Below are 124,993 nucleotides of genomic sequence, written 5' to 3' on the forward strand. Positions count from 1 at the left end.
GTGATGAATCATAACCTTGAGGTACTAGTACTACCTAAAGAGATAAGGCATAATTTACTTTGTGATAATAGCCTCCATTGGTTTTATCACTAGTGCTGATTTAGATTAATTTGAGTGGATTTTTGATCTACTGATGTAGATTATTATGAGCGGATAACTGAAATTCCAACAAGTGGTAGTTCAACTTCTACACAGGGCAATCTTTCTCACTGAACTGCCCACAATCAGTGTTTTGTGACAAATACACACAGTGACAGATTAAATAGAGGTAAGTTCTTACAGAGGAATTTGCCAAAGAAGTTCTTAAAATATCTTACCACAAAAAGGGAAGGAAATGCAGACTTTGCTACAGGTGTTTGGAGTTGTAGTTCAGTACCTTTAGGCAGGGGCCTGGAAGCACGGGGTCAGGCCAGGACAGCAGCTCACGGGAACGCGGGGTTAGGACGGCGAATGGCTTTTCCCTGTTCTGAAGGCTGCCCCTGCCCGCTCTGAGGGTTCCTCCTGTCCTGCTCTTAGGGTTGTTCCTGTCCGGTCTGAGGGCTGCCCTTGCCCGCTGTGAGGGTTCCTCCTGTCCTCCCTGAGGGCTCCTCCTGTCCCGTCTGAGGGCTGCCCTTGCCCGCTCTGAGGGCTGCCCCAGCCCGCTGTGAGGGCTCCCTCCTCCTGTCCTCTTTGAGGGCTGTTCCTGTCCCCCGCTCTGAGGGCTGCTCCTGTTCGCCCTGAGGCCTCCTCCTGTCCCGTCTGAGGGCTGCTCCTGTCTTTTCTGAGGGCTGTTCCTGTCCCCCTCTCTGAGGGCGGCTCCTGTCACTTTCTGAAGGCTATTTCTCTCCGCTCTGAGGGCTCCTCCTTCCCCGCTCTAAGGGCTCCCCCTGTCCGGCCAGAGGGCTGCTCTTGTCCCGCTCTGAGGGTTGTTTTTCCCCGCTCTGAGGGCTGCTCCTGTCCCGCTCCCCGAGCCCCTCAGCGCCCGCCCCGCCCCGCCGCCAGGGGGCGCAGCGGCGGCGGGAGCGCGCCCAGCAGCGGGCGGCGGCCAATGGGCGGCGAGGGCGGGTCGGGGGGGCGTGGCTCCGCGCCGCCTCCGCCGCGCTATAAAGCGCGGTAGCGGGGGCTCGGTGCAGCGGGCGCGCAGCCGGTCAGGGGATTGCTCGCTGCCGCGATGGGGAACACTGTGGCCAGGGAGGATTTCGAGTGGGTCTACACGGACCAGCCGCACGCCGACCGCCGCAAGGAGATCCTGGGTGAGGGAGCCGCCGGCTGCGTGGCGGAGCGGGGGGGACGCGCACGGGCACCCCACAAGATGGCCGCCCTTGTCGGGGGGCGCCGCGGGCCCCCGGAGCCTCCCGGCGGGGCGGCCGGAGCCGGGCCGGGCTGCGGACGTGGGGGCGGGAGCCGGGAGCCGCCGCCTTGGCGGCGCTGGCGGGGGAGGGGAAGGGAAGGAGCGGGGAAAGGAGCGGGGAGGGGCGGCCGCCCGCCTGCGGGGGCCGAGCCCGAGGCGCGGGGCGGCGGCGGCGGGCCGGGCTGCCATCCCGGGCGGCGGAATAGCAGCCCCGGTTCCCCGGCGGCCCCGGGCCGCTCCCTGCCCGCGGGACGGTGGTGCCGGGGCCGCTGTGCGCAGAGGTCACCGCGGCAGCCGCGTCTCGGCCGGGGCTGGCGGATAGCGGCGGCGCTGACATCGGGGCTGGGGCTGAGCCTTCGAGAGCCCTTGTGAACTACCGGGGGGGTTGTGGGCTCAGAGGCGTTTCCTTCCTGAGGAGGCTGATGCGGTGCTGCTGCTTGCCATGTACGCGTGTAGTTGCTGAGCAACGCAAAAGTGCTAAAATGACTTGATTGCAAATGATTCATTATAGCAGTAAGTATCACAAGTGGAAAGGTCACGCGTTTTCATTACCTTTGCAGACAATTCCTAATTGGGACAAAGGCAGGAAAAAACGGTAATTAATTGGGATAGTTGGCTGTGAGGAGAGCTTTGAAATAACTTTCTTCATTGAATTTTTTCCCATCTAGCTAAACATCCGGAGATCAAAGCATTGATGAAGCCAGACTACAACCTGATCTGGGTGGTTGTGCTGATGGTTCTGGCGCAGCTGACTGCATTCTACCTGGTTAAAGACTTGGATTGGAAATGGGTTGTCTTCTGGGCTTACGTTTTTGGAAGCTGCATTAGTCACTCCATGACTCTGGCTATCCACGAGATCTCCCACAACAGTGCCTTTGGCAACTGCAAAGCCATGTGGAATCGATGGTTTGGAATATTTGCCAACCTTCCTCTGGGTCTCCCCTACTCCATCTCCTTCAAGAGGTACCACATGGATCACCATCGGTACCTGGGCGGTGACGGCATCGATGTGGACATTCCCACCAACTTCGAGGGCTGGTTTTTCTGCACCCGGTTTAGGAAGTTCATATGGATTGTTCTTCAGCCCTTTTTCTATGCCATTAGACCTCTCTGCATCAATCCTAAGCCCATTAGTCGACTTGAAATAATCAATTTATTGGCTCAACTCGCCTTTGATGTGGTAATATATTATTTATGGGGAGTCAAATCCATTTTTTACATGCTTGCTGGTTCAGTACTTGGTCTTGGGTTGCACCCAATTTCAGGACACTTCATTGCTGAACATTACATGTTTCTAAAAGGACATGAGACCTACTCCTACTATGGGCCACTTAATTTGCTCACTTTTAATGTTGGCTATCACAATGAACATCATGACTTCCCCAATATTCCTGGCAAGAGCCTTCCACTGGTAAGTTAACTTCTAAGGTTATTACTTTTTCTTAAATTAAGGTAGAACATTAACAGAAGAATGGAAGTTGGGAGATTAAAACCAAAAAGAAACCCCACAATATAAGTTGAGTGATAAAGGAGGTGATTATTAAGCATTTTAGTGATAGCCTGAACAAGCTTCCAGTTTGCTGCTGCTCAGTCCTCTTCCATAAAAGGAGAGGGGAGGGAATGCATGTCTTATGCTTTGCACTAACTTTAGCTTTCTGTAATTACAGCCTGTCTTCTGAACTCTTGTTTGTAAGTATGCAAGAAACTAGTTAACAGGTTGTAGTTAACTCTGGAGGTTTGTTATCTCTGCCATTGAAATGTTAAGGACAGTACTGTAATGTGTGCTTATCCTTCAGTCTCCTCTTTCAGGGACACCCTCTGGTGCAGGAACAGAGAGGGTTTGAGGTCCTGTTAATGTTTACTGTACTATTGACAAATGTTTAATAACTTCTCTAGTCTGCAGCACTTCAGTTTCCTCTGGCAAGAGCCTTTGACCCCTAAGTAAGGATCAGCTGTACGTTGGCAGTGTAGGACAGGCAGAATGAAGAGTTTGAAGCCAGGACTTAGACCTGTCATGCCTGCATGAGTAGCAGAGGTGAAGTTCTCCTGCTTGAACCTTTGCTTCTTACAGTCAGAAGCTTCCTTCTCACTGTATCGTGTTTCCCAATTGAAGAATGGGGTCACAGGCTTCAGGGTTACACCTGAATCTTCAGTTTTTCATCAGACACTAAATTTGCAGTTTGACAGCAGCTGTGGTGTTGGTCTTACAGCTTTGGTATTGCATTTGGCAATAGTGAGACCTTGTAAGATCATCCCTCTGGTGAAGTCCAAACTTGATTGGTATTTCTGTTGTCAGTGGTGGAACTGCAGCTGAAATAACTACACCAGCACTTTTAGCAGGGCAGGTAGATCATGCAGTTGGTTTGCTGAGGCTTTGTGTGGTCTTGTGTAATTTTTTTTAAAGCTAGATGATTGCTGTTATTAATAGATTTTGATATTTCAAATGCAGTGAAAGTTGCTTTAACTCACCTTTGATATGTGGGTCTGTGCTGTGAACCAGCATTTCACTTCTTGGGTAGGTACTTTAGCTATAAGAAGGCTATGAATTTTTCCAGGTTTTTAATTCTGGGGGTAGACACCCAGTTCTGCTGCAGGACTCATAATCCACAGCTCTGATAAGAAAACAAAGCCTTCTTTTGGAACAGTGCAGTTAATTTGATTGGATTGGGCTGCTGTGCTGTGTGCTAAAAATCCCTGAGTACTGAACACTTGATTCCTCAGCACTGGTGAGCTGAGAGTTATTACTGTTGAGTAAAAGAACATTGCCTAGGTGCACTATTTTATAGGTGTGATGGGTCTAACAAGCTTTGCCTTCAAACCAGACATGTAAATATCTCGGGTTTGTTTGCTGCTTACACAGATTGATGTTATTTTTTGGACTAAAGCTATGGAATTTTGTAAAGAATCCTTTTTGTTCTGGTCATGTTTTTAAGGCTTTAAGTGGCTGGCCCTAAATAGCAGTGTGGGCACCTAACTGAACCTGCTGCTCTCAGTTTAAACAGTGCCCTAGTTAACATGTGGAACTGAGAACAGTCTTTGGAAGTAGTTTCTATTCATTCTTTGAAGTCTGTCTTCAGAAGCAAAGTATTCCTCAGAAATAAAATGCCTTTTTTCTTCTGAGTACCGGGATTTGATGCTACAAGTAAAAATAGCTGTGCTAAACAGCTCTTCCTAGAACATAAAACATCCTTTTACTGTTAGTTGTATATCTGTGAGTCAGCACTGAGCTGAGTCACACACTTTCAATAGCAACCAAACCACTTGCTTGGTGAGCTCCATCACCCTGTAGGAAGCATGGTGAAGGAACTTTGGAAAGTTAGCTGAGTTTGTTCTGGCAGCTCCAAAAACTTCACAGCAGATTTACTTAATAACTAGGGAACTGCTTTTTCCTTCAAGGAATGTTTGCATTGTGACACGAGTGGCCTTTCCTGTAGGATCTAACTTCTGGAATGGAACTTCCTGTGCTGTTACACATTACCAGGTTACACACTGAGGGCTGTAAAGTTGTCACAAGTGCTGTTAACATAACCAGTAAATAAACCTCATATCTCTCCTTCAGGTGAAGAAAATAGCAGCTGAATACTATGACAACCTGCCCCAGTATAACTCTTGGATAAGAGTCCTGTATGACTTCGTGATGGATGACACAATCAGCCCATACTCACGCATGAAAAGGCAATTAAAGGGTGAAGTGAAGCAAGATTAAACTTCTGGCAACCAAAAAACTCTGAAATGTCTGCTTGCTTTAAAGTGGCTGGTATAAAGGTTTCCTGCTAAAGCTGTTCACCTGTGTCCTGAATTAAGATGTACAGCAACATAGCAATGCATCCTTAAGGATTTTGTAGCAGACTCCAACCAGCTATAACATTCCTCACAGTCCTCAGATTTGTTGGTTTAATGTGTCTCTGTTTGCCTAAGGATCAGTGTTATATGCATTAATGCAAAATCACTTTGTTACAGAATTTACTTTGGTAGGTGTTAAATTTATATAAAGTGTCTGACTCATAACAGTTTAAAAGTTCTCAATGTATTATACTGCCCTCAACATGCTATTTAGATGGTAGTTTTAAAATGCTGTACTTACCTGTTAATTCTAAACGAACATGATTTGTTAACTTAAACATTCTGTTGAAAATGTTTCCAAACTGATGGTTGGAAGAACTAAATTTGCACAAATTGTTCAGTCTGCTTTTGTTTAAATATGTCATTTAAAGCAATGCTTTAAAGTTCAATCTTTTCTACTGAGAGTACCTTAAAGGAGCAATCTATCAGAATGAAACTGCTATCTTTGAGATGGCTTCTGTGACTTCTTTGTGAAAAACAAAAAAAGGTGGGGAATTCACAGGTATTGCCAACTCCAAGGGTCCCCCCTACTGCCTGAGCTGCTTCTGTTGGCATGTAGAGTGAGCAGGTAGCATTTAGGCAACTTAATAAACCTGATCTGGGGTTTCATGTTGGAAAAAGTCTTGTTTAGAGAGTTTGGGGGTTTTCTGATCTTTGAAGAAAAATTATTACCATGTTACTATGGCTTCAAATATAAATATTTACACTTACTTGGAAATTTGGCTTTTATGGAAAAATGAATGGATGGAAACAGACACTATTTTGGCAAGCAAGTCTAGCTACAGCCCCTGACAATACTGCCTATTAGCACATTAGTCATTTGTGTACACAGAAAGGTTGTTAAATAATCTTGTTTGTTTTTTTCCCCCTAAACCTACAGTACCCTCCATAAATACTTGTCTTTCTTATATATTAAAATGTGGTCAGAGGTGGTGTTATCAAACTTCCTGCCTAGGAAATTTTTCATTGGGAACAGAGGGACATGCTGCACAGTGAAGAACCTTTCCATACCTCAGCACAGCAGATTTGCCTTCTTGGCTTTAAGCAGTCAAACCTGGCTACAAATTACCCTTAAATCTCAAATGGTGGCTCTGTGTATGTTCTTCATGAATCTGAAAGAAGGAATCTGAGGAAGGTGGAAGTTGTAGCTGCTGTAACTCAATTTTAGATGCCTTCAGCTCCTGTATTTTGGGGTGGTTTTTTGGGTGTTTGTCTGTTTTGAAAAGGTGAGTGCCTGAAAAGATTGTACTGGTACCTCTTAACTCCACTGTGGTGCTGTTTCAAATGTGTGTTTTGTTTAAGTGTGGGCCCTTATCTGTGGCTAAACAATAGAAGTGGTGTGAAAGTCTGCCAGCCACCCACAGAGTGATTTCATTATGCCCACAACCTGTGAGGTAGCCAGTGCGTTGCTCAGGGTGGAGTGCAATGTCAAATTAGAATTTGTCCAGTATTTTTACATGTAATTAAAAAGAAAAGGTTAAAGTAATACTGGGTGAATTTTTGATTGGTCCTCTTATGCTGAAGGACTTAAGCTTTAGAGAAATTTGGTATTTCTAAAGCAGATTTGAGACCTTTCTATGGAATGGTGATATAGATGAGCTGTAAAGAATAAATGCCTTTCCTCCCTATGCAGAGGAGAACTGACTTGGGTTGAAATACTTGTGAAGGCTTAAGAAGCTGCAAACCAGTTTCTTTTTAAGCCATTTAATATCACTCTGTTTTTTAAATTATCTTTGGTGTTGATGATTTATTCATGGCTGGATGAAGGATGGAAAGTGCCTACAAAGTTTTATGGCTAAGAGCTAAAGTTAAGAAATTCAGTTATCCTACATGAATATTTAAGATAAGCTGAGTTCAGAGTAAAGATTTTATAGGTAGTTGTCTTAGTTACCTACTAATGGAATTCCTGCTTTTTAAAAGGGCTGAAGTTGCCATCTTTCTTGTTTAAAATTGCAATTTTTGTTTTAAGGTGTTCTGACTATGATTTTCTGTTCTAACTCAAATTATAAATACATTATTGTCACTTTAGGAGGTACTGAATGGTGCAGAATTGAGGGAGATACTGTGCTTGCATAACCTTTCTGCTGCTGGGTGCCTACTGGAGAACAATTTAGTGTATTAGGTTAATATGGGCTAGTGAGATTGAATTTTGGCTCTAAACAATGCTCTGATTCTTGCAAGCATTGGGAGCTGCTCTTCTCAGGCACAGCATTCCTGTGTAATACATAAAATCCTTAGCAGCCACCTCAGTGGTAAGAACTGCCAAAGCAGAACATTTGAAAGGTAACCAGCATTGTTTCCTCCCTAAAAAGCAGAAGCATTTCTGAACCACTGGTAAAAGTAACTAGGAGCAGCTGGCCCTACTCGACTGGTTTGATGTATTCTAAATGAACAATGAATTTAAGTTCTGTGTCATGGTGTTTACTCCAAAGGCATGACACAGAAATATGAAACACTAACATTTAAAAAAACCAAATATGAACCATCTAGTTATTGGTTTAAGGACTTAAATAGTTTTCATTAATACAATTAAAACATACCTGGCAGAAAGCTGTTAGTGTAATTTTTGAAACATTTTATCTGAAAGTTGGCGGGAACTTAGACTAACTGGTGAAGAACAAATTAAACCTAAAGAGCATCAAGAATCCTGACAGTTGTTTTTTCTACATCTATTCTAGATGGAATGAGTTAACTTTGGTGTTTCTACATGTTTATTAGTGTTTGTTCCATTCAGTTTGGAAAACATCTCCTTTACGTGAAATCAGTCAGGAATTTTAACTGTCACCCAAGGATTTTAGTTGCAGTTAAATTGTGCAGAGGTCTGAAACTTCAGGGTTTTTAGAAAAACCTGCAGTGTTCGGAATAAATGTCCTTGCATGGTTTTTAATGCTCCCTGCCCCCAGTTATCTGGAGCTGCTGAAGTGGAGTCAGTAATGCACCCTGGAGTCTGATTGTGCTAGGCATTAGTTTTCCCACAGGACAGGGGTGGGTCTGCTCCTCTTTCAGAACAACCCTTGCCTCTGGCATTCCCCACTTGCTGTGGAACCTGTCTGTTCCCAACATGAACGTGCTGAGTGGCTGCATCTGTGTCTGCCTGCAGGGCAGGGCAGGGCTTCCTCCCTGGAACAGCTGAGAATTCCAGCTGTGTGCTCAGAACTCCACTAAGTGAGCAAAGGTCTCCAGGTGCTGAGACATGGATCTGGTCATGGCCACTGTCAGAGCTGAGGTCAGTGGCTCACCTCTGCCTCCCTGACATTTATTCTTCTGTCAGATGCAGTGGCATGCCACAGCAGAACCTAAAGATGTTTGTTCCTTATTTAATGATGAGGTTCAGCAGTGATAACATCAGTGCTACAGACTGCAGGCTGCCTTGCTGTTGGACTAAGAGGAGGAAAGTGACTTTGAAGCAGCAACCTTGTGTAAGTAGTTTGGCACAGCTTTTGGAAACTGTGCTCTTTAATTTGGAAGTCTCAAAAGACTTAGAGCAAAGCAAGTTCTGCTGTTTAGCTTGCTCATTGCAAGGCACAGGAGCCACTTCTGGGTCTGCCAGCATTGCTTCTGCAAGGTCCTAGGAAAGCAATCTGATAAATAGGTGTGTCTGAATCATGTGGGTCTGCCTGGCACAGCAACCTGCAACTCCATGCAATATCTTTTCTCTAGCAAATTTTCTATTTCACAATCAAACCTGCAGTGGGATACAAGACTTTAGTCAGAACAGAGATGTGGAAAAAGTTTTCTACTGAGCCAAGAATGAAGACAGCATTTTTCTTTTCTCTTTTTGACAGTGCTCTGCACTGCCTCTGCCCCCATCCATGCTTCTGTTAGCACCTACTGTGCTCTGGGACAAGCTCATTCTTGTGGTTTTGATATGTTGCTAGCCTCAGGAAAAGGGAGAGGAGAATGGCATGATGAACAATTTCTTGATCTTGTCACAACAGAAACAAGATGACTGGAGGCAAAACCTCGAGGCATGTCTGCTAGGAGGGGCGGTAGCTGCCTATGCAGAACAAAATATTTGTCTCTTATTGGGTGAAAAGGCTCCTTCCTTAAAGCAGTTCCCATTTTCTGTGTACAAAGGATCATTGTTGTTTTAGTGATACATACTATAGCAGAATTTCCCACAAGGAGCAGTGTGGGTGCAACACTCATGTGTGAGCAGGCAAATGGAATTCAGCTGCCTACCCTGCCTGCTCCTTGCTGCACATGGAGCCCAGCTGAGGTGAGCACACAGGATATGGACACTTGACCGACCTTGCTTTTTGTCCTTCCAGCTTAACTTCAGATTTTCTTGTGCATTCAAACCCTCCTGCACCCTTCTTCTTCTATCACCTGATCATGAGACACCTTGAATAATAAACCTGTTTTGTGCTGGCACTTTTGACAAGACTGTAGTGCTATTACTGCTCCTTGATGTTGTCATCTTATTGCAGGGGTTCCATGCTGCTGGCTCCTTATCACAAAAGTTTCACACCTTCCTGGTGTTTCTCATGGGCAGCTCCTCAGAGCACTGACTCTTTCTTTTCCACAAAGCAGCCACTGACTCCAATTCCCATCTCACCCAGCCACCCCACTCTTTTATAGCATCTTCTTCTCACTGGTTACAGCTGTGGCCTGGTAAAGTCAGGCCTGTTCCTAAACTTTGATAATTGGCCCAGCTGCAACTCCTTAGGGGTGAGATTACTTTCTACACTGTCTTTATTTTCTTATATTCTATCCCCCTACACCTTGGTAGCATTTCCTCCCTTCTCTTGCCCTACTTTGCTTTTTTGCTCCATACATACACAGGAATATCATCATAAAAGGAAAGGAAAATTCTCAGGTGGATATGCCAGGACTTGAGGACTCCACCCCTGCTTAAGGTCATCATCTGCAGCTATCCTCAAGTATGGTGGCAGGAATCTTCTCTGTATATCCATAAAGGAGAAATCACTTACTCTTGTTCCACTCAAATGAATTGGGTGTATCATTATTATTATTATACTGTTGTAGTATTATTAGCTAATACTGAGAGAACTGTGTTTGTGCAGCCTTGAGAAAATGAAGCTTAGAGAGAACTCAGCACCATGTTCCAGGGGTGGTTACAAAGATGGAGGGAGATTCCCTTTTTACAGGGGTGACATGGAAAACATGAGGAGTGAGGGCTGCTTCCAATTGGAAATGAGGAAAAATTATTCCACTGGTTGATTGTTATTGTGAAAAATCTCTCCAGGGCAGTGGTGGACTCCCCAATGGCAGACACTTGTAGGATTCAGCTGGACAGGGTGCTGGCCCATCATGTCTATACTGTGCTTTTTGCCAAGAAAGCTTGAACCAGATGATCATTGATCACTGAGGTTTCCTCCCAACCTGGTATTGATTGAAAATGATGATGCTTCATCTTGGATTTCTGGGAATCATAGCTGAAGCTTCAAGTCTGATTTACAATTAAAAGCTGAGGCACATCATCAGCATCTGCTTTATATCCAGGGACTTAATTTGTTAGTGTGATGGGTCAGGATTTGAGTCACTCAGGCACCAACTTCCCTGGGAGAGGGAGGGAATGTCATCCCATGTTGAGCAAAAATCCCAGTGCTAAGAACAAGCTGCCATGATCATCAGTATTTTTAAAATGCAAGTCTGTGGTGCTAAGTTACATCTGATAGCCTTCAAACATGTACCTTTGGGTAAAAAGGTGCAGCAAGATTTCTTGTTAGCTGGCAATTCTGAGAAGAATTTAAGATGTAAGGTCAGTCTTAAAGTTAGATCTGGTTATTCAGGGTATTTGTTTAAATGAATTCAAGTAGGAGACTAAGTGTTGCTTACAAAAACTATTTCACTGGGGTTTTTCCCTGAAGGCTTCTTGCAGGTTTCATAATCTGTCACTTATCCAAGTTAAGACAAACCACTGAAGCTTCCCAATTTTGAAAATTTATCTGTTTAAGCAAAATAATTAAGCACCAACTTGTTAAGTACCTCTTAACTCGAATGTTTCCTAGGTTGAATCATAGTATCATAGCACTTCTCCATTTCCAAACTTTACTCTCTCCTAGATGACCCTCCCAGCCTGCCATCTGTGGGCAGTTTATTTTGGTGAGGTGGAAGGAAGCTGTGAGCAGCTCAGAGTAGCTGGCACACTCATGTGTCACTGTCCTTGGAAAATGCATGATTAATGGTGTGATAACATCCAGTGCAGCACTTTCCCAGCCTACTTTCACAGCTTCTTTCAGTGTCCTTGTTCTGGAAAACAGCAATTTTCTGTGGTGGTTGAAAACAGCTCTTTGAGCAGTGTAAACAGCTGGAAGGGTTGGCCTGTGCCTCAGGGATTTCTGATTCAGGGCACCAAATAGATCAGAAGGGTGTTAGCTTTTTAACACTAAAAGCATTCATCTGGAAAATGTAAATGGTTGTAAGAAGGAAGCATGTATTGTATCTTTTATTCTGGAGACAGTTAAATTAAGGATGCGTTGGAGCAGTAGCTTGTGATGATCATTTTTTCAGGTATAAAAAGTATAAAAAGTTGAGAGAGATTTAGTACAGCTTCTTTCCAACTTGCCTCTTGAAAACAGGCACTGCAGAACTCTTCACCAGTGTAGAGTCTCTTTTGGGAATTGTCCAAATCTATCACCTGCACAGTGACTTCTGCAGCTCTTCATACATTATTTGATCCTAACAGTGCCAAGAGAAGAGGAAAAATACCTCAGACAATGGTAAAAAATTACACATTATTTAAAAGTGACTTTGTGTATTATTTAAGCAAGTGAAACAAACCAGCTCTATGAGTCACTAGCTGCATTTTAAAACATTTACAAACAAAAACCTAAAGAAGGCAAACCTCCACTAGCCTGGCTCACAAATGAGGCTGTCCAGGGAGAATTACACTGGTGTGTAATTCCCAGAGGCCTCAGGCAGGTTCTTACACTTCCTGTTGCCATGCTGGGTTAGATGGCAGCTCCACTGAGGAGGCAGTGCCCTCCTCACCACAGGAGCTGCTGAATTGACACTTTCCTCTCCCCTCTAGGTCTGCACCATGAACAGACAGCATCAGCCTTTGCTGTTCCTTAACCCTTTCACTGGTCACTCAAAATGAGAGCTCTGAGGAGCAGAATACTCCCACTGAAATGTCTGGCTTCAGAAAGTGATGTCTGCCCACAGCTTAAAGATTTTTTTAGTTTATCATGAGTCAACCAATTAATCCAAAACCAGATGTGTATGAGATAGAAGAGGTAGGTGCACTAGACCAGTAAGATGCAGCTTTTTTGCCTTTTTTAAAAATTTGCCAGTGTCATAGCAAAGTCTGTAGTTTTTGTCAGACTGAATTTGTCTAGCACATAGGAAGTAGCAGCTGGAAATGGGAGATAAGTGTCTTGTATTGCAAAAGATATTTCAAAATACCTAACTGACAAGTCTTCAGAATTGCCCTCTCCTATAATTGAAACTATAGGACTCTCAGATATGTGATATTTAAGCTGCCTTTGAGATGCAGAATAACATTTTTTGTTAACCAGAAGGAATATGTTCTAATACTTAACTGTCATTGCCATGTTAGAGGAGATGTTTTAAATATTTGTGGCTGTTTGTTTAGTGATTAGCAAAGGGAAAACAACAGCCAACATCATCTTTAAAGGTTCTGGGAGCCACAGATTACTTTTAATTTTATGAAAGGTCACTGACCACCAAAATACAATAAAAGTGAAAGGAATAGAAATAGTTTACTAACTTCTCTGGCTAGTGCTACATGTGAATACATTATTGTATTCTGGCTGCAGTACAGCACACTCTTGGCAAGACATGGAGACCTAGACATAAGCTCTGCAATAACAGCAATTCCTATATATTAACTTCAAAATTATAGTAATTAACATGACTGAACTGCTTTCCTTTCAGTCATTAAAAGGAAAAGGGCATAAGGAAACATTTGCAACAAACTTCCTTGACAAATCCAAATAATGAAAAGAGTGATAAGAAATAACTGAAATCATAAAGTGTGTTTTGTGTCCCATCTCAAATTTACATCTCTTGTACATCTGAGCATCTTTGTGTGTCATCATCACGGGGGAGGAAAAGTTGTGGCAGGATGTGGTGCACACTGAAGGCCTTGACTTTACACTGAAAGCTCAGCAGACATAAGAGCTTAGGGCCAGGTTAATAATCAATCTGGGAATGTCAGTGAAGTCCAAGGCACCACAGTAAAAAATAACCTTGATAACCTGGTGAGCCATCTACACACAGTGCACCATCTGCAGCTGAAAAGGGAGCCTTTAATTTTGACCTTAACACAAACATCAGGTTTGTTTAATGCAGAATGAGGCAGTGTCAGTTTGAAATCCACCTTAACCATTCCCAGCAGCCTCCAGCATCAGCAGAGTGTCCTTCCCAAGGGAGTAATGAGCTTTACATACTGGAATTTTACCTTACCTGTTTGGACACTGAAGACTTCACTTTCCTGAAAGCTTCTTCAAAGTGTTTACGAGAAATCTTGATTTCTGCTTAAAGAACAAAGCATGATAAATGACTGAAATTGCAGACAAGTGACAACCAAGTGACTGTTGCATGTATTTCAAGGCAGCATTCATGAAACCTAACTACCTGAATTCCCATAGCCTTTCTGGAATCTGGAAGTGAATCCCTCAAATTCTGCTACTTCTACTTCTGAGCCTTTTTTTTTTTTTTTTTTTTTTTTTACATAAATTCGATATTAAACTTCCCTGTTATTTAAGAAGTATCTAGAAAACATTTTGCTATCATTGCAATTCTACTCAATTTCTAAGTAATTGGCTTTATATCATTGCTTTATCTGGCATTACACTGAAGTGATGAAAGCTTTCACTGCTACAACTCCCTGTGTTTAAGTTTATGCAAATTGCCTTTTTGACCTTAATGCAGCTCTCCACAGTAATTATTCCTAATAATAACCTTTTGAACAGGTTTTCTTAGTATGTTAAAACATAAGCATACATCAAATAAGTCATAGGTTCCTCTGCTCTCACAGGGAAGTACCTTGTTTAATCTGGATTTAAAAATCCTAAGATGCCACTACATAAATAATTACCAGCTAGCACTGTGCACAGGTACCAGATATGTCAGAAATACAAACTGTAGTCTTGTTTGGTGCATTCTTTTAATCTCTTTCATTAGGATGATTATTGCTTTTATTTCCACCTCTGCCACATTAAATGGGATGTCCCAACATCAAAAAACTCTTAACATTAATCTGTTTTGAGTCCTAGTTAAACAAAAATATTCTGCTGATAAGAGTAAAAGACTAAAAAGCAAATGGAAGATACTAAATCAAACATGAAATATACCTTAGGTATTATGCCTAAGGTATTAAGGAGAAGAGCAAATAGCCTACAGTTGTTATTACCTGAAGGAAATGCTATTTGCAGTAAGAAAAACATTCAAATTGGGACTTTCCCAGAAGACAGATGACTTTTAGACTGAATCATTAAAACTCCATAAAACAATAAAGATAGGAGAATTTAATTTTGCTTTCACTTTTGTTTTTAGGCATGTAATTTTTAATCAAACTGTGACAAGGCTACAGGGAGAGAGAAAATCTCCTAGGTAGCTGATCTCTCACTGCAGGTTAAGTCAGACTGCTTCATGCTTATTATGTGATAAAAGCTTGTCCAAAGCTTGACCATGTAGAAAATGTAGCTGTGAATAATCTAGACCTTGGCTACTTGCTTTAACACACTTTGCCTTGATTTCTGATGACCAAACCATTTAGTCTGAATAAGCAGGTACAAATATTTTATTATTTAAAAGCATTTATATTGTTAAATTAAAATAATGAAGTATATCAACAAGTACAATCTTTTAAAAATAAGACAATGTACTTGCAACTCTAAATATGAAATTGGAGTTTTCCTGTTTACATAGCTGAGTGAGGAATACATGGTTCCTATCAAACAAGGACTAGGCCTTGCTTTTCAAATTCAATTGCAAAGATGCAAAACTTTCTTCTCACTTGCTAAACCACACTTGCTCTTAACTGCTCTAACAAAAAGTCTCATAGATTCTCTGCTTAGGATCAGCCCTACAGACTGCAGCTGATGTGGGACCACTGGCTGTCTCTTACAAAAATGTACAAAAAGGATCATGGTTTAGAAGGTCTGCATTTGTCACTGCAGCTGAAACAGGAGTAAGGCTCTCTCTCTCTGTTTCTCATATCCTGTACATTCTGTGTAACTAGATCTGTTTGAAATAAATACACAAGATTAAGCTCAACAGGTGACCTAAAATATCAATGGGAAGAAGTCACCAGGAGCACATGGTGTTGCAGAGTTTCTGAGGAGCCTGACATAAACTGCAGAACTGCTGCAGCAGAGTGGGTCCCACTCTGCAGTGCTGCTGAAACCACTTTTATGCACCATCCTCAGTGGTTTGGAGAAGGGAGGCAGAAGTGAAACTCCAAGTTTGCAAATGACAGTGAACCTTTCTGAGCATTCAGTGCTGGCCCAACGATGAGGAAATGCAGGGGTGCTGCATAAAAGCGAAAATCTGCCCAGTTGTTAGGAATTTCCCCTACAAACTTCTGTATCTGGCAATTCTCAGACCACAATGACTAACATGATCAGCAGATTAGCAGTAGAATTTCTGAATTCTCCTAAGAAATACCACCAAAAGGATATCTTTACATTTCACTTTCTAAAAGCACCTTCAAACCAACCACTGCCAAGTGTTAAAAAAACCACACCCCTGACTTTATTCCAGAGGGAAAACATCAGGTATGGCAAGAAGTTGCAACAGTTTCTCCAGAAGAGAGAGGAGCAGCCCTGATTGCAAAGGAGTGACTGAGGAGGACACTCAGCAAAGCAGAGCGTGGGAGGGGAGGCAGCTGAGCTTGTCCTGCCCAACTCTGAAGGAACAAAATCCCCAGTCTTTATCTTGAAGATAAAAATGAACAGGGTCTCAAATCAGAGACCACCTCACATGTTTTCATACCAATCAAGGTCAGTGCAAGCAAGCTGCTATAAGCATGCAAATCAAGCTGTACATGTATTATGGACTTGCTGGCTGCCTACACATTCACACACTCAGTGCTCAGGCTGCAATCCTAACTGTGAAGGCTGAATTCAAGGGATGGACAGTTTTGAATAAAGCCTGCTGTATTCTGAACAGCAGAATATTCACTTATAAAAATAATTATATTCAATTATAAAAATGATCAGGATGAACTCAGATATATCTACCTCAAATCAAGAGTCTTAGCCAGCTACAGCAAGCAAAATGGGTAACCAAGTCACACAACAGGGAAGGTTTTTATAGCTCAGGGATTTTTCCTCCTCTAGCTGAACATGGTTGTGGGCTCAGAACAGGGAATATAGACACTGTGCTCTGGTAATCTACTGTTGCTAAAATCCAGACAAGGTTGGATAGGTACTAGACCAAAAAGAATCATTCAAAGCCATTAAAATACCAGTGTTGCTCTTAGAAATTAGGGGCATACTGAAAGCCTACAGTATTTTCTGAGGACATAATCTGAAAAGTCACAATTCCATCTTAGCTTTGCATTTTGGCTTAAAGATAAAATAACAAACCAAATTACTGGGAGGAAATCTAAACAGGCATTTTATATAAAAGTTTCAATCTATAAGTTAAAAATCCCCACAAAAATACAACTTAAAGCAGCAGTGCAGACAGATAATGAAAGGGCAGAGATTGTACTTGAATCAATTCATAACTTCCTGTTAAAGTCTTGGCAAGAGGCACTGATGAGCCAAGCACCAAAGATCAAAAGTGGCACAGATTCTCCCAAGTCCATCAGAGCTGGGTGTACGTGTTCAGTTACACAACACAGCTGGGTGCCAAAGGTAGGAAATCAGGGAATGTGCAGTTTGCAACCCTCCTCCAAATACATCAGTGACACAGTCTCTGATAGTGACAGGGAAAATTGGCATAGGTGTATTTATTTAGCCTAGAAAATAATCAGGTTACATAACCATTTAACAGAAACTTTTCTTTAAGGCTGAAACCTTCAATTCTTTTAAAAAAATAATTGTGCTGACTTCTGGCATAACCATTTTTCCTGTACCTTCCCCTACCTCCCCTTATGTCACTCAATTTTTGTTTTGCTCAGAAGTCATTCAATACATGATGTACAGCTTTCACAGATTTATGCTTGTTTTCAACTACTTTAAATACTTGATATTCCATTTACTTTGCCACTGTTCAGTTAAGATTTTCTTTTTAAAGCTCTCTTACCTTTTTTGCTTTGAGTATTCTGCAGGGCCATTTCCTGTCTCAAGGCACAAATGGAAGCTTCACGCACCAGAGCTGAAAGGTCTGCCCCTCTAGGGATACAAACAACAGGTTATTTGGAGATGAATTTCTGATAAATTGCTGGTTTGCTGATGGCATATAGAAAGAAACTAAAAATTACATTAAAATTTGGTTGTGCTGTCCAAATTTCATCTTAAGAACACTGGGAAGAGGCCTGATGATTATGCAGTCTGCAACCTTTACCTTCAGATTTTAGCCACAAATTAAGATGAAATTAATGAGGAACAAGGGAAGAGGCTAAATCCCCATTCAGCATCTTTGAAAATGCAAAGGGTTGATTAATACTGTGCCACTTCTTGGGAACATAACTTCTTTTTTTAATAAATCTTATGAGAGATTCAAATGAAATCCCTCAGCATTACAAAGAGAATTGCTCAAAGCTGCATCAACAGTAAACATGCTCTTAATAGTATCCACAAAGCATGGTGAGATCAGTTTAAGTATTTCTTTCCAGTTTCCTGGAACTGGAACAGCAGCTTTCACATGTCTTTCAGCTGGTGAAAGTCATTGAATCAAAAAAAATTTCAAAATTAACTCCCCATGCTTCATTTGGGGGTACTAGGCATAAAGTATTTAAACATCAAAAATTAAACCCAACCAGATAAAACAAAAACCCCAAATAAAACAAAACCAAAGACATCAAAACCCACAACAAAAACCCACACACATAAAACCCCCAAACTCAAAATAAGGAAAAACCCAAGCGTCAAAAAACCCACAACCAACAACAAAATCTCAAACAAAAAACCCACAAAAAAAAACCAAAACAAACCCAAACCTCCACACACTGAACAAAAAACCTCTGGACTATAAACCAGTGAGTGAAAGGTGTAGAAAGAAAAATTACTCATCTTTCCCAATAATATTGTGGCAAGCAGCCTGTCATAAAGTTTATCTTTTGTGAGCTCCATAAAAACACTGAGTATTACTAAATTATTGAATAGCTTAAAGCTTTTTAAATTTTATGGACCATAACTGCAAATTATTCTGACAGGTATGGTCATCAAGCTTTCCCTAAAGCCACACCTTGCTATTCCCAAAGCTGGAATGGGAATAAAAGCAATCCTTTGTCAGACAGATTGCTCTCAACCCTGTGACAGAACAAGCTGGTTATGGCTGCTTCACCAATTTGCTTTCATCACCATTGTGTATGGGCCCACAACCTAAAGAGGGCTCTTTGTTCCTCAGATGATGCAAGAATCATAAAATAAAACCAAAGAAAACCAAAAGGCCTCCACTGTTCTGTATTTGCAATGGGAAGACTATTCCAGATGAAGATTTAGCATCCATATATTCCTACCAACTTCTTGGGAAGAAACACAAGGGAAAAGGTTTATAAAGTTAAAAAACCCTATTAATAATACCAGCAAAACACAGCTGATCATGCACCAAAGACTGCTGGCACTGCACATGAAGTGTGAAAGTCAAAAGTGGAAGATACTCACGTGTAACAATCACAGTGCTCACTGTAAGCAATTTCCTCCAGGCTCACATCCCTGCCCAGGGGAGGCCTGGTGCCATCCTAAAGGGGTTGAGGTAAAGAAAAAGAGAAGGTAAGAAAAGTTTTTTTCTTTTACATCTACCATCCCTGAAATGATGAAGTTTCTTTAATCAGGAATCATATAGGTATCTTTCAAAAAGAAAAGGTAAGAAAACTTCTTTTCTTTTACATCTACCATCCCTGAAGTGATGAAGTTCCTTTAATCAGGAATCATATAAGTATCTGACAAGATTCCTGCAATATCCACAAATATAAATATTTTTAACCTCAATCTGGCAAGAAGGAGAATCAGCCTTAAAACCATTTAATTAGGAAATGTTAAGCAATGGTGAATTTTAACTTGCCACCCACAGATTAGATTTTCTCTAAGGAAATTATGGCCAGCCTGCCCCAGGGCATTGTAACAACAACTGTATTCCATATGTGGGCTTATTTTTAATAATGGTTGGTTGCTTCAGCAGCTTGTTTAGCTGAACTTCCTCTGGTTTTACTGGGTGTTGAAATCAAACAGCTAAGCAATAGGCATGTCAGTTTAGTCTTATCACATTTAAGACTAAATTAATTGTCTATCTTTTATATTCTGGATATAGATTTTCAAACTTAGAAGTTTTCCATTTAGGTTTCACAGGAGTTTAGATATACTGTAGATTTTTGGACACTACTTTTCCATATTATTACTGCTTCCTCCACAAAGATTCCAGAAGTGGTTTCTTTTGTTATTATTTCTGCATTTCCAACAGCAAAAGTCTTAAATGATATTTCAATTTCAAATGGTATTTGAAACTAGCCAACAAAATTTCCAAACACTGTAAGATGTTGGAGATCCTCCTGTTATCCTTAGACAACAATAAAGGATCATCATGATAGTACAGAGATTCAAGATGTCTCTTTGATCAAACAATATCTGAGTTTTGACAGAAAATAACACTTTTAGGATAAAATGATATGTTTCTCATTTGACAGAAATGCACAAATTCACATAAATATTTTCTGACTCCTTCAGAGGAACTAATATTCTGCATACCTACAATACTTTCAAGAGAAAAAATAAAATGTGTATTTTATAAATACACAAAAATAAAATGTGTATTTAACCTGGCAAGTTAAAATACTTGAATACTTAACAGACAGTGGAACAGTCAAGGACTAGGCAGAGTAAGGAAACAATCTTGAATGAATCTTTAACAGTTAGAAAGGGAAAAAATCCAGAATAACACCACAACAAAAAGAAAAAGGAGCAGCCTGATTTGAAAACATCCTGAAAGGAGAGACTTTAACCTGGAAACAAGGTTACAACTTCATATGGGATACTTTAGTAATTCTTATGGGAAACTGCAAGCCAGAGAGATGCCTTCTCTGCTAAAAACAAATGTTTAACCTATTGTTTTGTGGAGCAAATACAATAAACATTTTTTGTGGCATTTTTTGCTCTCCCTGCTCTGGAGCCCAGCTCTGTGCAGCAGAGGAGCTTGATGCAGCTTCCAGGAATGTTTAAGTGCAGCAGTACCTGAAACATGTGGAGGCAGGCTTCTCTTGCATCATGTGCATAATTGGGAATGACTGATTTGTACAAGTTAACTGAAATAAAAGTCTTTCACAACCACATTTAGGCTGTCTTCCTGACAGCCTGTTCCTCCCCCCAAGTCCCTTTTCTGCCCCTCATGCTGCCTTTCCAAGCATCCATGTTTTCACTCAGCAAGGATTCAGTTTCCACATGCTGTGCATGTTTCCTAGGAGATTTCTGGGAATGCATGCCAGCATTCAGAAGCCACTCACATCTGCACCAAACATTTTGTTTTCTCTGGCCTTGAGCAAATATGTTCTCAAATTTTTCACACTTCCTCACCTAGAATGCATGGATGAAATCTGACAAAAATTAAAGCATTTCAATTAATTTAAAACATTTTCCCCTCTTCCTACTCCATGTTCTTCTTTCAGATAAATCTTTAAAGATGTGTAGGAGTTAACTCCTCATTCACCACAAGGATTTGTAATCAAAATAGCCAGACTAGTGTGAGTTAAGCATGCATGAAAGCATCTTGCATTCCAAAAAGGAAGATAAGCAACATGATAACCAGTGAGGGGATCCACAGAAACCAAGCTGACAAACACAGTGCAAGGTATTCCTGCTGTCAGGAAGGCCCACAAGCAGGTAAGTTCACATCAAAGCTGATGTCAGCAGAAGACAAAAATATTCTGGCAGTGGGATAATAACAGGGTTACCACATCCCACTGCCACTCCTCTTGGTGTTATCCCAACAGGAAGACAGGATTGTAGGCACAAAGATTCCCAGGAGAAGGGAGCAAAGACACCTTCCAGCGGCCTCGGCCAGGATTTATGGCAGTAAATGCAATTCTGAGTTTGATTCCTGGTGGGAAACTCAAACAGTTCTCCCCAACAGCCAGCTGGTCACTGACATGCAAGAGGAAGCCAGAGATGAAGTGAGGACTCAGTACAGCTCCTTGTGCTCAGAGTTGCCCATGAGTGATCCTGCCCTTGCCAGGGGGGTTCCTGTACCTTGGTGTGGCTGTGAGAGTGACAGAAATCACCTCTGTTTAATGCCAGCTCTGCTCCAGGGAAGGCAGCAAAGCACCAAGCTCTGCTACACTATTCCCCTACAGCCCTCATTACCTAATTATGTGAAAATAAATCTGGTAAAATAAAAATTGTGATTCCTTACAGTATTCAGAGATGTGACACTCAATTTCTCTCAATATCTCATGAAGGACATTAAGAACAGGGTTGTAAAAAGTATGAACTGAAGTATTTCTGTAAAACTTAGAAATAACAAACTTGTCTACAAATAGCAAATAGGGGAATACTCAATCTATTTTCATCCATGAAGCAAAGCACAGAACAAATGAAGGAAAGTCTAACATCCTGAATTTGTAATGAGAGGTCACCCTGTGAACATCCATTTTGGCATGAAAGAACAGGCTGGAACAAGTTCTCACTTTCTGAATTCTGAATCAACTATTGCCTGTACACCACAACTTTAAGGTTACACAAGTCCACAAGTCTGGTTAACCCTTATTACAAATACACTAAACAATTTTTGCCAGACTTCTCATAATGCTGTCTTTCCTCTAGAGCAAAGACTTTGTCTCCTTTGCAGCTCAAATCAAGATCTGACAGAACACCTGGTCTTAAAAATCAATGTTGATCTACTGAAAAAGTAGGAAATACCCAAGTAATTATTATGCTTTTTATGTTCTTTTTAAGGCCTTGATTCCTGCTGTGCCCTACCTGGAGAAACACTCCCAGAATTCTATAATCCAAGTGTCTGAAGTGGCAGATTGTGCTGTCCACCACAGGAAGGACCCATGAAGGCACAGATTGTACATTTTCACATTTACTTTAACACACAACCTCAATCATCACAAGCTCCTTTTCATCCTAAAGCAAATTAGGTGTCACAACTACTGTTGAGCAAGCATAGATGGAGCTTGTGAATCATTCTCCTGAATGTCTGGAACCCCCCAAAAAAAGCTTACAAAACACGTCCAGGCCCATTACTCACTCTGATAGGAATCTTCTAATTAAATCTGTTCAAGCTGTGACTATCAAGGCAGCAACTTCTGTGTTTAACAGGTTTGCTTTTCCCAAGATTCATCAGCCCCTTGCAGTCCCAGAGCAAATTTAACAGCAGATGGGCTCAGGGTTTATTTTTATGACCTCATGGAATAGCTGAAAGTGTTTCATGAGACAGGATCCTGCATTTTTTGTAACATTTAATTTGTCTTACAGCATTCCACCAAGCTTCAAAATGAAGGATATATTCCAAATACTCACTTTGGTGATGGTTTTTAGAATAGCAAGTCGATCTGCAGGTGGTGGCAAACCCACATAGAGTGTTTTATCCAGCCTACCAGGCCTCAGGATAGCTGGGTCAATGATATCTTAGGGAGAGGAAAAACAGAAAAGAATTAATCCAGAAATGAGTTGCACCCTTAGGAATATCTGCACATGACAAGGAATACATGCATGTTTGTCCCAAGACTCAAAGAAGGATTTGTGTCATGCACATGCATTTAAAGCTCTGAGCTTTATGAAAAAGTTTCATTTTTGTCAACAAGTCTCTAACAGCCAGTAAAATTAAGCCACAGCTGATCAATGATGGCTCATAAATACCAGTTTCATCTCTTCAGATAAGAGGACAACTCTATATTTGGCAATACAGAATTAGAACATTTTTGCTGAGGAATTCCACATTAATTATTAGCAGTTTCTTCTACTGGAAGGAACTCTACCCAAAGGGACAATGATAAGCCAAGCATAACAAGCACACACAATCACAATCATCCATATGCAAACCTAATTTTATTGGTCATTTGTATTTCTATTACATCATGGTTATCTGAATGGTGAAACAGCAAACCCAGGAAAATACCAAAAATAGCTGCAAAGTACACAATTAGTTACCCAGGGAGAGCTACAGACTCCAAATTTATTATGTGTGGAGAAATAAGAAAACAAAAATTATCAGAAATGTTTCTAGAAAACCATTCAAAGCTTAAGAGTAACAGAAATGTGCAGCTGCCTTTTAACACCACAGGCTGTGATACCAAATGTACACAAAGTCAGTCAGGATGTAAATACTGACTATTTGTATAACAAGAGATACAGACAGGGCATATAAAGCCTCAATTCCTGTCTGTGTTTCAGCACAAACTGCCTGCATGATGTTTCTCAATGCTTCTTGATGCCCCATTTCCCTATCTACCAAAACCCAATAATGGTATGAATCTGTTCCACTAAGGAATTCTGTGGAGTCACCATCCCTGGAGGTACTGAAAAGACCTGCAGATGTGACACTTGGGGACACTTGAGGTTTAGCGATGGGTTAACTCCACTATCTCCGAGGTCTTTTCCAACCTAAATGATTCTGTAACTCTCTGATATCCCTCATGCCACAGTAATGTGAGCAGCAAAGTCACACAAGCACTCACAGAAGATATAAAGAAATGTACATTTTTACTATGACAGCCTATTTGAAAGTATATAAATTATAGTTACTGCAAGAACCTCTCCCTAAAGTGACAGTTGATGATTGCATCTCAGTCTGAAGCTGGAAATTATCAAGGCCTCCCAATGAAGCTGCCAACAGCCTGCATTGGCTTTGCCCTCCTGACAGAACAGAGCTCACAGACAAATTACTGCATTCCTGTACATTAAAGGTGAAGGACTGCAAAAAGTGAAGCTGCTAATCTTTACTGTGCAGTGACAGACACCACCCAAGCCCCAAAACAGTAGCAGGGAAGTTAAACTATCACTTTTTTGCAAATGAAAAAAGTCTGTTTAACTCTGTCCACACTTGAACTGCCTGATCCTATCACAGTATGGTCTTGATCCACTTTTTAAAGATGGGCATGGTTTTGTTCAAGTTGCTCTCTCAGTTATGCTTAGAGGACAACTCTGTTATCTTTTTCTTGGAAAAAAGCTTTTCCCCCCCCAGGATACAGCAGTCATGGGCAGAAACACCTATGGAAGAAAAATCAGCTCATGTAGATGCTAATGTGATGAGAATGGTGAGGGAAAAAAAAAAGGAATTACTTGTATTAATTTAATCCAGACCTGATGAAACAAGAGTTAAACAGAATCCTTGCCATGGCAGGCACAGACAGAAACATCTTATTTATACATCTGTGCATTGTTCCAGATGACACTTTGTCTTGCTTTTGACACAAGTGCACTTTCCTGTTCCTGTGTTCCTTATCACATTATTATTAATAGGAGATGGCAAAGTTCACTCAAAGGATCTGTTACAAACACCAAAACAAATACTCTCAATAGGGCCTGCATTACACCACCAGGCACTTGCTGATCTCCCCATTCTAATGTTCCAAAAATAAACTATTAAATAATATTTTAAAATATTAAGCTTGCTATGGGAAACACAGTTTCCATTTTGCACACTGACAACATGGTACTTGCTATTTGTCCAACAATATGAAGAAGCTGCATTCACCTTTATGTATGGAAATTATCACACTGCCTACATTCAAAAAGTTACCACAACTGACAGAACCAGATAAGCTGCACTAATGGTGGTTTACAGCAACAAGACCACACCAAAGTCTCAAACACTCCTCATCTCCTTATGAATCAACTCATTTCATTCTTCTGGTTCAGATCTGGGCCTCAAGTTCTTGAAAACTCATCACATAACCCAGAAAATTAATATTTACTCAGTGGACAAACTCACTCATTAGATGCATTCATATCCATTTAAAAGAACTGAACAAGGTACCCCTTGAAGGAATTTCAAAGCATTCCACCCTGGTAAATCACAGCACTCCCTCCATATCTATTATCTTAAAACTAATCTAAACAGAAGAGAGTCAACTCATTTTAGATACATTTACCATTTTAATGAAATTAAGGCAGTTATTGCAGATACCTCTTTCCAAGCCTATTATTATTCCTCAAGCTGGAAGGAAAGTGAAGGATGGGAATGTGATGAAACACAGCACTCCTTTTCCAAGCAGTTGTCTCACAGACAGAATATATTTCTACTGGGAGAAATGTTAATAATTTCCTGTCTTTCTGAAGTGGTCATTAGAAGACAGTAGTATAATTTTCCAAATAATCTGACAAAATTGCATGAGAAGATATTTACGGTACATCCATTCCTTGCTCTGTTCTTAAGGGTTCAAACAGGCATTAACCTCTAGAGAATGAAGTCACATTTCAGTTTGCTGCACTGCTCTTCAAACTACTGCAAATTTTTGAAAGTATCTGCACATGAATTCCTACACAGGGACATTCCATTGCTCTGTAATAGAATCTTAGTCCCACATTTATTTCTAGTTGATTATTCACGTCTTATCTCAGCTGCAGAGCAGCCAAGCACATTTACAGAAGGTCAATGCATACAAGTAATGACAGCTGTTGTGTGAGTCCATCAAACTTCTCCCATGCTTCACTCCAGCTTTTAAAAATAGATCTGAAGTACACAAGACCTAGGCCCTCTCATTTGTGATGTTCTGAAATGCAGGCTCAGAAGCCCTGAAAGCTTTTCTGAGCTGCACTTAACAACTGAAGTTACTGTGAAAGGTACACAACACTCAAGGGCTGCTGAAATGCAGAAATATCATTTGTGTGAATTAGAACTATTATGAAAGAAATTGTTCCATGCTTCATGTATTAAGTGCTTTTCTTAGATCTTATCTTGCCTTTAATTCAGCAACATGTATAAACAGGTAAAAACATAAACAATGCCCAAGCCCAAACTGTAACTATTGTTAAAGACTGGTGATTATTTTTTTAATTGTGTTTCAAAACATGTGGTTCAGGTGAATAGCTCTAAAAAAATGAAAATAAACTTGCCAACAAAAATAGAACTCACTGAAACCAGGACTGTGCTCAAAGGTAAGAGCAGATGAGGAATTTTGCAAGAATTAATTGAAGCAAGCTAGAGAAAGAGGCCATGAATAACAGCAAGACATCATCACAATTTATGTCCAGTTTTAAATCACTCTCTTGTCTGTTTCCTCACATGACAAACAGCTCCCTAGATCCCAGGGGAAATGCTGCTGATGCCTTGGGCAGCATTTCTCTAGGGAGTTTATAATGTGCAAAGCCTGGGGAAGTAAGAGAAGAGCAGAAAGCAGCAGTCTCCCATCCTGAAATTCAAACTGGTAGCTAGAAAGTTGTAGGAAATTATAGATTTTTTTCAACAGTAGTGTTTGGCTGTTGTGTAGTATTTAGCCTTGAATTTGGGAAAGGAAGTAGGCTGGGAAAGGAACTAATTATTGTGACCCATAAAGGTACTAACAAGACAAGACATTTCTGCCTCTATTTTTTCACCACTCTCTAATAATACCAAATGCTTTAAAAGTTTAATCCTCTTCAGACAAAGTCTGACATTGATTCTGCATTTAGGTGGAAAGAGATCGACTTGGGAATATTGCATCCCTGCTAATTTAGGAGGAGTCAAGAAATATCTGCAGAGGACACTCAAAGTCATTGAGTAAATGCAAAAAACATTCAAATATCCTGCTTTTTAGGGCATATCAAAGGCTTTTTTCAGCACTGCCAGAATAAGAATTACCACTTGCAGATTGTAGATGATAAACAAAGGAACCAATCTATTGTGCCTCCCCTTTGCCAAAATGGGATTTAAAGCCTTGCAAGTGTTTAAAGGCTATATAAAAGAGAATTTGGGTAAAAACCACCACCATTTCACAGTAATACTTTGTCCCAGGTGCCAACACCTCACTGCAACAACTGTGCCAGGAATAAACCTTAATGCCAAAAGTGGTTGAGCCACTGCTGTCCTAACTACTCCTAAACAATAACAACAACAACAATAATAACAGCAATAACAACAATAACAACAGTAATAATAACTTATGAGAGAAGACTCTTCCTATTGCACAATGATTTCAGCAAACACAACAGTCATGAACAGTACCAGCAACCAACTCTCAAAGCTACCACACATGCCATCATTCCGAAAAAAAAAGCATTTTGAAAAGCCATTTTCTCTCCCAATAAATTATACCAATATGGATTAAAAACCATGAGATCTCACTTCACAGCACTGGCTCAGTGGAAGACTGCAGAAGTTCTGCTGGGACACATAATATTATTTAGCTTTACATTACACAACTCCCCTCCCCAGCAGCTCCTCTACTCACCACAACCAGGACAGAAAAATCTTTCTTACAAAGATTTAAAAACCTTTTCAGGCACCACAACTTTAATTGTTTGGGGGAATTAGCTCATTATACCAGCCAGTCTAAGCTATGCCTGTCCTACAGATCTCTGCTTGGGCTTTGCACTCTTAAGGTGACTAAGAGTGCTTTACTAGCACAGACTTCACTGCTCTCTACCTGCAGTGTGCTCCTTTCAACTACACAGACCAAACCAGCAAAACCTCATTTGGTGAGCACTGCCTCCTCCTATGGCCCATGAACACTGAATAAACTACAGGAGGGAAACATCAGTTTTTTCCAGGTTAACCACAACTTCAGTAGAAATTGTTCTGATGAAACTGTATTTCCTCATATTGACAATTGCAAATATCACAGCAAAAATTTATGGTCTAAACCTTCCCAAAATGTATATATGTATATATATATACATATATATATATATACACACACATATATATATATATATTTGTGTGTGTCTATATATATATATTTGTATATATATATTTATATATATTTTTGTGTGTCTCTCTCTATATATATTTATATAATTTATATATATATTTATATATATATGCACACACACATATATATACATATACACACACATATATATATCTGCATAGTCCTTCTGAAGCAAGACACCCACCCTATCCAAATGGCATCTTCCAGCTGAAGAAGAAATATTTTATTAATGTTGGCAAAACAACTCCTTGTATCTTTATCAAAATCACCAAATTGAAGGATATAAATTCATCTACTAATTCAATAAATAGAAATTAATTGTATTTGATAACCCTGCATTTGCATCTTCTTTACATTTGGCATTTTTACCTCAAATCCCCTTTTTTCACCAATGTCACTGACTAAAAATACACTGCTGATTTCATGCCTTACACATTTCCCAGCTGCCCTCAAATATGAGCCCAAACCTCATTATTTGGTAAAGTTTTGTAATTTTAACTATTCCTGTATGGTCAAACAGTAGATCTTCCACTGCAGCTGAAAAAGGTGATAGTGACTTTTTAAAACTGAAGGGGGAAAAAAATATCCTAAAACCATTCCAGAGGTATTTCCTAACTACATAAGGGTAAAAATGCACTTTGTATAAGGCTTATAGAGAGGGGAATTCACAACTGACAGGTGCTATTTCACATACGCATGAAAATCAGACCTGTAAGCAAGCACAGAATCAGTGTATATCTAAGCCAAGGAATTAGGGCAAACCTACCACACATAAATATTTATATTTTGAAATTACCATCTGAGCAATATTTACCCTAAGCTGGCCCTGGTGAAGCTGCTGGAGTGCTTGCACAGAGGAATCCTTGGCTCAGAAAAATGACAAAGAGGAGCCCAAAGAAGGACTGGCCCCCTGCCCAAGCAGCTGAGGAGGCAGTGCAGGAAGTACAGCTGGATGTGCCCTCACTTCCACAGGGCTGGAATTCCCAGCCCCAGCTCTCATTAGCAGCCAGAGCTAATGACAAGTCAGTAATTAGACATGAAGCCCTTGTGAAACACTTCCAAACAGGGCTGCTTGATACAAATACTTGAAATAGCACAGCTAATTTAGGGAGAGATCTCTTTGCTAAGGCAACTTGGTGGCACTCCCACCAGCACTCCTGGTACATCCAACTGCATCTATACACAGCATAACCTTATTTTCTATTCTGCTCTGACACTTTAAATCAAAGAAATTGTACAAGCAGGTAGAGATTTAAGCCCCTACTGCTCATACTTCACCACGAAGAAGGCTTGAAAGTCTCTCATGGTGCAAAGAATTTGAGACATAAGAAGATCTTCCTCCAAATCTTTGAAGCTTTTGAACTTTGGAAAAAAAAAAAAACCCACCTAGCAGTTGCTTATTCTAAATGATTTCAGACCAAATTTTCCTTATAGAACAAAAGCAATATCAAGTATTTTAACTTTCCCACCTTCCAAATTATATCCAAAATAGCCATGCTACTATTTTTCCTGTTAAGCCATTTCTCAGCAAAACTACATCTTGTCCTTACTTAATACATGCAGGTAAGAAATAACTGTGTGTCACTTTAAGTAGGAATTTGCCAAATACCTGTTCTAGGTGCAGAGGTTCTTTCCAGAATTGTGGTACCCACACCAGTATGGTTTTACCAAGACAGATTTGTAACCATGTATTTCATTCCACTGGCAATATTCAGGAAAATAATCATAACCAAGGAAGTGCAACACCTTTGTGCTTGTTTCTTTCTACACTGACAACAAATTCCTTTATCTACAACCTACAGCTTCTACATGGAATTCAGATTCAGGAAAGACAGGTTTCTTGCTATGTATAAAACACAAAGCTTCTCCATAATACAAAGCAAACCCAGAAACAGAGACAGAAATTTGCCTGTAAAACACATGATGTTTGTAAAGCAGACATCAGTGTTTAGCCTATTAACTGAGAAGATGCTGCTGGAATTGCAAGAGCTGCCAAAAACTGAAGAGCCAGAGAGGGAGCAAACACAATTGTTAATATCCAAGCTGGACATGAAGCAAAAGAAGAGTAACTGCTCCAAACAGAGTCTAGTGTGGAACACACAGCCCAGGAAGCAAAAGATAAGCAAATGGAAAAATGACTTAACATGAGACAGATGTCTAAAGGCAAAAAAAAAAAAAAAAAAAAAAGATATATAGCAGAAAACTATAAAGCTGCTTTAGATAGAAAATCAATTTAAGCAGTAAAAAAAGAATATTTTAGGTCTCTTTTCTGCTTCTACATTGCAAGGAGATAAACCACAGCAGTCAAGGGTCTTTCAAAGCTTTTTAACAGCAGTGATACCAGGTGCTAAGTGAGACACATTTTAAAGAGATTGTTTTATCTCACAATACCACATGAACATGATTAACTGATCAGAAAAGCTTTGGATTTGAGCAGACACTGTAATTTTAAGTACAGAACCGGCTTAGTTGCAGAATTCAAATATTTAGGAACACATGACTTTGTTAAAGGAGACCCAAGGATGCCTGATTCCTTGTTTGTAACCTCTGGCTGCTCACCTGGCCTGTTTGTGGCAGCCATAATGAAAACCTGCTGTCGCTGCTGCAGCCCGTCCATCTCGGTGAGGAGCTGGTTCACCACCCGCACGCTGGCTCCTGACTTTGGGAGGGGAAATTGGACAACAAATCAAAGAAACACAAACAGTGGGAATGTCAACATTTCAAGAAACAAAAGATCTACTAAGTCCCTGCACTGAAATATCATACTCAAAGAAAAAATTTCTTTTCCACACTTTCAATGGAGTTGCATTGTGGATTCCTTCTCTCATACTCTCAGTACATCTCCATCCCAAATTCATGCTAGCTACACACTTCCCATGTATTTTAACACGTGGCAAACCTTTTCTTTCCCATCAAAACTAAAGAATTCACTTAAAGGAGTACATATAAATATTTGTACTAGTCATACTGATATCTACCTCAACAAGAAGACACAAAATTTCTCAATATTCAGTTTTTTGAGGGAAGGAGTTCTTAAATATCGAAACCTCTGAAACAACATTTTAAGCAGGTGAGGTACTGAGAGGTAAACAGTAATTCCATAGTAGTGACATCCTATAAACAAACTTAATAGCTTAATATCAATGATATTTTTGCCCCCAGTGAGGGGGAGAGAAATTATGCATCTGACTCCATCTTATCAGAAGGCTAATTAATTACTCTATTATATTATATTATTCAATACTGTATTAAACTATATTACATTGCATCTAAACTGAATCTGCCAAGCACTCAACTCTGCACACACTGCACAGAATCCCATGACTGTCACCCAACAGTCCTGACACACACACACTTGGCCCTGATAGCCCAAGGAAACAAAAACACCATCAATTTGGTAAACAATCTCCATATTGCATTCTACTTTGGTACAAACACAGGCACAGCAAATGAGATAAGAATTGTTTTTCCTTTCTCTGAGGTTCAGAGAATGTGAAACCCAGAAATATTCTTGGGAAGAATCATGCCTTGCTTTCCTCTGTGGAGAGAATGTGGCTACAGCTTAACCTGAATTTCTCTGGATATTTTTTTTTCATATATGCATACGGAAAAAAGTGTTAAGCTTTATAAAATTTGATCAACACTATTTCCCTCAAATAAAAGCCTAGTGGATTACCTTTCTTGGGAAATACTGGGTAATACTTGGGAAATACTTCTGGGTACTTCTGTTGCCTGCAATGTTCCAAAAGCTGTAACTGAGAGCATTTATTTGGGGAGCTCTCTCAAGGCAGACTCACCTCACGGTCAGACCTGCGAGGGCACAAAGCATCAACTTCATCGAAGAAAATCACACAGGGGGCAGAATTCCGGGCCCTCTGGAACACCTGGCGTACGGCGCGCTCGCTTTCACCCACGTACTGCAACAGCAAGAGAAACAGCTTGAAACAGTGTAAGGCACAGAGATTTTGCTTGGGAAAAATAATCAATAGTTTTAAACGGCATTTAAGGTACTTTGCAAGGGAGAAATGCAATCTAGTAATGTGGTTTTTTTTCTGACACCAGTCCCTTGTCTCTGTTTCCTCGCTGATCATGATTTACATGGGAACTGTCACTAGTTGACTTATGACAATTTGCAGAACATTCAGAGTTTAACAGAATTCCTTTTTTCTGGGCAAGAACTGTAACTTGCCATCATTTTGGTGATGAGAATTAACAAATGAGTCTTAATTAAGGACCCTGTTGTTCAGCTGTTCACGAACAAACCCAGTGAGCAATGTGAACACAATGAACATCTGAAGTTCACAGAGTTGTTGCCTGAAGACAGGGGCTTGGTGGTAGGGAACTGCAAAGTCAGCCAGAATTTCCCTTTGAATGCTGAATTGTAGGAACAGGAGCTATGAAGTTGTAAATGCAAACACTTAACTTTTTCCAAACAAACATGTTTTGATTCAATTTATATGTTAACAAAGTCTCTGAACCACAGCCAAGCATTTTCTCTGTATTCCACCAGAAGTTGGGCTCCTCATTAACTGTTTTATTTCCTGCCTGTATCAGTACTTGAAGCAGACATATAAAAACATTTGGAAGAGATCAATCAAATCCAGTATGTGGGTTTCAGCTTCCACATTACTGATAATGGAGCTGCAGCCACCTTGCCCAGTTCAACACATTCTCTTTGAAAAGGACTGAAGTTACATCACAGCACTTCTAAGTCCAGTGCTTTGAACATTTGAATTACAGCACTTTTATCTGTTGACATTTAAAATCTCCATGCTATAGAAAAGCAGTGATGCATGTAGTTGGTCATTTAGAAACCCTCCTTCAAGTCAAGAAGGGTTACCTGCCACGTAATTTAAACTAAGATAAATATTTAAGCTGCACATGTGATTTTTTTCTTTTCACATGAACAACTTCACTGCTAAAAACTTTAAGGAGAGGTTGAATAAGGCAATTTCAGCTGCACCAGCACCAGTTGTGTAATTATCAGGAATTTTGCTTGCCCCACATTGTGGACAAGAATTCCATAAATAACAAAACCCCCATGATTAGCACATACCATATTTAGCAGCTCAGGACCTTTCACAGATATGAAGTTCAGTCCAGACTCGTTTGCCACAGCCTGTAGAAAAGGTAAAGTGAGATAGATATAGATAAAGATATAAATATAGATCTAAAACACACATTTATCATGTCTGCTTGGGTTCTGTCCATAGAGTAATAAACAAATCTAAGGGGGGGGAACATACAGTCAGCAACTGTTTGCAAAATATAGAAAACAGTACAAAGTATAATTATATGCCATTAAGAGTGGGAGGGGAGCAGGGAATTTAGCAACGTGTTCTCTCTCTGTCTGATGAGGCAGTTCCATTTTCACACCCCACCCCCTACACCAGCTGAAGAATGTCCAATAATTATGGGAGTTAAAGAGATATTCAACTCAATAAAAGCACCTGAAGACAAAATGAGAAACAATCTGAAATTTGCATGATTATCTGCATTTACATGGAGATGTGGTAAGAACTGAAATGCTCAAGAAGTAAAACAGAAGTGTTTTCAGTAAGAGTTGCAGAGTACTCCCAAACACATAATTTAGCTACAGTAAAATACTCCATAGAGGATTATCCAATAGAGTTTCTTCTCATCTTTGCTACTTCTTCCTTAATCAACTTCATTCCTTCAAGTTTTGCCGGAATTCCCACTCCATTCAAGCAAAGTTGCTACTTTATACAAGAAAAATCAAGTAACTTCAGCACAAAGGCCCAAATTTAGATTTCTGATGAAATGTGGTGCAAAAGGCCAACTTCTTGCACTATGATCCAGACTCATCCTACAAAAACATCCATTTCAAGAGGACTCTCCAGTGCTTTTCATGATGTTCAGGAAATGCATTACCTTAGCTAACAGTGTTTTGCCACACCCTGGAGGCCCTGCAAGCAGGACACCAGCTGGAGTAGTCAGGCCCAGAGCTTTGAACTGCTCTGGGTTTCTCACAGGTGCCTAAAAAAGAAACGATCATCGTTACCTCTGGCACAAAGAAAACATGGAATTTTCATTTTAGTTACAGATGGATGAAAATAACTCACAGTAAGTTCTTTATTCCCATTTTTTAGACTAAAAGAATAAATATTCAACCAGCACCTTAGTATCTTGCACTGCTAATTACCCCTAAATGGGAGAAATATCTTTATTCAGAGGCAAGGATTTTATTCACCAAAGTTACCTAAAGGTGTTAATGTTAAATTTCCCTCTGATTGGCAGCAAGATTGCTAAGCTTCCAGCTATGTTGTACCCAATTCTTTGTGTGGCAGTTGCATAACCAAGGTTATTGGTACACAACTTCTAAAATACTTAAAGATTGAGAAATACAAACACACTGAAAGCAAAAATACAAAAAGCTAAATATTAAATACAGACAGCAGACTTGAAATAAATTCTGAATTAAATTATTCAAGCTTGACTGTTTTAAATAAAGATATTTTGCCACTGTCATATTTTCTGAAAAAATCCATTTGTCCAGGATTTTCTCCTGGGAGGCTGAGATGCCTCAGAGAAAAAGTAAAATAAATTCTTATCTCATTTGCCTCTCATGTGTTGTGCTCACATGTGGAATGTGTTTGGAGATTGTTTATTCATTGGTTTTATGTGAATTATTTTGACTTATTGATCAATCAGGGCCAAGGCTCTGGAAAGAGTCGTGAGTTTTCATTATTATCTTTTTAGCCTTCTGTCTGTATCCTTTTTGTATTCTTTAGTATAGTTCAGTTCAGTATAGTATAGTATAGTAGAACATAATATAGTAGAACATAATATAGTATAGTATAATATAATATAATATAGTATAGTATAATATAATATAGTATAGTATAATATAATATAGTATAGTCTAATATAGTATACTATAGTCTAATATAGTATAGTATAGTATAGTCTAGCATGATATGATATGATATATGATATATGATATATGATATGATATATGATATATGATATGATAGCCTTCTGAGAACATGGAGTCAGATTCATCATTCCTTCCTGCCACAGGACACCCCACAAATACAATAATTGCAAAACACTCCTATACCTTAAATAAATATTGAAAATAAACAGTTTTATTTCCTGCATAGGGGGCAGTGCAGAAGCTCTTTGGAAGGAAGGTTGGGCCATACCAATATTGCCATAGTCAGCTCCTCCCGAACATCCTCCAGGGCTCCAATGTCTGCCCATGTCACATCAGGGACTGTGACAAAGCCTTCTCTCTTGGCAGAGGGCTGCACTGCTGGCAGAGCAACAATAAAATCATTCATCTCAATGCACAGCTTCTGCAGCTGCTCCTCAGGCAAGGGGCCTTGCTCCTTCAGCAAATCCAAAAGTCTCTGCAATTCATCCTTAACGTACATGGAAAGGGAGAGAAAAAGATTATGCAACTGGGTTAGACTTCCAGAACCATTTTAGGGCTTTCTCATCCTTAACACACATGGAAAACACAAAAAGATTATGCAACTGGGTTAGACTTCCAGAACCATTTTAGGGCTTTCTCATCCTTAACACACATGGAAAACACAAAAAGATTATGCAACTGGGTTAGACTTCCAGAACCATTTTAGGGCTTTCTCATCCTTAACATACATGAAAAACACAAAAAGATTATATAACTGGGTTAGACTTCCAGAACCATTTCCAGGGCTTTTTCAAAGCCACACTTCAACTATCAATCACATTATTATACACAATGCCCATAAATAAATTACTATAAATGATAAAAATGTTTCAGGGAAGCTCTGTATATATTTAACAGGTCTGAAGGCACTGAGCTGAGCTTAAAATCTTGATTTAGATGCTACAGAAAATGAGCTAGCACATGTTTTTTGGCTTCCAGTTGCTGGAAGGCAAAATTTATGTTTTTTTGCCTTTCTACTGCTTCTCCCACACTGACTAGGAGAAAGGTATTTCCATGCTGAAATTTCCAAAAGATGTATTATTTATATGTATTCATTCTGCTTGTAACAAGAAACTGCTTTCAAGAGGAAGTGAAAAACTGCTGGACAGCACAATTCCAACAATTTGCAGAATATTCAGTTCTGTATAAACTGTTAAAAAATCTTAAGACACTTGTAGAACATTCACTTGGATTGAACACCATTGAATTTTAGGACCATTTCTTCAGCCTGGTCAGACCTGGTTCTGCAATCAGACCCTGATAAAGTTTGGGCAAACAGGACAGAGATGCAGGAAAATGCTTTTCTGCACTGCTCCATGCTGCAGACCACAGTGACCAAGGGAGGCACATTCCAATTTCTCCAATCCGTTCCATATTGGGAATTGAGAAAATATTCCATCAAAGAACTTTAGATCTTCATAACATAAATACATCCCCATTCTAAGGCAGTATCAAAGCAAATTGGTATTGTGCTACAAATAGAACTGTTTCAGGATTTTCATTAAAAAATAGAGGGAGAAAAAAAGAAATGTAAAAACTCTGTTAAGTTTCAATGGTTTTCCTACAGGAGTAGGAAGAAAAAGTATCACTTCCTATCAATTTCAGCTAGGATAGCTCTACAACTGACCACAAAGAAATACAAGTGCTTAGAATGCCTGATATTGCTTTTAAATCCTCCCTCCTCCTCCTAACAGAGCCATTGAGAGAACCTCTGAAACAGCCAAGACCACTGGGTTTGTTTACTTGAATTGTGTGAACGATTTTTAAAGGTTTTGTATGTTTATTTTTCCATTATAAACATAACACAAGGGTTTTAATGACAATACCCTGTATTAGACTATGTCAACCTCCTGCCAGCTATCAAAACACGGGCTTTGTTAGGATTAGACTTCCTCATTCTCAGTGACCCCTTTGATCATGGTGATGTTGATAAAAGCTGCAGCTACCTGCCCCTCCCCACTTTCCTCTGGCTGCAGCAGGCCCCAGGAAGCTCTGGGAGGTAGAAGCACCATGCTTATGTTACACTAATACAAAGGCTTACTACAGCTTTTTGTACTGATTCCTGTCATCACAGCACCACTGCTCTCTGACAGCCCTCCTAAAACCAGAACCTGAGCACAATGTGCATTTCAGCACACTTATATCCACACAAATCTTTAGGAGGCCTGCACATAATGAAGGCATATACAGACTCCAAATTTTGAGAAGTAGGACCAAGGATTTCTATATAAATTGTTCTCCTTCACTAACCCTAATGTTACTTAGGCCAGAGAATAATTCTGGCACTGAAATATTGAATAATATTGAAATATTATTTTCTGCAACAGAGATCCAGCTGCACTTTCACAGCTCCTCTCCTCCTCAAACCTGCTACAGGTACTAGACACCACTTGGGTGATTTACCCCAAGTAATCACATAGCTGGAAGGCAAATAAAGTCTGCATAAATACTTCCAGACTTTGGCTTACTGTGACTTTACCAGGTCAGGGAAGAGCCCCAGGCATAATCACAGACATTTCACTGAGGGCACAGCAAACAGCTGGTGCAAAATATTCAGTTTAAGTCTGATACTTTTAAAATTCTGTTACAGTCAATACACTTTTGAAGAGAGATACAGCCACTCTTTGAAACTCTGCTCTGCTAGAAGACAAAACAGCACAGCACAAACAAAACAAAAATTCCCAGGGTAAAACCACACCTTGTATCAAACAGGAACATAATTTTTAGGGGACTGGGATTTGGGATCTACTTTTCCAGGCCCATTATATGGCTAATTTAGAGTTATGTGTCACTGTCATATTTTCTGAAAAATCCTCTTTGCCCAGGATTCTTCTCCTGAGAAGCTGAGAAGCCTCAGAGAAAAAAGGATATAATTATCTGATTTGTTTCTCCTGTGTTTTGCTGCTTTGGAATGTGTTTGGAGACTGTTTATCCAACAAGTGAATTGTTTTAACTTAATGACCAATCCCCATCCAGCTGTGTCAGGACTCTGGAAGGAGTCACAAGTTTTCATGATTATTCCTGTTAAGCTTTCTTGTCTGTATCCTTTCTGTATTCTTTATAATTTTAGCATAGCATTCTTTAATATAACATAGTATCATAAAATAATAAATTAGCCTTTTAAGAACATGCAGTCAGATTCATCAATTCCTCCTTTATCCTGGGGACCTGAAAATACCACAGTTATGCTCCTGCCTTAGAAGCTGCCATTTCTAAATCTACATTTAATATTAGGTTGGTTGTGGATGTTTGAGAATTTATGAGTAATGACTTTCATAACTCTAAAATGGCTCAACTCCTCAGATGTCACAAACACACCCTTCAAGGAACACATACCTTAGGTGGAAGCTCAGGTTGGTCGGTGCCCTTTTCCTCCAGGGTATCTGCTCCTGTCCCTGGGGTTCCTTCAGCAGTGCTCCCCCCAGAGTGTGTGTGCTTTTTCTCAGGCTCCTCAGGTGTTATGAGGACCCTGCTGACCGTGCCCATGGCTGCCTCCCTGCACAGGGCCATCAGGTCAGCCCCCACGTAGCCCGGAGTCAGCCGCGCCAAGTGCCGGAACGAAAACGACTCCGGGAGCTTCAGCCTGCGACACAGAGTCTGGAGAATTCTAATCAAGGAAGGGAAAAAAAGAAAATATAAAGCTGAAATAAAAGCTGTTACTTCTTTTTTTTTTCTTCACATGAAAACAAACAGCATTTAATGTCTCTTTCAGTCCATGTGAACTGAAGTAGCACAGTGGGAAGTTTTTGCTCAAGTAGGAAATAACCAACACTGAAACCCACAGAAGTGTGCTATAAAGTTGCTGTCACTTCTTAAACAAAAACCAACAGCCTCAACCAGGCATTGCTGATCAGCTTTGGTCAATTAAATATTACAGGTCATTTTTCAACTCTAATATTAAAACTGACAGGCTAGGTCTCAGTGTACCACAGAGATGCACACAAGTTATCCACTGATACATTTAACCTCGTACTCCCAACAACCGAAGGCTGCACTAGCTGTTCCATGCCACTTTTTAGAAGTTGATTTGTTCCATGCCACTTTTTAGACATTTATTTGTTCCATGCTACTTTTTAGAAATTGATTTGTTCCATGCCACTTTTTAGAAATTTATTTATTGAAGAAACATCTACAACAAGCTGTTCTGCAAGAAGCAAATGAAATCAGACTGTGTGAGGAGCTCTGGTTTAATCTTCACTACCTTTACCTGATCACTGAAAGCAGAATACAAGAATACAACAGCAAAGCATCACTTCATTGGGAAAATATTTTTAAAAGGCAGCACAAACCAAAGAAGTCCAGATCAGTAACATACTTCTAGTTCCAATAAAAACTAGTTCAAATTATTTCTAGATCAAATAATGTAACTATAGAAAAGTTATTAAAAAAAACAAGTGATTAAACTCTTCAAAACTCTAAAATTATAATATATTCCATCTGTTTCCCTCCCCACTAGCAAGTTCCATCATCTCCTTTCAATCTTTATTAGGGATAACAGCCTGTTTCTCAAGATTTTTTCAACCTGTCTGACAAGAGCTGTAGTTAACAGATTGAGATGAAGTGTAAACAGCTCAGGACTACAAATGGCTCATTCTGAATCTGCACAAAAAACACCAGGTAAAGCAAGATCTCCAGGTACACCTTCCCATCTCATTCCACCCCTTCAGGCTGCAGAACCACAACTCAGCAGCTCAAATCTTGCCCTCAGCAGGACTCACCCTGTAAATCAGCACACTCTGAGGACTTATAAAGTCTATGCATACACTCAATTTTAAAATAAAGGAAGAAGTCAACACCACCATGCTTTCCACAAAACACAACAGGAAGCAGGGAAGAATTTAAAGGAGAAAATCATCATTATTCCCTGTAAGGCTCCACCTCCAGGAACACAAATACAAACAAACAATAATATGAATACCTGTGACTCCACTTCAACAACCTTTACACACCATCATGGCTCTGTCATCCACAACTCCTGTCCTTCAACACTGTGCTATTTCTGGGAATATCATCATTTTAACATGTTCCTAGGAACTCTCAGAGAATCACAACTCTCCTCAGGTGACCCATCAGTTCTACCTCTAACCACCTGCATGTCTTGCCCACAGCCATGAGGAACACAATTACCACAGGGCACCAAATGTGGAGGAAGAAGGGAGGGAAGAGAAAAAAAATAAAAGACTCTAGGGGGGAATAATGGCCTGACTGCTGACAATGCAAAGTGTGCAGTACTGCAAGCAGAGGTGTTTGCCTCTTCAACTTAGAAATATTATTATTTGAGAATAAGAAACTTGTCCTTTAACCTTTCTTTCCTTTCCCTAACAAGATAAACTGTAAGTTTTTCTAACTTCCCATGTTTTTTGCTGTTGAGGAAATGAGTAGCAGTTCCTTTTTAACTAAAAATGCAAAACCAGATTTATTTCTTGTAACTTAGTCTGATAGTCATAGATCTTTGGAGTAAAAAGAGACAGCACAGGATGACTGCAGCTCAGCTTAATGCCACACTGGTGTATTTCCATGAGGAATGGAATGGAACAATCCAGGCCTGTTGCTTCAGGTACAAACAGGCTTTTCTTAATTTAAGAGTTACATAGGGAACACCAAAGACAGAATGTTAACTTCCTGAGCACGAGAAAAGATACATTTGATTCCATCATCTGCACTGTTAAGGCACTAGGAAAGCCACTAACATAATGCTAAAAGCAGGTCTGCACACAAGAAAGGAAATTACTCCAAATGTAGGCACAGCTAGCAAGACAAACAGGAGCTCACACAATGTCTTCTGCAACTTTTCAGTGTGTGCTGACCCACAGGTGTGTACAGGCACAAACAGAACTAAACACAATAAAGTACTTTTCCTTAAATTGTATGTTAACTTACACCTCATTTTCTTATTTATCAATGTATCAAAAAAGAAAGTTTAACTTCACAGCACATACTTCTCTCTTGCCCCTTCATCTGGGATCCCTAAACAAATTTCTCTGTCAAATCTCCCAGCTCTCCTCAGTGCAGGGTCCAGGGAGTCAGGTCTGTTTGTTGCTCCAATAACAAGGACCTGGGTAGTGGCAGCCACATTATTCAAGTCTAAGGGAAAGAAGGAATGGAATGAAGTCAGTACACATACTCACTGCCCAAACTTTGTTCCCATACCTGTGGGACTCTGCAGCACATGATAGTAGCCAGCAGAGATAAACTAATCAGCCAGACTGAACTGCTGTTCATCTCTGCCTCTACTACCTAAAACTTGTATTTTGCACAATCAAGCAAAAATTTAAAAATTAACAGATTCATTATTTATGACTAAATTTAACAGGTTCCCCCATTATTTCTGTTTATACAACAGAGAGGCTTATAAAATGCTGTACAGACCACTGTGAAAATATTGCAGTAACACCCCTTCAAATTTATTATGATCTTCCAACCCTTCCCCAGGCAAACTGTGTCAAAACAAGAAAAATTATTGCCACTATCTCCTCTCAAGGAAGCACAAGTCACTCCTGAAGGGAAGCAGACAGTGAGCCTGATAATTCTAATCTGCTTTTGGCACAGCCCTTCCTGAAACTCACCATCCATGCAGGTCAGGAACTGAGCCACAATCCTCCTCTCCATGTCCTTGGATGCAACCTCTCTCTTGGGGGTGATGGCATCGATCTCGTCAATGAACAGGACACAGGGAGCACTGGACTAAGGAACAAGGAAAACCCACAATTACAAAATCACACTGACACAGAGTGATTACAAGAAAGAGATGTTTCAGGTTTTCTGATCTGTGACTCTTAGTGGAAATCTGCTGTACAATCAAGTCCTGGAATAATTCTGTTGTGCTTGCTGACACCACCAGACTATGAAACTTCACTGATCTGAAGCTATGGAATAATTAAGGCATGAGACCTTAAATTCTAGACAGTCTTTAAACACTGTCTAAAATTTAAATATACCTCTGTGTTGCATTATGTTTTCCCTAAATATTCCATTGTGACTGCCTGCTGAAGTCCATAAATGAAAATCACGCAAGAAAGGTCAGGCTGGGTTTGTTGTTTGTTTTGTTAGTGACATTAGAGCTGTGGAATTTCAAGAGCAGCATTATTGACACACAGAATGAAACAAAAGGAGCAGTAGGTGGTCATGGAACTTCAAGACTACTACAGGGCCTGACCACGTTCAAAGAGTAAAAATGAGCAGTGAGAAACTCCCACAAGTTATAAAATTCCATTAACTTTATCAAAAGCCAACAATAATACAGATTAATAATTAGTGTAACTAATATAACAGTGCTTAGCTGATGTAAGATCATTAATATTCCCAAAAAGCACTAGTAGTGCAAAGGGATACTGAGAAAAATGAGTATTTTATTATTGGGTTTTGCCAAAAATTAAAATTAATATTATATGTGTTATGTAAAAAAGTTATGCTGTATTAATTTTTTAAAGTAGTGTGTTAAATATAGCTTTAGGTTATAACATATTGTTAAAATAGAAACTATGTATATGGGATATTTTTTTAAAGAAAGGAATGAGGTACTCCCACTGAGATAGCAGCCACAGGACACCTGAATCTTTCAGAGAAAGAGAATTTATTGCTCCATTATCAGAAGAAACCAACTTCTTCCTGCCTCACTCAGCCCTGAGGATGCCATCACGATTCAGAGGAAGAAGCTGGCACTGCCCAGACAGAATCCTGTGTTTGAATGGAATTTATGCATCATGCATGAGGTGTATGAATATACAACAGGCTGTTGCTTTTAAGGGTTAATCCTCTGTTAACGTGGGTCCCTTTTCAGGCTTATTTTGCCCAGAAAGAGGCACCCAGACTGTCTGTAACTCTTTGTTTTTATTGTCTCTATTGTCCTAATCCAAATTGTCCAAATTTTTATTACTCTAATCATATTACTACTTTTATAACCATTTTATTACTATTGAACTTTTAAAATTTTAAACCCAAGTGATTGGCGTTTTTCACAGATACTGAAGTAAAACACCGGAATTTTGTCCCCAAAAAGCCCCAGGTAAAAAACCCGCGTGGTTCCCTGACCGCGCGGGGTGTTCCCAGCACCGGCTGCGCCATCTCCTGGTCATTCCCTTTCCTGCTGGGACCGAGCGGGAAGGGCCGGGCAGATTCCACAGCACCCAAATAATGAGGAATCTTTATCATTGCTTATATTATTATTTATTTTGTTTTTATTATTTTTATTATTTTATTATTGGATAATAATTATTATTTATTATATGTTCCCCTGCACGATAACTACTGTGAAAACAAAGTGGGAAAACTTAAGGGAATGTAGGAGACTATCAGAAAGGCAAGAGATTTTATTTTAGACATATTTTATGCAATAGATGTTATTTCTGTGACAGTAATTTAGAGCAACCTCCCCTTGATCACGACATGTACAAAACATGCATAATTTCTAAAAACTCCTTGCTCTAAGCTATGTAATTTTATTCTAAACAACTTCTTAACAAGGCTCTCTAAAAATTAAAATGTAGCTGCAACAGGAAACATAGCAAACAGCTTTGCAAACAACCTTTTTGCCCTGTTTAGGGGCATACTTCAAATACCTACAAACAGTTTTGGAGCAGAGTAGAAAAATGAAATGAAGAAAACCAGAACATCCTCAGAGGTCAGGAACAGAAGACAGACCTCATGAAATAAAACATCAGCCCCATACTAAAACCCAGAAATATCTGCATTTCTTCAAATTTAAATGATCTCAACCAGTCTTGTTCTCTTTGCTTCCTACTACATCCAGAAGCAAAACTTCAACTTTAACTTTTCTCCTGCTCTTATCATGTTTGTTCCAAATTTCCTGCTTTCCACCTGGACTGCCAAAGCCTAATATCTCTCACATGCACTCAAATTCCATGCCAAACAAAACCAGCAAAAACCCCTTGTCACAAAAAAGCACAGTGAACTGCTCTTAATTTTTTTTTAATATATCAAGCCAAGCAGATCCAAATATGCAAATAATTTATGCTGCTCTCTGTACATTGCTATGATGAAGCATCTTTTGTCAAGGCTTCAGAACAGAAAGCTTTGTGCTCTGTGACATCATGGCAGTACAATGGAATTCTGCTCACAGGAGGGGACACCAGTCACGTGTGCAGCAGGATAAAGATTCACTCACATTTAAACCACAGCAACAAAATATGAATCTTCACAAATAAAAAGACAAACAATTCACAGGGCTACTTCCAGTGGGTGCCTTACCACAGCCTGCTCAAAGAGCTCCCTCAGTTTCTGCTCAGATTCCCCTGACACTCCAGACACAATCTCTGTTGCTGCCACCTTCAACATTGGGAGCTCCAGCTCCTGGAAGAAACAAAAAAACATTTAATGATAAATCCAGAGGTTAGAAATGCTGGCTGCCCTTGAGGACAAACATTTTTCAATAGGACATCTTCTAAACCTACAAATTACATACTCATGACTAAAGCTTTAGGAATTTTTTAAAAAATAGAAGGAGCATCCTCCAACTTAAAAAAAACCCAAAGCATTGCTTAGCAGTGTGGGAGGTATTCCCCACCAGGTTTGGTTCCCAGAGTCCTGTTCCAGAAATATCTGTGCAGGATTGGACAGTAAAGCACTTGCAAAGCTCACACTTTAAAGTTTTCTGCTATTAAAAACAAATAAATACAATGCAATTTTAATAGACTGCAGCACAGCAGTGCTACAGATTGTTGCAGCCTATTTCAAGCTCTTGGAATTATATATAAAAGAAAACTATCCCCAATATATAAAAGAAAATGAACCCTAACTTATGCAACTCAAGGCTACCAGAGACCCTACAGTGCTCAAAGACAATTTGCCTGAAAATCTCTTATTTAAGAGAAAAAATATTTAAGAAGCAGTCATTAAATTTATTTAATCTCTAAGTTTTTCACTAGTGACATGCTTCTTTCCTCAAGTGTAGCACCCTTCCAGCATACAAATACTTATTTAGTAGAATTAAATATCATCAAATTATTCAAAGGGTTCCATTTTACAATAAGGCATTAGAAAGAAAACATCTAAATATTCTTAATTAAAATATCTGAAACAATGTCAGAAGGGTGTAACCAATATTTCAGGAATAAATACATTTTCTTTATCTGCACTACAAAAGTCAGTAATTTACATTAATCTAAATTTAAGGTTATAATCAGTAACATTTAAGGAGCAACTGTATTAAAGAAAAGGAAATGTCCATAATTATCACTGAGAGCCTTACAAGTCCTCAGATTTATATCCAAAACAGGAACAGCAGCACAGCAGCCTCACCATCACCCCAAATTATTAACACCAGTGGTGTCATGGGCTCTGAAAACATCAGTATAACACAGGCAAGGCAAGATCCAGTTTTGGAATTCAGAAATCAGCGGTTTAACAACCAAGAGAATCAATGCCATCAATGTGATCAGTAAGGTTGAGTCTAGATTTGAAACTGTAAGGTAAATTTAACCAAAATGATCTTTCATTTATACCCTTCTCAAAACACCTGTGCCTGTATTGCTCTGTTCTGGGAATGCCTCAAACCAATTAAATCACAAATAAAACCTCGTCACCATGACATTTATGTATGAGGTTCTGTCAAGTAAAGATTCAGATGGAAATCCAACACAGGAAGTAAAGATGAGCATATTTCAGACTATCACAGGATGGCTAAAATAAACAGCTCTAGTCTCTCCTGAAAGAACATTATTGTCTTTCCCTCTGAAAGAACTCAGAAAAGGAAGAAGCTGCAGATGTGAAGCCATCTCACCCCAGCAATTGCCTGGGCCAGCAGTGTCTTCCCACACCCAGGGGGCCCATGCAGAAGGAAGCCCCGGGGTGGGACCACCCCTAGGTGGGTGTAGACCTCAGGGTGACGGATGTGAAGGAGCATCTTGCAGATTTCCTGTCAACAACAAGAGAAATCTCCATTTAAATTGCAGAAAATAGTATTTGCTGTTCCTATAGACAGGGGAAAATAAAACAAGTTGTTTGACAATCTGAATGAAATGACTGCTTAAAGAAAGATTAATTAGAGAAAAACCACCAACCCCCCTTGCTGTTGGTTTAAGCAGCTTTACCCAGTGCCATGCACATGAACTATGAAATATTTCTTCTCTGCCATGTTTCATGACACATTCTATTCAGTGCATCCTGTAGCCAACCAATAAAATTGTAACTAACCTTTAATGTTTCATCATTGCCTCCTACATCCTCAAACTTCACTGAAGGGTGGTAAAGCTCTGACCCCTTATTTCTCACTGTTAAGGAGGAGAAGACACAAATTTAGCCATGCTATAAATGTATTTGCTAATCCTGAACAAAACATACTCAGCCTAAACAAAAAGCTGAGCACACAGAGTAATATTATGTTTTAGTAGTAGACACAGAACTGCAATATTATTTTAGTACAACTTCAAGGCTAAATTTCTTTTAAAAACTGCCTGGGGTCACTTCTCTGCACATCAAAAAACATTTTCTAACAGATTCCGAGGTCTAATAGCATCTCTTTGTTAGGAGTAACACACCAAAAATAACTTCTCACCTTTCTTAAGTAACATGGATTCAATTTCTCCATCTACATCTGGAAATTCTCCTTTTTTCCTTTTTGCTCTCCTGCCCTTTGTCTTCTTTCTTTCACTCTCCAAGACAGAAAAGTCTGTTGATTTCTAGGACATAAAACCAGAATTGTATACACAGAATTTTCCAAGTCAGTGACCTTCTGCAAAAACTTAAGAGAACAAAATGGGTGTCTATCATGCTTAACTTACACAAATTACATAAATAAAGACAAGCAAGGCAGGAACTTTTTGCAGGAACTCTTTTTTGTACTTAGGATTTGCCTTATTTTTAAATGGGTTGATTACAACAGTCACTTTTTTGTTAAGAGAACATAGTAATGAGCAAAAAAACCAATCCCAAACCAAACAAACCCCCTCAAAACTACTAACTAAAATCAGACAGAAGTTATTTGCATGCCATGGAGGAATCCAATTTGGGCATGAACACAACAAATGTATTTACTTCACTGGAAACAATTTTTACTTCTAGTAAGTCACAAGGGGGTGTAAAAAATGTTACTCAGTGCTAACACAAGTCAAGTGCATGTGAGAGAAGGACTATTACAGGATAAAAGAAATAAAAAGAAGTTTCCTGTTTTCCCCAGGGTCACTAAGACTTTACCAGGGGCACAGGCCAGGCAGGCTGGTCACTGGCAAATGCAATAAATAACAGCTACACCCCACTCATCTTTCCCTCAGTATGGGCACTAATCTGGGCCTCCCTGATACTGAGAACTACATTTTCCTCAAAAAAATCTGGAAGAAATTCATTACTTGGTGACTTTCTACCTTCTGTACAAACATGCTTGAAATGTGCCAATTCTATTGATGCATCTGCTTAGAACACCTTGGGTTTGTGAACCACAAAGTACCTCAGAAATCAGTTTCTTTTCCTCTCCTTCTCCATCCTCAGAAAGGTCAATGAAGAAGTCTTTCCCATCAGGAGTTTTATCAATGAACCAGCCACTATCAGAGCTTGGTCTGTCACCTCTGGATTCTGGAGTGAGGGTGCTTGTTTGAGGTGCTGTTCTCACACAAGGAGAGGTCTCCAGTGGCTCATTTTTTGGAGTGGATGGAACAGAATCAGGATTTCCTTTCTTGTACAAGCTCAGCAGGGAACTGTTCATGTGATTTGTAGACTGCAGATTTACACATTTGTAAAGAAAATACACAGGATAGGTTTTAACTTGGATTATTTATATTTAGAGGTCAATGAAAACTATTTCATAAACATAATTCAGCATTATCTCTGCTGGAGAAAACAGGCAATGCATCTTCCAACCCACTCCTCTGCAAACCAAATGACTGCACAGAAAGCTGCATGTGCTGCCTGAAGGTTGAGGTTCTATCAAGTAAAGATTCAGATGGAATTCTGAATGAATTCTAATGACTCCTGTTAATGGGCAGGCTCCTCTTTTGGCAGGAGCTGGAGATGTCAGTTCCTTCAATCACTTCACCCATTTGATAGCCAAGTCCTTCAGGCTCTCAGTGTTCTTTCCCAAAAGTGAGTCCCCACCACAAATTCCTCTTTTTCCTTCCTCCTTCCAGCTCCAGAGATTCTCAGTTGGAATTCCTAACTCTGACCTTACCTTATGCCTGTCTCCCCTTCCAAACTCTTCAATTTCACAACATGGAATCATGTATTATACAAATAAAAACAATCATAATAAAATACAACTTACTAAATCTTCTGGATAATCATCATAGTCAGAGTCATCTGTGCCACTTCCAGTAGTGCTTAACAGGGAAGGAAGATAAAAAACTATTAATTTATCAGAGCAGAATTGCAAGTGAGACATCTGTAAAATAAAACTGAGGTGATTTCCACAATGTGGTTCCCCATAATCATGGTATGTAGAAAGAGAAATTCCTGACTCCCATACTCTCAATCTTCTAGTATGAAGAGCTAAAAAATGCATTCTTTCCAAGTGTGTGATGACTTGGATCAATTTGCCAATTTGTGTTATAAGACAGACCTACATAAAAGTGATGTAGTTCACTATGACTCAGCTCACCAAGGGAAACAGGAGCAAATCACTGCTGAACCAGACCAATCCTTCTGCCAACAGTGTCCTACCTTCCCATGAGATCCTTCATATCTATCCCAGGTTAGAGAAAACACAACACTCCATGGGATTATGGACAGGGTTGGGAGTCAGGAAATCCTCATCCCCCACTGGTGATTTACTCTGAACAGCCTGTCTGGTGCTCTCATCTCTCACATGTGGCCAGCATCTCCCACAACCAAAAACAATTAAGAACAAAACCAAGGAACTGAAACACATGAGGAACAGGGCATTATGTGGAAAACTCTCAAGGAAGCCATAAGGTTGTCCACTAATTCAGGCCTGTATGTTCCCCACAACAGAGAAATCATGATTGGCTCTAACATATGCTTGTCTTCAGCACTAAAAAAAGTTCCCAATAACTACAGGTAACTTCTAAAGAACACAAGCCTATGGGATCCACCTGCACCCTTGAAGGAACCAAAATGCAATAAACCAAACCCAGAAAGCTTTAAAGAACTGGTAACAGCAATGGCATTGTTAATTTAGTAGTAAAAACTCTTCTTACTCATTTTTCTCTTGCTGTCTTGCTCTTTTTGCCACATGCTCAGATTCTAAAACTGCCAAATCTTCACGCTCCTTTTCATTGCTGATTATTTCAAACACTGCAAGAAAAAAGTTCAACCTTTTTAAAAATTGACAGCCAAAGCACAAAGAATTGGGCATTTTGGACTCTGCATTAACAGACCTACCTTTTGCAACTTGTATTCTAAAGGCATTTCTTTTTCTTCGTCCATAATCTATACTGAAATAAAACAAAATAAACAGGTTACACCAAGTGGTTTTTCCTTCAACATAATGTCATTCCCCGTGGAAAAAGTACATGGAAAATAGATTAAAAAACTACCTGGGCAAAAAGGTGACTGTCCTGCTGAGTAACTGAGCAAGGTATTAATTGGTGTCTTACTGGACCCTCTGTCCCTCCCCCATGTCTGCACTGAGGTGTTACACATTTTAAACTCACTGGGGTAAACCCCAACATGCTGCAATGAATCTGCAGCTTTTTATTTCAAACAAAACAAAAATCAACCCATAAAAAACCCAAATCACAGCTAGATCTTATAATGCCAATGAATTAATAAAATATGAGTCATTAAATGTATCAGCAGAGGGAAACAAAACAATCTTAATGCTTCAATCAGCCTCAACAACTGCTAATGAAGGTAACATAAGGAAAATTATAACTTTCTTAGTGAATGCAATAGAACAAAGTAATATATTCTACATTTTGAACACAGGCTATAAGAAGACAAATGCTGGCTCACCTGTAGGTTTTCTGCAAATCAGATGCTAGAATTCCAATGTCAACATACTGCCCACATTTACTACTTGCAAGATACTGAAATGAAGAAATTGAAGCTGGGAATAAAATCTTTGTCAATCACTTCACCACAACAGCTCGACCAAATATGCCTATTTTAAATTCTGCCCTCCTTAAAAGTTGAAATGAGAATCAGACTCAGCTTTTCACTGCCTTGCAACACACCAGACAGTATTTCCCAATGAGCTGGGAAATGTTGATTAAAGCACAGATTCCTGGGGAAAGGCAGCATCCTACACTTGGGGGCTTCTGCTGGGTCAATTCTGTTGCTTTTATTTGGCAAGAAAGCTGATTTTGTAGCCCACACACCATCTTATTGTGTTGGTTCCTCTCAGTTATCATCCTTTTGGTTTAGATCTCCTGCCCCAAAAGTGAATCCACCTCTATGAATCAGCAGGGATACTCTCATAAGAACAACCTGAATCTTTACAAGACATTTCAGATAATAAAGTAAATTCTCTCAAGCCTTTTTATTGCTCTGACAGCAGCTAATCCAACCCTTTTCAAACCCCAATTATGAAAGTGTGAGAAAATGTCCTAGATTTCATGTAAAACTGTACTCCACTTGCTTTCTTCCCCCACTCTCCAAAGCAGCAGCAAGAACTTTTGACACCATAAAGATGGATTCCCTCTTGAATAAGAGGAAGAAAATATAGAATCATCCTAAAAGATCTGGCATCACAAGTATGACAGCAAGGAGGATTTCAAACCCTCATTTAAATTAATAACTCCATAGAAAACAATCAAATTGAACACATATTTAGCTTTTAAAATGATGCTGCACTTCAGATCACCCACGGGCAGCTCCTGCCCTGCAGGAAACATCAAGGCTACCACAAACCCAGCTGGCTTTTCCACTCTGGAATACTCAAGACACACTCAATGTGATCTTGTGAATTAAACCAAGCAGTCACTGCCTCATTTTAAGGAATTAGAAGTGGAGTACATTTATACAGAGGCTCAGAAACCTGGAGTTCAAGGTGCAAAGTCATTACAAACTATCATAAGGTGTGACACAGCACTTGAAGGAATCACAGTTTGCCCTGTTGTTCCCACATGTATTTGGGAAGTAATCCCATTCTGCCCTTTTCTCAGCTATTCAATAAAATCCCTGAACATGTTCCCAAACACAAACAGCATTTGCCAGTGTCACAGAACTGCAGAATCATTTAGGCTGGAAAATTTCTCTGAGATCATCAGTCCAATCCATGAATGATCACCATCCAGTCCTTCCTTAAACACCTCCAGGGATGTGACTCCATCACCTCCTGGGCAGCCCATTCCAATGTCTAATCACTCTTTCAGTGAAATTCTTCCTAAGGTTCAAATATATATATATAAACACATATACATTTACATACAGATACCTATATACCACATATATATATTTATATTTATACATGTGGTATATAGGTATATAAATAAATATATATATATTTACATACAGATACCTATACACCACATGTATATATATATGCGTATATATATATATGTGTGTGTGTGTGTGTGTATTTATACATGTGGTATATAGGTATGTGCATGTAAATGTATAAATATATAAAATAAATACATATAATAATAAATAGAATATATATTATATATATATGTGCATATATATACACCTATATATCTACATATATATACATAGGCATATATACATACAGACACACACCCGTGTGTATATATACACACACAGATAAATATAAATATAAATAATAAATAAATAAATAAATAAAATATATATATATATATATATATATAAATATTTTGACTATATCTCTTTTGCCCTCTTCATTTCACATGCGAGGCACCAGCAGCCAGCCTCAACACCAAACGTGGTAAAGAGGGCAGAGAAATGACACGGAAAAAACAAGACTTTACAGAAAATTTAAATCAGTAAAATAAACCAATGGACCTTTCTGAAGCCTTTTTAAGGCCTTTCTAAAGCCCTCAGAGGCAGGGCCGGGGTTTGGTGCTCTCCTAGCACTGAGCGGGCCGGATGCTCACGGCCCTCAGCCAAAGGAGGATACACAAGACCCCACGCCGGCTGCCGGTGCCGGTGGTACCGGGGGTGCCGGGGGTGTCCGGGGTGCCCCGGAGGACAGGCGGTACCTGCTTGATGCGCTGTTTCAGCCGGGGATCGGAGACGCGGCCGGGCCGGTACCGCATGGCGGCCACCCCGCCGGAGAACGAACTCCATTTCCCAGCGTGCCTCGCTGCGCGGGCCCGCCCGGGCGAGGCGGTGCCTACGGCGGCCGGGAGGGCCCGAGCGCGGCGGGCGCGGCGGCGGCGGCGGGATGGAGTCGGTGGTCTTCATCTTTTCGCTGATCGACTGCTGCGCCCTCATCTTCCTCTCCGTCTACTTCGTATCCTGCTCCTGCGGCGGGCGCGGCGTGGGCAGCGAGCGGCACCGGGCCGGGCCGGGCCCGCTGAGGCGGCGGGGGGCTGAGGGCGGCGGGGCGGGGCTGGCGCGGGCTCGGCTGCCGGGCCGGACTTGCTCCGCGGGGCCGCGGCTGCTGAGGGGACACGGGAGGGGCTGATGAGGGGACACGGGAGGGGCTGAGGGGACACGGGAGGGTCTGAGGGGACACGGGAGGGGCTGAGGGGACACGGGAGGGGCTGATGAGGGGGCACGGGAGGGGCTGAGGGGGCACGGGCGAGGCTGAAGGGACACGGGAGGGGCTGAGGGGACACGGGAGGGGCTGAGGGGACACGAAAGGGGCTGAGGGGACATGAGAGGGGCTGAGGGGACACGAAAGGGGCTGAGGGGACACGAGAGGGGCTGAGGGGACACGAGAGGGGCTGAGGGGACACGGGCACAGCTGAGGGAGCTGCGCGGGCCTGGAAGCGCGGCCAGCGGGGTTGTCAATGCTGTGCTGGCTCTGTGTGCTCCGAGCTGCGTTTCAATGTTCTTTTGTTAGGGGTTGGTCCGCACATATTCACCTTTTCCCCTTGCTTTTCTCAATAAACGAGAACTGGCTTTCTTTTTTCTTTTTTTTTTCAGTCCCGACGGGATTTTTCAGGGACTGCCCAGTTCTTCTAACAAAACCAATAAAAAAAAAAAGTCCTCCTAGAAGGATAAGTTGTTGAAAAATGAACAGACTTTACCCGTTTTTTAGGAATAGGAAAAAGATGTCTTAGTGTTCATTTCCTTGGAGAAAAGAACCGTGAGCTCTACATGAGCATGGTGAGGGGCACATGTGCATCCTAAGCCTTTTTTAAGAGGACTTTTCTGTCTGAAGTATTCATATTTCAGTCTGAAAGTTCACTCAGTAATGAAAGTTACCTCTTATTTCCTAGCGAAGCATTAATTAATTCAATATTGTTGTAAATGTTAGGGGGGGAAAAAGTACATTCACTGCTTAAAACTGCACAGTTGCGTGAGGAGGGTTTAAAACTGCATTAGCAGCTTCTCCTGCCCGTTTTGGGTTCAAGGGTTGTAGTAACAATTTTGATACTAAAAGTATCAAACAGCATTTGCCAGTGTCACAGAACTGCAGGATAATTTGATTATATTATATTATATTATATTATATTATATTATATTATATTATATTATATTATATTATATTATATTATATTATATTATATTATATTATATTATATTATATTATATTTTTTGATTATACAGTTTTACAAAACTTGTACTAACAGTTTTGATACTAAAAGTACTGTTTGGTTATACAATTGTACAAGGGTTAGAGTAACAATTTTGATACTAAAAATACTGTTTGATTATACAATTGTATCAACAATTTTGATACTGCAAGTTTGCCTGCCTGATCTATTTAAGGGCTGAACTGAACTTTAGCACTTGTGCAACAGTTGCCCTTGGGAATACATAATAAAATCACTTGGCCTGATGATAAAATATAGCCAAACCTTCTATCTAAAATAGGAGTGAGTTGTGACTAATTGAAAAATGCCTTTGACAGAGGCATTTTTCAGAGCAAGGCAGTGGATGCTGAGAGCAGAGGGCTGTCCCCAGTTTATTGGATAAAATGAAATCTTTGTGTATTCTGAATTACCATAATGTGTTTCCTTATCCTGAACCTCAGATAATCACGCTATCAGATCTGGAATGTGACTACATCAATGCTAGATCATGCTGCTCCAAGCTCAATAAAGTAAATTGCTCTTCTTTGCATTTGCTGTGGTTTGAGAAAACCACATCCTTCCCCTGAGCTTTGTAAATAACTGGGGTGTGATGGGTACCTTGACTGGCAGTATTTTGCATGTGTCTCTTATTTCAGCCTGCTTGTCTCTTTTTCTTTTTCCTGGATGTCCATCTTTCAGTAAATTCCATTGCCAAAGTACATTTTAAATGAACCTGCTTAAAACTCTTAGCATTAAATCACTGTGGCCTACCCATGTGTGTATTCACTTTGATTTAAAAGTATTTTTTTCTTTATGTGATAGAGAATGGTACAGGATCCTGTAAATCCAAGAATGTGGAATTGCCAGGGGCTGACCCAGTTTAATGATGCCAGTTTTTATATTGATCCCCTTTCTTATCTGTTCCAGGCCTGGGGCTGTTGGTGCAGGTTTTAATTATCTGAATCCCCAAACCCATTCCTCTCTGCAGTGATTTCACATGAGCTCTTTCTGCTTTCTCAGTTGAATCCTTGAGTAGAATAGCTGCGTTCAGACTGTGCTGCTCTCCAGAAATGTTGGTGATGCTTGGAAAAAGCTTGGAAAAAGCTCTGTTACAAAATCTCAGGCTTGATTTCTGCTCGCTTGTGTGGAACCTTTCTGAAGGTTTTCATTTGTCCACACTGTGATGGAACCCATGCCTCTGCTGCCAGCTGTTCAGATTTTATAATCAGACTGCAATCCCAAATAGATTTTGGGGATCTTTTTCATCAAGGACTTTACAGTTGTGCTGTAACTCTTTCCTCTCTCCCCTTTTTTTTGCAGTGGGTGGTGCCTGAGGTGATTGGCCATGCTGTTGTCACTGTGTTAATGCTCATTTCATTGCACTGGTTCATCTTTCTCCTCAACCTGCCAGTGGCCACGTGGAATATATACAGGTGAGTGCTGAATGGTTTGTGGGGCTTCTTTGTTGCTAGTTGAGCTTTAAGTGTAGCACAAAGATGAACAATATGTCATGCTGAGATGTTTCAGTTGCTAACAGTCCTCACTGATCAAACTGACACAAGTTCTTGTGATAAGAAACCCAACAGGGTCAAGGACATGAAACTTTTGGCCTTTGATTGCATTCTCTTTAGTGCCCAGAAATCTCCATTTGTGGGTCATTCCCAAACTGACAGGAAATGATAGCAGATTAATTGGGATTATGAAATAGTACTGAAACCAGAGTTAATAATGTTTTCATGCCATTCCTGATATGTTGTAAAACCATGGGCTGTGGTGTTGTGCCCTGCACCCTCCTTCATTTACTGACTTGTGCCTTCCCCTCACCTGCACTGCTTTTGGCCCCCCATCCTGCAGGTTTGCATTTGGCAGGCTTGGAATGGAAGGAACCTTTCATTTGGGAATGTTTGCAGCCTGCAATGTCTGCCAGCCCTGGAAATGGTTTAGTTACCATGGGGGTTTCCATGTGGCAGCACTGGGACTGTCACTTCAGACCATGTTCCTTTTCTCTGAAAAATCTCTTTTCATATAATTTGGTGTGTCCACCAAACCACAGGGGTTTAGCTGATGGAAACTGGATGTGGATTTGTCACAAATCCTCTGCAGTCACTGTACTGAGGGAAGAGCCCCATGTTAAATGTGCAGGTATGGAAAGCTGGCTGTAACTCTGGTTTGCCTGAACCTGCCAGGGCTAACTCTGCAGGGATGGGTTGAGTTGCTGGTAGAATCAAACAAAAAGTTTCACAGCTCTTACTAAAACAAAATTGAGGATCTCTGTACTGATAACCTGGTTGGACAAATGTGAGATATTAAATAGCTGTGCTATTTAAAGTTTGATAAATATCACCCTTGTTTCTTGCAGAACTGCCAGCAAAGCCTCCAAATGTTTCTAAGCTGGAGAAACATGAGACAATATAGCTTTATGTTTAATAAATAAATTGCCTAAACACACACACAGGGCATGGTTTGGCCTGGTTTTGTTTGCCCCTCTCTGTGTACAGCTCTGACCTGTAGTGACCAATATTTGGTTTGGGATCTGCTGGCAGGTTTAGGGTTTGATGTTCCATTTAGAAAAGGCTGAGATGCCACAGACAGAATGCATTTTCTTTGAAGCTGTCAAAATTTCTTGTGTTGGTTACCACCTTGCTGCTTCATACTGTGTACTTTGTTAAAGTAGGTACTTCTTGCTTTCCCTTCTAAAACTGGTTAGAGAGTTAAATTCCTGCATGGAAACAATCTGATTCCAGGAAGGTGGAGCCTGTATAACATCTGAGTGAAGTTGTAGCCTGATCTCAGCTGGAGTGAGAATTCATGTGCTCCCTTGAGGAATTCTAGTGACAAGAGCACATGCTGCTGGCTCACTTGTCACAGGACACAAACATTTGGTTTCATGCTTCCTTGGCTTACATTCCCCTTGGCTTCACTCAGCTTTTGTGCTCATGTGGGCTCAGACAGCAGAACTCAACATGTTCAGCTCTGCCCAGCTCACCCTGCCAGCCTCTGTCTGTGCTGGGGTGTCCCAGGGTGGCTGGGACAGAGCAGCAGTCACAGCACAGGGCCTTGGCTTTTGCCATCTCAGTGTGACCACTGGAGTTTGTCATTTTCTCTGTGAGGTTTTTTGCTAAATAAATGACTGATTCTTAGTTAAATTAGATTCTTTTCCAGTCCCTTCATTTAATGCATCTTTCCAGTGTGGGTGGGCATTTTCCCCATGACAACAACTAACTGTGAACAGCAATTAAAATGAGCTGGAATTGGCTGTTACCTGGAATCTCTCACTTATACTTGGGAAGCTGGGCTGGTGTTTTTAGTACTTCTTGTTCTCTTGTTATTTGTGGGTTGTACTGGCAGAGATAGCTGCAATATCCAGAACTCCCTTACCTTGAATTGTGAAACAGCTCTTCAGATGAAAGTCCTTTCTTGGCAAGCTTTCCCCTGCCTCTTGCCCTGACACTCTCTAACGTATTTTGGGATTTGTTGTGGGCTTTTTTTTCCTAATTTTTTTGTTTGTTTTTGTTTGTTTGGCTTTTGTTTTGGTTTTTTTTTTTTATTCTTTAATTTTCAGGTACATTATGGTGCCAAGTGGAAACATGGGAGTGTTTGATCCCACAGAGATCCATAACCGAGGACAGCTGAAATCACACATGAAAGAAGCCATGATTAAGCTGGGCTTTCATCTGCTCTGTTTCTTCATGTACCTTTACAGGTTAGTTTCAAAAATTGCTCCCAAGCAACAAAGGGATTGTCTGCCAGCTATTTTTATCTCCTCTGTTCCACTGGTGTAATTGCTGGTATTCATGTCTTAGCTTTTTGCATCCTGCTAAGCCTTGCTAATACATTTTGACAGCTATCTCTGGGCTCACTATGTGCCTTTATTCATTCTGATCAAACACTGTTTGGAAACTCAGGCTATTCCTTAAAATCAAAACCATAAGTGCTACATAAAGAGCTTCATGCTTTCAGCACCTACAGTCAGTGGCCTGTTCAGAAAGGAAATACTCCTGAGCACCAAGTTTATTTTACCAGTTCTGTTTTTAAAAAATGAAGTTGATCTGGCTGAGTTGCAGAGAGATGTGTGATAAGGCTGCTTACTCCAGGGTGGCAGAGCAGCATTGCCTCTGCAGCCTTGTCTCCATGAGCACAGCACACAGCAGGGCTGGCTTCACTTTCTATTTCAGGTTCTCTCAGTGCCACTGAGAGCTGCTCCTGCTTGCACAAGCTTCAGTAATCCACTGGTGTCATGTTTTCTGTTTTGTCACAGTATGATTCTGGCTTTGATAAATGATTGAGAAGTTGAAAGAACCATTAGCTGCCAAATGGGGTCATCACTCCAGGGACTGGTGGTGGAGCCACAGACACCTCCCGAACACACCTAGATCAGTGTCGTCATGCAGTATATTTTTCCTCTTTGAACAAGAAATATTTTTCTGTATTTTTAACATAAAATATTTTCAAAAGGCATTGGATCTGTGTAGCAGTTGTTTTTGTTCCTTTACAAGCCAAACTTGCGGAGCTGCTGCTTCTGTAAGATGAAATCCTTGCTTACAGAAGCGACCTCATAGGAATTGAATGGTGATAAGGGAAACTCGTAATGATGGTTGTTCCAGAGCACATTCAAGTGCAGCAATGATATCTGATTCTTGCTGAGAGCTGTCAGGATGAGACTTTGCCTGCCAAGCTGTCCTATCAGAGCCTAGTTTGAAGGAGCACTTGGAACAGATTTCAAAGTGGAACAGGAGCACAGCTTGCATCTTTGTGTTGGTATTCTTTCCAGACAAAAATCAATGGAATAAAAGTGATATTTTCCTCCCTTTCTCCACTCTGCTGCAGCAATCTATATGAAGTCTTGCATTTGGATGGATTAAGATCTCTTTGGTGGATATGACACTTGTGTATAAGAGTGCAGATAAACATGATTAATACTTGCTTTTTCCCTTCAACTCCTATTTTGTCATTGAAGTGCATCATGGACATCCAGATAAAGTTAAGATCATATTGCACTGGGGTGGAGTTGGTTACAGAGCAAAAGACAATCTGCAGTTGCTACTCCCTGAAGCTGCTGTTTGCACAGCCAGTGGGGTGAAAGAAGTCTGTGTAGCTCAGGGAAATGGTCTGGTAACCCATAACCCCACTCACTCACTCACTCCAGTTCTGATGTGACTCTGCTTCAGTGATACCAGCAAGTTCTCTTTGCATCAGTGACAAGTGGATGAACCTGAGTTTGTACCCTCACTGTCCAATAACTGTCTTCAAGGTTTTTATATGTGCTTGCAAACAGTCTCTTGGAACAAACACAACAATTAAAACACTTTAAAAATACACTTCTGTAATTACATCTGGAAATTTATGAGCTTTTTTAACTACTTGGGGTTTCAGTGTACAGCTGAAGTCAAGTTGTTTTCAGGGCTAGCCATGAAAAGGCATCACTGATGCTTTATTGCTGGAGATAACCTTGTGTTCAGTGTTTGTTCTAGGAGAAGTTTGGCGTAAAATTTTTGATGGATGGAGTCCAAGTTAAGCTGTGTTAAAGATGAATGATGAAAATTATGCTCATTAAAAAAATAACTAAGGAAACAGCTGCCCCAGCTGGAGGACACTGACAGCACAACATCAAACTACAGAAAGTACTGCCCTGTAAAGCCAAAACTCTGACAGGAGGTAGGTCTGGAGAAAGGAGAGCAAATAAAACTTCAGAAGAGTAGAAAGTAAGTTTTTTAGCAGATTGAATTACTTTATTTGTGTGTGAAAAAACATAGTACACATCTTTTGGGTGTTGGAAGAAAGGGCCTAAGTCAGGTCCTTGTTGTGCTGCTGACAACAGATACAGTTCACTAAACTTGTTTCACACTGAGAAACATGAGCATTACCCTCATTTAATTGTAAGTCCATTACTCAATCCAGCAGCTTGGTATCTTATTCTAAAAACCTGATGAGTAAGTTCTGTGTTCATTTATATCCAAGAGCTGATTATAAGGCTTGTAAAAACCTCAGCAGCAGGTTTCAGAGACTGCAATTCTGCTGAATAATTACACTGGTGATGTTGAAGCCTTCTTACTGTACAGGGTCAGTGCCTGCTTCAAAAGAGATCTTCAGAAAAAATGCATTTGTAATAGCTGAAAACATTATTAATTAGCTAGAAATGGGGATACTGCAGTTATGTCACTCCTGGGAGACCCAGAGAGCACAGAAATTTTGATGGTGGTAAGAAAATAAACCACAACTCCCTATTTTTCAGCAGAGAACAGGGTAATTTAAACCCAAGCTTACCATACAGAATTCAAGACAATAAGAAAGTTGAGATGGATTTTTAAAAAAAAATTAATCTGACTATCGCTATAAATACAGATTCCTTCCTATTCACTCAGACTCTTTCCCTTTGGACTCAAGGTATTCAGGTATAACTTGGTGAGGCACCATTAGCTATGATTGATAGAAAACTCCTGATCAGTGAAAATAAATCAGTCCTGTAGGGATTCCAACTTTTAACTGATGTAACATCACCATGAGTCCTTTTCCTCACCCACAATCTACAGCCCGACCAGCTTGCAAAGATGATCACCTTGCATCACTTTTCAGAGAGATTACAGAACACAGTGAAGAATTCTGCATTTGGGGGTTAGTTAAAATGTGTAGAATTGCATGTTTATAATCATTAGTTACAGACTGTTGGTTATTGAACCTGTTTTTTAAATACACTTGCCTCCTCAATCTAGTAAATGACTGGTTTGATTTTCCAAAGTGGTTCTGTATTATGGAACATTGTAAATCAGTGGTCTGAGCAGCAGTCCTAAGAACAATTCCACATGCAGGTTAACAATCAACCAGAAACCCTGATAAGCCCAAAAAGGCAAATCTTTATCAGTTCAGGAATGTCAGAGATTTATTCCAATTCCTTCTTCTCACAAGAAGCTCTCTAGGATTTTGTTGTACAAGTGCCAAAAGACCATTTATGCCTTTAAGTATAGGGTGTGATGGACAGTGGAGGCAGCAGCAGGACAATCTGGGCTGTGTATTATGAACCAGTTATCAGTGCATTCACCACCACAGCTCTGGCAGGAACAGAGGCATACAAACCCTTCAGAGCATTATAGTTCTTTAAAAGTGAGGAGACAACTGGCACTGCCACCCTTCTGGGATGAGGTGACAGACCTGGCACATGTGAGGCACACAGGGAACAGGGACAAGGTGTAAGGAAGGGCTCTTCTCAGGCAGAATCTGGATTTAAGCTGATTAAGAAATGCACATCTACTCTCAGGTTCATTGTGGGATTTCTTTGAAATAATCTGAATTATTTTAAAAAGCAAACAAAAAAAAAACCACATTAAAAAACCAAAACAGATTTTAAAATAACGCCAAAAAATATCAAATCCCAAACCCACAGGATTTAATTTTACAAATGCTGAAAAGTCCCAGGCCCACAGAACTCATACACCTGTTTCCCTTGCTCTCTTCTGACCCGTTGAAGGCAGACAGGACTGCAGATGCAGCCCAGCTTTTTTGGCTGGGTTTGTCAGTAACTCCCTTCATCTGCTGTGTGAATAATTTATGGCTGAAGTGGGTCTGCAACCCAAGAACTCTCCTGCAAATGCCAGCAGCCAAGGGAAGCAGCACAAAGGAGGACATGCAGAGGAATGAGGCACATCCCTGCTCTTGGCAGCTGCATTTAAGCCATAATTACCTGTGTGCTGCCCACACTGTAAGGGAGAGAACAAAGTTAATACAAAGGCGCTACCAGAGGGAGTGAAGACTTCTAATCAATAAGTTAAAAGAATTCAAAAATTGGATGCAAATCAGCAAAAGGTTTGAGTTTTGAAAAGCTACAGGGAGTGGAAATTAGGCACAACTTTTTACCACAACATAAGCTAGAGCTGAATAAAAATGCAGGACAAAGATGATGTTCTGGTTTAAGGCACAGGGAGAAGAGACAAGGTGGAGGGGACACAAAGGCAGGAGATCCAGGTACTTTAGCAGCACCTCTTACTATGAAGTACCAAAAACCCCATAAAACTCAGAGCTCACCTACAGCAAGCACAGTGAGGTACTGAAGGAGGCTGCAGCGTTAAGGAGTGATGGATTTCACAGAGCCTCAGTGAGATAAGCACAGCCTGGGACAGGGGCAGGCCGAGTGCCAAAGTACAGCACAAACACAAGGGTGAGGGGCACGAGAGGCACACAGCAGAGCCTGGACAGCACTGAGTGACTCAGCTGCAGCTACACTGCCACAAATTAATTTTCCTAGCAAGGAAGTGAAATAATATGGAAGAAATCTACAATTATTGATCAGGAAATTAACATCCAAGTCAGTCATATAAGTGAAGTTAGGGAAACTAAGAACTATTCATTCCAGTTATTTATTGTTTATTGAATTGAAAGAAAGGGAATACAAACATTTCTGTTAAGTGCTGTGCACTGACATGGAAAAAGTGTATTTTTTTTTTTAAAAATCCTAATAAAAACAAATCAGAAGTTAATGTAGTTCCAATTGAACAATTTTTAAAGATATGTTTAAAATACTACACATTTATAAAATAAAAAAGTTAAAACGGTGTTCTGTAAATAATTAGTAAAACAAGTGAAAATAAATACGAGACCCAAAGTTCTTATGTTTTTAATGAATATAGCAAAGAAATTTTTAACTACTTAATAATATCTGAGAGTAACAAAAATCCAGAAAGTTTAAGAACGCAATCCTTTGAAACATTTAATATCAGTCCATAGCAAATAGTCATTACATACCAAAAGCTCTAAGTGTTAACTAGTTCCACCACAACTCCATATAAATCTTGACAATTTAGAAATCTTGAGATCAACAATAAAGTTCTTTTCTTGATCTCTACAGCTTGGTTTGTAAGTACATACATGCTTTGAGGATCCATTTTGTCCCATATGTTTTCAAGGAGCCAATAACTTTTTCCATCTGTGCCTAAAAATGTTAAGTTTCAAATCTAGCACATATACCCTAAGAATGCAAAATGTTTTATGAAAAAAAAGATGGAGCACAATGAATTTCAAATTTATAAAAATATACTGATATTAACCAAAACCTTCTGGTCAAAGGACACTTCACATACACATGACTTAAAGTATGCAATAAAACATGACAAGTACCTAGAACATTTGGTTCTCTGTCTGTTTGTGGAACACATGCACACACACACTCACACCAGATGGGAGGAACACTCTCACAGATGTTTGACTGAATCCAGATTATCTGGATGAATAGACAGAAAACTTGGCTACAGTTTATTTCAACTAGAGGCAGCTACTGCAGCAGTAGTTCAACACTGCACACTTCAATTAAGTCCACCCTGTTTAAAAAAAGTGTCATAGTTAATGATTTTGCTTTCTAGACATCGTTAAAAAGTAGCAGTTTTCAAAAATCAAGTATGGCAGCTGAAAATGGACTCAAGCCAATGTGGAAAAGACAGGAGGAGGGCAAAAGGAGGATTAGCCATTTATGGGATGGGTTCCTCTTAATAGTCGTCTCAAAAAGAAATTAGATACAAGTGTATTTTGTAGCTAAAAATATGGACAAACTATTGAAAGTGCATTTTTCCTCCTCCCCCTTGAGTTACAGTAGTTTATTTGTTGGTCAGTAAATCCTGCTTTTTATGCGCACTCTTTTTTCTCTACCTCCCTCCCCATTTGGATCTACAACATATCCCCTCGAGCTACAGCTAATTGTACAAGTCCTGGCTTCCTGCTAAGGAAACTTCCAGAACTGATTTTGGGTGGGAGTATCACTTAGCAGTGTAAAAATACACAACTAGACACCAACTCCCAACAGCAGACAGTTTTATTAAACATTACCTGGTTGAAGCCAAGTTGAGAAGTAACTGGCAAGATCTGGGCAGATTTCTAGCTTGCATCTTTGCTCCAATCATAAAGAGAAGTTAACTTTAAAGTTGGAGAACTTCAGAAAAGACAGAGGGAATTTAAAAACAAAGGTGTCATTTCCCCCACTTCCCTCCCCTCCAAAACATGAACAGAGCTACCATTTTCCCTTTTGTGTTCCATTGTGCCTTGAAAATTACTTACCTGAACAGCTACAGAACATTCAGATAATAAAATGCTTCAGCATTTCTTTTTGAGATCTGCCTTGATAATAACCTGGGGCTACTGTGAATATTTGAAGCCAACAGGTGACCAGAGAAAGTTACAAAATGAGTATACACAGTATTTTCTTCTCTAAAACCATGGGCCTGCTGACTGGAAATACAGTCATTTATTGTGGGTGTGCACTTGTTGCAGCCTTACACTCCAGCCTATGAACATTTTTAAGCACATGGAAATCAATGTGTTGCAAATGAGCAAACTAATTTGGGCTTTCCCCCTCCCCACCCCACCCCAGTTTCATTTTATTGTCTGTGCACAAAAAGTATTGGTACTTTTCAATCCACATAGTGTTGGAAATAATTTAGGTTGGTCTTTCATCTCCAGGTTGGGATGGTCCTCATTGCTACATCTCTAATGGCAGCTGCTGTGGGACTGAGTAGTGTGGCAAAATGAAGATGCATCTCCCCTTTCTGTCCTGCCTGCCAGCAGGCTGGCACTGAGACACTCTGGAAGCAGTGCCACCTGCTTGGAGCTTTCCATGCCATGGCTGCACCAGGACACCAAGGGAGAGAGGTCCCACACGTGCTGCTCCCTAACTCAGCTTCTAAACACCTCAGAGGGACAGTCCAAGGCCAGAAGAGAGGGGCAGTGTTTTTGCAGAGTCCTACATTTGAATTCCTAACTGCACTGCTGTGGAAAGCAGGCCTCAGCCCACACCTTCCCCCAGCTGCAGCAGGGAAGGGATCTCACCCTGGTCAGTTATGGCCACCACACTGGAAACACCTGAAGTGCAAATAAAACTTGAAATCTGCACTTGAGATTTGATCCAGCCTTCACCTCCTGCCTCAAGTTCCCACTTTATTTCCATGAGTATGTAGTGACAGACCACTGCAGGAGATATTAACAGACATCAAAATCATTCTTCTCCTTACTCTCCCTAAACAATGGTTGGTTTGAAAACGTAAGTTCCAGAGTAAGACAACACTAGAGTAACTTCCAAAGATTCACATGCTGGCATTGCTTATGAATTGTACCATGTTTTGAACATGTAAAACATTTTACAATTTACTGTTTACAATTTAGGTAATTAATTTTTCCTTAAACCCCAAGGTTTAGCTTACTCAAATTCGACCACGGGAACTTGTCTGTTTTCCTGTAACATTAAGGCCACAGGCCTGACTCATCTTGCACTTTTTGAACTAGGAAGGGAAATAAAGAGCTTCCTCCAGAACTGATTAAAGGAAGAAGGAACTGATGTACAATCTTAAGTTTACACATGTATTTTCAGTGCTGTGAAACAGTAATTGCTATCAAAGCATTCACCTTAGTTTTAAGGCTGAACATTTAAGTTCCTACCTGGTTTTGGAGGTATTAGAAGACTCATATGTCAGATTTGGGGCTGGTTTCAACCACAGTATCAGAATCTTAACTCATGCTTAAGTTTGCACACAAGGCAAGACAAACACACCACTGGATGGCTGGAATCTATAAGAAAAAAAGAAAGTCTAACCTGCTAACCTTTGTTTTTCTGGGAAACACCACACTCCCACTCAGAATGGCTACACCTCTCTTCCCAGGAATCCCAGCAAACCTTCCCCCACCCTTCTTCCTCACGTGACTAATAAGGACACTAAATCATTATCTCAGGAAAGGGTGAAGTCCACACTTTATCTCACAGGACTGGAGGCATGCCCTTCCCTGCTCCTTCTTTACTTTGCAGCAGTACCAACACTACCTTTCCACCCAAGGTGGCAAAAGGGAATCCAGTGCCATCCCATAATGGATTTGTGTGTAGTGCAGAAGCACAGAGATGCCAGGCCATCTGTTTATGTCAAAAAGAATAAATATTTAAACTATAAATGTTTGCTTTCTCTTAATATGGGACATTAGTGGAACTACTCCTAGATGTGTCAAGATGTTCACAGCACCAGCTTGCAACAAGGTCCGGGAGAGGCATTTAAATCTGCAAACTTAAAAGTATATTCTCAACAACAAAGTCTGTCCACCCCTGTTTATCAAATAAAGAAAAAATTTCCATCATAATACAAGTGTTTAATTATGATTTGTACGTAAATTACTTATACAAAGTGTTGACTTTGTGAAGAAAGGACTCTTTCAACACATTCTTCCCTCAAAGTGTAGTCTACCTTTTACACCAGCATCGTTGCATATATTTCTGTAATTAATAACACCAAAAGACCTCTTCTTGTTTCAGCTCTTAGACTGGTGGTGCAGTCTGAATGCTTTTTTCTCCTAGCTAATACAGCTTAACTGGTAAGATGGACAGTGAATTCCTCCATCTGAAACAAGCTTTACTGCCTACACAAATCTCCTTCCAGCCACTGCTTCTGATTGGGTCTCAGGCCACTCCAGAAAAGCATCAGTGATACCATGTTTCACGACACTTCTTGCATTGTTTTAATTCCAAATGTATACAAATGAAGTCATTTTAATCCTATAAATAATTTATTTTAAAAAAATTGTGCTGTTAACCCCTTTGCAGGGCAACGAGCTATGTGAAAAGTACAAAACTTTTTGTCAAATGTGATACTGAGAGTGCTTTTGACATAGTTCATTGGTTTATCCTCTCAATTGATAGATATACTGCGCAACGGGCAAGGCTAGAATCCATGAACCAAGCTGCAAAGATCTCAAGCTAAGTAAGGCGGAGAGAGACTTGAGAAACAAGAGAAGGAAATACTTTCCTATCCAATGTATACTCTTCAGACTAAAGCACTCTTTCTATCAAGCCTTCTAAACTGTTAAATAAAGTGTTCCAAACAAGCATTTAAACTTCATTACACAGAAGAGCAACAAGAACAGTAGCCTGCCAGACAAAAAGGCAGGAGGGAAAAATATATATACTGAGTTCAATGGTTAGCCTGAATGTAGCACAGTTCTTCACAACCGATGGGGGGGTAATTTCAACACGGTGTCCAACAAAGTTCTAAAGACGTGCTTCATCTCGACTGGTTACTATGAAGCAAAGGTGGTAAATGTTTGGCCCCAACTGGGCTTCAGAAATGGTTCTTTTTTCATGACGAGCATGTCTGTCCAGCTATCAATCATGTTTGTTTGCACCAAATCCCAAGCCATTTAAAATACGACTAATTAAGTTAAACTGAAGTCGTCTGCTCCAAATTCGCCATCAACTATCCATGCTACTGCATTCCTCTGAGCAAAAACAAAAACACAGAGAGAGAGAGAAAGAAATCACAGCTTGAAGATCTTAGCAACAGTTCATATTTCTATCATAAGGTAATTAATACATTTATTTACATAAATTAACATGTCTATTTACATAAATTTTAACTGAACATGCACTAGTTAATGGATCTTATACTGCAGCTAAATTCCATGCTTAAAATAACTTATTTTAGATAAAATTATTCACAACAATCTAGAAATTATTTTAGCATGTTAGGTGTGGGTACTCATAAAGCATCTGGTCCAAAAAGACATAACACACATTCACATACAAATTCATGGGGACTGTGCTAAGGACAGAGGTATTACAGGTATTACTCCGTGCACCTACACCTCTTGTGAAAGCACTGCTGTGAGAAAACCATTTGTGGTTGGTTTGGTTTTGATGGCACTTACTGGTTCATTTTCTGGAGGAACTAAGAAAGAGTGAGCAAGCAGCTCACTGGAGAAAACCAAACAACAAAGCCATGAGTAAAACCAGCTGGAGGACAGGCTCTGACTCCTTATGGGGGCACTCCAGGTCTTACACATTAGCCAGGCTGGTCCACCTAGTCCAAGACTAGAAGCACATGTATCAAAGCACTGGAGCAGGGAGAAGAGGTAATTGTTCCTCCTAACATCCTTCCAACTTTCAGCCATTTTTACCTAAGGGACATTCTGAACTAGAGGTGTTTACTTATCTACCAGCACTTAATGGATTTCTCTTTGATTACTTTGCCCAGGTTCCCCTTGGTGTCACATCCCCTTGGTGTCACATCCATGAGGCTCTGTGGCAATAGGATATACTATATATAATTTTAATGTTTCCTGTAAATTCTTACTGCAAGGTTGAATACATAATGACAGAAGCATATAAAGTGCACAACAACTGCCCAGTAGTCACTTCCTTAACAATCTGGGGGAGGCAAGAAGGGCTGGGAACACCTGGGTGCATTTTGGCAGCAAAAAAAATGAGCACTCTCTCTCTCTCTCTTTCCCCTGGACACATGTGGTTACTGATGGTTAGTAAAGATACAATTTCGTACAGGTTCTCTAGGGTAAAACTTTACACTCTGTCTAAATTCTGTTGTAAATTCCTTTTGTAACCATTCCAATACCATTACTCAATTTGCAGTGTGGTTAGAATGCACTGTTTAAATTTTAATAACATTGTATATTACTAAACCTAAGCATTGAAAGCAAGGTTTTTATGGATAAATAAGTTAATATAATCTGCATAAATAAGTTAACATAATTCTAGGCTCTTAGTGACACCACAGGGCCATGTTTTCTCAGTTTTCTACAGGGCCGTGTCAGAACAATGTTGGAAACACCGGCCGTACACAAAACTAGTAACTCAGATAAAAACCACCAGTCACACACTAGAAAAAACCAAACAAAGCAATGACTAATTTTTCAGCCAGGCTTTTTTTCTTTGTGTTTTTTACCTTCAATATCCTGGTTGTCTACGAAAGGCGCTGGTCCCCATATCCTGACGGTGCCGTCGTCGGAGGCGCTGGCCATCATGGCCGGGAGCTGGGGGTTCCAGCTGACGCAGTTCACCGTGCGCGTGTGCCCCGTCAGCTCGGCGATGGGCAGCTCGCTGCGCTTGTGCCAGATGTACACCTTGTGATCTGGGCCAAACACAGGGACAGCAGCCTGAGCAGCGCTGCTCTGCACACACCCACCACCACTCTCACACCTCCCATTAAAACTCCAGTCTCTAGTGCCAGGGGAATGGCACTAACAAAATTTTGCTTTTAAAAGTGATCAGAAGAACGCAGGTGTCACAGACACGTTTTATGAAAAATCCTTTCCTTAAGATTTTTTTCTCCTGAGAAGCTGAGAGGCCTCAGAAACAAAATGTAAACAGTAACTACTTGTTGCATTCCACAGCAGCAGATAAATCTGTAATTGGTCTCATGTAGTTGTTTCTAATTAATGGCCAATCACAGCCCAGCTGTCTCGGACTCTGGTCAGTCACAAGATTTTATTATCATTCCATTCCTTTCAAGCCTTCTGATGAAATCCTTTCTTCTATTCTTTTAGTATAGTTTTAATATAATATATATCATAAAATAATAAATCAGCCTTCTGAAACAGTCAGATCCATCTCTTCCCTCATCCTGGGACCCCTGTGAACACCACCACACACAGGCAAAACTCTTCCATTAACACCTGCAACTCTACTACACTCTGAAGGAAAATGTTGGAATGTAAATAAGTCAATACAAGGGTACTGACTTATGCAAATAAGTCAATACAAGGGTAAAAAGAGAAACTAAACTACTCTACAACTCCATACCTGTAATTAAAATCTTATTCAAAAGGAAGACTTGCAGATTTTTTTGTTCTCCCCCTCAAATAATTGTATTTGCAAATTAGTAAATGCATTATAAAGTCATGAGTACTAAGAATATTTATAACTACCTCCTGTTGATGAGTACCAGATAAGATCACAACTCTGTAGTTTATGAAAAACATCTTAATACTAAAAACCTGTAACACTCCAAAGAAAGTGCAAACAGAGCAGATGAGGGAGCACTAAAGCTTAATGGCTCAAACTGTGAGCTATTACTATCTTTGACACCCAATCACTGTGTGGTATTTAAAGATCAATTTGTACATATTGAAGCAGATGCAAACAAACCCTGCACATCCTATTTTGTGATGGGAAGCTTTTAATTACTTCTAGCAACATGGTAGAAATAGAATAGGGAACTGGTTAGACCCTCTACTGCGCTGTTTAAAGAAGAGTCATTCTTTATAACCAAACATATTTAAGAATAAATGGGGGGTAGGGAGAAGGAGGTGGGATAATCCCAGCTGTAGACCAGCAGCCTGTAACAAGTCTGTGGGTTTACCTGTCTAGAACTGTCTGTGGAATATTCCAAACAGAGCTACTGGACAAGTGGGTATTGCTAGTATTACACAAGAGCTTAGTACTGGGGTCTGGCAACCAAATGAAATTATTTTGATCTATCTGAAAGGCTTTCACATAGATGCCACTGAAGGCTCAGCAAACAAACCAATCTTCCTCTGTTCCTCCTCCCAGCCCCTTATAAAACAAACTTGCTCTCTGACCTTGCTGCTAGGAAAGCCTCAAGGCTTTTTCCTACATGGTAACTCCCTTGTCCTGTGCTGAACCAGCTCACTTGAGGTACCACCTTCACATGGGCTTCTGTTTGCTTGTCTTTTAAAAATAGTCTCGGTACCCACATTTGCACAAAGGTGACAGCTTCAGACAGTTCAAACCTAAGAACCCATCAGGTCCTTACCTCCAGTTTCAATTACAGTGGTTTTTAAACAATGAAAGTCAATAAACTGGTGTACAAAAATGACTAGTACACTGCAGTGTCCACACCTGCACAGGGTTACGGCTAAATCCTGAACTTTCAGGCACTAGGGTCTCAAACAAAGAAGCCTGTCCAGCCATGGAAAAAGGTTCACACTGGATTGGAGGACTGGAGGTGCTGTCCTTCAGTCATATTCCACTGGATATAGTCAGAGAGTGAAACTTGATTTTATTTTAGATATATTTCATATTTTCCAAAAACAGAGTAGGAAATGCCTTGGCCAACCTTGTTTCCTAAGAACTGTGAGTTACACATTAGTCACAGTAATTTGTTTACATATTGCAAGTGTAATTCCTGGCCGTGCATAAGCTTGAATTCAAAGTGACCTCCATGGCAGGTGATGGCACCACACCAGTGACAAAACCAAACCAATTCATCACATAAGCTTTTAACAATTTCTACTCTTGCCACAGACAGCTGAATAAAAACATACTTCAAAGCCTTTAATCACCAAGAAACTCTAGCAGACTACGTCAACAACTGCCTAATTTGAGACTACTCTGTCTGTAATTAAAATGATTCTATGGAAATTAAAATAACCTTACCACACCTGTATCTCCAACAGGCAAATGAAGCTGTTATTCCCCAGAAGTACATTTTATTCAAACCAGAAGTCTAAATATCACACCACAAAAAAAAAAAAAATCCTCAAGAACACCCCACCCACTTCTAATTAAAACTGTGCAGATGCTTTTGCTGTAGAGGAGGAACACAAAAGAGTCATTAATGTGTTCTACCTCTGCCATCCTCTCAGAAGATTCTGTCTGCCAGCCCACAATTACTTCTTGAAGTATGCCACAATCCCAGCAAGCCTCAAATTTATTTCATGAGCCACTTGGTTTGCTTTTATAATGTTGTTGTTAGCAACTGTCATCTATAAGATGAAGGAATAGGAAGGATACAGTGTTCCAGTTTTCTGCACAAAGGAGAATGGTGTTACCTTCACTGCCACTCGCAATGAAATCTTCATTATGACCTCCAAAACACGAGTGAATTGTGTAAAATCCTTGTGTAACACCTTGATACTTTCTCACTAAAACTCTGTCTTGTAAGTCCCATAAGTGAACTCCCTGGAAAAAAGAAATTTAAAGAATGTTATTTTATCATTAAGTATTATTAATAGCATTCTTCTGAACAATGAAAAAGAATTAGCCATGGAAGTGCACTACTTTAGAGCCAACTTTGATACTGTTAGTGGGTGAAAAGAATAAAGATGTATCAAATTACTAAATTAAAGTTTCACTGTAGGTCCCTTCCACTCTGAAAGCTTTATTTTTAGCCAAGGTTTCAAAAGCAGAAATAGATAAATAAAATCTGTGTCCCAGACATGTTAAGTGCCACAGTTCTTGCTGCACCTGGCTTCTCAATGCAACAGCCAGATAATAACATTCAATTGTACATATTTCCCAATATGAAACTCTTGACTATAAATCAGTAAAAAAAAAAATCAAGTCTCAAGAATAAGATTGCCTTCTTGTCAGAGAATTAATTCCATGCTGTATTTATGAATATTAAAGCCTTCATATTACACAATATACAACTAGTTATTATCAAACATTTTAACTCACAAAAATATTTAAAAACAGATAGCAGTTGCAAGCAGATTTATTTCCATTTCCTTTCAACATGCCCAACTCACCTGAGTTGCTACATTTAACAAAGCTAAACGGCCATTTTTTGAAATAGTAAACGACATAATAGGGTGATCCTCTTGTACTCTGAAATGATAACACATGAGAGTCAAGATAAGCAGATGATAATGCAACACCAAGACAACAGGCATGCCCTCTCTCTGCAGTATGATCAGGGAAAAACAGTTCCCAATCTGAAATAAGGTATGACTCTAGAAACCAGCATAAGCCAGGTCTGCAATACTTGTTTATGTTAGGCCAAAAGGGACTCCAGACCTCAACTCCTAAATTCAAGACAGATTCTACCAAAATATGTCAGGAATTGAGAGAACTACAAGTTCTTGTGATGACAGAAATGCCAAAACATCCACCAGAAACCTACTCCAGTGCTCAGGAAGTTATTTCTAATATTTGATCAAATGCTGCCTGCTGAAACTTGCTCACTAATTCTTGTCCCATCTTTTAACACTGAGAACATTTAACAACTTGTTTCCCATCCTGTCCCCCACAATGCCACTAGGAAGAGGAATTCAGAACCAAGAAGAGAGGCAGTTACATGTTCCTGTCTGTGAGATCCTCAAAGTTGTAGCCCCGAATTCGCTGGTGTGTGTCCGACGCTAGAACAGTTTTCCCATCACTCAAGCACCAAAGGCATTGTACTCTCACCCCTTCCCAGGAGTCAAGGAGATTACCATCTAAATCCTGAGCAGAAGGGAAAAAAAAACCAACAAACATTCAACCATTAGTCTCAGGATTTTGAGGAGCTGTGACATAAATAAAAATGTTTTTCCCTTTCTAGTCAGAAAATTGCTACAGAAAGCAATCTTACCCTTCACAAGGTAGGACCTAATGAATTAGGAGTTGGTTCTCTTAACCGAGAGCTTTTGTAGGAATCCACTCTGGAGAGCAGAGAATCCCTTCTGTCACTTACTTTCTCATGCCACCTGCACCCCATCACTGAGCTGACCTTCACAGAGAGGTCTGCATACTAAATTATTAATATTATTCTGGGAACCAGTTAAAAAAACAATCAAGAATGTGGTGAAACTGTGGATCACCACCCCAAACCAGCTCTAGTCAAGTAATCAGGGTTTCACATCTATTTTCACTAAGCCAAGACTGCATGCAAAAACTAAGAAAAGTGTAGTCAAAATTCTGTGGAATAAAAACACTTGTGGGCAAGACTGCTTTTTACTAATGTTTTTTTCTGAAGCAGCTAAGAAAAAAAAATCCAGATCACAAATCCTCCTTGAGGCAGGTCAAAGACGCTCAAACCCTTCAAACTGCTCCATACAGAAGTGCTGCTGAAATATCTGCATTCATCTTTGAATTGCAAAGGATCAGAACCTTTAGTGTACACATCTACAAAACCCAAAAAAGCATTGACCAAGCTTTTAATTCCTTGCTTTGCTTTCCAAGGGACAGCTGCAGAGCACTTACACACTGGTAGAACTGTCCACGCTGCCCTCCCGTTACAAAGCGCTTCCCATCAGGATTCCAGGCCACACTTGTTAAACTGTCCTCATGAGACTGGCTCATCTTTGTCCTCAGCTCCCCAGTCTGGAAAACAAACAAAGGCAGCAGGGCCTTACACCAGAACCCTTTCCCAAAAAGGCACTGGTAATTTTATCTGACAAGAATAGCTTGGAGGTGGATAAATTTATTAAAAAGCAAGACATACTTATGAATAATGCAATGGAAAGGCAGAACTACTTGAGCATATCCAGTGAATTTGGACTTGATTTGGGACAATTTCTTTTGTCTCTCAAATCAAGAGAGATGGAATAGTTGGTCTGTCAGACAGCTAAAAGATTTTGAGTGGAATGAAAAGAAATCATAGGAACAAGCCAAGAGAATGACATGCACTATCAAATGAAAAAAAACCCAAAACACTGAAAGAAGAGGCAGGGAGAAACTAGAAGAAAACAGGTGACAAAATATATTTTAGTAAGAAGTTATGAATATCACAGTAGTTAGAATGTTTTCCTCCTTGAGCTGAAGCTCTTCATGCCAAAATTTAGCTTTCATGCCTATAAAGCCACTGTTTCACAAGACAGAACACCAATGAGTGGCACTGTCAGCAGTGCTCCTCACTGAGCCAATTTAGTCAATTAAACAGAAGAAAAGTGTTCCAAGGGTGAAGAAAGGCAACGTTTTTGTTTTAGGGAACTGTATTAGTTCAGAGTCCAAGGCAGCACAAGGAAGTCTATACAGCTCTCAGCTGAGGCAAGGGAAGCTTTTATATCAACTCAAGTGCCCATAAAATTCAACAGCAGAAACTGATTTTCAAATTCATGGAGGGAATGGCAAAATGCCCAAGTGCCTGATGGAAAAATGAAGTTCTGAAATCCTAAATTGAAGCCTCTTTCACTGACATCACTGGGAGGGTTACATGAAGCAGAACAGTTTGCATCTTTTACTTTTCCTACTTGTTAAAATCATCAATGATCAACTGATACCTCTGCCCTCTGCTTCTCTTGATTCATTTGCTGTCCTTCTCTTCAGGAGCTCTCTCACATCCTATGCATTTATGCCATCCCTTCTCAGAAATGATAGTAACCACCCACACAAGAATTGCTGCACAATCCCAGACACTTCGACTTGAACTCCAATTTCAGTTCTGTCCAAAGTGAAAAGAGCATTTGCAGGCTGCCATAATTATTTTTCCAAATTGAGAGGAGGGCAGCAAGACCAGCATCTCTTCTTTACACTCCCACCTCGGCACAAGCCTGCAGCGATTCCTTCTTTCAGGAAGGGATTCAGATATTGAAACAAAAGCAGCACAAAGTTTTCTTTTTCACTCTTAGCCAGCACTTACTTGTACATTCCAGAGCCAAAGCTCAGAGCAATCATCTGGGCCACAGGCAACAAGGTAGTTGTCATCTGGACTCCAGGCAATGTAGGAGACGCCGTACGCGTGACCCTCTAACGTCTTAAGGAGTTTTAGCTGGTGAGTGTCCTGGAACAGGAGAGGTGTTCTTGAGACACTGCAAATCAACTCCCACCACATTTCACACTTCCACAGCACCCATCTACAGCATGAGAGCTTTGAGAGTTTACAGGGCCAGAAAATGAAAGCTCCTAACATCAACCTTCAAAACAAGAACACTCAGAGGTATTTTTGTTCCAATGTTCTGTGATTCTGAACATAAAACTCAAGAAATGCCACTGAGTACAAAGTTTTATATTACGTTACACTTGCCTTAGTACAGAAGATTTCTGTAGAGTCAAGTTTTTCTACATCTACTGAAATATGAAATTACTATCATCTGTATTTTACAGAATTAAGTTACTTTCTTAAAACTAAAGACATGTTGGAAACCTGTTCTGGTTAAACAGAGAACCAAACCCTCCACAGCTGCTGACAAGGGAAAACCTTGAAGTGAATTTTTATAAACTTGCATGTATCTTGTGTGTGCTTCTCAAGGAAGGAGATTTACAGGAAGATATTTTTAAAATCTTCCTTGAGAGGTGTTCTTATTTCAGAAGCATTGCCTACAGCAAGCTGTTTTCTGCCAGATTTAGTGAATGAAGCATAGTTGGCACATGCAGCCTCTTGTATCATCTCTATATTACAACTGTTTTACTGCTGCCTCATCAGAGGAACTTGATTTTTCAAGAAGCTTGTAAAAATAAATAGTACAGCTAGATACTGTGAAACAACCACACACTGGCTTCCTAAATACAGAAACATGCTTCAGTACAGTATTAGCACTGATTCTTGGGAACAGCAGATACACAAGTAGAACAGAGCTTGTTAAAATGCTGACAATAATTATTTGAAGCCTCTTGGAAAGGGCAATCAAGTTGTCCTCCCTCTACCCACCCTCCCCTGTTTTTTTCCATGCATGGCAGATGCTTATATCTCCACAATTTTTTTCAGAAAGCGTGACTAATTTGAAATTCTAGCTTGATTTCTCTAATTGTCCCTTCTCTCTCTTTTTTTTTTCAGTATTAATCAACAGAGCACTTCTTGATTCTGAAGAGAAAGACCAGAGGAAGAGTGACACACAGGATTGTTTCCTGGGATCAGCTCTGAGGGATTTGGTGACTCTCAGCCAGCCTGCAGCACTGGGAGTTCTGCTGGCTAGAAAAAGTAAATTCCTCAAAAGAAAGTGAGCTAAAAATAATCTTCAGAGTGCAGAGAAAGAGGGGCAAACGAATGGACCTCCTCAAGACCCCTTTTCCATTCATATCATTATTCCTAGACTGCATTAGACCCTGCTGTGTCTGTAGCTAAAGTGATTTTCAAGGAAATTGAGTCATGTCTGACATCATCTCACATCCTGGAGCTTGTCTAGAACAGCCACATTTTTTTTACAACAGGATTAAAGTAGCGTGTTTGAAACTCATGAGGAACAAGGTACATAAGATATTCCTCTTCTAATGATAGCACTCTGGTGCTGTTACTATCTTCCATACTGCTCTCATACTTCCCCCCAAATACCATAAAGCTGCTATACCATGCTGTAAAACAGCAGGCAGTGGTATTTCAGGCAAATATCTCCAAATGTAGTCAACCTGCCTCCCACCCACCACCAAAAGAAATCTCAGCACTTCCATCCCTTACATACAGATTCCAAATTTTGGTTGTGTATGACAAGCAACTATTCAGGCATCAACTCAAGTCTGCAGTAGCTGAGCTCCTTGGCTGAAACACCAAAAAGCTGTCAACAGTTTTCAGAAAATGCAGAAGGGATTTTTTGAAGGAGCCTGTTAAAGGAGAACTCTTAACAAAGATGCATGTGAGACAAGGTGATGCACAGTGTGCTCATCCTTTGTGCTCCACAGAGGTTCTGCCAAACTTCCTGACAGTCAAACAATGCAGCCCACACAAACCCAGTCAGCTCAAGACACTATTTAGTGCTGCTGAGCCTCCTTAGAACTGTGAAATTAGCAATGGAAACGACAACAGAAGCATAGGCTAAGACAGTCTAGACGTGGCTGGGTCTTAGAAAAGAGTAAGAAATTCAAGGTATGAAAGTGAGAAAACACATTAGAAAATTCAAGATATGAAAGAAAGAAACTAATAGGACACTAATGTGTCCCTACACTTCAAGAGGGGCAATGAAGAAAGAAAGGGAGAAATGAAGGATTCGCCCACACGTTAAGTGTGTGTGGAAAAATCAAACACTGTTCATTTAAAACAGGGCTCTCCCACCACTTGCCCAGACATTGCTGGATGTTTGTTTCCATGTAGTTTATGCAAACAGATTAGAATAATTCTGTATACTTAAAGCCTTGACAATCACATTAAATTTATGGGTCAGAAGACCTTGTCAACTGCTACAGGAAATGTGAGAAGCATGTTCTGGCAAACAGGAATCACTTGATGTGGCCTAATGCTATTTAAGTATCCACCTGCTTGAAAGCATTGCAATTTTTTAAAAGCACCCAAAAAAGGAGACAAACCAATAAAACACTACAAAACCACTTTCCCACCAACTATTTTTAAAAGATTTTTATTCTTTGGCAGCTCTTGGTCAAAAGGCTTAGTCTAAACCCTCACAAAACATTTATGTGGTTTTACTAAGCAGCTATTAGCTAACAATTCACTTTAAGATGTTCTAATCAAGATGTTTGGTATTGAAACCATCAATATAGAAGGAAGATGTGCATCTACAGTCAATTGATAAGTTAACAGCAAAAAACGTTTGATCCTTAATTCACCTAAATTACTCCAAGAAAAAACCAAACCAAACAAAACCAAAACCAACAAACAAAACCCAGATAATTTCCAAACTAAATGACAGAAGTCAGCTTTGCTGCTATGCAGCTCTTGGCCCAGAGTAAGACAAACCACAGCAGTCTCATGCCTGAAAAAGCCATGGTGCCTGCTTTAATTCTGGGGCTACATAACATTTATGCACATGGAAGAGGGTTTTCAAGTCCACCCATCATTTTAACAGGAAAAAGGACTTAGATTATATGGCTTCCCAACCTGAAGTGAAAAAAAACCTCAGATTCAAACCCCACTGAATACCAGTATGGAACTGCAGAAACCTTTCATTTTCCACCTCACACACCAGACTGCAGCAGTGTGGTTAAAAAACCATAAGGATCTTATTTCTGATAGAGTTTCACAAACATTAGCAACTTCAAATGCTGTGTATGTTCAAGTTTATTCCCAGTCTTCAATTATGAAATATATGGACATACTTTCATAATCACTTCTACAAGTCAAAACAGGCTTAGATTCACCAATCAACCTCTTTATTTATGTACCAATAGATATGAGCAGGAAAGATGTATGAAATATCCTATTGCTATGAGATTTACAAGACTCCCATCCCAGGGAATGGGATGTAACAGGGCTACAGTACATGTCAGCCTGTCCTACAAAAATCACACCATCCTAGCAGGAGAAAGCTGAAAGGAAAGGGCAAGACAAGTTCATTCCATTTTCACACTTACTGGATCAACCTGCCATATAATAACAGTTGTGTCCTTAGATCCTGTTGCTAATTTCGTGCCGTCGTTGGAGAATTTGCAGAACCACACTTCGTTACAGTGCTCCGTTAGGATCTGCTGGGTATAGCAGGGGAACTGTTTCCTGGAAAAACAAAGGGAAAAGGCACACATTCACAAGAAAGCTGTAAGATTTTAAAATTTTTTTTTAAGTTTGAAGCTATTAAAAAAACCCAGTCAAACAAAAATCTTATTTAAGTGCAAGGCCAAACACCTTAGAAACCCCCTCAATTAACAGCTGCTTCAAGTAAGAAGAGAATGAAGTGTCTCACCTGGCAACAAGCTCACACCATTAAGTCATCATAATTAACCATAAGAACACAGAACTGTTCTTATTTCACCTACATAATTTGTTATTCTTTCATGTAACTTGGAATTAAACTGACCTCATCAGGAGTGTAATAGTTTATTATAATATTTTCTACTGTATAGAAAAATACTATAGCATATAGTATTTTGAACCATAGGTGCAATGTTTTTACTCATGAGGTTTTTGTAGGTATCTAACTCAGTTATATCTTGCTAAGAAATGATTCTTACATAGAACTTCCTTTTCCTGAATGTGACCTTGCAATAAACTAGATGTTTCTCTGCCTTTGTTTTGTCATTTTTCACCTTTGCAGAGTACCAAATACAATATCTAAGCATAACTAGCAAGATACCATTGAGCTTTCAGCTTGAACATTCTCCCTCACAAAATCTAAACTATTTTGTAAAAATGCTGAGTTTATCAAGCAAAATATTACACGATAAACTACTGAAGAAGACTGAAACATTCCTCTAGAGCCAATATTTAATATTCTAGTTACACACCAAAAAAAACCTAACAGTCAAATTATTAAGTTAGGTGAGAACTGGAGACAAGTTTTATTTGATTTAAATCTTGCCTACAAGCTCTCAAATAAGAATTTCAGATCTAAGATAAAATAAATGTAGGCTTTTACAGCAGATGTCTTTATTTTAAAATAATACTGCAGGAGGTACAAGTTCATTGTTCAGATGCACTAAAAGATAATCTCTAACCACAGACACATTTTCTTCACCTGCAGAGATGCTGAAGGGGTTTGGTCTTAGGCTGAGTTTTTACAGCACCCAGTGCAACACAACTCTGATGGGACACAGTGACACTAAGGGAATGATGGTGCCCTTAAATGTACAGTTGTATTTATCACTGCAGATAAACCAGCTCAAAAAAAAAAAACAAATCAAAAAACAAAACCACATCACAACCCACCCACCAAAAGTTAAACAATGCCACCCCCCCCAATTAATTTAAGCAGAAAACTTACTTCCTTCCCATTAATGTTTACAAATACAGTTTGGTTGCAGTCAGGCTGATAGACACCTAACAAACCACCTCTTCTCTGAAGCTGGAAAAAGTTCTTCTTCACACTGTCTGTACCCCCTCAGTACATTTTCTTTTATTAGAAGAGGCTTCCTAGTCTGTGCTCCAAGGCTATCAAGGAGCACTGAACAACCATACAGTCTCATTTCCACTCTTATGGTAGAGAAGGGTAAAATGTACATATATAAATATATATATCTGGCTTTCTTGGGTATGTCTATACTTATTTGTTTGCAGAGAAACACAAGTGTGCTCTGCTCCTGCTTTCAGCTGACCAGGAATGCCTGGTTGCCCCTGGAAGAACACTAAACCCAAAGTAAAAAAAGCCCCACCCATGAAAGAAGATTTTGTTTCCCTTCAAGTCTAGAATGAAGCAGGCAAGCCCTCACACAGAGATGTGCACCTACAGGAGCAGTGTTTCATTATTATTTAGCCATATTGTTATAAATTAATGTTTTTGCTCTGAACAGCAACTTCCCCTAGGAGGTGAGGCTGCATCCATAATTCACACAAAGTACAAGGGGCATGCTGTGTCCCAGGAAAGTCTTTTCAGCACATTTCATTTCAAAATAATACTCTGTGGAACAACAGCTCTTCCATCTTAAAGCTTAAGACAAGCAGCCAAGGTTTTGCAGACATGAAAATCAAGCAGGATAATGCTGGAGCACACCATTTTCATAGTAAGATACTTTTAGTTCCTAAAGGGGGTGACACAGTTATTAGGGCTGCTACAGACACATCCCAATACTGAATTTTACTGCTCACAACCCAGTTGGACCAGAGTGCTCCCACAAAGTCATCCTCACTTTACTAGTGAAACAGAACTCAGCAAGTTTGACTCACAGACAGCAAAGCCACATTAAATAACCTGGCTGTGGAAGGAAATAGCAGCAGTCTTGAAACAAGAAACCAGAACCAGTTGTCTTAACAGCTTCTGGTTTTGGTAATTAGATATTACTGAAGCTCAAAGGTTTTTCTTGATCTTTTTTGAAGTGCTTCATTACAAATTGTTCTGTTCAGCACAAAACACCTGAATTATGTCATTTACTTACTGAGATAAAGTATCTAATAACTTTACTGTTGTTGTATTTACACAAGTTCAAAATTATAGAATAAAAACAAATAGCTACCTTTTTATTCCTTGTACATATAATGAAAGATTTATTCCTCAACAAAGAAAACAAAAAAGGCAAATGAACAAAAAGCCCCAACACACCCAACTAGGCTGAAGGTTCTCAAAATCAAAAATCATCATCCCCAAGAGCATCAATTCTCTGCTATCAAAATCTCTGAAATCCTTCACCTTTACTCCCAGTAGTGCCTCACTCATATCTCCCACTCTTATCAAGTGAGTTTTAGAGTTAAAAATCATTTTGCTTGTCAGTGCAATTCAAGCATGCTTAACCAAAATATTGCCATAAGTCCAAAAGGGATTAGTTTCAACTAAAAAAAGGGAAACTTATCAGTGTTCCATCAATTAAGTAGCACAGGACTTGAACTGTCTAAGCTTTTAGACTCTTACTTCTGTCACCTTCATCAAAATTTGGCTTCTGCTGCCTAACTCACCTCACTATGCCCAAGCATGGCAGCAGTACAGCAAACCACAAACTGGAGCCAGACCCCTGCAACAGGCAGCTACAATAGGATGAGGACAGAATGGAAGCCTTTCTTTTAAGTGGAATTTGGGGTACTTTTTTGATTGGGGTTCTTCTTATTACAGCAGCCATGAGTATCTATGCATATACACAGCATATATGCAAATTTAGGAAGCACTACTTTAGCCAAAAAAAAAAGGAACCAACAAAACAAAAACCCAAACTTCTATGTCAGCAAATAGATTAAGGTGGGGGAAATTCAAACTCAGGTTTGCTGCATATAGTGCCTTTTCTACCTGGCTCTCTGGAGCCTGGCTTCAGTAAATCAAGCTCTTCACAGTGATCTGGAATGCTCCTTGGGATTTGATAAGTAGTATCAAATCTGTTGCACAACTGCCAATACTACTAGTGGACTTGTTTAAAGGTTAAATCTCTTCTAGGTAGTCTGATTTTAAGACTCACTTCTGAAGGAGAGAAACCACAATACCAGCACATGATCATTTCCAATAGCTCTTAAAATGGGCAACATTCAAATGTCTGCACACACATCTACAACTGCTGAAACAATGCAATGCAGCAAAATTGTAAGCTAAAAGACTACTTGAATATATAAAGTGCCAAAGACAGTAATTTTCAAAGCTTAAGATGGCTACAGCAAAGTACTGTGGAAGTCTGCATCTTTAAAAACTGACTCCAAGTAACCCAAGAATGCAAGTCAAAGCAGCTGAGTTCAGAAAATTTCTATAAGCAAGTTTATCAGTTCTTAATTAACTTCCTCAGAGGAGCTAACCTTAACTGAAAACAATTCCCCTGCAAGCCCAAGTGTGAGCCTGTTATATGGACAAATTTATAAGGAAAACCCATACAGCCCTTATTGCCTTAATCCACCATGCACAGCACAGCAGTTTTCCATAAAAGCTACACTGAGTTTTAGGTCTTTAGCCAAGTTTTGCTGGATGAGGAAAAACTGCTCAAGTCAGCCATTTGTTAAAAACAAACACCTTCCTATTTCATGTCTATTAAGAGTATTACATTTTGAAAGTTCAGAAGCAGCCTCCATTTTGTCACCAAAAAAATAATTATACAGACAGTCTAAAGAGCCAATACAAAGGTATAAGAGACACTCAATCCTTTCTACCTTACATATCTATGAAAAAATAGTTCTTTTTGTTATTCATGTTATATATTATGTAACTCAGGAAAATCTACTGTACATTTCTCCTCTGTCTTAACCTTTGTGTCTAAAAGCACCTGTGTCCACTCAAAGTTACAGCTGAAAGTTGAGTTCATAGAACCATGCTTCAGCAGGCTTTCTACATTCCAGTACCCTCGGAGACAGTCTGGGTAACCATACACCACTGAATCTCCAGTGGAAAAACACAGCAATCCTGTGTTGATGAACAAATAGACTGGAAACAAGTGGCTATGGATTAGCATAGCAGCATCTTCCTTTTACACCAATCTGATTAAAATTTTTAACCTTCAGTCTGATCCCATTACCCCACATTCCAGCTACCAAAATCTCCCCTCCACCCCTCCTTTACTCCTCACCTCCACCACTCATTTAGCAAAACAGGATTTTACTGCTTTTTCCCAGTAAAATCCTGTTAAACCAGCTCAGAGCAGCCCTCACATCTCTGACCATCAGATTACTTTAAAAGATCAATGAAAGATTGCTCATCTCAGGAGTCAGGAGGGTTCCTTACCTACTACAAACGTGATCTATTAGCAGCGAGACAGAGTCGAGGTTGCTGTCGAGTTTGGTGTTGTGATAGAGGCACCGGTCCCGTTGCAGTTCCACAGCCTGGCGCAGCAGGTTCTGTAAACGCCTCGGAGGAAGCATCACTGATGGGGGCAGGTAGGCTTCAGGGGAGTTAGGGAGAAAAAATAAACAAATGAAGAAAAAAAAGACTCCTCAAATGCAAGTTACAAGTAAGAGCGTACTTTGATTTGAGTGGCTTTGGGAGAGATCTGAGTAAATAATAGCACGCAGCTTGTTGAGTTTGAATGTACAGATATACACCTGGAATTAGAAGCATGAACTTCTGGGAAGCAGAGCTGTATGCAAGGTGTTTGTTGTTCTAGAGTGCACTGTCCTGGCCAACAAGCACCATTTACACAAACTAACTCAAAACTCAGTATTTTACAAGATCTACAATATTGCATAACAACACCATCAGCTGGGTTCCTTTAGGGAATTCTCTATCAGCACTATGAAAATAAAGAATACCATGGGTTTTATAACTCTGGTCCAGAGTACTACAACAGCCACGAGAGAGAGGAGAAACCATAATTCAGAGCAAAGTATGAGACCACTATCAACCAGCACCAGTATCACTACAGGTGATAGGTCACACTTAGTTTCCACCACACACTGTGGCTGGCATTTATAACACACACATCCCTCCCTAAACCACATTTCATCACCAAGGTATATCACTACTGCATGCAGCAGAGCTAAGGAGTAACAATTCTTATTGCAAACAGTTTGTCAGAGACAGCAAAAGCTAAAGTACAGAAGACCAAAGGGTAAAGGCACCTAAAGGTATCCCCATGAACCAAGAAATACAAAAATGCAACCAACCAACCCATACAGTCAGTTCCCTGGGATGGGTAAGTTATACTGGATTTAACAGAGATGAGAAGAAATTCTAAACACTAGAACATCTTACTCTGGAGTTTGTCCAAAAGTTTAGATCTGGAAGCTGTTCCTTTCCCTTCCCACTCTGCTTTTGCACGCAAGTCCTCTGCATGGCTACACATCAGGTACCTGTTTCAAAAGGGCACATACACCAACAGACCAAGTCTTTTTGGAATCATTCTTTTCACTTTTAAGCATGATACAGTACAGATAATAACATTTTTAATGAACTGGGAACAGGTAAGTTGAGCTTGAGACCAACAGGGAAAAAGGCAGGGAACTATTTCACACAAACACACATCTTCTGAACAAATGTCTGCAAACTGCCCATACAAAAAGAAAACAAAAAGCACAAGCAATTTTAGGATGGTAGAATTGTCTTATTTTCATCTAAGAACAAACCAGATTATACTCAATTAAGTTTTAAGGTACCTGGCTAATAATTCTCAAGATCAGAAAAGCATACATATGTATTAATTTGGGTTCTAGTAGTACTAGAGTAAATCATCATCAGGTTGTTTTCAAGCATCTGAAACAAAACACTGTCTACTGAACAGCATTCTTTACTCAGCATTTTATCACATCTCAGTACAGCTTATTATCCACCAGGATAGCAGCTTTAATACAGCTTGAGTCTTCACAACAACAGCTATCAAAAGCTACAGAATTCCTTAAAGAACATCTCTGCAAGAGCTCTCAAAGTGCAAACACTTACCCACTGAGGACATGAATGCGTTCTGTGTTATATTTCAGAGGCGTCAGTTCACAGCGTAGAACCTGAAGTGCCTCCAGGACCTTGCCATCCTCCAGGTATTCCAGGTACTTCTGCTGCAGCAGCAAAAACTTCATCCTCTGACATGACAGAAAGCAGCAGTCAGGGGAAAAAGGTTGACTGAAGTTTCAGAAAACGTTTGAGCCTAAACAGAACAGTAGAAACCATTCTACTATGCCCTTCAGAAAGACAGCTCTAAGTAATGTTTCATTACTCAATTTCTTTTGTTGTCTTTTCAACAACATTGCAGCAATTAAGCTATCCATGAATTTCTTCCCTGCCTGATGGGGCTCCAAGTAGTTCCTATCTCATTCCTCAGATCTCCCCTGCAACTGTTCCCATTTTTACCTGCTCTCTCTTTAGTCATCACCCTTCAAATCCGGCATTACTCAGGTTTTCCAGTGAAACATTCTATCAAGAAAAGGGCCCCAAATCAGCAATTCTCATATTTCAGATTGCATGACAGCACAGAACACAACAGGGCAACTCATCAAGTTCTCACACTGCTTACATAGGTGTTGACATAAATTGTTTGCATAGCTCCATAACATATAACAGTAACAAACTGACACTGCCTGAGGTTTGGGGTTTTTTTGTAGTTCCATGTTTACTTGTTTTCCTTGGGTATTGTTTTCAGGATTACAGAAAAAAACAGTGTCCTATATTTAGGAGTCACTTCAACACTCTGAATTAAGTGCTGTTATTTCATAGTGTTCCTTTCACAGTTTTTGGTTGTTTTCTTAAAAAAAAAAAAAAAAATCAAGCCTGCTATTCTAACAAATATCTGTGGGTAAAAAAACCCTAAAAATTAGGCATTAAGTTACTATATTAAAATTTTTAATAGCAATTTAGTACAAACATAGTTTGGTTGTTTCTGGATGAAATAAAGTATTTTGTGTTTGTACACATTCTTTACTGCTAGCAGAAGTGACAGGTTTAGTCCACAAAACTCACCAGGTTGAAGAGGAAAATGAGGAAAACCTTCATGCTTAGACAAACTGGTAAGACATAGGCTGGAGATAAAGTGCAACAAACTACATTTGCTTTCCTAAAGAACACACCACCAGTTCAATCACCAGTTTCCTCTGCTTTCATCAGACCTCAGGCACCTCACTATTTTCATGCTCATATTTGGTCAATGTTTACTTAGTTTCAAACACACTGCCAGCCTCCTTAAGTAGAGGGATAATTGGGAAGTTTAAGATGTTCCTGTTCTATTAAAGCTCACATGAAAGTTTAAGGCTCACTAGATGTTAAATTCAAAGTTAAAACATTAAGCATTTTCATTTCCAGACACACTCAGCTCTTCAAAAGAATGAAGTTTCCACATACAGTGCTATTAACTTACCACACAGCTTTGTGAAGCATAAAACATGACACAGTAAAGATGATTTATGTTCAAACTTGTCTGCAGTGCTCTGCTGTCCTGTATCTGACAGGCAAACCTGTATTGCACTCCCAATCCAGCTCTTTAGTTTATTTGAATTTGGAATTATTAGACCATTTCTGTACAGTTCTTCCAGGTGAGACAACTTTTTTCAGTGTTCTGACATGTGAAAAACCAAATGAAAGATATCCCAATTATTTACAAGCCCAGTGGTTGCTCCATGCAGCAGGCCAGCAGACCCCACGCTGTTTGCTTATACAGCAGCAGCAGGAGGGATGAGAACTTCCTCCACCAGCTGTGCACAAGCTCTCCAGGATACAAAAAATGCCCAGGTGGCAGACACACTCTATATTTCACTGCTTTTGGTCACCTCACACTGATGATCACCACCAGATCAAAAACAGGCTGATATTTATTAGTAATAAAAACTGTAATCCCTCCCTATCTTCCTTCTCCATCCGCTGCATATAATATTTAATTTATATTTCCATTAAATGTGATAACCTACCTTTTCTCCCTCCTTACTTTCAGGACTTGGAACATTAATTTCATTTTGTTAGAGGAAAAAGTAAAAAGAGCAGAAAAATCCTATAATGTGGGTTTTACAACATCAGTCTCAGCAATTCCATGAAAGCATTACAGGAATACCACACAGAATGCTGTTGCCAAAGAGTTGTAATTTCAGTTCTAGGCTAGAAAGTATGGCTTAAAAAAAAGAGGCCATCAGTGCCATGTGTGACTTAGGCACATTAGGAATATAAAGGCCCCCAGAAAAACAAAGTATTATACATTTCATGCAGCAATCTAGTTTTCCCATAATGGAGAATTAGAATAAGAGATAAGCAACTTGAAATAGTAACTTATCGACAGCAGAGGGCAGGGACTAAAGTCTTGATGGGGAAATTAAATTGAATTACTAAGCTATTTTGATAACTGCTCCAAAACTTGCCCTACAGCATACTCAAACAATGGCATGAATTTCCTTGAGGCAAGAGTCACACTCCAGTAATATTACATTGCAGGTTATTTTTTAACATTGAGACACTCACTGTCTCCTACTTCTTATTTCTGTGCAATTACTGACTTTGCTGGCAAATAAATTTCTCTCAACTCCTTTACACTCCCCTAATAGCACTTCTAATTTCTTCCAACACCACCTTCTACAAAATCCAAGACCATTTTTGGTACATCATCTCTTTTAGAGCCCAAACAACCTCTTCTAGAAGGAATGAGAACTCTAAAATATAGCAAAAGCACAAACTCTGTTGATTAAGTAGCTTATTCTTTCTCCATTTGTTTTTTAGGTGCCTTACAAAGAAGGGAAATCAAAATGACCATAATGAAAACCATACCAAAGTAACACAAGTGCCTGGGATTTGTTATCATCTCAGTGTTTGCAAAGGAAATTCAGCATCATTACACTCATGACTGCTGAACAATTTAAAGTTCAGACACCACCACTGCTTAGCTTATAGCCAAGATTCCTCACCCTGATGGACCCCTGGAAAAGTCCAATCCAAGTGTCAGCACTGCAGTTCTGCCTGGTTTTGTTCAGTTATACCTCACCCTGTCTCTCACCTCTACAGAAAGGATGAGGGTAAACTGCATTATTTGTTGTTTCTACAAGCTATTATTTAAGTGTAAATTGAACTCTGATTACCCTGGGGCAGAACTAAGAGTTAACAGATTTACAGGATTTTGTTTGTTTGTTTCAATGCATGCACTATTAGCATTTTTCTTTCTTCAAACTACAGCCTTGGATTGCTAACATGAGTGCTTAGTACTGTACTCCTTCCTTGTCCTATTAGTAGGAAAGCTCCTTCCAGAATCCCAAATTCTAGGAAGTCTGGCAGGTACCATAACTCACCATCACTACATACCCAAAGGTGAAAACCTCAGCAAACAAAGCTGTGAAAGGAACAGGACAAACATACTGCCACAGGCAAGAAATTGGGCCATTCTGATCAGTAACTGTAAGCAGCAGTGAATCTTCAGAAGTTTAACAAACAAAATACAAAATAAATTAATTTTTTGTCTAGATTTTGGTGTTATTTTCAACCTGTGTATCTTAACAAGCTCCACAAGAGTTTTACTAATGTACTAGGAGTCCCAAGTAAGTAAACATTGCTGTAAGAACTGCTCTTTGAAATTAAATAGGTAACTAAAATACATGGTGAAATTATCAGCAGATGTTTCAAAACAAACTCAACACAGTAGCCATCTCTACTTACAGCCTGCAGAACTAAGACCTCAGTTTTGTTTTTCCTGTAGTCTTTTACTGTGATAGTTTTTACAAAACACTGATGAAAGCACTATAAAACAATCCAAAACTTAAATGCCCTGATATGTAAAGGGAAGAAAACATTGTGCTCTACACAATTCAGCAAGGAATTTAATGAGGCTGCAACCACACCAAGTCCTACCACACAGGGAGTAATTAACTCCAGTAGGGAGCTGCCCTTAATGCTGGTAGCAAGAGGGACACCATGCAGGCAGGTGGAGCACTTGACTCAAATGATAATATTTAACTCACTTTTTAGATTGTGTTGCCTGCTGCAGGCTGTATACCTCTGGAATAAGTAAAGAGAACAATCTGAAGGTATTTTCTAGATGACAGAGGAATAATCCCAAAGTTTCTTCCTAGGTGCAATTAAGTACCCAAGACAGATGTCATCACATGCTTGAGTAGCCCCAAAGTAAGCAAAACCTCAGGCTGGCTTGAAGTTGGTGTTTTCTAACTGCTGCTGAAGGAAAAACATCATGCTTAATTCAATTATAAAGTTTTCCTACAGATTTTCTAAGAGAGCTGTATCTGATATGCTGGAAAAGCAAACATGACTAATCACATACTGTACAGCCCTCAGCTGTGTTAACACAAATAGAAACAGCAAACTGTCCTGTGTGCTGCCACACCCTCCTCCCCCCATACCAACACACTGCATCAGAGCTTGAAAAATTGACATCAGCCCCTTCATGTTTAGTGTTGTCACCCATAGAACTGAAAGCACTTTGCAAAAATCAGGAAATTAAATACAAACAGGATTTTGTGAATATATATGCATCTCCCTTCACTGACCAGACATTTCAAAACCAATCCTGGTTATTTTGTCCAGGTCATATTAACTGTAAGAAAAAAACCCAAAAAACAACAAACCCACCCAAACCACAAACCAAAAACAAACCACAGAACACACACCCTACTTAGTTAAATACTCCCTGTGTCATCTAAATTTTTAGGCACCCATTCTTCTTGTATGCACACATTTTTAAAACATCTAGTCACATAGTGTGAGTCACAAGTCAGGAAATTCAAAATCCAATTTTCTATTTTTAAAGAGCTACCTGCAGCAGCACCTTGTTTGGACATTTCCTGATCAAGACATTCATCACCCTCGTTAGCTCTGACTTTTCTGCAGTGGGGAATACCTACAGAGCACAAAGCATCCCTCCTTACCTGTCATGACCTTTCTCTACCTTCCCAGCACTAACACCCACTCACAACCTCAACCATGTGCACAAAAGCTGGACAGGGAGGGAGAAGGAGACTCCATACACACAAGCTCAACTTATCCTTGCAAATAATGCTGTCTTGCACATGTAAGATATTCAAAACTGTTACCTGTTTTAAATTATGTCAAGCTAATATAAAGGAGATCAATTTTAAAAAGAAAACAGTTCATATTGGTTCAGGTAAAGTTCAGTTTAAACCAAGTGTTTTTACTGCACCAAGCTTTATGGAATCAGTTAAGATATTAATATTAGAGAATGCTCTTGGAGCCCTTCAGAACAACAGAAGGAAAACATTCTTTTTCCTCAAACTGAGGTCTCCAAAGACTACAGTGTTGAAAACTCAATTAAATCTCTTGACTCACCAACATGCAAAACATTTTAATACTACAGACAAACTTTGTAACTTCAGAAGTCAAAAACATGAGAAAATTTGTTTCCAATGACCGTTCATATTCCAATATAGCAGTTCCATATTTCAGGCTACACAAACTCTTGAAAGCTGCATGCAAAATTCTCAACTCCTTCAGGTTTTTGACAAAAGCGAAAGTGAACTACTGGTGGGTCTAATTAAGAGGTGCTAAGCTTTGACCAAACCAACAGAACCAAATGTAAACTTCTGTCAAGTACCCTCTGATGTTTTGTTAAACATCTGTTTTTCCTACTTCATTTCCTGTTCTCTCTTTCTCTCCCTCCCCCACCAGACAGGAAATTGTCTTGACAACAAATGAATCAGCTAGAAGTGGAACTAAGCAGCCATCAGCTGATTCCTCATTGTTTACAGTCACAGACACTTCAAAAAGCCTTGATACAGTTTGCTTCCTAAGTGACCATAGCTGTTGTAACTTCATCTCATTAAAATAAACGTTTTACAACAAAAGAACAAGCTCTTTGAAGAGCCAAGTGATGATTTATATCTTGAGATCCAAAAATCAAAACAAGAAACACTTTACTCAGAGCAACTGAAATCATAACAACACATATTGTAGTGTCAAGTCACAGGATACACCAACCTTCTATTTCTAGGTTTATCTTTTTTTTTAAAAAAAAAGCCACCCAAAGAGAAAAAGCTCTAAATAAAATCCCAAACAGCAATACAAACGCATTTGCTCTTTAAAAGCCATCTGGAAAAGCAACAGTATTGTTCATGGTCTATAGCAGCCTCTATATTCTTGTAATGTGCTATTACAATGCCAGCTCCACATCAGTATTAGTGCATTTTATTTCTAAACTTCTCTTCCCTCAAGAAAACCCAACTCCTATAAACACAGAGATTGTGAGAAGTACTTCAAGGTTGAAATTAGTATTCAACATAGGCAGTTTCTACAGAAACTGACCTATTTTAGGACTGTGACAGGATTTATATTTTATCAGTTAGGTATATTAAATAGAGTTTTAACATTCAGTACACCACATCTTAGCCTCAATACTTTTGGGTTGCCTATCTCACATTCTACAATAGAATAAAAAAAGTTCAGATTAGTATGACGTTTGAGATAGCATGCAAGCAGCTTAAAGTAAACAAAAAAAGAGAAAAGAAGAACTATGGACAACCCACTCCATAGTGAAAGATTACACCACTACAATTAGTCCAACTACACAGCTCTGAAAGAGTTCAAGTGTGCCTCTTACCACAATTGCATGCGGAGAATGCACTAAGGCCTTAAGTTCATTCAGGTCGTTCTCAGCCTGCAGAAATCGGCAGAAGAGAAAAAAAATTATATAAGGAGGATGAATTTTGAATTGTCTCATAGATACTATAAATTTCAACAGTGGTTAATACAGTCCTATAAGCCCTACGTTACCTTATCCCATTCTCCTTCCATGACATGATTGCGGAATTTGGTAGCTGAAGGATGTTCTAAACGACATCCTGACTCTTGCATGAGGAGATCAACAGTCTGGCTGCAGGAGAGATACAGTGTAAAAAAACCCGACCAGTTTCACCCTCACAAATACACCGCCTGCTATGATAACAGTTTACCATAAAGTAATTTAATTAAACAAGAAAACGATGACCAGATTCAGATGCTTGTTCAAGAAGGTGATCTCAGTTGCCTGAGACATGTCAAAAGCTACCTCTACCTAAAGCAAGTTGTCAAGGAGCTTGAAAGCTTTGCTGAAGTACCATGGAGTATGTGACTTACCAGCCACCACAAACAGCCAGCCCTGCACAGAAGATAAACTTCATGAAGGAAGATACACTCTAGAAAGCTGTGAGCTACTGGCTGCCATCCCCTGCCCCCTCCCTACCTCCCCCCTAAAAGAACAAGGAGAGCTACAACATCTGGCACAGGCCTAATTTTTCCTTCTTCATCACTTCTTACAAGACTGGCTCCTTAAAAAAAAATAAACAAACTCAGGGACCTGTAGCCCTCCCCCTTTTATACTAAAAATAGCTTATTTACTGTGGTGTCATCTATGAACAGTCACGAGTTGTCTGCTGCTGTAAACTTGCCTCTTGTGTCAGAGGCAATTTATTTTATGGAATATGTTCTTTATAGCTAACCCATTCTGCAGTGTTTTGAAGACTTCTTCTGTGGCTACACAAGCACTTCGCAGGACTTCTCTACCCTCCTTCCAAAATGATGACATACTGGCTAGCTTTAGCTTTACTCACAAAGCACTATGATTAAACACTTTAAGACTTCCCCTATTCCACTGGGAAATTATTTTCTCTCTTCTGATTTTAAGGAAGGGCCAACATTTTCATTTCTTGTTTACAAGTAAGATTATTAGCAAAAGCACGTGTCCAGCACAAATCTACAGAGGCCTTCACCATTTAGAGGGCCAAAGGTTTCCAGAGCGAAGCCAATCGGCCTGCTTAAGTGGCAGTTTACTTTGTGTCGCTTCCTCCGAGCTGACAAGCCAAATCTTGGAGCTCATCTGCGAAAAGCCGCCCCCCCACGCCCAGCTGCGGGCTCCATTATGTTTACCAGATAACTTCTCCCCCACTAACACATTTGTATTGATCTACCCTTATCGGTGTGCAACCGACTTCCATATTGCCATCCCTGGCAGGGGAAGCTCCTGTCCTGTCCCTTCGCTAGACCCGGCACGGGTTTGGCAAACACAGCTCCGGCTCCATTTTTCCGGGAGCGGGCCTGCCCCACCGCCAGGCACTGCCCTCCCCTCACCGGAGACCTCCGGGCTGCGACGGGGCAGCTTTGGCCACCAATCCCCCTCACCTCGAATCCCTTCCTCTCCCCTCCTCCCCGCTCCGGGCTGCCCATCCTCCACGGGGACCCCGCTCCGGACCCTCCCCGCGGACGGGGCGGAGGGCGGCGGGGCTGCCCCGGCCCCAGGGGGACCCTCCGCTCAGGGCGCCGCAGGAAACCAAGGGAGGAAGGAAGGAGCCCGTGCCCCGGCCCGGCCGCGCTGCCCCTCGCCCACCGCGGCCACTTACTTGAGCCCCAGCCCGTGGAGGTGCTGCCCGATCAGCCGGATCACGTCCTCGTCGGACTGCGAGAGCCGCTTCTTCTTCTTCAGGGCGCTGCCGCCGCCCCCCAGTTCGGCGGCGGCCGGGCCGGGCCCCCCGGCGGCGGGCACCCCGTTGTTGACGCCGAGCCCGCCGGGGCTGCCGCCGCCGGGGCCGCCGCTGTTGGCCGAGGGCAGCAGCCCGTTGGCGTGGGCCAGCTGGTCACCGGCGGCCGTGCCCGCCGAGGCCTCGCCGTTCTGGGCGCCCAGGCAGCCCAGCTCCGGGCCCTGCGGCGGCGGCTGCTGCTGCTGCTGGCCCCCTCCCGCCCCGTTGGCCTGCATGGCGCTGCTGGCGATGCCGCCGCTGCTGCTGCTGCTGCCTCTGAGCGGGGCGGCGGCGGGGGCGAGCCCGGCGGGCACCGAGGGGGAATGGGACGAGGTGAGGCCTGCTCTGCCCGCGGAAGCCCCGGGCTCTCCTGCTCCCTCCGCCGCCGCCGGGGAGGCCCGGGCTTTCTTCCGCGGGGGCGGGGAGGCTCCGCCGGTGTCCGAGTCGGAGGAGGAGGAAGCGGAGGCCAGAGTTTCCTCGCCGAGAGCGGCCGTGGTGGGAAGCCGGGGGGGCGAGGAGGGGGAGGCGGCGGGGGCGAGGGGAGGCGGAGCGGGGCCCTGCGCCCGCCGGGGGTCCCGGAGGCAGCGCCGCCGCCCGCTCGGGGCTCCCTCTGGCGATGGCGGCCGCCGCTGCCCTGAGCCCCCGCCCGGCAGCCCCAGGCGCCCGGCCCGCTCCGCTCGCTGCCCGCCGGGTTTGTCTCCTCTCAGCCCAGCTGCACCTAATGGAGTCCGGGCCGGGACGTCACAGGAAATTCCTGCACTGCCCCCTACACACACTTCCGCCGCCCGGGGCCGCGGTGGGCACGGCCCCACGGCTGCCGGGGGGCGGCGGCGGGGCGGCCCCCGGCGGGGACGGGGACGCCCCAACGGCACCGCCCGCCCGCCCGCGCGGGGTCCCGCGGCGGCGCCTGTGGGGGCTGCGGGCGTCGTGCCCGAGGGGCTGCCGGGGGTCCGGGCATGTGCCCGGTGTGTGCCCTGTATGTGCCCTGTATGTCCCCTGCGTGAGGGGCGAGGGTGGTCCCGCATGAGGTGCTGTGGCTGCCCCGAGGTGACCCGGTGGGACCGGGCGTCCCTGGGACACTGTGGAGGTGACCGGGTAATTTCCGGCCTCAGGTGATTTTCTGGTGCAATTTGGACAGGGAGAAATGGGTGCAAACTGAAACGGGGGGAAAATAGGTTGGGTGTGTGGAAGAAATGCTTTTATGTGAGAGCGATGACGGGTTGGCCAGGGATGCCCCAACCCTGGTGGTGTTCAAAGGCAGGTTGGATGGGGCTTTGAGGAAGCTGGTCTAGTGAGAGGTGTCCCAGCCCAACGGGATGGTCTTTAAGGTCCTTTCCAACCCTGATCCTATAATTCCGCATTTGGAGGTTTGTAAAAAAGGAAAATGCTTCATGAAGTTGCATCCTGGTGTTGCACAGGTTGGTTACTGGAAGGTTTCAGGCCTGCTGACGGTCTTGTTTCTTGTAGTTGTTGCGTGGTTGACATGGAAAAAGGGGGGAAATCTACAGCAGTTTTGGTGTAGATCTTCCAGGAATGTTGAGAGTCAGGGCACATTTGTCAGGACAGGATGTCAGAAGGCAATGGGAATTTTTAGGGTCTCCGTCTCTGCCCTGTGGTCTCTCTCTGCTAACCCTCCCGTGTGGTGGAAGGCAAACTCAAATCCTGAGCCAAGCCTCTGGTCAAAAGTCATGAGATGAGTGAAATCTCGGTCTTTAAAAATAGCATCTTGAAATAATATGTTTTATGTTATTTGGTTTAGAGCCTAGAATTTTTATCTTTGGTATGCTCGAACTTTTCTCCAAAACCCAAAGGGAAATAACAAAACTCTTTTTTCCTTGTTGAAAGCTCAAGTTAATATCTAAATATCTTCCCCTTCAGAAGCTGAGGTTTTAGGAGTACTGGCTTAGGTTAAACCAGTAAGTTTGAGCAACAGTGCTTTGTTTTGAGTGGAACTTTGAAAAAGTCCAGCTGGGGGAAACCAGAGGCCCAAGACCAGTGGAGAACTCCATGGAGGGACAAAATGCATGAAAGGAATGAAACCAGAGAAGGAGATGAGACCTCATGGAGGCCTGGCCAGCTGAAGTGGATACCTTGGCCCTGTTTAGAGGCTGCAGAAGATATTTGGCTGATAACAGCTAAAGCACTCTTACATCAGAGGGAGAGGTTGGAAAGGGCTTTGTCCCTGACCTCTGTCCAGGTGTGGCTGTAGGGTTAAATTCTACATCAGTCTTCCAGAGAGGGGAATGTTGATTTTGTGTTTTTAGCTTACCAACCATTGCTGGAGAACACAAGGCTTGTGTTTTAGTCACTTCACTGCTGTGTATTCTCTCATTTCCATTGTTCTGTGTTTTCAGCATTCTTGAGTTCTTTCTTGGTCTTCCCCAGATGCCATCACTGCATCCATAATTCAAAGACTTGGGTAAAGATGACAGGAACAGTTGCAGAGAGCAGCACAGACCCTGTGAAGACACCTAAAAGTGAACTTTAAAGATCAAGACTAGGTTTTCAGGAAGGCAAAGTTGCTCATCATTCTTTTCCTGCCCTGTGCCTCAGTGTCCAGGGGAAGGGGAGGGCAAAACCCCCTTCCCACTGTCTGCTCCTGTTGTCCTTTGTCACCTGTGCCTTTCCTACTCATAGAGGTGGTTTTTACTTCTCCTAGACTTTCTCCAGTCACCAGGAGGGGATCTTGGAAGACAGACCTGGGGCTGGCACAGTCACAGGAAAAAGAGAATTTTGAGAGGGGTAATGGCACCATGCTTTGTCAGTTTTTCATCAGCTAAGCCCTGATTTGGATCTGATTCTATTCTGCAGCCAGATGAGAGAGGGCAAATTTAATAATCCAAATAAGTGTGCAGCCTTTTGAGCAATTAGAGAATCAACTGGTAAATACAAACCATGTCTCACTTGTGACAGATGACTCTATTACAATAAGAGAAGTATGAGTTCATCCTATTCAGGCATCTTTAAAGTTTCCCAAAAGTAGAGAATTAATGCACCAATTCAACTATAAAAAATGACAAACTTATAAACTCTAGAAGAGGAATTTTGAAGAGAAATTTTGGCAACCTTAAATACAGTTGTGGTACAAGCCATGTTACTGAAGCAGTTACAATACACAACTGTGCAGAATATGTACAATTCTGACTATGTTGTAATTCAGACAACTTCCTATTGTATAGTTCCACATCTTTAATAGAAAAAATGTTGCAGAAATACTTCTTATTTATTGTGATGTTTTAGAAAACTGAGGAGAGCAATCACTCCCTGCCAAAAACAACAAATGAAATTACCAATGTAGAATATTTTGAATTAGTGTTACTCTAAGTGTAAGAAACCTGTCTTGGGACATTCTAGACTAAACACAGGTGCTTGAGAAGCAAGGAACACTTCTATTTTCTAGATCTGGAAAGTCAGAAAAAAACAACCCTTGAATTTATTGTTTATGAGCTGGCTAGAACTAATAAACTTTGGCTAATTTAGGTCTTTTTTTTTTCACTTTTTTTTTTCTCTACCATTATTTTTTTAGAGGAGGATGGAGCACATAGTCCAGATCTGAATAATAGGAAGGAACTCTCATTAAGGGCCTGGGTTATTTGATAATAACCATGTGAGGCTGCTTCAGCAGAGGTGTAATAACTACAAAATATTAGAGAAAATCCTCGAGAGATGGATTAGCAGTCAAAGCTGAATGCTGAAGGTAATGAATTGTTTGATTCCCTATCAGGTGTGTATACTTTCTCTTTTCTTCTTCATCAAATTTGAGGCTACTGGAAACAAACCAACTAACAACAAAGAACAAAGGAAGAAAGAACAATTTAGAACAATCACATTTTCCACAGTACCAGCTAAATGAATGCTCAAACAGGCACCTGGATATGCTTGCCGCTTCCAAAAAATGAGATAAGGATGAGAGATAAGCACCTTCCTTAAACAGCATTTTTAGAAACTATTCAGCAGGTAGTGAGAAGATTACACTGGTGTGAGATTCTTCATCACTTCATGCAGAGGAGGATGATCAGTATTTTAGTGGAGGAGTGGAACATGGAAAGCCAAAACCTGGCTGGAGTTGCAACTGAAGGATGTGAAGGGGAACAGAAAGAGCTCCTACAGGTGAATTGGCAGCCAAAGGAAGACAGGCAAATCTGCGGGCCTGCTGCAGGACTGGGTGATTAAACTGGCCATAAAGGTCAAGGAAAAAGAAGAGACCTCTTTCATCTTGAACTTTGCTGGGAAAAAACCCTTTCCCATCTCCCAAGGTTCTGTGGCTGGCAGCAGGGTTTGGGCAGGGGAGGGAGGCTCCCCACAGAAAGTCCACTCTGTCAAACTGGGCATATACAAGTCCACTGGGACACATCACACTCATTGGAGTGTTGAGGGAGCTCTCCAGTTTTATTTTGTGCTCACCCCCTGTGACATTGGAAAGTCCATGGCATTTAAAGACTGCAGGTGACTGAACAAAGGCTAAAGTTACACATTTCAGTTCAGTCGTGTCTCACCCAGTGTCACTGACTTTGGGCTTAGTGAGCGTGGACAATGCAGAGGATGTAATTCAAGCTTGTTTTTAAGAGGGCTTTTGGTGGGTTTCCTCAATAGCCTTATAACTGAGGAGATGTGGGTGGGGTGGGCAGAAAAAACTGGCTGTACCCCCCAGGCTTGAAGGCTGTGAAGGTTTGAAGTCTTGTCTGGAGGGATCAGTACTGGAGCGAGTCTTGTTTGACAAGGTCACCACGCAGGGGGTGGTACAGAGTGCACCCTCAGCAAGTTTCCAGCTGCTCCCCTTGCCAAGCTGGGGAGATCAGCTGCTGCACAGGAGGCCACCAGTCAGAGCAGGCTTGCCAAGCTCCAGGAGAGGGCCAGTGAGAGCCTCCAGTTGGTCAACAGAGACGGGCAAAGTCCTGAATGTGGGACAGGCTGCAGGATGCTGAGAACCAGCTGGCTTGGAAGCAGCCCAGCAGAAAAGGGGCCTGCCCATCCTGGTGGACAAAAGAAGTTCCTCATGGGATTTCAACACCTCTAGCCAGCAGGCATGAGCTCTGTGTGCAGCACTGGTGAGGGCACACTGGATTCACACTGTCCAGTTTGGGAACAGCCAGTTCAGCAGAGGCTGTGAGGGGCTGAAGTACATGTTGTGTGAGGAAGTGCGTTTGCCCACAGCAGGATCTAATTACAACGTGCACCTTCCCAAAGAGAATTATAGGGAAGATGGCACAAGGCTTTTCTCTGAGATAGTCACCAACAGGATGAGAGATAAAAGTGAGAAGCTGCACCCAGAGATATTCCAATTGTGTGCAAGAAAATGAAAGTTCAAAGTGAGAGTGGTCAAGCAGCAGAACATTTTCCCTGAGTGGCTGTGTATTTTCCATCCTTGGAAACAAAACTAGACAGGAAAAGGCTTTGAGCAACCTAGATTATCTTTGAAGATAGCTGTGGAGAGAGCAGGAGTTTGAACCTTTAAAATATCTAGCCCAACTTTAATTTTGCTGTGATTATAAATATACTTTCTACAAGACTATCCTTGAATTGGTGGGGAACAGTATTGGTGACTGGATAATTGTCATGTCTCAGGGATTACTGATATTAGATCCCAAAGCTTCAGTACAGCCATCCTGTTGCTTTGTAGCTGAGCTTGCATAGTGAGGATAAGGGCAGTAGTGCTATCATTGCAACCTAATTAAATATTAGGTAATCACACTGTCTTCTGTCCACCACATTCATGTGCATACACTGATGTTGACCTCTGCCCTCTCCTGGGTAAGCACAGCATGCTGTGGTCACAAAAATAAATGTCAGAAAGAGCCAGGGATCCCATGTGGTACAGAACGTCCTGTTTAATGCAGGGTGTGTCGTGTCATTGCATGGTCAGTGCAATTTCTCGTAGGAAGAGCACACCTGGCATGGGTTCCCCTGCATTTCCATTGCCATGGGTGTTTTCTGGATGTGCAGGATGTATTGGGAGAGCTCAGACTTCTCTGTAAGGACAAATTAAACATGCATGTGCAAGGGTGTGCTGCCAGGTTGGTACTTACTGTGCAACTTCTCTGAGCAAGACAATATTGCATATGCTGTGAGTCTGACATGTCAGACTTGCTTTGCATGCAGGATTTATCTGTCTGGGACTATTCTAGATATCACCTTGCAAAATCTGTCTGTGTATCCTGTGATGTATCAGGCATTTTCAGATATATTTGGGAGTCAGGTGTGGCCAGGATTTGAAAAGAGAGCAGGCCACTATGTCAGTGCTGCAGTGGATTGCGCTGGACAGAATAACAGCGTACTTGGATTTTTCTTTTTCTTTCCTCCACATCTTGGTAGCTGTAATTGCTCACTCTAACACTTATGAAATCCCCTTCTGACCACTGTGTGCAGCAGGAGCTGGCAGATATTCCACAGAAAAGCCAATCACTGACTTTATTCCATGGAGGATTCCAAGCTTCTTGTTTCTTGTGGTCTGTGCTCCTTAATATCAGCGTGTCGATTTCATGTCCAGGTCTCAGATGGGTTATTGGTGTTTTTGTGTGAGATTAGATTTGTCCTGCTGTTCTTGCAGTTATTTTACTTTTCCTACTTGAGGGCTGCTCCCCTGCCTTTTATTTTGTGCTGGCTCTCAGGGCAATTGTTATTTCAGCCTTGTTAATTGTGTCTGCCAAGTCCCACAAAGCTCCTAGAGCCTAACCCAGAGTGGGGTGGCACACCACCTTCTATTGCCTATCCTTGGAATTAGGAGCTGTCTCTCCCAGAATGACATGTACACTTGGCCTTGCTCTAGGCAGCTGCAATGAGCTCTCACACCTGGAACTGAACATTCAAGACCAGGCATGTAGACTGCAGTATCTCATATCCACTCTGGAATGGGCAGAGGGGAAACTATTACGTAATCACCAGAAGATTACATCTTAACATTGGGCTTGTGAATAGCTCCTTGGAGCCCTGGGATTACTTACTAATTTTTTCCCCTTCTTAATCAGAAATATATGGTGTTCCAAGTCTGTGTTTAAAAAAGCAAGTGAACCAGACCCTCCTTACTTTGGGCAAGGGATTAAAGGCTAGTGTCACAAAAATGTCATTTAAGTGCCCCTTATTTTAAGGGAAATCATTACTTTTTCTTGTTACTGTACCTTAACTTAAAATACAACTTCCTGTACAAGCTCCTCCTCCCTTGTTGGTGCGTAGTATTTACATCAGAAATAAAGAGCCACAAAATTAGAGAAAAGATTCCTTTGTGTGGCTCCACACATTTATGTAGTAAAAAGTCTTCACCACTTCATCTAATGTTTTCTGGTACATCAGCTCTGGCTCTTACCCTCAGACTTAAGACCTCAGGAAGTTTCAAATACCTACTCTGATAAAGAACCTAAGGCACCAGCACTAGTCCATGACAAAAACACTTTTTCTGCATGCTTGAAAGAGGGTGTTGTTCCAGAACTAGACTGGTCTGAGATGCAGGAGTGGGCAACAGCATTTCATGGTACTGAAGACTGATCACTCAGGCTTTCAGGAGGATGCTCATGCAAGACTCAAGTTCTGTCTGTGGCTAACACCTCAGTGAGATGTTAAATCCATGTGATCCAATAACTTTTAAACATCACATTTTAATTTCCAGAAGAGTTACTTCAGATCCTTTTCCAAAGGCTCTTAGTATCACAGAGTTCAGGTTTTTTGTCTTTGACAAATATATTTGGGTCTTTTGTACTAAACCAACCTCGTTTCTCCTATGAAAACTGTAACATTCACCAAATTTTCTGTAACACTTGGGGGTTTTCTGAAGAGGATACAAGAAATAATTTTTTACTGAGATGTATTTGGAGCTACTAATATATCTTATTTGATTCTTTGCCTCATAAATGATATAATAATTTCAAATACATGCAGATTAAACCTTTATGCTTTTGTGGCCTCTCTGTTAAAGAAGAGTGCCAAGAGGGTTTGTGAAGCATGGTGTGGTAGGTAGGATTTACTGATGTTCATTTGGCTGCATTACTCATCACCAGTTGGACTGATGGGCAGGACACCCTAGATATTGTCATTCCTATTTTTATCCAGCAGGACACATTGATACAATAGGCACAATTCCATCTGTAGAATTTCTGAGGGAGACCCTCATTTTCTATAAATACCAACACCTTTTTTGTCAGTAACTGATTTAATAGCCCTTCCTCAGAGCACCCTGTCTGAGAGAGGAGTGTGTCCTGCTGGATACTGCCAGTGCTGGGATACATGGTGGGAAGGAGTTCCAGCTGGAAGGAGGAAAGGGGAGTTTTGTAAAATTAGCATCAAAGGCTGGGTCTTTTAAATATTTCAGTGCATGCATAGACATACTTCTGTGGGCAGCACTGTTTACTGCATTTTCACAGTTGGAACCTGGTTTTATAGACTATAACAAATCTGTCACCTCTGAGTAACTAATTATATTGCACACCATGGCCTTCAAAGCCTCACAAATGCATCCTGAAGTGAGCTCAAACTCTCTGTCCTGAAAGACAAAGACTCCTCTCCCTGAAGCTAAAAGAATATCCATGTTGTTAGGAGGCCTCTGCCAAGGATGTGCAGTGCCAAAGACACAGCTGAACAGAACTAATTTCATTTTGCCAGGAGCATTGACACAAATGCAAAGTAGGTAATAAATAAATAAATCTGCTTGATAAATCTGCTTTGCTGTTATTGTAACAACAGTGTTAGCAGGAAAACCTTGATGGAACTTTCTTTTTGAAAAACAGAGTTCATGGCATTAATCTAGCCTGACTTTGTACATCTCTGAGTTAAGCAGTTGGCCTAGCTCTTTTCCTAGGCTTCCTCTGGAGAGGTGGAGGCAGCCACAAAGGTGATTCCTCCCAGATCCTTATCATGGGATGGGATGTGTGACACTGCAGGAGCCCAGCCCAGCGAGGTTAGAGCACATCACTCACTTGTAGGTGAGTAGAGTTGAAAGAGGTGAATTCTGGCCTACATTCCACCACTGTGGTTGTAAATTTGGAAATTCAAACAGTGTCACGTTGGCTGTGGGATGTCAGTGTGCCACTGACACCCTCAGTGAGCTGTGGCAGTGGAGCACTTACTCCCATGTTACCGGGAGCCAGGCTGTGGATTTTGGAGCTGTACCATCACATCCCTTCTTGGTCATCTGTCATCATCTGTCCCCAAGGTCATCATGGCTCCCAAGACCCAGCTGTGGGAGGAAACCAGCCAGGGGTGTTCAGGCCAGTATTGACAGGTCACCTGAAGGAGCAGAAGGTCCCCAGGGATGTCAGGAAGGATCCAGGATGACCTTTGGGGATCTCTGAGGGTCTAGACCTACCACATCTTCTCTTGAAGCTGCTCCCAGGGCTCTCCATCCTCCTGATTCTTCAGGGCATGTTTCTTGTGACCCTTGGGCCTAACTAGAGCCTCTGTGCAGTTCATTAGATAGTAAAGGGTAGTCACTGATGCTTAATTAGTTTTGTTACTTTAAAAATATGCACACTGTTAAAATTATTGTGGAAGTAATAATCAGATGAACAAAAAGCAAGGTGAAAGCTTAAAAAGCTTTCCTGATTAAGTGCAGTAAGCATTTTGTGTGTACAGAACTGCCAGCACTTTCTCTCCCCACCATCTCTCATTCTTTGTAAAAATAAAGAAAGACAAGTAATCCATCTTGAAAATAAAGCCTTTTCAACAAAACTCTAAAATAGGCACTTTTGTTCACTAAGCCCATTTTTCATATTAATTTTTATATTTTATAAGGTCAATTGCCCCGTAACACATACTTGCATGCCTTCTTCAACAATATTTTGATAGCATTATTTCAACACTAAGAAGAGAATTAGGATCATCTACTTCATTGCTTTTAGGATCATCTACTTCATTTTTCATTTTAGGATATCTGCAAAGTTTTACTATGCAGATATCCTAAAATATCTTGTATGAACACATTATGACTTCCCTGAAATCTCATGAGTTATTTGATGCTAAAACACCCTTAATCTGTCTTCTACACAGAATGAATATATTACTCTACATCTTGCTTTTATAATGCATTAAATATTTGTGTTTTATCAATATTAACAAAATATTGATAATGAAATACATTTTGCAAATATGAAGTGGATAATAAGATGATGCTACTTCTTATATGATCAAAAGTTTGTCATAGGAATAGCAATTTTAGCTATGTCTTTCAACACCTTTAAAGGTTTTTATCATTTTACCTATATAACACAAATACCTATAAACATTAATTTAAATTGTAAATAATTTAATATGTAGAACAAACTCTATGGATATTCAGTCTGGATTTTTTTGACTAGAAGACAGTAAATTGAGGCAGATTCATATTGTCAACAACTGCTTCCATGACTTGGCTTTTGAAACAAGCCTTGATGAATAATATTGCATAGTTATTGCACTATCAAGCATTTTCAAAAAATAATTAAAATAGTAATTTCTTTTTAATGAAACTGTCTAGAATGCTCAACCTGCTGAATTTTACATTGGGCCTTTGTATTCCTTAGGGAATAACACTAGCAATGTTTCAAAAGGGAACATTTTTTCAGGGGCAAGGCAATATAAAACCTCTGAGATGGGGAATTTTTGCTGCTTTGATAAACATAATCAAAAATAGAATAGTAGAAATCATGTCTTCTGTGGTGTTCAACCTGTGCTGATTTCTGCTTTTTGTTTCTTTATCAGTGGATATCAGACTGATGTCAGTCTTCTCATTTCTAAAGCTGTTTTTGTTAAGAGTTTTCAACTTCACATATATAATTTTCATTTGTCGTTACATTGGATTTCTCTTTGTTCAGATCTGGCTGAAATTTTTTCTTTTAGTTTTCCTCCAAGGTTTTCACGGGGAGGAAAGAGGACTGTTCTGAGTGACACTAGTGTGCAAATAAATAACACTGAAACTTGGAAGAGTGTTAATTAAAAATTATTATAACCTGACTGACCTGACTTGGCACCATGGTATCTCACCAAACTGGCTCTTTATTCTTACACGTGTCTGGTTTGTGTTTGTGGTGTGCAGCTAATGAGCTCATGGAATTGTTTGGCCTAATCCTGCTCTCTTTACACTGCAGAAGTTCTCTGTGAGGAAGAACAAGGAACATCAAAATGAGGAACAAGGAATATTAAATTGAGGTTCACTGGGTATGACTCGTGGTGATTAGCCCAGGTAATATTTGGTATAGAGTGCTATTTTAATGAATTCGGGTAGATGACATATTGAGGCTGTTGTTTGTTTACCCAGATGAGATTTACATAGTTTTAACACTGGCTTACCCCTGTGTGTAAGCTCTATTGGCTTCAGTGCACATTTTTTGTGATTCTTAGCTGTGTGGGGCCACATAGGTTCCGCTGACACAAATTAGAATGTGTTTAATGATGTAATTAATCAATAATAATGTAACACTCAGTTTGCTGTGACTTCTGATCACATTGCCATCGTTTTAGCTCTGCAGAAGAAGAGCAACTTGGGTGGTTGTGAACAAGAAGGACTGGAATCTTAGAGAGGTCTCTCAGTTAAAAGAGAAGCAGATCTTATCTTTATATCCATTTGTGCTACCTAGACAGCAGAAGGCTGTTTCTTGGAGTCTTTGAAGAGACGTGGATCTAACCATTGTCCTGTTCTTCACTGCCATTCCCAGAGGGACACTGAGCTGTGGGCTGGGGCTATGGAAGGTGCAGGTGTCCCACCTCAGCCCTCCTTCCCAGCTGTGCTCATTACAGGGTGGAGCACCCTGGTGACACACCTCTGCAGCATCTTGTTTGGGAGTTACTTGGTAGGAGTGCTGTGCTGAGCTGTGCAGCCATATCCTGCATTTAACTATAGGGTTACATGAGTAATAATTCAGGCAGTTTAACCAAAGTTATTGAGAATATGCAGCACAGGTGATGCAATTGCCAAACACACGCTGTGGGACCCCACTCTGTGGCCAGTTCTGTATTCAGGAATTGTCACTGTGGTTTGACATGTGACCAGCACATTCTCAGTATGTTTTATCACACTGTCCTTTTTTGGCATCTCCTTTTTTTTCATAAATTTTTGTAATATTTCAAGAAGAATGCCTCGATTATTCCCTCTGATTCCTGAGGTATGCAATAGCAGCCACAGTCTGACATTACACTACATTGCATTATTTACAGCACATAAATGCAATGTTTTAATGTCCATGTCCCAGTAATCCCAGCAGACCCAGGCAAAGTAGATATTTAGCTGATATTTAGACTTTTGTAGATATTTAGTTTGAATTTAAGCCTTTCCATGCCCCTGCAAGCTTACAGTTTTGAGGAGACAAAATGGAAAGGTAACAGGGACAGAACAGGTTGAATAGGGGGGATCTCCCTCCCTCCCCCTGTACATTTATTCTTAATGTTGGCATCAGTCTTTCAAACTATTGGAAGGGAAATTATTGCTGAGAAGTGATGGGAATGGGAAAGGAAAGACAAATAGTGGCACAGCAGTGTGAAGAGAAAGAGCAGAAAGAATGAATTTGACTCAGAGAAGCTTTTGGTGACTGACTTCATAGAAATAATACAATAGAAAGTGGAGAAAAAGTCCATGGTCAAATCACATGAGGAGTCAGTCCAAAATTTCCAAATAGGTCGCTGATGTTTGCTGGCAGCTTTTAACTTCAGCTGGAAGAAAAGAGCCTCTTTTCTGCACAAACCAGAATTAATCTGTAATGCTTTTCTCCTCCAACTCAAGTGACTTGTGTTAAGAGGGCAGCTTTGGGACAAGGACCTTGGACCGAGTCCTGTTTGGGTACAGTGGAAAATTTCCAGCTGTATTTTAAAGCACCATTCACCTCTTGTGTCTGAACTGTTAATTTGCAGTGGGGTCACTCCCAGCTTCCACTGCTGCTAGGACATTAATGGTCTAAATAACTGCACCTGCTATGGTAATGAAAGTGTGCAGAAAAGCTCAAGTAATTTAGAAAATTATGTATTGTGTAAGGGTGCCAAGAAGGACAGAAAGGTGCAAGTGGCAAGAAGTTGGTCAGAAGAAATGGGGATTTCAGATCGCTTGCTGTATTATTGCCACAGTGTTAGCAGTGCTGCTAATGCTTTCAGTATTTTACTGACTCTATTCAGCTTTCTAGTTGAATGTGTGGCAGAGTGGGAGGGCTTTTAGACTAAGAGAAGGCATTGGAATAATGTTTATTTTTTAAGAAGTCCTTATTATTTTGCTGGCAGGTTTTTAAGATTGTGAGATTTGTTTAAGACCAATCCCTAGCAAAAAAAAAAAAAAAAAAAAAAAAAAGGTCATTAGGCATCTTCGGATCAAAAAAATCACAGGACAACAGAACTTTAAACAATCCATTCCTTGCTCCAGTCTGCAAACATGAATCATATGATTCCTGATAAATGTTTATCTAACCTGTTTTTGAGGTCTTTTGCAGCCTCCTCAAGCAATCTATTCAAGTCCTTATTATGCCTAGTGGTAAAAGAACCATTTCTAATGTCTAGTCTAAAACTCCCACCTGCAGTTCACACCCATTACTTCTTATCATGCCACGCTGGGCATGAAGAACAGCTTAATTCTCTTTCTCTCTGCATCCATCTTTTATGTATTAGATAATGCTTGCATTCTTCTGCATGTGCCTTTTTCTGTGCAGCTGGACTTGGATGAATATAGATTAAAAGGGAAAAAAAAAAAGAAAAAAATAATTTCTGGCTGAGACAGTCATTTTAGCTGCTCAGGCAGCAAGTGGCTGAAATGGAGGAGTTAGAAAATGCTGGGCAGGGCAGGGTGATTTGCTACAGAGAGAGAAAGAGAGAGAGAGAGAGAGAGAGAGAGAGAGAGAGGCTGGTGCCTGCCATGTGTTGCACATCTCTCATGACAGTGCCTGTTTGGCATTTCTGTCTCACCTGCCCATGTCTCAGCCTGCATCTCTCACCTGAACTGTGGCCAGGAACTGTAGGTTCTTCTGTGGAGCCTGATTTTCAGGGATCAGGTCAGTTCTCTGCCTCCATTTTTGAAGATGGGTGAGAAAAAGTAGGGAATGAGCAATGTGGCAGCTGGTAACTGACCCATGCTCCTTAATTCAGCCCTCAAATGTCACTCCAAGATACAGGAGATATCCATGAAACACCTTCCTCCTTCTTTCTTTACATCTTACAGATCCTGGCAAAGATCCCCAAGACTCTGCTGTCCAGATTTATCCCAAATATGAATCCCTGAGTGCTCTTAGCATCTGCTCCAGACCAGCATCCCTTAGCACGGGTACGACAGAGGCTTCCCAAGTATCCTGCAGACATTCCAAGGCACTTGGGGGCACCAATCCTTTGGCTGTCCACTCTGTCTTCTCCCAAGTGTCCCAGCCATGCCAGCCTTTTCTCACGGATCATTTGGATCACCTATATGGTGACACAGTCTCTAAAATTGCAGTTGGTTTACTTGGTGCTGCCCGTGCTTTGGGTGCACGGAGCAGCTCTCCAGCTCTGCAGGTGTGAGACACACACGTGGGTGGGTGAAACCCTCATCTCATTTTGGGGATTTTGGGAGGTGAGCAGCCCTTTGTTCCTTTGGGGCTGACAGCTGAATGAGGACACAGAGCAGTTTGCATGATTTAATCTGAATAGTCACTGGGGTCACGTTTTCTTTTCCATGGTGAAGATCATACACTTACTTTTAAATTAAGAAAACTTATGTTCTCCTGCTGGTTGTGTGATTCTGAGAGCTGGGACCTGAAGCATAAGGTTATAATGCTAATGCCAAAATATTTAGAGTGAATGGGATTCTTAGGAAGTGGAGAAGACATAATTGTTTCTCATGTCACTTAATTTTTGAAAGAGAAAGCCTATGGAAATTTTTCCTCAAGTCCATGAAATCTAGAATTGCCTCATTCCACTCCAGCAGTGAACTTCACAAATGTGCAGTATGACAAAATCTTACCTGTAGGCTACATTTGAAAGAGAAATCTCCATTTTGCTATATTTTTTAAAAGAACACAGTTTGTATTTACTACAATTTTTTTTTAATTGAGGAAAAAAATTTATTTATTTTCTCCTCTCTGAATGGGAGGGGGTATTAGCATTACAGATATAGGAATTGGTTTTACCTCTGATGATCTGAATCCCAATTGAAATGAACCTGGTAAAGTCCCCCAAGCATTTTCTGTTGATAACTGTGACACCCAGTGGTTATTTAAAGAAGTATAAAAATGTAGTACAGTAATCCTAAAGGCTGCACAAAGTACTGAGGTTTATACAATAAATGTGTGCTTTTAGAGTAGTACGCTCTTCTTTGGTAATGTGTTCAGATACTAAATTTTAGCTACTTTAGGAGTTGTGAGGCTTTAATCCATTAGGTTTGTATTTTGTCATATTTAAAAATACACACAAACATACACAAACATATAAATATACTTATGTATTTACTTATACAAATCTTTTTAATACATTGTGAGGCTGAGTTTATAACTCTGCTGAAACACTGACAAAAAGTAGCTATGAAGGATGAAATGGCTTTTAATTCTTGCTGGGGAGAAGCTGCCTCAGAAGAAGTCTGGCAGATAAAGGAACCTTGTTTCCTCTCCTTTGTTTGCCACTGACTCATTGTGTGGCTTAGAACAAATTGCTTGTGTGCATGGCTGATAAGTGCTTCAGTCTGTTCATAAAGGTGCAAGGTGTAATTAGTATTAATCTAGGTGGCATTCGCCTGCAACCATTTATGCCAGAGTCAAGAATGATTAAGTTACATGCTGTGTATAATGCCTCATATTTATATTCCAAAGCATAATATTACTTTATGAGCTGTGTTTTATTACAGGGCACTGAATACAGATTTACTCCCATATTCCTGGTAAATGAGAAATTAAACCCTATTGTTTAGGGATCACTGCCCATTAAATATTTACTCTTGGTGGCATGTTTAAAATAAAGGAATGCTGTTAAAATCCAGAATATCAGTGCAGTGGACCAAGCAGCAGGTGCCCATTATGAACAGATTACTGCATCTATTGTTTGGGAATGTCTCAGGGAGCTGCTGAAGCTTTTTCTTACAGGTAAGAAGAGTTACACAGCAAAAGGGGCAATGTCAGAAGGCATCTCCTTGTAATCCTGGAGATCAGACAGAGCTGCAAAGTCAGTTGCTGCCTTAGGCCCTGTCCTGGCTGCATTATCTGTGGTTATACTGCATGCCTCAGCAGTGCTCTTCAGCTCCCTGAGTGTGTGTGTGCCTTGTCTTCATCCAGAACTGGGCTGACATCTGGATTTCCACCCTTTACTCATCTCTACCCTGTGATGGTGTTCACAGGAGTCTTAGGCTGAGGGAAGAGACGAGGATCTGACTCCGTGTTTCAGAAGGCTGATTTATTATTTTGTGATATATATTACATTAAAACTATACTAAAAGAATAGAAGAAAGGATTTCCTCAGAAGGCCAGCTAAGAATAGAATAATAAGGAATGATAACAAAGGTTTGTGGCTTGGCTCTCTGTCCGAGCCAGCTGACTGTGATTGTCCTTTAATTATAAACATCCAACATGGGCCAATCACAGATGCACCTGTTAAATTCCACAGCTGCAGATAATCAATGTTTGCATTTTGTTCCTGAGGCCTCTCAGCTTCTCAAGAGGAAAAATCCTAAGGAAATGATTTTCCATAAAAGATGTCTGTGACACTTCCCTATCCAGTTTTCATGCAGGGAAGCTGCAGCCAGAAGGGGAGAAATGAGACATTCTGGCAAGTCCAGCCATATCAGGGTGAGGAGCGAAGCAAGACACACACACAGAGAAACACAAGCTGAATGGCTGTGCTGCAGCATCACTTTGCAAGAACATAAATATTATCTATTTCACACGATTTTTTTATTTTTATGATCATAAGTGTTTCATATTTAATATGAAACACTCATATTAATTCATTATTTCATATTGTTTCATATTTAATATGAAAGCCTCACATGAAATTTCGAATTGTCATAACATCCTTAAATGCTCAATTCAGGATAAAAATACCTTAAAACAACTGCACATGTTGGAGCTAAACTTGTTTGTCATAAAAAAAGCAGGGTTTAGATGTTATTACTTGGAATTCTGTAACATTTAGTAGTCCTTGTTTGACACCTGCTGCCCAGTCTTTACAAGGACACCAAGAGATGGAAACAGAAGAGTGAAAATGAAGTAATGCTTGATAAAGTGCAGTGTTTACTCTGCTGCTAACAGATTGTCACCTGTTGTTGTTAAGTGCAGGATGAAGAGTTCTTTTGTCTTCCAGCTTCTGATAAGAACAAATGTATGTGATAAAATGTTGTTCTAACAGAAGAATATACCCTGGTGCTTACTGATATATTAGCATATATCCTGGTTTAGTCTCCAGGAAGAGATGGTGAACAGACCTTTTGCTCTTTAACCCAATCCTGAAATATGGATATGCAGAAATTTGGTTTTGCTTGGTGTCCCTCCACTGTTTATTCTATACCCAAATGACTTGAATTCTGAATTCTGGCTCTGGGTCACTGATGCCTACCTTTGGTTTGGTTTTTTGAATTGTATGTAGCTCATTTCAATCCTTCCACTAGTTTGGCTGGTTGATTGTGTTGGGTTTTAGTGTTCAAAAGTTTGGTTTTATTCCTCAAAGACTGGACAAATCATGTTAAAAACCAGTTTGTCTTCTGCTTTATTTATGGCATATTTTTCTAGCCAGCATAAACAAAGTCTAGGGCAATTTGCCATCCTATTCTAGACAGGATGTCCAACAAGTGGAGTAAGTGCAAAGTCTTCTGTTTACACTGTGAACTGAGTTTGGAGTTTTTTGCTTCCCTGTTCTGGGTTCTTTATGCCAAAAGTGATTTCTTATCCTATGAGGAGAAAACTACAACTCACAGTGCACAAATCTGCATTTTTAAGTAAAAATATGTAGTAGGCTGAAGAAATGTGTCCCAATACTTGGGTTACAGGAAAAGGAGTATGCTGAGGGAAGAAAGAAGTCTGCCATGTATGTTGATATTCACCTTAGTTTCTGTTGGGAAGTTGGGAAGAGCATACTTGAAAGACATGAGGAGTGATGTGCTTTATCCCTTCCCACACACTGGGGCTTGGCTTGCCCTGGAAGAGTCTCCCAGTAATTGTTATTTATGGCTGTGCTGCATCTCTCCTGTGGCTCGTGAAGTGTCTCTGGCGTCTCACTGAAATGGAATGTTTCAGATACAGACATGAATATCATAAAACACACTTTTCCCAATAAAGCTACACCCCTGCTGATTAGCCAGTGCCCTGAGGTCTTGTGATAATAAGATGTGACTTCAACCTCCACGCTCATCCCTCTGCACGCCTTCTGTGTCAGCACAGCTCTTCCAGCACTCAAGTTCATTTCAGTAGCTAAAATTTGGCTCCTCACCCTCAAGAACATCGAGGTCTGGCTCTTTGCAAGTGGTGCCTGCTAGACATGCACATTAATTTATTAATTTCAGGGAGAAAATGAGAAAAGAGGAGAAAGAAGAGAGCTTAGTAGTGGAAAAGGAGCAAGAAGGTGGCTCAGGATCAGCCCCACAGCCTGGTGGTAGCAGGGTGAGCCACAGTGCTCTGCCAGGAGATCAAAACAAGTGGATCCACCCTCATAATCTTCTTCTTGCACAACGCCTGACATGGCTGTGTTTCACACTGGAAAGAGGTGAATAGAGGACAGACCTCTGACTTAAACAACATTTAGAGGAGATAGAAGTGGATTTTTAGGCAGTCCTTACAGCCAATTCACTGGATAAACTGACAAGTATAAAGGATGCAGTAAGCAAGTTGGTTTTGTATCAGAGTGCAACTAATTTAATAGTTACCAGACCAAACTCCTGCCTTCTGGTGTTTTGAATTCTGAGGTATGAAAATAAAACGTGTGAAGTACAAAACCGAATTTCTAGATGGTGGGAGTGAGCAAGATTTTATTAAGGATGTTTGTTTAAATACTGCTACAGCAGATGTAATACAGATCATAACATCTCACTAAGTCACAGGAGTTCAAGAGTTGAAAATGGCCATTTAAAACTTGTGTGTATAAATAAGTGTCAGAGAAACTGAATAAATTCTTTTCTCTTGAAGTTGAAAAACCTTCTCAGACACTATAAATGACAGAAATTTCATCTTCTTCACCAGTAAGCCTTTCCAGAGCAGTCAGTGACTCACAGATTCAATGTCAGTCCTAAAAGCCTTCCAACCTGAGGAGAATATGAAATGATGAAGCATCCTCTGCTGCACGTCTGCTTGAAGTACAGCATAATGCTGTTTTAGCACCCTTGATTTCAGGAACACAGGCACCAGTCTCAAGTCACTGTGGCAAGACAGGATTGTCCCTTTTCTGTGGAGTTTTTTGTTTAGATTTGGTTTTTTGGGGATTTTTTGGGTTGGGTTTTTTTTTTTTTTTTTTTTTTCCATCTTCAAGCACAGATAGCCAAGGGAGGAAGTAACTGACTGATTGATTACTTGTGACTACTGAATGAAGGCCTCTTTAAAGAAATGTCTTTGGGCTTAAGCAGACAAAGTCATCACCTGATAGCCTGTTGATTTGCAGTAGGAAATCACTTAAATAGATATTCTTCCTGGAAAAGTCCTGTCTGCTGCTTTGCAGAAGTTCAGATGGAGCACTGTGCTTTGCTTCATCATCACTTACAATGTGTAGTATTCCTGTAGGAGTGCAAAGAACAGGCAAGAGACCAACAGAGAAACTTTCAAAAGTTAGTTATATAATATCTTGGGCATTGATTATAGCAGGATTTAACCCAGCTGTGCTGGAAATGTGCTGTTAGTTTGGACAAGCAATTGCACCCATTGGCACCTCATGGCCTTATTTGATTTAGGACAGAAATTTCACTATTAGTTTAAGCCCATCTGAGACTGTACTGCTGCCAAAGGGACATTCCTCCCTCTCACATCAGACCAGGCACCCACATGCTCATACAATAAACTGATCCATCTGAAAACCTGCCTGGGGTGGGGGCAAAGAGGGAGAGATTACTTTTTCAAGTCAGAAAGTTAAGCAGGAAGCCAGAAGGTTGCTGGGGCTTAGGGAATGGGTGGACTGGCAACAAGGATCTGGGGGATGGAGAGGTGAGACCACCACCTCTGAGGCAGTGGGATTCAGCAGGTGAGGGTCATTTGAAGCCCTTTAGATGCAGTGTGGCCAACCAAGAAGGTTTGCTCTGGAGAGAGAAGCAGGTTATGCTGAGTGTGCTGGAGAGGCTGTGCCTCAGGTTAGCTCTGGGCTTGTCCCTGTGGGAGCCTGCTGTGCTGGGTGAACTCCTGGAGTGTCTCTTCCACACAAACTTGTGTGGATGCACTCAGTGTGTACCTGGGAACACCACTGGTACTCATATTTGTTGAGATGTTGAGATGCTCCCATCATATGGAGGTATTTAGAGTCTGTTTGAACTCTCCTGTTTGGGGGTGAGAGGCAGGAATGTAGCAGAGCCAGGGTTGAGCAGATATTTCTTCCACTTCAGCTGATCACACAAACTTGTGTGGATGCACCCAGTGTGTACCTGGGGACACCACTGGTACTCATATTTTCTGAGATGTCGAGGTGCTCCCATCATATGGAAGTATTTAGGGTCTGCTTGAACTCTCCTGTTTGGGGGTGAGAGGCAGGAATGTAGCAGAGCTGGTGTTGAGCAAGAAAAGAGAGATCACAGGGATTAGTCTGGTTTAATCCCCACAAGAAACTGAATATTTTCTGTGGCTATGGTTTGAAGCAGTGGAGGTGTGCCAAGGCTGAAGCTCAGCTCTCTGCGTGGCTCCTGTTGGCCATGGTGAACTCAAAGTTTTCACTCAATGTTTTCACTCAATATTTTTCCTCTTTGTGGTCATTCCCAACAGGGAGCTCTGCTCTTCTCAGCTCCTGGCTGCTTCACCAAAGCAGTTTGTGAACTCACACTCTAAATGTGCCTTTTTGAGCAGCATTCTTAATTTGCCCTTTGGGGGTGTTTTGTTTCAGTTTTGTGTGTTTAATCACTTATTCATATTTTTCATGGGTCACTCTGGTAGTAAAAGACAGCAGGGGGCACCAAATCTGCATAATTCTGTTAAAATTGCAACATCTAGGTCCATGCTCATAAAATTTAAGTTATTAGGCATACTTTCAGTTTAACAGTTATTATGCATACCTTCAATTTAACATCTGTAATTTCATTCCAGTACCAATATTTTCTAAGATACCTCCTTGCTTCTCAAGAGTTGCAGTGCTGAAAATTTGGCTTGAATTTCCACAAAAATAAACATTTGAGCCAGTAGCAGATTTTCTCCTGTCTGTTGTCATCCCATTTCCTTCCCTACTTGGTGCTGTAGGCTCCAGAGTTCATACCCAGGGAGATACTCTCTCTAATACTTAATTCAGGAAGCTGTTTGTATTTGCAGAATTGGATTAACTGAAGGCTCTGCTTTTCAGTGCCAAAGTATCCTGATATTTGCATTGTGAAAAGATTTTGTGCTGAAATTAGTGTTGAACTATCTAAAGGACTTCTCAATGGCCATGCAGAATGTTTTCAAGCCTAGAATAACCAATGCAGCTGCCTCTGTTCTTTTGGAGAAGCTGGAACTCAACTGTCTTACAGGTTTTTCAAGAAAAAATCCTCTGCAAAATAAAGAGGAAACACAAAATATATTCTCTAATGGTTCTTTGAGTATTGATTTAAAAGTAATCTGTGAGCATGTATTCCTAAATTGAGTGGTTCACACTCACGAGACAGCTGTGGATACATTCAAAGTAAACCCTATTATTTGTGTATGTAACACACAAGTATTATTTGTACTTTGGAAATGCTTCAGGGTTGGATCCTTATTTGGTAACATACAAAGAAAAGTAACATTACAGTTTGACAGACACTTTTAGAAATCTATTAATTGATTAATCTGTAAATTGTGAGCTACTGGTAGTGCATTTCTGTAATGCACTCAAACCTTGCTGAGATGGTCATCACATTTTTTTTTTTTTCTGCCCTGCATGCCCAGTCTTGGATTTCTATTCTCCTAAATTTAAAATCCTTCTTTGAAAAATCAGACCATAAAGAGAGAGAAAGAGTCATGCAACTAAGAAGAGAACATAGGTCTGAGATATAGCTGCTCATCCTGCAGCTTCTGGTAAGTCATTTTAGTGTCAGATCCACAAAATAATTTGGTTATTTGAATTCTAAGTTCAGCTGGTTAGCTGCATGCCTAAATAAGTAGCATTTCCAAGCTTATTTATCTACTTTAAATGTAATCACTCATTGGGTAGAACAGGCAAACAACAGACTTGCTAAGCTTTCCAGAACAGCATGTTCTTACAGGCAGTTGCTATTGTTTCAGTCAGCAGGAAAAAAAATCATCTTGTCAGATGACCAAGGCTCAGGTGAGAGCAAATAATGTGCATATTAACAGCTTGGTAAGTGTCTAACAGCACCTGTCCTGCTCTGTGCTGAATGATGGCACATGCTCCACTGATCTGTGCATGTACAGTCCACCCAGTTTTTTGGAATTCAGTGATTTGGGCAGATCTGAAATGTCAAAAGCGGGAGCTAGAAGTGTGATTTCCTCCAAAATACAACTGGAATTACTCTTCATGATTGGTTTACTGAGCATTTTCTCTTTGGGTTCACAAATCTTGTATTTTGGATTGTGTGGTCTCACAGATTTGCTGACCTTACAGCATTATTGTGAAGAGAAGTACATTAAATATTGGGAAGAGTACTAATACTGCCATAATGGGGATTGCATAAATATCTTGTGTAGGTAGAATCCACATTACCATTGATTTCTTTGGAGAAACTTTACATCCCTGAACTTTTGGCTTCTCACAATAGCAGGTTAAAATAATGATTTCAAACCCATATTTTACAGTCACCTGCCAAAAACTGTGTAAGACTATAAATAATAGGTTTGGATGGTTCCTTAATCATCTGTAGGATTGCTGTGGGTTTTGTGTCTCCATAGTTCTTAAACTTTGTCAGCTGGAACATCTCTGGAAGCATCCAAGGTCAGTCTGGATGGGCCTTTGAACAACCTGATGAAGCAGAAGCTATCCCTGGATCTGTGTGTATGACAGTTCTGAAGGTGGCTCATGGAAGCATGGCTTGGTTGGCATTTTTACATTACCATTAACGTCATGTAGGGAACATGCAAGTTTAGTGATGTGTTCTCACTTTCATGTCTTTGTAATTTTTTTAACTCCTATTTTAAATAAGTTTTTGTAGTTTCAGGCTATTACATTTTACCCTGTCTGTGGTGGATAGAGAATGTTACTTACTACCACTTTACATTTATGTTTTCATGTGTGTCTGCAGAGTTTTCTTTTGGTGTAATGAGCTCAGTTCTTTCTGGTTTATCTCCAATAGCTCTAATATCTCCTGAATTATCTCAAATATGTGCATGCAGCTTACACAAAAGTGTAATGTCCCAAAATGTCACTTCACATCTTCAGTGCTACTTTTTGGCTTATGCATCCCAGTACAGTGTATTCTGTTTTCATTCTGGATTGATGTCATTCTGTTTGTTCCATTTGTGATAAAACATACAGCTATTTTTTCTGAGTACTGCTGCATCATGTTGGGAAAATGCAGCTGGTTTTAGTAACCATGATTCATCATCAAAATGAAAGGATTCTGCACTGGGGTTTGCAGGATCCTACCTTAGATCTAGCACTAGTCAGGACTTCCATTAATATTTTGGATAACACTATAGAGAGGATTATTAAATAGCATCCAGCCATCAGCTGCAGAGGATCCTTTAGCTGGCTGTTAAAGGGGAGGATGGAAATTGAGAATCATCATGAGAGTTCAAGAAATCAGGGTGAAAATATACACAACTTAAATTCAAGTGAGAGCTACTTCATTTAGGTAGGAATAATTAAATACACAAGAGTAAGAGTGGGAACAATCAGACAGCACTGTGAAACATTTCAGGACTAGTATATATGGCTTTAATTGCTCATTTTTTTTCCCAAGACCTATTGCTTTTTTATAGAAAGAATTTTGTTTAGTTTCATACAATTTTCCTTTGATTAATCATTAGTCCTTGCTATTTTTTTACTGCTCTTTTCTGGATGCTTGTTTAATTTAAATCAAGAGAAAAATAATGGAATAAACAATTCAACATGCCAAAATGTTGACTGTTCCACAGCTATTCCATTTTCTTAAGATAGTTTTTATCTTCACCAATCTTCTGGAACCTTATCTGTCTTGCAGGATTTCTCAAATATGCAGTCAGTCTGAGATTACAGCAAGTTCTGAAATATAAACCAGACTGGAAATGTGTGCCAGTCTCCTTAAATAAACTCACTTTCCTGGAGGGGCACTTCATGCATATCTCAGACTGCCTCACTATATTCTATAGTATGTAAGAAACATTTTTATTACTGTCAATGATAGTAAAATATTACTTTTTGTGGAGAAACACATTTCCATAGTATATAGAGATGCCATAAAACTTGCATATTGAAGCAGAATCTCATTGAAGAAGTTGTATGGACAGAAGGCGGAATATCTGCTGCACTTGTGAATTTGAGAAATATTCAGATATAAAGTTGTGTGGCAATCCACTTTCACAACATAAAATGACAGTAAATTCAGATACCTCAGATTTGCAGCGTTTGGAAGGCACGTATGATGTTCAGAGACAGAAGACACTGAAGTTAACAAAAGAGACATAAAATGCATAAAATGAGTTTATACAACTATGATCTGTGCAGCTTTGGACTGAAATACAGTGAGGGAATTGCTCTTGGTTTATCTGGAGATACCAAATGAAGAGCAATTCCCTGACTGTGTTTTTTTGCTCTTTGGTATCTGGAGACTCCCCCCAGCTTGGTTTCACACCTTGCCTAGGAATTCAAACAAGCTGAATGTATCTTTGCCTTGCAGCACTGTTAAATTAGTGTTCCTACAACTGGGATTTCTAAACTCAAAGTTATCTTTTTAAAGAAGACCCTGGCTGTGTAGAGAGGGACAATGGAAGATTTCATGCAGTTTCCATGTGCTTTTGTAGTTAAGAGCATATTCTTATTGATTTAAAATAAAATCCTAACAGCTGACACCAAAGAATACTGATAAATACAATCAAAGGACAGCAAACAGTCTAAAGTGTTTGGGTTCAATTCAGGCCTGGCAACCCTGCAGGATGAAATAATCCATGTAGGATAATTCTGGAATGGGCAAAGGCAGAGACAGTCCCCAGTGCAGTCTCTGGATTTTAGTGTGGAGTTTCCGTTTGTTGGAGCAGAAGGATAATTAAGTTTTTTGTTCCTCTTTGCTTGCACCAAGATGATTAGCAGGGGAATCTCACGCTGCTGAGTTTTGCAAGGCAGACACTTTTCTGATAAGAATTGAATTTGCTCGTTTCAGGCAGTCTGATAAACAACCATCAGAGGACAGCTTCTCCCAGCCTGTGTCAGGCACACCTTGCCATGCTCAGCTCTCTTGGCTCCTCAGCTGAGCATTTAGTGAGCAGCACATCAAACTCTTTGCTCAGCTGCTTCAGGTCATTTGCAGTAATTCTGCCTTCCTTCCTTGGGATGCACTTCTTCCTCCTCTTCAAGGTGAGAGGAGTTCAGTAAGTCCATTTGTGGACACAGCTCATCTTAATTCATTTTCCTAGTGACTTGTGCTACTTTTGTGATATACTTTTTTTTTCTTTCTGTGCATCTATTACCCTGTTAGTCTGCTCCAACCACCTGCCCTATTTATGGGCATTTTAACGGAAGGAAGTTAATAGAAACTCATATTGGGTGTGAATTTCCATTTCACTAATTCACACTATTCTTGCTGGGGATGCTTCAGTGTTAAAGGAAAAATAGCTTACAGTACTTTCAAGGCCAGATTGCTTTCTCCCAGCAAGACAAAGTGGCCTTAGTGGGAACTAGGGCAGCTAAGCTGCAGTGCTTGGAAATTTACACCCTAATTACCACAAATTAGCTTCTCCATCCAGGCCAGAACAAATATGTGGAAAAACTCAGAAGGTTGTCCAGTGTGTTACCTTTTCCTACAGGGTGGTCTCCACTGAGTGCACGTGGGTCATACTGAGAGCATCTCAGTGGAAAACCCTTTTGCAGCTCAAATTAGCAAAAGTGCTTTCTGATTTTCAGTTCCCTGAAAGTTCAAAGTACCACTCAGAAGGCAGCATGCATGTAAATTAGAGCAGTAACTGATGGATTGGAAACACCTGAACTGCTAAAATGTCTTATTTGCTCCCATTTCAAGCCTGAGTCCCCCAGCTTGGCTAGCTTGGCTTAACTCAATAACTTTGCTTATGTTAATTGCTTCAATGGACACAGAATTATTGCCACTAAAATGAATGCTTCAGAAGCCAAAATAACCCCTCACTGGAATAGTTGTTGAAAAAGATTTTTCTTTTAGAACACTATGTCCTCAAAGAAAACCTACCTGGAGTTCATTTGATTTTGAGAGTTGCTTTACTTGCAATCCAAAGCAAACTCTTACAAAATCTCTTTGTAAGAGAAGAAAAAAAGTTAATTTCTGTTATGTGTTGTTTCACAGAAGTTTATAGGTCAACAATTTACGTAGCCCAGTCAGCAAGAAACACGCATATAGCATCTACTTCTCTGAATCAGAGAGCTGGCTGATGTCAAGGTAATTGCATTGGTATAAGGCTGTTGTAGCTTCAAGGAGATGAGAGCTGAGTTTTTCTATAGAAGAACTAAATACCTTGAACAGAGAAGAAGACTCTGTGTGTGCAGTGCTTGTGAGTCATGATATTTTCCAAAAGGCTGTTTAACTTTCTGAGGTTGATGTGAGTCATAGTTCTCTTCCCAGGTAATGACTAGTTAAGATCCCATTTAGCTCTTCCATTTCTCTAGTAATCTCTGAGACCTGTGTTTCATTGATCTTCCAGGGAACAGCAGCTTCAGAGCTCTGAGTGACAGCTGAGAGCTTTAGGAAACAACACAGATCCTTCCATTTGGAGAGCACAGATGACTAGAGCTGGAACCTGTCACTGCTCAGCCACTTTTGTCACATTAAAGTGACAATTGGTTTAACAAAAGAAAGCTTGTACTAACTGTTTAATGTAGGTACAAAACATACAGGATTGGGGAAAAGGTGACTTTGAATGACACAGATAAAAATAGGCACAAGGGCAGGTTTTTTATTTATGACATCAGAAAATCTTTTTCTCCTAACTATTGCTGGAGTTAAGCTGAGTATTTTAGGGGACATACAGAATATATTAAAGATCCAGATCCAAGCTTATCTTGTGGTTTAGGGAAGTTTATCTGGACATTTCAAGGTTACAGAAAGAAAGAGAATCACAGAGTGGGTCAGTCACAGTGGGTCATCTGGTCCAACCTCCCTAGGGTCATCCTAGAGCAGGTGGATTTTGTCCAGATGGTTTTTGAATATTTCCAGGGAAGGAGACTCCACAACCTCTCTGGGTGCCCTGTTCCAGTGCTCTGTCACTTGCACAGTAAGGGAGTTCTTCCTAATTTTCAGGGGGAGCTTTCCTGTGTTCCAGCTTCTGCCTCTTGCCTCTTGTCCTATTGCTTGGCACCAGAAGGTAGAACAGAAACTGAAATACTTGCAATACAAAAATACAAAATGCATTGGAATCTCTCAACAGGATTTCAATCCTTCTCTTCTTTGTGAGACATAGGTAAATTGCAGAGAATCACCTTGTCTTGCTTGTTCTTCTTCAGACTGGCAATAAAAATACATTAGGATGTTAAAGCCAGGATGTATTAAATGTATTAAAGATTTATATTTAGAATAAAAATCATCTTTCAGCACAGTGTTCTCAAGAGATTTCTTGCTAAACATGTTCCCAACTCCTCCATTGCCACCTCCAACCTTTTCTTCTGGTATTTTTCCAATTTACAATATGAATTCTTCCGTACTTGTTGTCAAATGCTAAGATAGTTTTTATAAGGGATTTTAGCTGAAGTGACTAGAAATTCTAAGTGATACAGAGTGCTATAATCATTAGTTTTACTCCTACAGTTAAAAATATCCCTATTTATGGCTTTTCTATTTTCTCTGGTTTAACATGAGGAATATGTTCCAAAGTTACAAAAGATTAGGGGATCAGTTTGGAGAGGGTTTAAATTCAGTGTTTTAAAAGAGTTGCATTGCTGATGTGCTAATAATACAAATCATGTTTTTTGGCAACTGATTTATTTATTATTTTCAAATAGAAATCAGTCAAACCTGATACTAATTTAATGAGTTAGAGGACAAGGATACAGGGCTACAGAGGTCCTCAGCTGATGGCCACCAGATCATTCCTACTGTAACTGCAGCACATGCTGCTGCACACCTTGCATGGCCTCTCCTTCCTTTTGTACCACAGATGAGCCCACCTCTCATAAAACTGCTTCAAAACCAACTTTTCTGAATTAATAAAGCCATAATTGAATGTTTATATATTCATTAGTCAACACTGTTAGTTATGCAGACCATATTGTAGCTATTCATTTATGCCTGCAAGTTAAAAATGACTAAGACCATTAATTCACTGAGAACACATATGTCAGTTTGGTGAAATACTGATTTTTTTTCCTAAATTATAGCAAAGACTCCAGGTCTAGGTTTTCTGCAACAGATTGTTATTTTGGGGACAGCAGGGATGAGCATTCAGTATCAGTCTCAGTACAGAAAGACAAAGAGCATTTGGTTTAATTGGAGATAATTTAATCATCCTCTGAGAAGGAGAACTTTTGAAGGGCATTGCATATTTGACTTTGTTCTGGCATCTCTGTTCGCAGTGATGAAGCCATGGGGTGTGATCTGATACAGCCTGCAGTGGGTGGGAGCACCAGCAGGTCTTGGAGATCAGCAGAGTGTTACAGGGTGGGAAAAAATGAAATATTGTCAAAATCAGAGCAATCTGGCCCAGAATGTTATTTTAGTGTTTGGACAAATGCATATATTATGCAAATTGTCTTATTAGAGGTCTGCAGGGTCTTCAGTGACTAATGAAGGATTTCTTATGAGAAAGCTTATTCAGAAAATTTGTCATTCCTTTTTCATTTCTTTGATGGAATTCAGTTATTCAGAATTGATGAAGTTGTAACCCACTCTCTCCCCAGCACAGACACAAATTAAATTCCTTCTTGGCAGGATTAAGCAATGTTAGCAAGAATTACTTCTGTAGGCTTTCCATGTATTGATTTGAAGCAAAATAGGTAATGTAAAAGGCAATTAAGACTGTTTCAGATATTCCATGTTAAGATCTTTCTATTCCCTTCATGGGCTCCCATTCTTATGTTTGGCTTCCCCTCCAGACCAAAGATCTGGACCAGTTCAGAAAAATCTTCTTGGGAAAAACACACAGATGCTATTTTGCCAATGCTGAAAATCTCATTACTAATTTATGGAAGGTTCTTGCCTTCCATGTATTGGAAGGATTTCACACCTGGAAGGAGGTAACTTTTGCCCAATGAAGATGACTTGTCCTGTTGCCATGAATAATTATGGTTTTGTCTAATTCTAATCCTTCTGAAAATTCCACACATAGACATTAGAAATGTGTTGTAGTTAAGCAAATCCTTTCCCCAATCCATTTCACTTTAAAGCAGGACCTCCCCTGCAATTGCTTTTTCCACTTGCTTTTTCTCCTCTGTCCTGGAACCAAGGGCAGAGATCCTGTCCTTCTGGGGGGATTAATATCCTGTCAGATATTTCACCATTGGTGAGGAAGCAGTCCTGATGAGCTCCCAGGAGATAAAAGCTAGATTTGGAGGAGGTATGGAAGTGAGAGGCAGTAGATGGACTAAGCTGAGACTATGAGCAAACAAGATATGGGGAAAACAGGCTAATGGGAAAGAACTGTGCAGTAGAGGGACAGAGGAGGCTGGAGCAATGAGGAGAAAAGAACATCTTAAGAATTAAGAGGTGGACTGGCATCTGTACTCACAAAGTTGTTCCACTAATCCTGGAGGTAATGGGAAAAGTCACAGATTCCCTGATGACAAACACTCTTGTAATTGCTAGCAGATCACTGGTGTCATGAAGAATCAGCATGAGTGTCCTGCCAGTGGTGCTGGTTATCAGAGCATGGCACAGAACAGAACTGAGATCACTTTGTTTTCAGCTGGGGGATCTGAGCTGCAGACCTGAAGCCCCAGTTTTGCCAGGGGCCATTATGGATATGAGTGGGATTCTGTGTAATTCTGATACAGGCTGGAAAGACAACAGCAGAAGCAAAGCAACTATAGTGTCATGCTCTGGACAGTCTTATTTTGCTCTTTAGGAACATTTCTGTACCACATATTAGTTAATCCATGTTCTAAAGTGGATTTCTATAATATGGAGTTTGTAGCCTAACAGGAACCATACAAACTTCACCAGGGACAAATGTAAAGTTGTGCACTAAGCAGGGAATAAGCCCTGGCAATGAGACAGGCTGGGACCTGACAATTCTGCTGGAGATAACCTGAGACAGGCAGTGGAACAGGTTGCCCACAGAAGCTGGGCTGTCTCTGTCCATGGAGGCTTTCCAGACTGGTCCAGATGAAACCTTGAGCAATAAGCCTGACCTTGCCTTGTCATGCTTTGCACAGGAGGTGGGACTAGAGACAGCCTGAAGTCCCTTCTGACATAAACTTTCCTGTGGTCTTATGATAATGTACTTAAAATTTATTCATCCAGGACCTACAAAAAAAGGTGAAAACAGCTGGCAGTAAAATGAGATTATTGGCAGTGGGTTTGTGAACTATCTTATTCTTGGAAATCTGAAAATGAGACTTCATTAACAAAATGTCACTTGCCTCTATTATTGCAAAGGTAACCTTTTGAAAATGAACTGACCATGAAATAACAGAATAGTTTCATCTAGAATCTGCAGATAATCTGAAATAATAATGCACAAGGATATGAAATGCTTCTATTAATCTCTGTGGGATATTAGTGGTAAAACCCAATGATGGCAATTTGTATATAAGCATTGTTAATAATTTAGTATTACTTAAGGTTCACAAAAGAGAGAGTCACATGTATTATTAAAAATAATCTGTGAATGAGAGTTCTCTACTATAATTAATATAATGGCTTTTACTCTAACAGGTATTCACTAACATGTTACTCTTAACAAGAATGTAGCAATAATACATAAATCTTAAAACTATGAACTACTTTCGCTGAGGGTGTATCATCACCTTGTGGATGGATTTACAGTGATTTTAGCCTGCCACTTCAGGGACTGCAAGCCTTATAAAGACTTGTCCTTTAAGTTTATCCAGTTGTGGTAATTATTTGGGAGTTGAAAGGACTCATTAGCAGTCCCTTCTCATCTCTGATGCTGTTCTGTAAATTAGCCACTGGAAATTTCTTTAAGTACCTTCGAATTTTTTCATTATCTAGCACAAAAGGTCATTTCACATAAAATCAAGTGCTCTGAGACCTGCTAATGTAAGGACATGCTGAACTTGTGAATCTATTAAATCTGTTATCACAATCTGTTTTCACAATTGGATGTTTGGTTTTGAGAGCTGTCTACTGCTCACCAGATGTTCTCTGTTATATTTACCTAGTGACTGAATTTTTATGGCTCCTTCATAGAGGTCCTCACCAAGTATAAAAACCATCCTTAAGTAAAAAAGTCCCCAATCCTGTTTGTGCTTTGAGCTATGGTGATATTTGCAGAGTGATAGCTTCGAAAATCAGCATCTCAGTACTATTTGTACAAATGCAGCACCACCATGTATCTGCTTGTGATGACTCTGTGTGAAATTGGGATCAGACTGTACTGCAGTTATATTTTTCAACAAATATGCAAAATAAAGAAAAATTCTTTCTGCTTACAAGTAGCAGATCCAAAGAAGGATAACTAGCATTCCAAAATTGAATCTGCTCAAGGAAAGCAAGAGCCCTCACAATCTTTTGTAAAACCCTTTTCTCCTCAGGGTTTACATATGCACTGTCACGATCTCTTTGTGGGTACTGTGGGACAAAGCCAGCTCATGTAAAAACTTGTGCTAGGAACTGTTGTCAAGCTTGAAATGCCTTGTGTACCCATTATGAAATATATTTTTTAAAAAGAGCCTCTGGTTAAAGATGAAACCCTTTTAAAATCAGTCTGAACAGAATTTACTTTCCATTTCTCACCTCTCTACTTGGTCTGCAATTCATCTCATGGTTGAGCT

The 124,993-nt window shown here is 40.5% G+C and overlaps 4 protein-coding genes across 5 annotated transcripts; 2 read left to right on the plus strand and 2 right to left on the minus strand.

The window, feature by feature from the left end:
* The first annotated feature begins 1,073 nt into the window (after nucleotides 1-1,073).
* On the plus strand, nucleotides 1,074-6,659 carry DEGS1 (delta 4-desaturase, sphingolipid 1). Its single transcript, XM_063152560.1, has 3 exons — nucleotides 1,074-1,232; nucleotides 1,999-2,741; nucleotides 4,890-6,659. The coding sequence occupies exons 1-3, from the start codon at nucleotides 1,151-1,153 to the stop codon at nucleotides 5,034-5,036; spliced, it is 972 nt and encodes a 323-aa protein (XP_063008630.1). The 5' UTR covers nucleotides 1,074-1,150; the 3' UTR covers nucleotides 5,037-6,659.
* Nucleotides 6,660-11,549: 4,890 nt separating this feature from the next.
* On the minus strand, nucleotides 11,550-52,125 carry NVL (nuclear VCP like). 2 transcript variants are annotated; one of them, XM_063152559.1, is made up of 23 exons: nucleotides 52,026-52,125; nucleotides 49,858-49,931; nucleotides 49,285-49,337; nucleotides 49,101-49,197; nucleotides 48,209-48,263; nucleotides 47,399-47,665; nucleotides 46,511-46,634; nucleotides 46,150-46,226; nucleotides 45,737-45,871; nucleotides 44,206-44,307; nucleotides 41,565-41,682; nucleotides 40,938-41,082; nucleotides 38,335-38,605; nucleotides 35,228-35,446; nucleotides 33,954-34,058; nucleotides 33,118-33,180; nucleotides 31,859-31,978; nucleotides 30,621-30,720; nucleotides 22,732-22,838; nucleotides 18,883-18,959; nucleotides 17,360-17,448; nucleotides 13,568-13,635; nucleotides 11,550-11,818 (listed from the first exon to the last, which is right to left on the minus strand). In XM_063152559.1, the coding sequence occupies exons 1-23, from the start codon at nucleotides 52,080-52,082 to the stop codon at nucleotides 11,774-11,776; spliced, it is 2,568 nt and encodes an 855-aa protein (XP_063008629.1). In that variant the 5' UTR covers nucleotides 52,083-52,125; the 3' UTR covers nucleotides 11,550-11,773. The 2 variants fall into 2 exon arrangements, with proteins under 2 accessions (XP_063008629.1, XP_063008628.1); XM_063152558.1 differs by having other exon boundaries at nucleotides 13,568-13,638.
* A 50-nt stretch (nucleotides 52,126-52,175) lies between these two features.
* On the plus strand, nucleotides 52,176-58,837 carry CNIH4 (cornichon family AMPA receptor auxiliary protein 4). The gene is made up of 5 exons (XM_063152562.1): nucleotides 52,176-52,279; nucleotides 53,972-54,040; nucleotides 54,831-54,943; nucleotides 57,073-57,213; nucleotides 57,769-58,837. The coding sequence occupies exons 1-5, from the start codon at nucleotides 52,211-52,213 to the stop codon at nucleotides 57,794-57,796; spliced, it is 420 nt and encodes a 139-aa protein (XP_063008632.1). The 5' UTR covers nucleotides 52,176-52,210; the 3' UTR covers nucleotides 57,797-58,837.
* A 6,757-nt stretch (nucleotides 58,838-65,594) lies between these two features.
* On the minus strand, nucleotides 65,595-93,225 carry WDR26 (WD repeat domain 26). The gene is made up of 14 exons (XM_063152561.1): nucleotides 92,858-93,225; nucleotides 91,257-91,356; nucleotides 91,084-91,140; nucleotides 84,501-84,637; nucleotides 83,817-83,914; nucleotides 82,851-83,007; nucleotides 78,151-78,289; nucleotides 74,555-74,695; nucleotides 73,177-73,296; nucleotides 72,293-72,438; nucleotides 71,745-71,823; nucleotides 71,046-71,175; nucleotides 68,198-68,383; nucleotides 65,595-66,737 (listed from the first exon to the last, which is right to left on the minus strand). The coding sequence occupies exons 1-14, from the start codon at nucleotides 93,208-93,210 to the stop codon at nucleotides 66,712-66,714; spliced, it is 1,869 nt and encodes a 622-aa protein (XP_063008631.1). The 5' UTR covers nucleotides 93,211-93,225; the 3' UTR covers nucleotides 65,595-66,711.
* Nucleotides 93,226-124,993: the final 31,768 nt, after the last annotated feature.

The sequence above is a fragment of the Melospiza melodia genome, chromosome 3, assembly GCF_035770615.1.
Source record: "Melospiza melodia melodia isolate bMelMel2 chromosome 3, bMelMel2.pri, whole genome shotgun sequence".
Taxonomy (NCBI): domain Eukaryota; kingdom Metazoa; phylum Chordata; class Aves; order Passeriformes; family Passerellidae; genus Melospiza; species Melospiza melodia.

What these genes read in the sequence shown, in the direction of transcription:
- WDR26 (XM_063152561.1), bottom strand. Translation starts at nt 93,210, where the DNA reads ATGCAGGCCAACGGGGCGGGAGGGGGCCAGCAGCAGCAGCAGCCGCCG. An exon ending in CGCATTCATGTCCTCAGTGG is followed by an intron (nt 83,915 to 84,500) that starts GTAAGTGTTTGC and finishes CTTTTGAAACAG; the next exon opens with GTACCTGATGTGTAGCCATG. An exon ending in AGACAACCAGGATATTGAAG is followed by an intron (nt 66,738 to 68,197) that starts GTAAAAAACACA and finishes GTTTTTGCTCAG; the next exon opens with AGGAATGCAGTAGCATGGAT.
- DEGS1 (XM_063152560.1), top strand. Translation starts at nt 1,151, where the DNA reads ATGGGGAACACTGTGGCCAGGGAGGATTTCGAGTGGGTCTACACGGAC. An exon ending in CCGCCGCAAGGAGATCCTGG is followed by an intron (nt 1,233 to 1,998) that starts GTGAGGGAGCCG and finishes TTTCCCATCTAG; the next exon opens with CTAAACATCCGGAGATCAAA. An exon ending in CTGGCAAGAGCCTTCCACTG is followed by an intron (nt 2,742 to 4,889) that starts GTAAGTTAACTT and finishes TCTCTCCTTCAG; the next exon opens with GTGAAGAAAATAGCAGCTGA.
- NVL (XM_063152558.1), bottom strand. Translation starts at nt 52,082, where the DNA reads ATGCGGTACCGGCCCGGCCGCGTCTCCGATCCCCGGCTGAAACAGCGC. An exon ending in TAGAATACAAGTTGCAAAAG is followed by an intron (nt 49,198 to 49,284) that starts GTAGGTCTGTTA and finishes TTTTTCTTGCAG; the next exon opens with TGTTTGAAATAATCAGCAAT. An exon ending in AAAAGAAACTGATTTCTGAG is followed by an intron (nt 46,635 to 47,398) that starts GTACTTTGTGGT and finishes TTTATGTCCTAG; the next exon opens with AAATCAACAGACTTTTCTGT.
- CNIH4 (XM_063152562.1), top strand. Translation starts at nt 52,211, where the DNA reads ATGGAGTCGGTGGTCTTCATCTTTTCGCTGATCGACTGCTGCGCCCTC. An exon ending in GCCACGTGGAATATATACAG is followed by an intron (nt 54,944 to 57,072) that starts GTGAGTGCTGAA and finishes TTTAATTTTCAG; the next exon opens with GTACATTATGGTGCCAAGTG. An exon ending in TTCTTCATGTACCTTTACAG is followed by an intron (nt 57,214 to 57,768) that starts GTTAGTTTCAAA and finishes GTTTTGTCACAG; the next exon opens with TATGATTCTGGCTTTGATAA.